Here is a 144179-nt window from a genome sequence, read left to right on the forward strand (position 1 = left end):
ATTTTCGATTCACTGCTCTCCAGTCCGGTCCCTTTTTCACTATCTGTCGTCATCCCCGTCATAACTGGAGTTCAGAATTTAGATTGCAGGCTAAAAACAGCGGGCCATTTTGTAGATTGTGACCCGTGACCGGCCGGGACCCATTAGTGTTGTACAACATACGGCGCCGGGACCCGGCGGGGTCGCCGGTACGTCACCCCGGGAGCCGACAGAGCCGACCGATCGGCACTCGACTCCCTGCTCCCAATTTCACGGGGGCTTGACCACTTTTACGCCAGCGACAGACCTCCCCCCCCCCCCCAAAAAAAAAAAAAAAGAAAAGGCAACGACGGAGCCGAAAACAGCACGTACAAAAATAAGGCTTCCTTCATCTCTGCTTTTTTTTTTTTTTTTTTCTTCACACGCATCGCATGTTTCCGAAGGATGCGGCCGGCACGAACACGCGTGTGGAGGCCCTTAACCCGAGCTCTGTAGCGGAAAGCACAAAGCTGTGCGCTGAAGATCTTAAGCATGCATGAGGTCGGTTTTTGCACCCAGGTTTGCGCGCGTGTGTGTGTGTGTGTGTGTGTGTGTGTGTGTGTGTGTGTGTGTGTGTGTGTGTGTGTGTGTGTGTGTGTGTGTGTGTGGAGGGGGGGTGATGATGAATGAGATTTGCAACCATGTAGTCCTGCTGGGAGCTGATCAAGCATGTATTTCCTAATAAATCACCCCGTTCGGACGGCGGGCCCGCCGTGGCATAGTTCTCCGCGGACGCTGCCAGCAGGACAACGAGCCAGACCCGGCGCAAGGCGGTAGATACCGGAGGCAATCGCTTGATTCTCAAATCAATCCGCGTCATTAGATTAATCCATCAAACGAAGACATGGAGAGACGGTCGATATTTGAAATTCGAGTTGCTTTAAAAGTGGAAGGGACCGTTTTTCGTGCGCTTCTTGGAATAGTTTTGGAGTTTTGAAGATTTGCGTTAACATCAGACCCGTTTGGCATTTTAAAGTGTTCTCCCTTCGAGGCGCGCTCAAAAACCCGCGATGACCAAGTGAAAGCGTGTTTTTCAAATTTGTGCGAACGCTTCAATATTTTATCCAGTGGAGCATTTCGACAAGGGGACGTGAATTTCAAGCAAAAATACTGTTCGATTGGGAACTAATTCGCTATTATTCGAAGACCCTCGCTGTTAAACTCAACAAATCAAACTTTGAAACCCCTGAACTTTGACAAAGCTGATGAGAAACATCTTCAGCTGCATCTGGTGGCGGTAATGCATTACGATGGTCCCGTAAACTATGCACATTTTTTTTTTTTTTTTGTAATGAGTCTTTGGAAAATTCAACAATAATGACCTGTGTTTGATTGATGTGGAACCCCAAACTGTGGCGGGGGGGGGGGGGGTCACCACTTTTTAAGATGTTTCTACAACTTGATTGGAGTCCCAACTTGTGGCAAACTCTATTAACTGGACACAGCTTAGAAATCACACACCTTTAGGGTCCCAAACCGAGCCATGAAGTCTAAGGAGCTCACTGTAAACCTACGTGATGAAACTGGAGAGGCACAGCTCCGGCTGAAGGGCCAAAGCCATTTTCTAAAGCTTTGCGTGTTCCCGGGAGCACGGCGGCCTCAACGGTTGTGAAATGGAAGAAGTTTTTAAATTACAACTTTTTTTTTTTTTTTTTTTTTTTAAATGTCTGCCATCTGGTCAAACTGAGTACCCGAGCATGAAGGGCTTTCGACAGAAAGGTGACCAAGAACCCCGACAGTCGCTCCGACCGAGCTTCAGAGGTCCTCTGCAGAGATGGGAGAACCTGCCAGAAGGACGACTACCTCCATCGGTCAGGCCGGGATGGCAGAGCGACTAAAAGGAAGCCAGTCTGAGCAAAAGGCACGACAGCCTGGAGTTTGCTAGATGGCTGTTAAAAGGACTTTTATAGCGCGAGGAAAATGATTCTCACAGGAACCAGATTGTGAGAATTTATAAAAAATGGAGGAACTGTCGCAGCTGATGCTGCCGTTCAGGGTTGCTATAATCAAAATGGGACCCTGTGCAGTTACTTGTCCCCCCCCGCAGACTGGATATAAAAGTAGACGGAGCTTCCAGGTCTGAAAAATGAGGCCGATGAGGAAGCGCCTTAAGCTGTAATGCCAGCGAGTGCCACTAGAGGTCGGCTCCACAGACTCCCATTCAGCTTCAATTAAAAGTGAATAAAATGTGTCCATCAGTTCTCTCGGTGTTGTCAGCTAAAGTCACTTCTTATTAGTTTTCTGGAGGTCCATCTGAAAATAATCCCTCATTCATTAGAAAATAAGCCTAAAAAAAAAAAAGCCATGGGGGTGTGTCTGTTTGATTGACAGGCCTGTGGTGCAGTCAGGTTACGGCGGGCGGGACGTAGTATCGTCGGGTCAGCTCGAATCGGATCCGAAGTTCTAGCAGAAGTGTGGCCCGCGTGTTTCTGAGTAATCTCCCCTGTAACTGTCACGAAGCCTTGACGACAGCAGTCCTCACGGTTTTTGGGGATTTTTTTTTTTTTTTTGCACTTTGACAGAATTTAATTCAGCGAGATGTCCCGGGTCAGAGATGACTTTTAATCAATTTAAGCTTGACTCAGACCCGGAGGCGTCCTCCGCCGTTACCGTTGACGACGTCTTAAAAATCCCCCCGAGAAGCACCCGACGGCTCTTCATCCACCCGTCAGCGTGGACCTCTCAAGCAAGAGTGTGTGGTTGTTTTTTTGTTTTGTTCGGCTTGTTTTTCTACTCAAACCTCTCCTGCATTTGACTGCGAAACCCGCGCTCGTGCGTGTGTGTGTGTGTGTGTGTGTGTGTGTGTGTGTGTGATTGCCTCGTGTGCTCTGGTGATGCACCAAGCAATTTCAATCAATCGCCCAACGACGGAGCGCCAGAGCGTCCACCGGCTCCCTCTCATGTCCGTTTACCACACCTGCCCGTTCACCAGCAGGGATTCGTGCAGAATATAAATCTCACGACTTGCATTATTTAGAACGGCAGCGACGGACAAGAAGGAGAGAGAGTCAGGAAGGGTCCGATCGATCTCGGTAAGCGGCGAGTTCGGATTCTGGCCGGCCGCCGTTCTCGCCGGTTTCGGAGCGGGTTTTTGGAAAACGGGAAGTGACCATATTTGGACGAGTTTTCTCATTAATGACGGGGGTTGTTCTCAGGACAGAAAACGAATAAGAAGGAACGACTTTAGCTAACAAACACCGAGACGACTCGTAGGAAAAAAACAACAACAACAAAAAAAAAACGTCTCGACTTGCGAGCCGGTGAGAGAAGTTGGACGGGAGTCTACGCAGCCCAAAGGCTTCTTTTTTGGAGCCTGTTCGGTTTCTCCATCCCCGGTGTCGCACAGAAATAACTCCCCCACCGCCCCCCGCCTCCGCCTCCCACCCCATTTGAATTCAGGTGATGCTGACAAGTACAAAATGATGACCTTTTCTTTGTTTCCTGCGTGTCGGGACGGTAACAAAAAAAACCCAGAATAACTAAAAACATCCATCTGAGAGACTCTGAAGTGTACGAGAGCTTTGAACGAGAGTCGGGGTGGAAGTTGTAAAGGAAGAGGTACGAAGACGCATTGACTTTGTGTGTGTGTGTGTGTGTGTGTGTGTGTGTGTGTGTGTGTGTGTGTGTGTGTGTGTGTGTGTGTGTGAGAGAGAGAGGACCCTTCCTGCATCAGTGGAACTCATATTTCACCTGTCAGGATCTGTCAACTCCACCGCTGTCATGTCCGTCCCCAGAGCGCCACGTCTCCTCCGTCTGGCCTCTTTGCACTTTTTTTTTTTTTTCTTCTTTTGTTTTTGCGGACGCACGCGTGTGTTCCTACGCGCGCGTCCGCGTGTGTTGAGTTAATATAGCGGGCTAATTTCAGCTTCTTTTTTCTTTTTTTTTTTTACAATTAAAAACCAAATAAAATCAACTCCCGTGTTTGTTTTTTTGTTTTTTTTATTAGATCATAATCTTTTGCATAATCCTAACGTTATTACCTATAAATAGGTTGAAAGGCATTCGATAATGGCATTTTTAAACGCTCCTGCTGCTGCGCAGATGGTTACATCAGGTCCCCCCCCCCCCTCCCCCTCCCCGTCCCGTCCCCCTCCCGACCCGGCTTGCGAGAGCGTGTCCAGATCCAGACTGTAACAAAAAAAAAATGGTGTTTAATTCTCAGCGGATAATTTGGGGCTGTTGACGCCGGTGGGGGTTTTGGCAACGATATCTGCAGTCAGAACGCGATGATGCAACCGCATGGTGTCATATTTTCCAGCTTACACGGATACGGCAGGTTTTTAACCTCCCGAAGCGCACGCACACGCACACGCACACGCACACAGAGAGTTTACGAAGGCGTGACCGTGTTTTAATCGTAGTTTATTTCCGGGCTTCGGCGACGGATCGCGTGTCGGGCGGTTGAATTAACAGCCGTTCCTTTTAACCGCGGGTCTCGTTTTTTTTTTTTTGAAGCGATTGTTCGCGCGACGAGCCCCTCGAGTCGTCCCGGAAGCGCCGACGTTCGTAGGAAACGCTGAGCTCGCGTCGAGCAGCCGATCGCGCCGCCTCGTGGTATTTCGGCGTAACCGCGTTACGTCCGGGCGAGAAACGGGACGTATCGGCACGCGCGGTTAAACTGTCATCCGCGGAGTCGAACTTTCCCGACCTCGACGCTACGTAGATACAGTCTACGGCTTTTGCCTTACTGAACTACGTTTTTCCAAAACTTCTTTTAAAACGAGGGTTTCATCCACCGTGGAACCACCGACGGTTCCCTCGGTGCCGTTTCACCTTCCACTCGTGCTCCGCTTGCAGCCGTTACATGTTTTTTTTTTTTTTTTTTTTTTTTTAAGGTGAACTACGAGGAGTATTGAATGGAAGGTCTTTTTTTTTGTTGGTTTTTTTGTTTTGTTGTTGTTGTGGCGGTCACGGTCAAGTCCCGTTGCCCACGGTGTCGGTCGGTTGCTACGGGTTACCGGTGCTGAGACTGACTGATGGTGGCTCTTTTGTGTGCGGCAGCTCGAACTAGAGAGGGAAAAAAAAAAAAAAAAAAAGAAATACAACAGGAGCCGAAACGGGCTGCCAGCCTCAGACAGGAATGTGTGTGTGTGCACCCCCCCACCCCCCAAGCCCCCCACCACCGTTACTAACTGGGCCAGGTTCGGTAGAGCTTAATTGCGGCCCGCCTGCTGCGTTCAGAATAATATAACCTCCGTCCAGGCACCACTTGTTTGAACTTTTTTGGGTGGGAGTCCGCCGTCTGCGGCGAAGCGATATCCCGGTTGCTCTCGTCGGGGGGGGAGCCTCGGCGAGACCGCGCTCCGTCACCGGCAGCAGGGATTTCACCCCATGAATCCGTAACCTTCAGGAACGGCCTCTATCTTATGACGTTTTTGGTTTTTTTTGCCGCTCACGCCTCGTAGTGGTGCTTCTTTTTTTGTCCCTGCTCTCGTTTTCAGCCTGACGAAAGCGTATTATAAACCCGCGCCGGAAGTACGTCGATCCAAAATACGCCTGTGAAAACAATGGAAGGTGGGAATCTGGGGGGAGGATTTTAGGGAGGTGGGGCGGGAGGGGGGGTGTGGGTAAAAAAAAGTGGGCTCGAATTAATATTCAGCGCTCAGCTACAACCACTCCTCCATAATGCATATCATGAATATATTCCACGACACGGTGCGGAGTAATGAGACGCAAAAGGAATTTACAAATGAACCGAAATAGATCATCTGGCCCCGACGTGTTATTTTATTCCCCCCCCCCCCCCTCTCCGTTTCGGGAAGCTCCGACGACGACGTGCGGCAAAAACAAGCGCTTCTTTCCTCCGGGAGGGGTGGAGGTGGTGGTGGAGGTGGGGGGTGGAGGTGGCTAACTGGAAGGGGTCAGAGGTTTTTGATTCCCGCAGCAGCTGGCACATCAATTATATCCAGCAGGTGTCTTTGCTCGTCCGCCGGCCGCATACCGCTGCTTGTACCGCCGGATGCTCGCGAGACTCTCCGGGACTAAACGGAGGAGATTTCGAAAAAAAAAACGCGGCGCGGCTCAACCCCTCCCACCCCCTCGACCTCCACCCACCCCCTCGACCCCCCCCCCCCCATCCCCCTCCCAGGAGACGTGACACGTTTCTTGTTGCAAACTTGTCGCGCCGGTCCGACCATCTGGACGGCGGGCATCGAGCTTCAAGGGCGCATGAAAGACTTCTGCCTGCTGTAGCCCCCCCCCCCCCCCACCCACCCACCCACCCCACCCACACTCCCCCACCCCCACCGAATGCAATCCTGCTCTGACCTGGTATTCTGACCTAGTTGGAAAGAATCAGCAAGCGAGAGATATTTTTTATCCAAATTGCATCGCCGACCTGTAAGTTTTGCACATCAACGTTCGCCCCGCAGCGACGCGCCGCCCTTTTAAGACCTCGGCCCACATCGGGGAAGCAAAGACCCGCGTGGAAGGAGGTGTCCGCCAGGGTGGGGGGGGGGGGGCGGGTTGTCAGGTACCGTTTAAAATACTGGCGAAGAAGAAGAAGAAGGGAAGCAACCGACGGATGATGGAGGTGACGGTTTCCTCGTCCTCAGCTTTTCACGCTGAGGCCAGACCGACCGAGACACCGACACCCTCTAGTGGACCGATCGATGCATTGCACGCTTCGGAGTGACACTGGGTGGCAAATCCATTTCAAAGTAAATATAACGTGTTATTGGTCGGTCATTTCTACTGTCTGTCTGCTGTTTTGGACCCATCCCGTCACATCCACGCTAGAAGTGCAAAATCGTCCGGCGCCGCCTATTGTCCCGTTTTAGTAATTCTGCATCGTCTTGCATTTTGCGTGGATCTGCGCATCCTCGTGCAACTCGTTGTCGCGCCGACCGCACCAGCTGTCCTCGGCGTAAATGACAATAAATCCTCTCTTGACTCGGCTCTTTTGAGTTCTTCCATCAGTTGTCGGTTAACTCGGCCGACACCGGAAGATCGTTGTTTACAAATTTGAATAAAATATATATATATAAAAAAACCACCATAGAAAGACTACAGACTATAAAATATATGAAAATAAACTTTTTTTTTTGTTTTTTTTTGGTTTAATCAGAATTTTCCAAGGGCATAAAAAGTAGGTGCCTGACGATGCATGAGCCTACAAATAATGATCACATTACCACTAATAATATTCCTCTTTCCACAGAGTCCTGGCTGCTGTCTGTATGAATGGTCAGACCAGGTGATTTGGGTTTTGGATTGTTTTTGTTTTTGTTTTGTTTTTTTCCTCCCCACTTCCTGCCTGAAAGCGAACATGACGCGGGAGAGGAGCGCCGCGCGGCCAATGGGAGCGCAGCGGGGCGGAGAGCAGCGGCGGACCCCGTACTACGCGGTGGAGTACCGCCGCCGAGCAAGCAGACGCGTCTCCCGCTCAGCCCGTCGCTCCTTGCAGCATCTCCCTGGTTAATGGATTATACAGTTTCCCTCCAAGTGCAACATCAGCTGGAGGTGTTCCCGACGCACTTCTGCCAGGGCTACAGCGTGGAGTTACAGGTAAACAAAACGGGTTTATTGTGTCAAGTCTCCGTCTTCTTCCTCTGTTTAACAAAAAAAAAAAAAAAAAAAAAAAAATGTGTATTGTATTGTATTGCTTCTTCTTCTTCTTCTTCTTCTTCTTCGTGATAACACGAGACGTGCGTGCCGAGAGGAGTGAGTGTGACTTTATGGAGATGCCTTTACTGCAGGGGGGGTTGGTGGTGGGGGGGGGGGGGGGGGCATGGTTGTCGTGTTGCATGCTGATTTTCTTTCCTCACCGACATTCTTGTTGCATGCCGTCCGCCGGGAGACGGAGCGGAGAAGGAGCAGCGGCGGAGCGGAGAAGGAGCAGGAGCGGAGCGCGTGCTGCAGCTGCTGCTGCTGCCCGCGCGCTGAGCTGCACACATGGGAGTTAAAAAAAATAATAATAAAAAATATAAAAAAAAATAAAAAGGGAAAGTAAGCGGGGCAGCCCCGGTTGGTGGAAGGTTTTTTTTTGACCTCACGTTTCGTGCGCGGGACTCTTGCACGCTCGAGGAGAGGACGGGTCAGGGGACACCCGGCGGGGGGCTGAGGGGGGGGTGGGGGTGGGGGGGGAGATCCTTCAGGAAGTCCCCCCCGATGATGTAAATAAGACATGCATTAGCTGAAACGGTCTCAGTGTGTTAGTGTGAGGGTTTAACTTTGAATGATAATAATACAACAGCGTCCAGTTCAGTTAAATCAACTAAAACAAAAAAAGAACCTCCAAAAATCTTTTGTCAGACTTTCAAAATAAAAGTAATCCTGCAGCCTGTGGCTTTTAAAAAAAAAAAATGTATTTAGCTGCCTTTATAGCCATACCTCTGACATTCAGGGATGAATATTAAGCAAACTATCAATGTCAGCATCAGCCCCCCCCCCCCCACATACACACATCACTCTGCAGGATGCTCAAGGGGACATTTAAAGGTGGATGAGAAGGCGGAGGTGCAGCGGAGGGTGATGAACACACCTTCGTAATCTCTGAGGAAGTTAACACAGAGCTTTTTTCCCCCTTGATTCTTGTTTTATTTCTCTGCATGTGGGGAATTAAAGCTTTGACGTAGAAACACATCAGAGGAGGAAGGACAGTGAAGTTTGCTGCCTGTACGGATTATTTGCACGATTCAAAAATCCTTTTTTTTTTTTTTTTTTTTTCTTATCCAGTTGGATGAATTTGCCTGTAAAATGTTACAAAAGCAAAAAAAAAAAAAAAAAAATACTCAATACTGCAAAGTTGCAAAACTTCACATTTGAGACACTTGCAACAAGCAAACTGAAGGAATTTGGAATTTAACGATCAAATCATGTAGATAAATTAATCAATTGATCATTAACAGAAAAAAAAAGACTTTTCTGGCATCATTTCTTTCAGGTTTTTCTAATATTTTGCCGTTTGGGACCTCCGTCATCTTTTCCCTCTCGCGCAGGAAAAACAAACAAAGCAGCAAATTTGGAGCCCAGTTGTTACAATCTTTGCTTTGATGTCTCTCAGGGGGCTTTTTTTGTGTTTTTATTATGTGCAGCATTAATATTCGTATTTTTTTTTTTTTTTTCACCTGCGCAGCTTCAATGTGTTTTTAGAAGAAGTATCTGCACTTAAAACTAATTTTGAAGTATGTTGGCTATCGATTCATCTGCCGATTGTTTTCTTAATTAATTAGTTAATCGTTTGGTACGTAAATAATAATAAAAAAAAAAAAACTCCGATAAAACCACCTCGACGCTCTTTCGTTCAAGAAGTTTGTCACGTTTCGCAGCTACGCTTAAAGTTAAGCGACCTCTAGTGGCCGTCTGAATAACGACATTTGTTGACGTCGATACGGAGCACTTTTTTTTTTTTTTCCTCACAAGGAGGAGATGGTTTAAGATAACGTCGGACTTTGGCGCAGGCGATCGCTCTCTGCTTCCTGTTTCCGTTAAAAATCGCGTTTGACGTCGCCATGACGACGAAGGTCGCAACTTTTAAGGAAGTCGTAACTTAAACGCACAACACGGTTCAGGGTCCGTCGTCTCCACGGGACGCTCGCCAAGGAACGATCCCGTGAGACGTATTGGAGAACAACAACAAACAAACATGCGCCTTTTCGGTTGTTCGCAACACGACAACCGATAATTATCTGCTCAGCGTAGCCGCTGCCCTCGATCGCGTGTTGTACCCGATCCGAAAGCGAAAATGATCCGTCGGTCGTCAACACCGACTCCACAAACAGATTTGGATTTGGCGGTGCAGCTAACAATTGGTTTAATTCGTGATTAATTTGAACATGAACAAGTTAATTGGTTTTGTCTAAAAACGACTGAAACAACGAAGCGATCGTCAAAATAGTTGCTGATTACTTGTAATAATGTTTGTTTATTCACCGCAGTTGATTTTTGTTGTTGTTTTTAATACAAAGACTCAACACCGGGCTTTCTCTCTTTTTTTTTTTTTTTTTTGGGGGGGGGGATTAGCGTGTATCGGAGTAACTTTTGCGTACTCTGGGATTAATCGATAGATTACGTAATCGCGGTTAAACGAGTTCGCCACGGCAGCACATTTTTTTTGCATCGAGGTCAGAAATCCCCGCCCGGAAATGGAATTTGTTGAAACGTCGAATGTATTCTGCTCTCCTGTAAAACCGAACTCCAGAATGTGAGACATCACAAACAGATTAATGGGGAAGAAAACCAAGAAAACCAAGAAAAACAACAACAAAAAAAGGCTGTTTGTTTTCCCTCGACAGTTTGTTTGATGAGTACGGCAGGTGTCGGAAGCTTTTCCTCTTCCCGCCGCAGCACCGGATCAACACATCCTCAGATGCCAGATATGGATGATGTCTTTTATTTATTTATTTATTTATTTTTATTCCGCAGCCTCCAGCGGCACGACGAGAAAAATAATAACGGTGCAATTTTCACCCGAGCCGGCGGCCTTTCCGAGCCGCTTCCGAAGCCTCATTTAAAAGTCGTTCGATGTCGTCGCCTTCTCCTCGCGAGGGAAAAAAAAAACTTGGAACGACCGGCTTCCAAAGTTTTACTTCTCGCCTCCGTCGCTTTCCGTTTCCTCTCTCTCAAGGCTTGCGACGCAGGAAACAAACCGCCTCGGATGATGAAGCTCCTTCATCGACCCTTTCCTTTAATATTCCAGTGATTATTTAGTTGTTGTTTTTCTTTCCCCCCCCCCGCCCCCCACCGCCGTCTGCTCGAACCCTCCGGTCGCCCTTTTCTCTATTTCTATTTCTGAAAACCTTCAATTCGGTTGAAATAAAACAACAACAACTCCCGTTCCCCCCCCCCCCGTCTGCTGTCTGTGATTTCCGATGCCTATAAATAAGAGACTTTGAAGCTCTCCGTGCTTCCTGTCATCAATAATTGTTTGCGTTTGTAAAGTTAGAATTGCGCCGCTTTTTCCTTTTGATGCTTCTTTATTCTCGTCGCGGTCGTTTCCGCTTCTGTCGGCGTTATTTATCTTTCTCATAGAAGGTCAACCGAATTGGGTCTCAGGTTTTTTTAAAAAATATATATATATATATATATATATACACATATATATAAATAGCACCCAAAGAAACACGCCACTCCGATAATCTGAGCCGAGCACATTTTATTTGATTTTTTTCCCCCACAGAAGTTGTTTCGAAGCAAACGGCTGAAGAAGGAAATGTGTGCTTTATCGAAGGTGACGAATCTCTTCTCTTTAGATCTTTAAAGCTGCAGGAAGGCAAATAAACTTAAAAGGGTCCAAACTGTCCTCAGATCTCACCGTGGTTTCTAAATGAGACGCAAGGAGTCCAAAAAAAAAAAACCCCAACATCATCCCCCGCTCTGACAAAAATGCATCTTGTCGAGGGCTTTATGGAAAGTGAAGCCTCGCGTTCGCGAGATAATCGCATCCGACCCAACGATGTGTAGTTTTGCCGTTTTAAGGCCCTTTTTAGCGGAGCGACGTCCCGACCTGCCGCCAGCTGACAAAAAAAAAAAGTGCGTTTTCCCAAAGCGGGGATGTTCGAAAGTTTACGATAACCCCGGCTGAATTCATGACGTCGTCTCTCCCCTGATTGGCCGATTTGGCGCCAGAAGAGCCCTTTTTAAACGTCAGGTCAATATATGGATCGGCACACTTCGACCCCCGCAGATAGTAAGCTGTGAAATCTACAGCGTCGTGCAACAGCTTTTTTTTTTTTTTTTTTTTTTTTTGTGCTGTAATATTATTTTTGGGCCGCTTTGTTTTTTTTTAAAGTTTTAAAGTTTTGATGTTTTGCCCACACTGGAAAGATTTAATCTCGTTAGGCCGGCCCAGTGTCGCCAAACATTTGCCCTGAATGTCCTCTCTGGCCGAACACCAAAGCTGATTATGTTACTGAAGCGACAGGGCAGCCCGCCCGGCGCGCGGACGCTAATGTTTTTCACTCGGCAGGCCGCCGGCGGCCGGCGCTCGGGTCAACGCTGCGCGGGGAATCGGCCACTTAGCAAAGCAAACACAAAAGTAACTCGCTCATTGTTTTGACCCCGAGGCGTCGGCATTACACGCTCGGCTCGCCGTCATCCCCGAAGCCAAAGCGGCAGAAAACGACAGAGACGTGGGGGGACGGGGGACGGGGGACAGGGGACGGGGACGGGGTCGGCGAGATACAGGAAGCTCCGACCGTAAGTTCCTCGCAGGGTTTTTTTTTTCTCGTCACAGACTTTTGATATATCGAACTGATTGTTGTTTGAGATTTTAAAATTTTGCCGTTTTTCTTTTTTTTTTTTTTTTTATATCAAAATGGAACGTATTTAAATCGATCCCTAAATGAACTCAAGGGTCGGGGTTCGGTATTTTAGGGTGATATAATATTGGTCTGACAGTTGGTTTGGTCCAGACCGAAGCAACACAACAATTCAATGGATGTCAATGACATTTTTTTTCCCACAGATTTTCCTGACGTTTTCTTCCAACACCACGTTATGGTCGCACGTTTGCACGCCGTCGACTGTTGTGGAGATTTTAGGAGCTTTTACGAGATTTGCTGGCGTCTCGCCGAGCGGGCCGACCGCCGACGGCACTTTGGGTCGAGGCTGAACGCGGCGACCCCCGTCGACGCTGAGAAATGAGGTCTGTTGCAATCAAGTGGCGGCTAATCAACATCCGGGGAGTGGCTGGAGCGGTGATTACCGCCGACGCCCCGCCGGGGAAGATTAGACGGTGATGACACCGATGTTGATTAAGAGGATGATGACGCTCGCTCGAATGGATTACATTTTATTATTTATTAAAAAAAAAAAAAAAAAAAAAAAAGTAAATACCGTATTTGGGTTTAGGATTAATGAGATGCCCTGCAGCGCGTGTGGTCGCGCCGCTCAAGTATCCCGGTGGTTTCTTAAGGGAAAATGCATCTGGTTTTGTTATTGTGGCTTTCAGTTCTGATAACAGTTGCAAAAATAATTGCCGAGAAAGCGGCGACATTTGCTGATAATTGGTGCAGCGGGACGAGAAACGGCAGCAGCCAGACGATCGGACGGGTTACCGGGTTTTAGCTACTGCTTTTCTTTTGGAGGTAAAACTGAAGGGAGTTCACCCGGAAGGCCGCTGACGCTGTTATTAATATTATTCACAGCTCAGGTGTTGCTTATACGCTTAACGAGGCTTCTGTCGACGGCTGCCGCGTCCCAGCAGGAGGGGACGCCGTACGAACGGCGCCCTCTGGTGGTATTCACGACGTCGGAACTCCAAGCTTTCTGTAAGCCTTCGAGTTCACAGTTCACGTTCACAGAAACGGTCAATTTTCCGTTTGGATGTCGAGCTAATATATCGTAATTTCAGTCACGTAGAGTTTTGTCTTCCCTCCTGTTCAACGATAACCAATCGCCGACCGAATACTGATAAATGTTATGAAAAGTGATTTAGTCCCAGTGGAAACATTTGTCTTCCTTGACAACCAACAAAAAACAAAAAACAACCTCTTACATTTAGAGTTGTTTTTTTTTTTTTTTATTTTGTATGGTGGAATAATTAAAGATGTTCCACCAGCTGCTTTAGTGTAAAAACAGCAGTGAGCCCACTCAACACTTGTGCGATTAAGATAAAATGTCGTGTCTAAATGTGCACACAGGTGATAGGGACCCTTGCTACGAGAAGTCCTTCTGTTGTTGGAGCGATACCGCTTCCGTCTGCGCGCCATTGGCTGTGCGAGGGATGAAAATTCGCTGTGGATTGATAATTAAGGAGAATTACTGCCAGTTCTCTGCATAATGTTGTGGCAACGGTCCAGGAGCTCTCCGCACAATCTCAGCCTCTCCGCTCGGCACGGGAGAGTGTTTATCTCTCGAGCGCTACAGCTTTGTGACTTTTAGATGACATCTTTTTTTCAGATGAGGGATTCTTGTCTACGATGTTGAGTTTTACTGTAAAAAAAAAGAAAAAGAAAAAAGAAATCTGGCCCCCACCCCCCTCCCACCCGGAAAGGGAAACCGGTGACCGACAAGCTCACTTGATTCCTTATCATCATTCACTGTCAGCAACAGGTCGGCAGAGATAACCACAGCACCGTTCGCTTTTTTATTTTTATACGATTTTTAAAGTACAATTCGGGCCGTTGTGCTCGATCAGCGATGGATCCTTTCTGCAGAGCGAGGCGTTTAAAACTCATCCGTCTCGCTCGTGAAGAGGAAGGCAAAAATGAGGAAAAAAAAATTCTAGGTGGTGGTGGGGGGGGGGTTAATAAGTAGTGGATGACTTAATCATCACTGGGTGCACAGATTTCAAATTGTGTTTGGATGCTTTTTAATTATGCATCAGCAGTCTGAAAAAAAAGAAAAAAAAAAGAAGGTGATGACTTTTTTAAAAAAAAATTTTTTTAAATATGCATCCGAGTCAAAAAAACGAAAAATAAGAAGCTTCTTTCGGCAACAGGTTTTCGGGAGGGGGGGGGGGGGGGGGATTTGCAAAGCGAAGTAGATCATCTTACAACAACTGTAAAAAGCTCTGCGGTGAAACCCAGAATAAATACTTCCTTTGACAACTTTATCAGCGTCTCTTCAGGGGGATTTACTTCAACGGAGTGAGCCAGCAGATACTGTACGACAACAACGGCTCGCACTGGGTACGTGATAATAAGGCCAGATTGTCAAAGGGCTGTGTTACTGCAATATGCGATTTGTCTAAATGTGACCAAAGGCTGTAATCACGTCTGGCCTGATTGGGGGAACATCTGTAAGAGAGTGTCCTATTGATTTGGTCTTTTCCGCTCTGCTGCATGATCGTCCTCGGCTAGAAAGCTGAGCTGATGACCCCCGATGTGTTGGGGAGAGGACTGCTCTTCGCTCGCTGCGATTTAAGCGCCGCCGCCCGGATCGTCTTCCGAAGGCAACGTCTGTGGAGGTTTTTAGTTTACTGGAGCGGAGACAGGCGGAGGTTGGATTTAGGACGCCACGTCGAGATCAAATTTAAGTTGACGATTATCAGTCGTACAAATAATTCCGATTAACAATTTAATTGTGTTTTTTTTTTTTTATCCTGTTATCACAGTAGTAGCCGAAGGGCAGTTGAGGAAAAAGAAATGTTCATTCCCTCACGGGGGGGGGGGAAGCCACGTCTTTCCCACACGTGATCAGGTGCTTACCGCTTGTTGCAACCACAGACTGTATAAAAGTGGACGGCGCTCCCGGATCTGAAATAACGAGGCCCACGCGGAAGTGTCCTAAGCTGCGATACCACCGAGTGCCACTGGAGGTCGGCTCCAAAAGTGCCTCCGTCTCCATAGACTCCCATTCAATTTCCCTCATAAAATTCAAAGTCAATAAAATGTCTCCACAGGTTATTACGGCGCCGTTAGCTAAAGTCTCTCCTTCTTATTAGTTTTCTGGCTGTTCATCTTAAAATGATCCCGTCATTAATTAAAAAAATAAGCTTCAAAAAGCTGGGGTTTTTTTTCGGTGGGCGTGTCTCTTTGATTGACAGGCCCGCGGCTATCCGTGGGCGGGACGTAGTACCGTGGGGTTTCCAATCGGATCATTTCGGTCGACTGTTTAATAATTGTTCCGGGTTGAGGTTGGATGTTAGCCGCGAGTCAGTCTTGTCTGTAGAGTGGGTTCGTGGTCCCGAGGCAGGAGTACGGTACGTACTGTGTGTACTACTGGCCATGTTTTATTTAAAATCCTAAAACTATAACCCGCGCTTCCCGGAGCTCGTCATTGTCAAAGTTTTTTTTGGCTGTTTTTTTTGTGTCGGTAGAAATGTGCAGACGGAGGACCTCCTTATGACTTTTAACTGCCGTCGAGCGCTTCAGCAGTTCTTAGTGACAGCAGCTCAAAGCCGCGGCTTCTCTCTCAAGCTGATACTCATAATGTGCCGAGCGGCCGTGATTAATTGCTTTTTTACTGCTCGTAATACCGCATATGGAGTAAATGACCAACTTCTAATTTATGAGTTACCGCCGTCATCCGTGTATAGTCATCATTCTCCATTAAACAAGGTTCTGCACTTTGCGAAGGTTACTTTCTTCGAGGGACCATCAACTGCAGTAATTTGGTTCAATATTTTTCAAACGGGTTATTATTTTTCTCTAAAGGCATTTTTTTTTAAATTTTAAGAATCATTTTAATTAGCACTGGTCTGTCTGAGTAAATCCAATCTGAATTGCCAGATTGAGTACTAAATGTCAGAGCAGTTAATATTGACTTAAAATTTGCTTCATAAATGAAGCTCCACATTTGATCCATGTGTGTGTTTGTTGATATTTTGAGTGCTAGAATTCACCAGGATGTTTTTTACTGCTGGTTTACAGTCATATTACACTGTAAAAAAAACAACAACCTACACCAACAGATAAGAAATACTAGTATAATAGTGATGGTTGAAAAAACAAACAACGGTACAAAGTTTTTTTTTCTTATTTTTCATCATTTTTGGATTTTATCATCAAAATATTCTCTTTTTCCCGAAAAAAATAACTTTGAAGATTCCAAATCGTTGAAATATAAACGATCAGTATTTAAAGAAAAACTGGAAGTTGTTCCAGTAAACCACGCTGGGAGTCACTTCTGATAACATCTGTCGGAGATTTTTCAAGCTCAGCAGTCCCATTTTTTCTTTCCTTTTTGTTGTTTTGTTTTTAAGTTTACTGTTATTTCACGCTGGATCCCCGGCAGTAGAGTTCGGTACCGGTTGTTGGATCGTCACTCTGCAACGAGAAAATGAGCCCAAACGCTCTACCGAAGCTTTTATCGGTGACTCGAAGGTCTCGGACCGGTCGTGTCCGTCACCAGATTTAAACCTCGCGGATTATTTTGGCTCCTGAAAAGCCGACTAAAGACGGAAAGCCCTGTTAAGAAAACACGAAGGCGAAACATTTAGTCCCGTCAGTGGATAGAAGACTCGATGCCGTCGTCGCATCAAAGGGCCGGACGACCAAATCTTTGACTGTCACTTTTATTTCCTTTGACAATCTTCCGTTAACTTACTTTCACATCTGAAAATAGGGGACTCAACATTCAAATGGCTTTGGTGTAAAATGACAAAAACGCATGTGAATATAAATAGATCAAGGCAGCCTCTACGAGCGTCTCTTTGTCATGTTTTGATCTCGAATTCAAATGTCTAAAGTAGCAAAAATATCACATTTCAATGGACAGTTTAGATGTTTTTGCGGGCTGCTGTGTGTTTTAGATCAGGAATGACATTTCTGTGTTGTTGATTGAATCACAGCAGTCAGACGCGGCCTTGGAAGGATCATTCTTGGTTGCTAGAAACATGACTGTAAATCAACCAGAGTTGACAACAACAAAAGTACATTTTCTTAAAGGTAAATATTTGATCAACATCTACCTTTACATCCGAATCTAGTACAAATTTCAATTGAACTTTGGGCAAATCTGAAAATGCAAATGAATGTCTGTTTCCATCCACTTTCCATTAATATCTGCAGTTGTCGCATTGAGACAAACAGCAGGTGGCGCTAACTCTCCCGTAGGATCCCATGAAGTTATTGCAGAAGAAGAAGGGCGCGCCCGTCGCACGCTAAATGGTTTTTATTGAGACGCTAACTTTTCTACGGCAGCCAAGCGTAAAATTGTTGTTGCCGTATTTTGAATTTTGTTTTTCAAACCGCATCACTCAATGTTTCTTTTGGCCGGACGGTTGAAATTGCTCGCGACAGTTTATTTTAAATCCCAACAAAGTTGCTGATCTCGATTATTTATTTATTCATTTTTAAGGTTAAGGCTCTCTGTCACGTGGTTTCCTGCCGTTAAAAGACTGTCTAGTGAACACTAATTCATCCACCTAGCCTGTAAGAAAAGTGTAGACGAGAAACATTTTCCCCCAAATGATTTTCTATTCCGCAAAGCAAATTATTGATGTTTCATTATAATGTCTCTTTATTTTTTAGAGATTTAAACAATGGAACATTTGAGCATTTTATCTTCGCGAGCTTGCTTATAACAATTATTGAATTAACATAACATTTTTTAACAGCGCGTGAATCTGGTCGCTTTTAAAAAAATTAAAAAAAATACCCAACAGACAGTCATTGGCTCTCAGGACTTGCAAAGCAAAGACTCTATCTAAGCTGCTGTATAATTTATAAACTTGTTTTAATACTGCTTAAATTAAAGCCTCTTTATCATGAATAATACAACGTCCTCTATCTCCGAAATTCAGTAATGACCAAAGCTGGCTGCAAGGAGTGCTTTAGGATGACTGGGATCAGTGGAGTACTACCTGGATTTTGAATGTGTGCTGTCCCATCGGGCTGTTTACTGTGGAGAGAACCCATTCGGATGGGATTAACATTGCAGGTGGAGAGCGGGGAACAAATATTCACTGTCTCTCTCTTGTAATTAAAAATCACGGTTCTGCACGACCGTCAAGTAATTAAATGATGTGGTCGTAGATGTCGATATTCAGCAGGACAGTGGCTGAAATTGCTTTTGGCTGAGATACTGTGACATATTTGAGCTAAAAATTTTACCCTGTCTCAAATTAGACAGCCATTAACATCCTTCAGTGTGACATGAACGTCAGAAATAAACGTCCATTAGTCCACTTAGAAATCACAGAGAAAGAATCATCATCTTCAGTATAAATGTTATCCAGTGATAGTTGTATTTTTATTTGGGGAAATTGCAAATGGAAACGGCTAACAGCTAATTTGCCAAACCTTTTATGGCACTAAATCTCCTGTAAGTCTTTGCTGTATTATTTTTCTGTTGTAATATTGGTTCCTAAATTGGCTAAATGTTGGTGTCAACATGTTTCTCTCTGAGCAAAAACCTTCTTTTAACTTGTAATTTCATGCAGAAGTGAAATTTGATCGGAACAAAAAGTAAAGAGAAGCAGCTCTTAAAAAAAAAAAATCCTCTCCCAAATAAAAGCACGTCTCTATGCGCCTTTTCGTTTTGTTAAAAAAAAATAAAAAAATACCACCATTGAGTGTCTAAATCTCAACAAACCATCTTTGAATATTTGCATAATATTCAGCAGTTAATGGAACTCAAAATTCAGTCCATGTGTGGAATATTTGAAGGCAAATCTAGCTAATGATTTGTTTTGATCTGACTTTTCATTAGAGCTCATAGCAGCTTGATGGTGCGTCCAGAGGTTGTCGATGGATTTCCTATGAAGACTTGCTACTGACGTTCCCTAATTTCCAATAGATTTGTTTCCAATCACCTGTTTTTATTTACATTTTCAATCTGTGTATAAATACAAGTACGTCCCTCTGGGATTTTGCCGAAAAACCGGAAGGTTATTGCGACTGTAATCGTTACTGTAGTTGGGAGTGAAACATCATCCCCCATATGTGCTCGGGGGCCGCATTAAAATCACTCACACTGTGAAATGGCCCATTTAGATTTTTATTTTGGTCTTTGCAGTGTTACAGGGACTGGCATTTGGGTGTGATGTAAAACTGATGCCAGTACGAGCTGTTAGAAATGTTGAAATTTTAGATTTCCTACACAAATGGCCAAAGAGGTATCACAAAACACTACAGAGCGTAATGTAGGACACTCAAAATACAGGATCCTCATTGTGAAGCTGTTTGGAACGCATCTCTCTTTTAATTTGTCGTATCCAACGGTACGAGACCTCCACTGACGGTAACGGCCGATATTAAAAAGCGACGCGAAAACGCGGCAGAAGTTGGTGTCCCGTGCCGCCACTCTGGAGTTTTTGCACCCAGCGAGTGTTTGACGAAATCGGTCTTCGTGTCGAACTCGGTTCCCCCTCTGATTTCGTGTGAAAACGAGGACGTGGGAGCGAAGCTCGTCCTCCCCCCGAGGTGTCGTGCTGAGGCAAGACACGGAGCTCGCACTCGAGTTTGTTAGCGATTTTTGTCCGTGGAACGTTCTCCCGGAGTGATTTTTAAAATGATGTCACGGCGGTTTCAAAACGAAATCCAGAAAAGTGCCCGATGCGGAGTACAGTGGAGCTGGAACCACCGGTGGACAAGCGGCCTATAAGCACCCAAAGCACGTCTTCAGTCAGCGGTCAGTCGGTGCTTCCTACCCCGATGTAAAATAACGTGATAATGATGCGAATGAAATGTGCACTCGAGAAACTTGGAGCTCTGTGTTGTTGGGTTTTTTTGTGACTCACCTGGTGTCCTTGTTTTGGTACCAATGTGGGCCAATCTTGCACTTGAGTGCAACTACAAGAACCATTGGAAACACGCTGTTGATAAAAGTGTCAGAGCCCAGTTTCAGTTGTAGCTTTTTTTTTTTTTTTTAAATGCCTCTTCTCTCTTTTGTTTGAAGCACTCTGCAGCTCTCTCAACAGTTTAAGGATGGAGGGGAACAGTCTGCCGCGACAGCCCTCTCGCAGGAGGAGTCTGAGGTCTGTGTGTGGGAAGTGCCGAATCACCCCGAGTGAATAAGAGGAGCATCCTAAATTGAATTAGCCGAGGATGAGACAACACGTTGGGTAATCGCGTCGCTCCGGTTATAGGAGATGATTGCGACATCTGGGATGAGGGTTCGGTGGGTTTTTTTCCGGCAGAACGAGGCCCGGCGGAAGGGGCGGTGTCGTTAACAGATCGGATCTTACTTTGGGACTGAAACAGCTCAACAAATATTAAGATTGATTGCCATTTTATATACATTCATGCCCGTTACGGGCGCATTTTCATCCACCAATTTTTTTTGTGCCTTTTCATTTTGGTAAATAGAAATACCACCGTTAAGTATCGAAATCTCAACAAACCATCTCAAAAATCAACTCAATATTGAGTCAAATTTGTTTCTACTTTGTTTTATTTCGATTTTCAATTTGTGTACAAATGCAATGATCAAAAATGTGCCATCCGTTGCTTATCTCAATGAATAGCGGATAGAAACGTGCATTCATTTTTGGTCTCTTTAAAATTAGGCTAAAATGTGCTGTGCATTTGAATGGAAACTTGGCTCATGAGTAGTTTAATCCTTTGACTTTTTAAACTAGTGCTACGAGCATGTCGGTGTAACTCAAGCTCTTATGGATGTATTCCATTAAAGAAAATTTGCTCCCCAGAGGAGGAATCCCAAAGACTTTGGAAATTTTATAGACTTTCTAGCACCACCGGCAGGTTTACATTGTTAGATTTCTGTGGAACAAATCGAGATCTACGGAAGAGGCCGTCATCAAATTTGGTGCAGATATTTGTAGTACCCGTATGATGTTTGCGATCTTCAGACTTTTCATCTGTTGCCACAAATGGTTCAAATTTTTCACTTTTCCAAGTACCTCAAAATCTGCTCAATAGATTGGCGCAAAATTTGGTACAGATATTCACGGTTCCCTTATGTTACATTCTAAGGATTTTTGTGATCCCATGACATGTTGACATGTTTGATTAATAGGGACAAATACTCAACAACTACTAGCTACGAAATTTAGCACAGAAATTTTTAACTTTCCCCGACTTCTCGTCTCACAGCAGCATCTGGTCAAAATCTACCTTTGTCAAACATGCACGACCAACTACATGCGAAAGTAATGGCATTCCCGTTGGCCTCACTCATGTGCTGACGCTAGCATATAATTCCAAACACATTGTGCATTGTGTCAATTGGAGATCTGTGAACCCTTCACACAGTCTGGTTACTCTAAATCTGTAAAGAACACAACTGAGATTTTGGTTTTGGACTTGATCTTGGTTTGTACAGAATCCAGTGATCTGTAGCGCTGCCGTTCGATTCGGAACGACCCCTTTCTTTTCGTCCGGGCACAGTCCAAGTGTCCAGTGACATGTCCCGAATGTCCTGCACAAAGGCTCACCGCGCACCATCGGTCATCAGCGGAGTGTCAGTTTGTACGCGACGCCTTCTTGACGTTAAATTTGAGTCATAATCTTTACTTCATAATCGATTGGCAAATAGAATCAAGTATTGGTGTCAGACTCTCAGAATTCTTGTGTCGCTACAGCAGTGTAGAGCTGGTGATCAGAATTCATTATCTGGGCTGTCCTCAGCCACCTACCGGACCAGCCAGTAGGGAGGTCTCTTCTGCTCGGGCATTCGTCCAGCCCTCCCAGCTTAACGCTCTCCCTAACGAATTACAACTGACCTTTTATCGCTGCAACATCTGCTGGGCCGCCCGCCGCTGTGACCTCCCTTTCATCCCTGCGCTCCCTTCCCTTCCCTTCCCTTCCCTTCTCTTCCCACTGTTTCATCAGCCTTTTTTTTTTTTTTCTTTTTTTTTCCTGTTTCCTTCCCTCGGCCTCGGGGCTTCCAGCAACCGTGCAGCTCGCCTCCGCTGATTTGCCTGGCGGCTCGTCGCAGTCAAAAGACAGATGGTAAACAGTGTCGACTAGGTGGGACAGACGAGCCGGCTTCCCCGCTAATTTGATTGACGATGCGAGGCACAATGCGTCGGTTCCTCTATGACTTCTCCGTCCCGCGTTTCTCCTTCAACGAAGTGCCAATATGACTTCTGTAATGAGCTCACGGTGCAGTGCTGAGAAACTCTTGGCTGTAACGATGTCGACAACAGCTGCCCTGATCAGTTATTGATGATTAAATTGTGTAGAACCCCCCCGCCCCCCCCACACCCCCCTGTTGGTTTTACGATCGCAGTGCCTCCCTTTATCCAATTACACCGGGTGGAAATTAATATTTTTCTCAGCTGCTCTTTTAAAAGAGAGTGAACTTCTCGCAATTACAGCCAATGCATTTGACATTAAAATCCATTAGCTTAATGAATTGATCACCGAGGAGAAGCACATGTTAATTTAGTGAGCGGAGGTTGCTCTTTGGAGAGCTGTACTTCACACTCAGCAGGACGTTTTTCTGCTTTCTTTCGAGTGCCGCTGAGTGATAGACGCACTCGGAGACAAGTGCTGGTGTCAAGTAATGAGTTAAAAGACCTTTTTTTTTGTTTTTTTGTGTGAAATTGCACTGTCAACGCAGTAACAAATGACTTGACTAATTATAAAACTTGACTGTTGATATGACCGTGTTTCACCAGCAGGGTGAGCTGCCATTGCACCGCTTCTCAGCACTAAAGGAATAAGGTAGCACCAATCAGCAGTTTCGGTTGATGTTGGTTTATTATCAATAATAGTGAAGATATAATCACCCACCCATCACCCACTGTGATGTCACCTCCAGTCTGGCATTTTGGCCTTTGCCGTCTTGTTTTTTTTAGAGCCAGACGTGACCATATTTGGACGAGCTGGGGGCGGAGCGAGGGGTGGATCTTACTGAAAACCTGAGGACACTATGCCCCGCCCACCATACTATTTAGTATGCCAGAAAAAGATTTAGTACATCCCAATACGTACCATGTTAAACATAGTATGACCAAAGTACCAGGACGTCAGGCTACATCCTGGCCAGCATGCTAAAAGAGCTGGTCTGACCCACAATCATTTGCACAGCGGACGATACGAAGAAGAGGCATTAAAAGGAAGCATTCTCGATCCAAATCGCGCCCTTTTTCTTTCTTTGCGGATCGCGGCGGATGTGACCTTTTTACTTTTTTTTTTACTAAAAGTAAAAAGAAATATTACGCGATGTGGAACGCAGGGTTGACATACCTCAAACATGCCTCTCTTTCAGGCCTAATATCTAATTAATGATGCAATTATCTTCTGAAAAACCACCACAACACTGATCAGAAGGAGTTAATTCAGCTAAAGAGACCGTAATGACTTGTAATTTTGTTATTTTTCATCAGAGAAGTGGACGCATTTCTTCCTATTACAGCCAGAGGTTTTCTTGGTGCCAGCCCTGAGTGGCCCTAAGTGGTATTGGCTTCACTTTTCAGAGCCGGAGGAACTACGTCTATTTTTCTGTACCAGTCCATGTATAAAACTGAATTTCCTCTTCTTTTCCAACCCGAAACTCTCCTGCAGCGACTAACAAGCTGCCGAACAGTGACAGGAAAACGAAACCGAAGTGCTACCAATGAAAGCAGAAGTCCAACCTCAAGCGGCCCATTAAAAACCTGTTTCAGGTTACCCGCTTGCCAAAACTCGTCGGACCTTACAAATAAATTTGTGTAGATGCCCGCTACTCGGGAACGTATTCAGAATGAAATAAATACATAACTACTTTAAAAACGCTGACATGCCCACCGGGCAGTATAAACAATGCGCACTAACGGATAAAACCAAAATCCCCTTCGGTCTGCAGCGTGATGACTCATTATTGAGACATTCGAGGGGAAATAAACAAACCCTTCGTTCGTTTTCATTATCTGTTTATTCCACATTGTAGGGTCACGACAACTCGCATCTCCGACTGAGAGGAGAACGCAAAAAACTTAACAATGAAAGAAGTAGCGTTGAACTCTTCCCTCGAGCTGCGGGAGGGAAAAAAAAATGTTGTCTGTAAGATAAGGGTTGTTTTTGTTCCCGGGCTGCTGATGCTGCTGATGCTGCTGCTTCATAACAGAATTTAGGGTGATTAATCATTCATTTCCAGCATCTGTGCGCCCCATCGCTAAAACAGGCAGCGGGTCCAACGCTTGGCACAAGCAGATAGAGCTCTCTCGGAGGCGCTTGATTTTTGTTGTTTTGTCCTGTAGAATCTGAAACGGGAAACAAGGCTGCTCTTGACTGATTACGAGACCAGAGGAAGCAGAGTGGTGTCGCTGATTTATTTATACTTCTCTACCTCGCCGTTTGTCTGCGGACACTTCAGCCCCTGACGTGTTTTGCACCCTTGACCCGTCAGCGTAGAACCGGCGGCGGCCTCGGGACCGCGGGATACCCAGAGAGCAGAAGGGGCAGCAGCTTTCCCCGATATAAGTCAAGGTCGTGTCGAGTTGTGGAAAGGTGACGCTCTAATGCTGAGGATGAAAACAAATCTGCAACTTGGAGGTCATCCTGCCGTGATGGATAATAAATAGACAGCGAATCGCACAAAACCGACACACGACAGAATAAAAGTATGCACACAATATCTTAAATATTAAAGCCTGAACCACAGACAAGGCTGAGCAAATTTGAGCTTATGACACGGCATATCGTACTTGAGTATTGGCAAATGACAAAATAGCAGTACCGGAGGGGTAATGACATGCTACAGTAAACGTTATTGAATAGTTTTTTACCATATGAGATATAAAGCTAACCGCTAACTTTTTCCGATTTCCATTCGGTGTTTGGGATTTTGTGTTTTGGCTAAAAAAAAAAAACCTGCAGAGGGAAGATGCTGAGTTGGCAATAATGTTACGTGGGTGTCTGTCTACCGTAGACTGTATATACAAATGGAGAAAGTCTCCGTTTTTGAAAAGTGGAGTTATTGTGGAAAAAAAAAAAAAAAAAAGCCTTAAACTGCAATACCACTGAGGGCCACTAGGGGCTGGCTCCGTTTTTATGACAAAATTAGTATGTCCCAACTGTAAGCAACAGTATCAAATGGCAACTGAGAGCGACGCCATACGTCGGTTTGTAAACGGCCGTCAGGAAGCCTCGAGTTCAGATTTTAGCCGGCGCCATCTTGCTAGTTCGGAGCGGTTTGGAGCAGGAAGTGACCATATTTGGAAGAGCTGGGGGGGGGGAGGAGCGAGCGGTGGATTTGACTCGATCTGATGAGGCCTGTCAATCAAACAGACATGCCCCCCCCCCCAAAAAAAAACCCATATCTTTTTCTTTAGGCTTATTTTTGTAATGAATGAGGGATTATTTTCAGACGGACCTCCAGAAAACTAATAGGAAGGAGCGACTTTAGCCAACAACACCGAGATAACTAGAAACGAAAAATTGTTTTGCTTACCAACTAAAAGTAAGGTCTGAACCATATAAATGCACGTCTCAAAATCACCGGCTACTTACAAGGAAATAAAATGTTTTGTAATTAATAAAAGTATCTCCCAAACCCCACAACAACAACAACAACTGAGTGCATCATAAGTGCATGAAATGTCATTTAAAAGCAATTCAAAACCAATTGAATATTTCCTTTCACGACCAAAAAATGAATAAATAATCCTTTCGTATCATATTTCCGCTAGAATACTCAGTAAAATGTCAAATCAAATCAAAAGAGAAATATATATATATATATATATATATGCGACTGTAAAACGAGGCAGTAGCATTTACAGCAGAAAGGGAGTTAAAATGCTTCCGTTTCACTCTTTCTCCTCCCGACTTGAAGGCCGTTCATACTTTTCATATTTATTATTTACCGTACCTGTAGCTCCGGGCCAAAACAACGTGTCGGAAGTGGCGCCGACTTGCATCATCATTTATTCACTCGTGGGGGAAACGTACAGGAGCTTATAACATTTAACATATTTAAACGGCACCGAGCGACAACACAAGATTTTACTTATGTACTTAAACGTACAAAACCTGTTGGTGTTTCCACGAAGTCGCCTTAAGAATTTAGATCCGCAGGGATCCGAAAATCCCTCCGACATGTTCTTGCGGAGCGGTCAGTGTTTTTTTTTTTTGTTGTTTTGTTTTCCTGACAGCTACGCGAACAACAAAATATTAGAAATTTAAGCTTTAAAAGCTTAAAAGAATTTGCTTTTTACGTTCGCAACCTCGGTGCTCATCTGTCCCCGCTGTCATAATGAAGAGGTGCCCGAGTAAATGAGGATGAGTTAAGCCTCCGCTGCTTCTAAATATGAAATGTGAGCCCCTAATGGAAGCCGGGCTGAATTAGTAATAGAAAGCAGAGATGGCTTAGCGGTGGAAATGAAATGAAAAAAAAAAAAAGCTTTTTGCAGCCACTTCTCTCTCTTTTTTTTTTTTTTTTTTTTCCTTCTCTCCAAACACACGGTCTCACAAGTTCACATGCATATTTTAATGAATTTTTAGGAAAAAAACAACAAACTCCGTCAGCGTAATCTGTCTCACTGTTATGCATTTACAAATATGATATTTACTTGGGGTTTTTATAGTGGGATGTCCGTGAATTAAATGTTTTTTTCTGACTCATTGCTTACAAAAGCTGCTCAGCTCCTGTCACTAACTCGAATGCTCGAGCTAATGAAATATTGATTAACAGCAACGCAAGTATGACATGAGATTATTGTTGTTTACTGGCTCTATTACGCCGCGGTCGGTTTGTCGGAGGTCCCAACAGACCGACAAAGTGAGGCTGCGTGACAGTGGCAAGAGAAATCAGATGGCCTTCATCACGTGTAAAGACCATTGACTGGTTGGTGAACGTAGCTTCTGGGGGTCTAAAAAATTAGGCCAATGCGGAAGTGCCTTAAGCTGCGATACCACAGAGGGCCACTAGAGGTCGGCTCCAAAAAGCCTCCGGCTCCATAGACCCACATTTAACTTCTCTCATGAAATTCTCAGTCACTAAAATGTCTCCACGGGTTATCTCGGTGTTGTAAGTTAAAGTCGCTCGTTCTTATTACGAGGGCCCGTGGGCGGGACCTAGTATTGTCGGGTTTCCAATCAGATCAGTCAAATCTCCCTCCCCACCGCTCGCTCCTCCCTCAGGTCGTCCAAATACGGTCACTTCCTGCTCCAAACCGCTCCGAACTGGCAAAGATGGCGTCATCCAAAATTCCAAACTCGAGGCTTCGTAAACAAACGGCTGACGTCGCCGCTCGGTGAAGACTGAATCTTTTTCAGCACAGTGAAATGAGGTCCAGTGTGGTTCAGGCTCAGGAGTTGAAATAAAAGAACAGACCTTGTCTTGACTTCCCGGGTGTCTTAAAAAGGTGTTTCCTTGCAATTTTAGGCTTTTTGTTTTTCCTTTTTCCCTTTTTGAACTCAAAGCGTTTGCGTGTCCGGGTTAGTAACCATGTCTGCGTTTTTTCTCCTTTTTTAAAAAAAAATTTAAATGTTTTTTTCCCCCTCTTTCCTCCAGATGAAGTCAACAGAAGTGGACCAGGGGCTTTTCACAGACAGCTACTGCAAAGTGTGCAGCGCTCAGCTCATCTCCGAGTCCCAGAGGGTCGCCCATTATGAGGTGAAGACGCCCCACACACCCTCACCCCCTGTCCCCCACCCCCACCCCCACCCTCCCTCCCTCCCCTGCACGTTACCCTCACACGACTCCCGCTACACTACTCTGGTTTGGTTGGAGCTAATGAAGGCTCGGGGGGCAGGGTGGGGAGAGGGGGTCACGCCGTTTTGGCTCGGCCTCCAGAGACACTCGGCTGATTTATACACCTGAGCCCTGCGGCACACACACACACACACACACACACACACACACACACACACACACACACACACACACACACACACACACACACACACACACACACACACACACACACAGTCAGTAAACACACAACACACCCGAGTTTTATATTTTGTCATTTAGCCTCGGCTCAGAGGAACTCTGGAAATGACAGAATAATTGCAGGAGAAACGGATCTTCATAAAACTGCCAAACGCAAGGGACTTTAATCAGTGGGCCTCAGATGGTTCCTCCTTCGGTGACAGATAGACTTGAACATTTATTCAAATGAAAGTCTTCGAGGTGATTACGTTAAGAGGTATCAGTTCTCTCAGCAGGATTCTGGATTATATGGAAGCTCCTTAAAAAAAAAACAAAAAAAAACAGAGCACTTTTTCCGAACAAATCCAAGTTCTGTAATTATTTGATATAAATTGACATTTCTTCTTGGCAGCCTACCTGCCCACCCGACCCCTTTTCCACATGCAACGGTAAATTTCACCGTAGCGACCCCCAGCGGCCGTCAGCTGAAGGACGGCGTGAGCGAAGCTGCCGGTCGGTTTCCTTTCGTCGCGCCTCGAGCCTCGTCAGGTGGTGGACCTCCCTCGACTCTCCCGTCCTTCCCTCCCTCGACTCTCCCGTCCTTCCCTCCCTCTGTCTCTCCCGTCCTTCCCTCCCTCGACTCTCCCGTCCTTCCCTCCCTCTGTCTCTCCCGTCCTTCCCTCCCTCTGTCTCTCACGTCCTTCCCTCCCTCGACTCTGACGTCCTTCCCTCCCTCTGTCTCTCCCGTCCTTCCCTCCCTCTGTCTCTCTGTCCTCCTCCCTCCCTCTGTCTCTCGACTCTCCCGTCCTTCCCTCCCTCGTCTCTCCCGTCCTTCCCTCCCTCTGTCTCTCACGTCCTTCCCTCCCTCGTCTCTCCCGTCCTTCCCTCCCTCTGTCTCTCCCGTCCTTCCCTCCCCCGACTCTCCCGTCCTTCCCTCCCTCGTGTCTCCCGTCCTTCCCTCCCTCTGTCTCTGCAGATGCTGGATCGTCCGCGGTGACAGAAAGCGAAGGGCCTCGTACGAACACGACGGTCCGCTCGGTGCAAGCAAAGGTCGCCTGCTTCTCGCTCCGAGAGACTTCGGTTTAGCGTCTTAAAAAAAGAAAAAAATAATTCTCTTTCTGTTCGGGCGGCTGCCGAGGTGAAATCTCCTCAAAGAGGAGTAAATATTTATTCATTCGCTTTGACAGTGTCACTTTGTCCTACGTTTTTTTCCTTCGCTTTGTCTTTTCGACTCAACTTTTTCTTCGGCAAACTCTTTAACGAGTCAAACCGTTGTTTCCTGCAGGGCGCCGTGAGAGCTATTTAAAGTAGACTTTAACTGTCCGCGGGTAACGGGAGAGAACTGCTTTGTTGTTCGGGGGCGTCGCAGGAGACAGGAAGTAGATGCAACCAAACCGAATCAAATATTTATTTTGTTATTGTGCGGTGAGCGCTGAACACGGCACTCGGCCTGTCGTTTGCCAGCTTGGAGACGGGGGCTTATTTGTGGAATCTCTTTTTTAGCACGGTCAGGGTCTAATGCATGGTGACATGTTTGGGGCACGGCGACGACAGGAAGAACAAAAAGAAAAAAAAAACAACATATGGGAATAAAGGACCTGGAAATTTAACTTGCAGATGGATACGGTGGTTTTGCATTTCAGAAGATGAGTCGCCTCTGTTTTGTTTTCATACATAATTATTCCTGTCGTGCCGTGTTTGAAGATTTACTCTTTTAAAGTGGTGATAACAAAATCAAACCTGCTTTGTTGAGCTTTGAAGCTTTCAAATGAATTGAGTCTTTGAACAAAATACCTTATTTTTTTTTTCTCTTTTTTCGGTGACTTGCGAAAAGCCATTACTGGTTCGAATCTGAAAAGTCATAATGGAAAGAGAAGAGATTGTTCCCGACTTGCACGCTCGTCCGTTAATAGCTTAACTTTGGGCTTTTATTGCGTTTTAAATTAGCGAGACTTTCAGTGACAGAAAAAAACCCGCATGAGCGAGGTCCGTATTTTCCTCCCAAGACGATGGTTCGGGGGAGGGGGGGGGGGGGGGGGGGGCACACTGCTCTGTGCTTTGTTGCCTTGTCTGAAAACTCTTTTTTTTTTTTTTTTTTTTTAAGGAACTGCATGCAACAACATTTTTTTTCAGCCAGCGTGTGCAGAGGTGTATATCCTGATTTCAGCCATCCAGGTTATACGCCGTCTCGATCCGGGGGGTTGGGGAGATAATATTTTCCTCCCTCTGGTGGATTCTGGAGTGGAAGCCGGGGTTCACGGCTTCTTGTGTGCAGCAACAGCAGCGTGTGTCTGTAAAGCTTCCGAGTAGAAGTGTATTGGTTGCGGTGGGAGGAGAGTGCAGACTACGGGTTGGCTGCCTGATCCAGCTTGAAGGCCGTGCTGCTTTTGTACAGCTCCAGTCTCCAAAAATGAATCAAAGAGGAGAAGCTGCTGCAGGCAAGAGCTACTCCATCCCATCCATACCCATTTGGAAACAGGTTTTATATTAGAGGCAGGCGATATGGCCCTGAAAATAATATAACAACATTTCCTATACAAAAATAGTGTTCATTATTTTTTGTAAATTTATTTCAAGAACGTAGATTTCCAACAAAAAAATCTTTTAGCATGAACAGTTTACCTTCCAAAGATTCAGTAAAAACGAACATGCTATGATGTTTTTTCGGGGGTAGGGATCCGTTTGTAATCAAACAACATCCTCACCACTGAAGTCTTTCTGCTTTCAGACCATAAACTTGTGTATAAAAGTGGACGTAGCTTCCGGGTCTGAAAAATGAGGCCAAATGCGAAAATGCCTTAAACTGCAATACCACCGAGGGACACTAGGGGTGGGGGTGGGGGGGCTTCCAAAAAACTCTGGCTCCATAGACTCCCATTCAACTTCTCTCATAAAATATAAAGCCAATACATATTTTCCACAAGTTCTTATGGTGTCTTTAGCTAAAGTCGCTCCTTCTTAACAGTTTCCTGGCGGTCCTTCTGAAAACAATCCTTCCATTGATTAGATATTAGGCCTCAAAAAGGCCTTTTTTGGGGGGGGGGAAGGGCGGGGGGCGTTTGTTTGACCGACCTGTGGTGAAGGCAGGTTTCCGCTATAATTGGGCCAGATGTAAAGTGTCCTGAGATTTCCAATTAATCGAGTCAGATCCCCCCCAGCTCGTCCAAATATGGTCACTTCCGGCTCCGAACTAGCAAGATGCCGCCGGCCAAATACCGAACTCGAGGCTTCATATTCGGTGACGTCGCTGCTGTTTGCCGCTTGGTAAAAACATGCAACAGAGAGGAGATCTCAAAACCGGAAATGAAAACTTCACACAACACAAACGTATGTGCAAATAAAGTCGAGTTTTAAGGCCCACGCAAACGATTTTAAGTTAAAAAAAAATAAGCTTTATTCCCATGAATATTAAAGCTGGATTATTGCTAATCCAAAATCCGAAATCTCGTAACGGACGGGTGAGGTCACCGTTGGTCGCTGCTCGTTGTTGTAGCGTACGACATACCGTGACGACATTATGTTAACGTCAGGAAATTTGCCATTATAATGACGTGAGTTTTAACCAATGCTGTACGCGGTAAAACGAAGCGCTGAAAAACAGTATTGAATCGTTCTTCACCGCCCTTCCCGTGAAGCACTTTGACGCCCCGGCCGTCCGGCCTCCCACTAAATGTGCCGATCTTTGATCTCGCCGGCGTCCCCTCCGAGTGTTCGGCGCGCCGATTTGAATCGAGCTTTAAACTCCCGGAGTTGAAGCGGTCTTTCGGGTGACAGTAAAAGACTGGAAACGTAATTGATCTTTAAACCTACTTCTCAAACACATCAAAGACGCCGGCAGCTTCTCTGCACGGCGGATCAGAGCGGGCCGCTGCTTTTTTCAGTTCAAAGGCCCGCGTGGCCTCCTGTTAATTTATGCGTCTGTCTCTTTGCATGCGTCCCGGTGCGGGTGCAGCCTCGCTCGCTCGCTCGCTCTCTCTCCCTGACGGGCTGCTGCGAGCGCTTGCAGGAGAGATTTTCCTTTTTAAACTACCGCCTGTTACTTCACAGGAGAAAACGAGACTGGGGGAGTGACCCGCGTGTACTCATTAACCGAGGTGTGGGAGTAGTACGTGCTGCGCTGCCGGCATACTAATATGCAGGAACTGTTTTTCAGACGGATGCGTCGCAGTTCCCGTGATTTGCTGAGTGCGCAAACGCACGTTTCCCTTTATTCTCTTGCTGTCATCTGCGGCTTGAAATGCGCCGCATTCAAAAGCTGTCTCCTTCTGTTAAATGTGCTGATGAATACGCAGCCTCTGATTTGAGATTTGTCTTTTTGTTTTGAGTCCGACGTCGAAGCGCCTTAAACTGCAGCACCGCAGAAGGCCGCGGGGCTCCGTAGACTCCCAGTCAAAGTTCATTCATTAAATACAAAGTCAGTCGTTTTTGTTACCTGAAGTCGCTCCTTCTTATTGTTTTTTTTTTGGCGGTCCATCTTAAAATAATCCGGTTATTAATTCGAAAATAGGGCTATAAAAAAAAAGCCGTGTTTTTGGGGTGGGTGTCTGTTTGATTGACAGGCCTGTGGTGCGGTCAGGCTACCGTTGGGCGGGACGTAGTTGTCTTGAGTTTCCAATCGGATCGAGTCGGATCTTTTTTGAATCCTGTGTATCGTAGCCAAATCGGCTGTTCATTTTTTTTTTTTTTTTAACTTTTTTTTGCGTGACTGAAGCAAAACTGGCAAAATCACAATTTAAAATCTCATTTAAAGACTTGCATTTAAAGACGGCTTTTAAAACTGTCTTACTGTCTAGGTGAAGATAAATCTGCTTGAAGATTAAGTAAACGTCATTTCTAAAAATGAAATCAATTTAAACCCAATTAATATCCATTTTCAGCAGCGTGCACCTTACTGTAAGACTCCTTCAGCACGGTGTCATCCATCTCCGGTTCAGTCTGAATCAGAACAAATATCTGTCAGCTGGTATTTCTCAGCACTGGAAGGTCTTTTTGTTTTTTCTTCTTCCTTCCTACTAATACAAAAGCTGCAGCATGTTTGAATATTTTTTTGTACCAAGCTCACATTTTCAACATTTTCGGTGCACTGAAATGCGGTTCTTCCTCGCAGTAACGGAGCGCCATCATTTCGCTGAGGGGACTCGACAATAACGGCGGCGCCCGGCGTCCGGCTGCTGACTCGTGCTCTTTGTCCACTTCTCGTCTCCACTAATTGGTATTTCGTTAGCGCCGCCGACCGTTCGGCGCTCGTCTCGGCTGGTCGGCGGGGTTCGGCGGATATATACGTACGGCGTGTGACCTCAGAGGACGTCTAACGTCATGACTCTCGCTGCGGCCTTCGCGCCTTTGTGTGCTAACTGGAGCTAAATATTGCTCTGTGATAAAATTGAAATATTGTGAAATTTTTGGATTGTTAACCAAACTAAATTTGATGCATTTTAAAAAAAAAATGTTTTTCAAGTTGATTTGTGCTTGGCACCAAAATTAGAATGAAATACTTTGATGAACACTTCGGCTCTTTTTTAGCACTGTCCCCTGGTGGTTCGTTTTCTTCTTCTATTGTTACATGGGCGACGATAATCTGCCTCGACTTCCTGCAATTGGTCCGAAAGTTCCGACCCCCCCCTCAAAAAAAAAATGTGAATCCTCTTCAGAAGCTTGAACTTAAATACAGAGATTGGCTAAATATCCGTTATAAAGGTCACACGGTGTCATGCATAATGTAGCGTGAAGCGTGCCGGCGGGGCGGGGCGGCGTTGTGGACCCACTGGTGGCACGAAGTGTCTCATGTTTAAAAGAAAAATGGTCATTGCAAAGGAAGCGTATAAAACACAAACGAGACCAAGGGGTGAAGTGAACGTGTGCCCTCGTTGTACGTCGAGCGAGCCACATTTCACGCTTTTCATCTTTTAAGAGAGGGTCGCGAACCCACCCTGGAGACTGGCAGACACGCATTTGATCCTTCGGCGCGCCGCACGGCGAAGTTTAACGCGCCGCAGAAGCTTTTGAAGAAAGACGTAATCTCATTGGTGGAGCTGAACGCGGGTGGGCGGCGCAACGGATGCAGCTCGTTGGAGTGTGAGGCGGTTAAAAGGGCAAATTTAAATGGCAAAGAAGAGCTATGGTAAAAGTAAAAATAGAAATGGCGATGGTGATTTATTTGTAACATATATTCAATTATGAGCGTGACATTCGTGATGTTGGAAGGTCAGAGAGGGTGTTTAACTGGCGTGGGACGTTTGGGTAACTCCAGCGTAGCTGTTAGCAAGAACGACTGACTCTGAAACTTTATTTCTCCTTATTTTGTTTCAGAACTTTTTAATTCTTATGTTTTCAAACTTTGTTGTACAGTGAACCCTCGTTTATCGCGGGGGTTACGTTCCAAATAGAGACCGCGATAGGTGAAATCCGTGAAGTAGGAACCTTTATTTTTTTTACAATTATTATACAATGAAATACTCCATAATACATTGAAACCAAAGAACAAAACCTTTTTACAAGCCCAAGCATTTGTTTAACAAATAAAAGTACTGTATAAATGTGTTTTTTTTAACAAATAACTACTGTACTGTAAAATAATAATTTTAATCATCAATACGAACTGAAGGCTTCAAATTGCTGAGATCGGCACCGCCCCACTGCGACCCGAGTCACTGGATTAGAACGGGAGGAAATGAAAAATGATTATGAAAACAAATACAAAGTACAAAGTACAGTCGGACAAATAGTGACTCGTGTATTTCACGGCTCTTCTGACTGAGCCGCTGCATCCTGACTCCGCTCTGCAGCGGTTCTTTCTTCTAAAGCCCGCGGTGCAGGTGTGGTTTTTCAAGAGAAGAACATAGTTATCGGTAGTTGTTGTCGCTCTTTTTTCTTCTGGGCAAAAAGATTCTTATAAACCGACATGCCACCATCGATTATTTTTAATTTGGCAAGCTGTTTTACGTACGTGTACATATTAAACCGCAACGTTATTGACAAACAGGTAGAGAAGAAGCGGAGAGACTGTTTAGCCAATCAGAATGCAGAACACAATGCACGATGCAAATCCGTGAAGTAGCGAGACCGCGAAAAGTGAACCGCGTTATAGCGAGGGGTCACTGTACTTCATTTCTGTCGGATGAAATTCGATAAGAGTTGTCGATGAGACGTTTTCTAAAAGAGGTTCGGTAACATTGGTGTCGCTGACTTGTTGTCATAGGGTTGTTTTATTTTGTAATTTACCGTTTTGATCAGGCAGAAGTAAAAGTGTAATATTTCGCTGAATTTTCTTTCCAGATGTCAGAGAGACTTTATGTATTTCAAAATTCTCTCCGCGTGTCATTTAGGCCTCACAGTTGTCGATTTCCAAAAGCACGTGTCTGAATATTCACATGCAGACTTACATATTGGTAAGAATGTTGATACCAGATATTTGGTAGTTGGTTACCAGTACCGCTGGAATCCCACCATTGTCTTCACCAAAATGATTTATTCAAATGAAATAACTCTTATATTTAAAAATAATACTGATGACATTTGTTTTTGACGGACCGACGGGCGGTGGCCTTAATGTTGTATCAGTCAGCTCATGAGCCTGAGCAACGTTAGCCTTTGTGGACGTTGTGTGTAGTAGAGCTTTTCTACAGATGTCAAATAATGACCATTTTCATTATTGACGAGCTGTTCCTTTTTTTTCTCAATTCATTGATTTGTTTGGTCTTTGAAATGTCGGACACCGTTTTAATTCTGGATTTTGGTACTTTGCGAAACTATTCTTCGCAAAACTGGCGACAGTATTACAGAAAACAAGCCCTATTTTTCGGGAATTTTGGCAGCAAGTACAGAACTTTTAGTTCTTGTAATATTCCTACTCATCTCATGAAATCGATCTTTATGCTGAGAAAAGGATGCCCGACATTTTAGCTACCATCAGATGCCGAAAAAGAACTCGGGTCTTTAAATGCATTTTCAAACATCGCAAAAGGTGTCAACGAATGGCTGCACCAAATTTCATGTTAATCCATCCCATAGTTAGACCAACCAACAGACAAAACAATTGAAACGACAAACCGCTAAAAAGCCTGGTGGAGAATCTAGATGTCTTGACAACAACCAACCAATAATTAAACTGGACCAAATGTGTTATGTGCTAATGAAGGCAGAACAGAAATATCCTCACGTTTTAAACGGACATCCAGCAAGTGGTTATCTGCCTCTTGGGTCCGTTTTTTAAATTTTTTTCCCCCCAAACACGTCCATCTTTTTATTTATTTATTCCAAGGTGACCTCAGAAGGCCTTCAAGTCCACATTCTTTAATAAACCCTGAGCGGTTCCACTTACACGGCCTCATCACCAAGCCGGCAGCACGCGGGTGTACGGGGGAGCGTGTCGGCTATTGACGAGCTAATCTGCATTTTCCATGCCCGCTCAGTTTGACCTTTACAAAATATTGATTTTCGAGGGAGAGGATTAGTGAAGTGCAGTGGCTCAGCGCGAGTACGAGGTAGTTGCTCTCCGGTTCAGATTTATTTTGCTTGCAAACGATCGGAAAGGAAAGGGAAGGATCTGTTTTAAAATGAAAGGCAAACCATTACGATTGCGACGGCGGCCTCGCGGACTGGCGCTTCCCGTTCCCGATCCCGGCCGCAGTCCGTCACGAGTTCGCCGTGTTTGTCAGACAAAGAAAGAAACTAATTTCCATGATCCCTTCTTAATTACCCCCCATGCATCATTAGCCGAGTCAGGTCTCCTTGTAGAGGCGGGAGGTCGGCGGGAGAGTTTATAGATGCTTCTTGTCTGCGTCTGGAAGAGCGATGTCCGCGCCCCCACCCAATCGGTCATCTGCTGTCATTTCCACCGGCTCGGGAGTTAATGGGATGGAAATATCAGCCGTTTTCTTGTGCTGACGGAAAGAAAAAAAAAAAAAGGAGATTAGCGAAATGAGACCGAATCATCGCGGCGCCTGATGATAATCGAAAAGGCAGAAAAGTGCTGTTTCCACATAATCAACGGTAAAGCTACTTTGTCTTCGTTATTCGTCTTTCTCATTAAATTGAAATGGGTGGGAGGGGGGAGGGAGGGGGTGGGGAGAGACGAGCTCGACCTCCCCCAGAATCCGTCCCGACGACAATACGCACAAGAAAAGGGAAGGCAATAAAAAAATGTTGGACCCGGAGCTTCCTGTGTAAGCAAAAAAAAAAAAAGCAAGAAAAAAAAACCCGAACCAACGCCGCCGAAATGCTCAGATCTTTTTATTTAGTTCGCTCTAAATGCAGCGGCGTTTACACACTTTAATTATGAGCCCGTCTCGGTGGGAAACAGCGGAGCAAAGGCGGGGTTATTAATAGAAATAGTCCTGAGAGATCGGTTGTTAGTACGCCTTTAAAAAAAAAAAAAAAAAAAAATGGGAGAGGGAGGAGGAAAGAGAGAGAGAGGTGAAACGGTCCTTTTTTTTTTTCTTTCTTTTTTTCTTTTTCGACTCTGGAAAGATGATTAAACGGGTTTGAAAACCAGCCGGGGATCTTTGGTGACAGGAGGGAGGCGATGAGCCCCGCCAAGCGCCTCAAATTAAGAGAGCGTCAGAATGCAGATTCCACTCAGATTGAATTATTTCACAGGTTTTTTTTGTTTTTTTTTCCCCGGCATGACTCCAGCTCATAATCCCAGGATTTTAATTTCAATACAACCCCCCCCCCCCCGACCTCTCCTCCTTCCCCTCTCCACATGTGCCTTCCAGCCCTACGAGGCACAAGTTCAAAACGGGACACGTTTCCAACACGCCTTTGGTGGCGTTGTGAAATCGTGTTTGGCCGTGATGGTTTCCGGGCGCCGCAAAAAATAAACAATAAACAATATGAAGTCCGCCATCTAGATTGGTTTTCACCTGACATACATGGCTGTAAGTCGGGTGTGGGTAAGGACGGCACGATAGGAATGTGCTAGCTGGTTCCAACTTCAGTGAAATTCCACCGTCCTCAATATCAACATTGATTTAAAAAAAAAAAATCATTAAAAAGATTAAAACATTATATTCTGACTACTAACTGGAGCCTGCAAAAAAAAAAAGCCAGTTTTCGTTATTGGTTGACAGTGAAAATTCTTTTTTTTTTTAATTGTTTTTTAACTACTTCCAGGAAATAAAGTACACATCTCTCAAACAGCACGGAACGAGAAAATTTGTAATCAATATTCAAACTTTTTTTTTTTTAATGGCTTTGATTGATTTTGGACATTTGCGATGGAGCTTTACGGTTGCCGTGTGTGTGAGAAGAAAGCAGTACCCGGTGTCATTGCAGCACTCGCACGCAGTTTTCATCAGTCCGACTTTCATGAGAAATCATCTTGAAATCCACTGATGGAACGAAGAACAAAAGCCCTCTGAGCTCTGGGGAATGGGAAAGAGATATAATATTAGGGGCTGTCAGAAAGAAAATCAGTGGAGTGAAAAGTCCTCGGGCTTAGCGGGGAAAGACACTGCGCTTGAGTCGCCCACAGAATCATAATAAATTTATGCTTTACATTTGTTTCTGACAGAACGATGTTTCCTTGAAACACCGGTTTTTTTTTTAAATTGTTCTTTTTTTTTTTTTGTTGAATAAACTGCAGCTTTCACGGCGTGTCAGACAGACCTGTGGATCACCCATACGTTGGCAGCGGGTTCGTCCCGTTTCTGTAGCTCTTCGAGTGACATCGTCACAGATGTGAAACTGCGAGTGAGGCGTCTAAAACGTTCGTATGGTGCGGGGTGGGGTTTTTTTTTTCTAGAAAGGCGGTGAAATGCTGCTGCGGAAATTCAACGAGCCGGCCCCCTCTGATCTCAGAGGGTTTTTGTTTTAGGTTTTTTTTTTTTTTTTTTAGTAGGAGTTGGAGAATTGACGCCGTGGCCTAGTTTGATGACAGCGTTCTGTCAGCAGTCTCGGGGTCGGCTGTACGCATTGTCTACTGATCTCTGCTCAGTAATCTGCCTGCTGCCTAGAGGGAATAAAAACAATCAGCTTCCAGTGTGTCGTCTCAGTCCGGAAAGGGTTAAAAATGTTTTTTTTAAAAAGGCAAAAAAAAAAAAAAAAAAAACAAGCATTGTAATCATCTGAGGTGTCAAATTAAAGTTAGAAAAGCAATGAGGTGTTATTTTGTTTTTTTGCTGCTGTTAATTCACATCAGACTGTCAACGGGGAAGAAATATCGTTCCTTCCTATCCTGAGAACAAATTGGACTCCTGCTGTGATTTACGCTCTTGATTTCAGTCGCTCGTGGCTGCAAGTGAGGTTTTGTTTGCAAGCAGTGGACAGATTTGGCAGGTATTAGCGTGACAAATGCCAGCGGACAGGCGGGAAATGATTTGAAATAAAGGGGGTTGTTGGGACAATATATTGGACCTGCAATCGGTGATACTGATGTAGGTTGTGCTGATGGATCGGTCTATTCCGAGTGGAGCCCAAGCAGGAGCATGGCTATTGCCTCCACCCGGCCGCTTCCATTAGTCCTCCACTGTTTTTCACTTCTGGTACACAGACCCCAAACAAGAGGGAGTTAGTCTTTGTCTTTTCGAAAAATCCTGCGTTTTTAAAAAACATTTTGAACTTCAATACGGCACAAATCCCGCAAGATTGTTTTCTTTATGTTTATTCCAGCACCAAAAAAGACAGAAGAGGAAAAATAAGATGAAAAAGCTTTTCAATTCTGAATTTTGAACTGTTACAGTTCATCAAACCCAGGGATGTTGCAGTTGCATCGTATTCGCGTTAGACCACCAATATAATGTCCAAGCAACAGTATGCGTCCTATACGAGTAGTGATTTACATCCCAGGATCAGTGCTCGGTGTTGCCATTGCTTTACTAATGCATGCTGACTTGTTCAGTGGTCATCCTTGAAAGAGATGGTGGAGATGTACGGTGTCAAATTAATTCTTCATGAAGCGCCTCACTGAGACCATCTGAGGGAGCTTCAGCGATTATCACACTCTGTTACGGTAAGAGCGGTGCTGCAGAGCCGGTAACTAAGCAACTCACTAATCCAGGTCTTATTTATCAGTTTTTACTTTAAATCTTTTCATGAATATGTACCAGATTTCACTGCAAACGATCTAATAAATGTTGAGATATTTCAAAAATGAAGTGTCACTCGAGTCTCTCGAAGTAATTCGAATATATCCTCTTGGGACCTTGAATATCTGTTGTGAATTTCATCTATTTAATTGTGGTTTTGTTTTTTAATGCTGAACCACAAATATCAATTTGCTGGTGGCACTAGAGGGAAAGTCCGTGGATCACCAAATTCATTGAAAATTCCTCCTCTGGGGACCATGAACCGGATTTCACTGCAGATTGCCCAATAAATGTTAAGCTATTTCAGTTAAGAACTACAGGTCATGTCAATCCCTGCAGTTGATTTTGAGAAATCTGACAGGAAAAGTGAAAACTCCTGCATGCTGGTGGAACATAAGTCAAACTCAGTGTCACTAAAGTCATTCAGATGTACCCTCTGAGGACCTTCAATATCTGCCTGGAATTTATTCTACATAATTATGTTGTTTTTCATTCTGAACCACAAATGTCAATGTGCTGGTGGTACTATCGAGGGGATGTCCGTGGATGACCAAATTCAGCGTGGTTCATCCTCTGGGGACTTTTAATGATTACAATTTTTATAGCAATCCATGTTGTATTTGTTGCGATATTTCAATCTGGATCAAAGTGATGGATCGACTGACCGTCACCTGGGTATTTTATGTTGCATGTCCGACGCGGTTTTGTTCTGTACTTTGCGAGGCTTGATACCTCGCAGGAACATTATGTCTTCCCGATGTTGGTGACTACCTGATTTGGTCAGTTTTCCCCCAATTTTGTTCTTCTCTTGTCCACATAATATAGATTACATCTAAAGTAACTTTGATTTCTTAGCATTTATTTAAAGGGGTTGACGAACCTGCAACAGAGGCCCTTCCTCATTTCAACCTTTAGTCTTGAAGTGCCCACTGGAGACCTTGCACTGTAAAGTTGGAAACAACCAACTAACAAGGGCTACTGATGCTTTTGTTAAGAAGTAAATGTGCCGCAGCAGTTGAAACCCCTCTTCGCATTCTGCTGCTTTGCTTTGACGAGCTTCAGCTGAAGCTTCTTTGCCGGAAGTGTCAAATCCTTGGAGGTCTTTTTGAGTAAACACACTGTAATCTCCCCATAAAACCCCCCTCACGAGCCGCCTGTTCTGATGGAGACGAGTGATGATTCATGAGAGGGTACCTATTTGAGTGGTCTGCAGTGTTTTCCCACGCGACGGAGAGTTTCGTTCCAGAGTAGAGGAACAACAGTCAGTAACAACGCAGAGCTCTGGGCTGACTGGTGAGCAAAGACCCACTCGGGCTAAATCACCCAGGGACGGTTAAATAAGACGCTCAGCTCGGGTCCGGAGTGTCTTTAAGCTTACCTGACCTCTGTCACAACTGCTTTTGTTTGACTCCCTATAATTAGATGGCTCACTGAGGCAGCCAGCACTCAGTAAACTGGTTTCTAGTGCAAGTCGCAAAAAAACACTCAAGGCAGTGTTTGGGTAAAAAAAAAAAAAGCATCAAAAATGAACAGGGAGGTAAAGAGGGACATCCGAGTTGCATAACACGCGTCAACACGAGGCGGTTAGAGTGCCGTGATGAGCGGAGACGGACTAATAATGGCGCCGCCTCGACCTCAAAGGCCAAAAGCACAGGCCGGTCTTCGGAGTTGGAAGGAAGTAGAAACGCCGTACTTGTTGGCAAAACAAGCAAAGTTATCGTGTCTTTTGGAGTTTTTAAAATCTTTTTTTTTTCCTCAGGACAAATACTGTGCCGAAAGTTTCGTGCACTTAGGATGTTAAGATTCTTATCAATTATTGAAGCGCCGTCGGGAAGGATCGGCGCCAAAATCCGTGCCGCAGGATGACGGCGAGCCCCCAAACTTTACAGCCGGAGTCGTAGAGAAGTATTTTCAGCCACTTGTTCAGGAGGAACAAGGAGTTCCTGCAGCAGATGGTCGGGTCCCCTCAGAGCCCCGATGAACATCATCACCGAGTCGGTCTGGAATTACACGGAGACAAGAAGACACAACAACTAAATTCGTAAGAAGAACTGGCGAGTTCTCCGAAACGCTTGGAACAACCAGCCCTGCCAAGTTTTTAAAAACATACAATATTCATAAACACTTACCATAATGTGGAAAAATGACAAAGTTCACTTTGATATTTCGTGACCATTTCCATCATGGTCCTCAGACATTTGGCAAATATGACTCTCGGCAACATCAAATTACCTCATTTTGCATACAGCCTATCAGCATATTTTAGTTTAGATTGACATGTCACTCAAAGAAAGTGATTGACACGCCGCTCTACTGTAGAAGACATTCAGCCTTGCCAGCGTTACTGAAGCGTCGGCATGACAACGTGCAGCCAAACTGCAGCGGTTCAGCTTCACAAAAGTTTTTTAAGTTGCAGAATAAAACAAATAGGATGTTTAAGCTCCGGCTCTAGAAAATGTTCTACTTGTTAATAAAAAAACAAGAAATCTAAATAGCAGAGCCATTTTGAAACAGTATGTGGTGTTTGTAAGTGCTCATAGTAAGTGTTTTGTTAGTGTTTGCAGTTTCGGTCCAGTTTTGTGTGGTTTTTCTTCTTCAGGGAAAGTCATTATTTTCATGACATATTATTTCCTGCTTCACATCCGTACAGTTGAGAATCGTCACGTCTTGAGAGCTGCCCGGTACATCCACAGCCTCCTTGCTGGCTACTCACATTTTTTTTTTCTGCCTTCTGCAGATTCAAAACTTGGCGTGTTTCTGCCTAAAGATGGATTTGAAAACTGACCACTGATGGAGAATGCTGCTAAATTGCGTTATAGCGGCTCCTCTATATGGGGACGTGCTTGTATGCGAGAGGCGGGAGGTTAAATGCACGCTTGACGTAATCAAGGCTGAAGAAAAATCCATACTGCATTACTGGTACATCAGGGGTGATCGTGGGCTCGGGCGTCCCCGTTTCCCCCGGGGCCAGTGAGGGGGCCAATGTAGGGTCGCAGGGAATGATAGTCCCAAACAATGTGGTTTTATTTCTAGTTGGACACAACAAAACTCACCCTTGTCATATTTAAAAACTGATCTTGAGGGGTATAAATAATATATTGAAGACGCAGTAATGAAGAAAAAAGTAGGTTTTCACACGCTTCCATTTAAACAGCCGCCACCAGGTGCTCAAAACCCCACACTGGTCATCAACTCTGGGTAATGACCTAAAGAATAAGATCGTGGAGCGGCTAGGGAGCCGTCCTCCCCGGGGGACAAACTGGAGGAAGTTGTGGGGAACGGGGACATCTGGGCTCCTCTGCTTTCCCTATTACAACCGAGATGAGTTTTTCATTTTGAAACGGCAGGAAGCCTCATTCGGCAGACAAATGGGAAACATTTGTTTATCGCTAAGTCGCTCACTCCGTGACCAACACGAAACATGAACAAACGTGAAATAGACACGCTTTTGGCTGTCTAGGCGTGAAAGTTACACGTTTGGAAGGCGCGTAAATTACTTCACAGACTGCCATGCGGGACCGTGAGGTTTGAATCCACGTTTTTGTTGAGTTTTTTTTTTTCTTTCTGTAACTCCAACCACGTGTTTTAGCTGTCAGTTTCATGTTCCTGTAAATCCCGCAGCTTTTCATTTTTTCAGGTTTCATTTTCGACCACTACGGGAAAATGTGGAACTTTCCCGCCCGAACGGGCCAAAAGCGTGGCTATATCACGTTTTGCTGTGGTACCGGGTTGCAGGTTGATTTTTTTTTTTTGCTGTTCAGACTTTCAAAAATCAATCTGGCAAAAAAACAAAACATATTTTGGCTGTCGGTCTGAAAAAGCCCTTAAACTTCATCCTCTGGGGATCAGGAATGTCTTTTACCAAATTTCAGGGCACTCCAGCCAACATGCGTTGAGACATTTCAACATGAAGCAAAGTGGTGAATCGACTAACGATACATTCCATGCTTCAGTGCTTAAATGCTGGTCTGAAGCTCTTTACTTCTTATCTCATGACACTCGCGTTTGCTTGTCCATTTAATTTCCATATTTAACTTTCGAGCGTCTCTTCTCCCTCTTTTTCCACTTCAAACGCTCAAGCTCGTGTTGACCTCATCCACCCTGCTTTTTTTGGCAAGTACTCGCACTATCTCAGTAGTTCCTTGCTTGTTTTGGCTGTTCTGAAAGATGCGTGCAGTCATAACGGTGCAGGTTCAGCATTTGGTGAAGTACAGTGGGAGGAGGCAACATGGGACTTGCTGGCAAAAAACAAGAGCCAAGATAAAAAAGAAAAAAAAGAAAAACTCCCACATGAATGACATCAGTTTTCCAAATGCACCACTTTCATCAAATTTTCAAAAGCGCCAGCAGAACAAACGACTCATGAGTTTAGTTTTTCAACAACTTATTTTGCCACCAGCGTATAAAGAAAACTTTTTTGGCCGGAACGCAAAAACAGATTAACAGATTAACTTGAATGTCCGTCACTGACTTAAGTGATAGTTCCACCAGCGGTCGGACAAATGCCGCGACTTGTCGTATCCATTTCAAATTAAATGACCTCCAGCGTTTGGTACACAGCCCTGCCGTAAGTTTTGATCTCGTCTTGTTTCTACACTGCTGTTTGCCTTTTTGTATGAATGTTGCGAAGAAGTTTGTGCATTCAGATGTGCATTGATCATTTCTCAATCGAGCTCTGTCACATTTGTTTCTTTGGGTTGTCGGAGGCATTTCTGAGGAATGAAAGAAGAAGATACCAAAATGTAGTATTTTTTTTAATGTTTTTTCAATTTTTCACTTTCAAGCATGATTCGTTTTCTCTGCTCTCCTCCAGAAGGCTGACGGTGGCCAGAGCCAGTCCAGTTTAAAGCGACACATGGACCGAAGACGTAGGAGTGAGAAATGATTGTATCAGAATTGGCATGTAAAAAAAAAAAAAAAAAAGAAAAAAGACGAAATCTTTCTTCCTTTCCTTAAGCTTATTTTTTTTCTTCTTAGTGGAGACGTCAAATAATGAAAAGAAGGTAATTCTCGAAAAACATACCAGACTCCAGATCTATTAACTGAAGGGGGCACTTTAGCTCCGCGCGGTCTTTAAAGTTAGGACTCTCAAAAGAGTCGTTTTAAAGAAGGAATGGCCACAGTCGAAGCAGCGGAGCTGCGAGATATGAAAGTCAGCAGAAATATGCTGACTTTTTGTCAGGTTTAGTGTGGATGTCAAGGCCCACAATTCTTCCAGGAAACTACCTTTAATACAGCATTTTTATGAGGAATCTGTCTCCAATTCAATGCCGAATAACGCCGATGTTCTCCTTGAACACTGCGCAGACTTGTCACAGTTAAAAATTTGCCGTAATTGCCAGTGAGGCACGCACGATATTTCAATTAAAAGGATTGAGCAAATAAGTTGATTTTCAAATGTGCAAATGCTAATGTACCGGTCGTGCACCGACAGCCTCGCTGCTGTAAACTTCCTTCTGTGAGCTGCCGCGGTGATGCAGAAAGGTTATAAAGCCGAAAATCTCTGAAGGTACCTCGTTACGTAAAAAAAAAGGCGGCAAACAAAAAAGACACCTGAGCGCCAGAAAAGCAATTGATTGCACCCAACAAATATATTTGAAAAAAAAAAAACGTAAGCGGCTCATTGATATGATTTTCTTTGGTGGTAAATGAAAGCGTAGTGCGCTACAAAGTGATGCCTCCATAGGAGCGATTGGCGGTGACCTCAGAGGAAATTGATGTTAATCTCCGGTTCATTGGCGTGCTCCTGTGCCCCTAATGTGTAGTGGCATTTCCCCCATAATCATTATCCCCCTCGCAGCCTGGTAAAGTAGATCAAGATCGTATTTTTTTTTTTTTTTTAATCGGCGCAGGAACGCAGTTTGAATAATACAATGCTGATTCCGACATTATGTAGAGAAAAGGGGGTTCTGTTATTTATTTTATTCGGACTATTCAGTGGTACGTCGGGGGAGAAAAGTCGAATTTCAAACGCTCGTAGTCCCCTTCTTTCTTTCTTTCTTTCTTTCTTTCTTTCTTTCTTTCTTTCTTTCTTGCCGATTTTGAAGCGTCCTTCGCCGCCGTGGCGACGCGTCGTATTCAAAGGGTGCGACCGTGTGAATAGAACCACTTCACATTCCTAAAATACATTAGTAGCATGACTGGTGTTTCATTAAAAAAAACCAAAAAAAACCCCGCAGAATAAGCTTTGTTCTTTTTCACTGGAGCTAAAAGTGTCGTCAATTTTTTTTTTTTTTTTTTTTTATGCAAATACAAAAAGAAAAAAGGGAGGTGATTAAACCGGAACGGATCTTTAATGATAAGTGCAGAGTGAACTTCCATGGTGTCTTTCATGCTTTTCAAGCTCTTGTCTTTTCTTTTTTCCTCTGTCTCTCTCGCTCTCTCTCTCTTAAAGAAGCGACACAGCTCAGGTTGCTGTATCTTTGCCAGGAAACCAGACAGGCAAGACAAATAGATTCCCGCAGCCTCCCTCTCACCCCGCCTGACCGGGCAGGGCGAGTTTGTTTGCCGTGCCCTTGTGAAGAAGTCGCCCGTGGTTATCCTCCCGTCTCACAGCTGTCCTTTAACCAGAAACTCATCTCTCGCGTCCCCTCTGATGCTTCAGTGACAACATGCCAGGACGTCTCTTGTCATACCTGCTCCTCCCTCGGTATCATCTTCCCTTTGACGTCCTGTGAAGCAGAAATCGTTTTTTCTTTTTCTAGATGAACGAATCCGTCCCTCCCCCAAACAAAATCCCGTCTTTCCCCCTTGCCGTGGCCGTGCTATCAGATCCTGAGGGATCGATGGGCTGCTGGTAAGAAGACTCCCGCTTCACCCTCCGTGAACCGAGCGCTAATTATCAATTCAGTCCAGTATCAGGGATCGGCACGGTGCACTTCATTTGACAACCTTCACCTATTTTTAATGGGACCTTTAACCCAAGCCATGTGGTTGAAACAGGAGTGAGTATCGGAAAGTACAGGAAAGGTAAAAGTCTCGAGTTCGGACAGTTTTTTTTTTTTTTTTTGTGAATGCTATAACGTCTGTTTTTTCTTCCGAATAACAGAACAGATTGATCTAACGGAGTCCATTAATTCAGTGCAAATCTCTTGGCCTTTTGCTCTCAAGGCATATTTTAACAAGGAATTACCAGACTGGTGAAAGCGAGGCACATAAGGCAGTATCTCGACTCGATATCACATGACGGCGGTTAGTCCCAGTGTTTTTGCTCTACAGCGATCCCGTGCTGACCTTTCAGAGAAGGTTGCTTGGCACGCTCAATACAGAGGAAGTGTCGTACTACTAGGATTAAAAATAGGTGTAGAAATGTTATGCTTCATTCTATTTTTATGTCTCTACACGGGTGACAACCGTGGCTGGAGGTATCGTGTTCTCGGGTTGTCCGTCCGTCCGTCCGTTTGTACCTGCATCTTTTTGTTTGCCTATTTGTCACTTTCGATATCTCAGGAACACCTCGAGGGAACACAAAAATTCACTGGGATTTGAGGATGAAGTGATTTGATTTTGGTGGTCAAGGTCACTGTGACCTCACAAATATAATTAAATAGTAATGAAATTACTCTAATGGCTTATTTTAACAGGGATTGTGAAAGTGAGGCACTTAACATGGCAGTTTTTCGACACAATATCATTGTTCGTGATTATTTTTTATACCCAATAACAATGGTATGGTGACCTTTTTGAAGGTTGCTTGGCGCACTCCATGGAGAGATGGTGTAGTACGACAATGACTGAAATCTTTCTATGTCTCTGGTGACAACCGTGGCTGGAGGTATTGTGTTTTCAGGTTGTCTTTTCGTCTGTCCATCTGTCCTGTTCGATATCTCAGGAACGCCTTCAGGGAACTTCTTCCAATTTGGCAAAAATGTTCACATGGACTCAATGATGAACTGATTAAATTTTGGTGGTCAAAGGCCACTGGAAATTCAAATGCGTCCCATTCTGGTGAACGCTATCGATCAGTAACGCTTGGAGGGAATTTCATTATACGTGTGTCTGGCAAAACTGTTCACTTGTACTCCAGGATGGAGTGATTTAAATGTTGGTAGTCAAAAGTACATTGTGACATGACAGAACATGTTTGTGGTCATAACTCCGGGATTCATACGCTAATTATTACAAAATTTCACACAAATGCACACTGGGATGAAGGTTGACATTTGGAACATCCGCATTTTAGAATTTTTAACTTCTCTGCAGCAACATCACTATTTGAAGCATTGTCTCCTGTCATGGCTGAAACTTTGTGTTCTGTCAGAATGAGCTTTATTGGGCAAATTCCTTCAAAATCTGGCTAAATATATTATGAGTCTGAACAGACATGGATGTAAACTGCAACTCGATTGCTCGGCAGAGACATACGACTGTAAGATGGCCGACAGCATCAGAATCTTCTGACTAATTGTTATAATGCCATAATTTTACTCTTTAATTTAGAATTCTGAGTAAGTACTTGTAGAAATGTCAGTTTTTGCTTGACTTTTGCCAAATCTCCCTCTGGGCCTGGTGTTGAGGACAGAAATACTTGATGTATTTTCAAAATTCTCCCGAGTGTCTCTTAGTTATGGAGCTCAAGGTTGTTCAGCCTTATACTTGGGCAGCTGCTTCACACTGAATTTGGGATGTTTTTCTTTCTGGCAGAATTTTTTTTTTTTTTTTTTTTTTTTTTTTTTTAAATGACTTAGTGCTTAAGGGGTAAGCAGCCAAACGTGTAACGTATGGTTTTATGTATCATCAAGGGCCAGAGAGAATTGAAGGAGGGCATGACCTGATTATGGAAACACAATGCTTGCATTATACTGTATTGTGCCTTTGAATGAATGAATGAATGAATCCAAGGCAAAGGACATTACCGAATTGAATGTCCAGGTTGATTGACAGCTGATAGCCAGCGGAGACCGTCCTAAAACATTAATAATTTTGCTTTTTTTTCTCTCTCTCTCTCTCTCTCTCTCCTCCAGAGCCGGAAACATGCCAACAAAGTGCGGCTGTATTACATGCTACATCCTGTGGATGGAGGCTGCCCTGCCAAGAAGCTCAGAACAGACAATGTGAGTCCTGTGTGAACGCTGCCTCGGCAATCACTGAGAAACACGCACACGACAGTCCCACGGCTGCCGACCTCGTACGGAAACATTTATCGGCAATGGATTTTCCTGCTGTTCCCAACGCCCGTGTGACCCTCTCCTCCCGTGTGTCAGAGTAACTGACAGATAAACAGCGGTGCCACGTTTCTAGACCAGTGAACAATGCGACGGCGATGGTGCTACGCGGCTCGGATGCCGGGGGGTGCCAACCTTTTTTTTTTTTTTTTTTTTTATCAAACACAATAGACACATTTGTGAGGTATCTGGCCGCTTGCAGCAGCTCCCCGTCATGTAAATCTGGAAGCACACGACGTGTTTGACAGATGCATTCCCCCCCCCCCCCCCCCCCCCGGTTCGATAACGGTTCGGGGTGGCCGATGTGCTTTATTTTTCCCTCTCGCAAGCTAGAAAGCCACTTCTGTTCCTCTCTGTCTCCGTCGGGGGGAGAAAGACACAAACATGTTTTTTTGTTTGGTTTTTTTACATCCACTTTGTACCTCTGGAAAAATAAAACATTCCGATAAGCAAAACCTCGATGTTGAGATTTGGTGGTGCGCGTCGATTCGGCGCTAGCGTGACGGTGGGGACATTTCCGATCCGGGTTTGGGGAAGGGGGTGGGTTGGACGGTATGGACGCCGTCCTGGAGAGACTCGAATGAAGCGACGTGAGCTCTTCGAGGGTGGTTTGCCGGAAATCTGGGTTTCTAAATCAGACAAGCCGGATACGTCGAGGGACCCTGTTGCTTTTATTTTTTGCTGCCTCAGCTCATCATCCAGTCTTGCTGTTCATGTTTCCGTACGCCGGTACAATTCCCCTCCCATGACTCCCCCGCTCTGCCTCCCTCCCTCGTTTTCTCCTCATCTCCTCATCTGCCCTCTGAATCCCCCGTGACACGCTCATCCGTTTCCTCCTTTTCTCTCTCCTCCGACGTTCCTATTCCTTTCTTTCCACCAGTTGTTTAATTTTTTTGATATCCTTTCTTTTCTTCTGCCTTCTCCTTTCCCTCCTTTCTTTTCTTCCTCTTTTCCTTTCTGTATTCCTTCCATTACTTCCCTCTTTTCTAACCTTATCTTGCCTCCGTTTTTGTTTTTCTCTCCACGTCCATTTTCTGCTTTCCTTTCCTTTCCTGTCCTTAGAGTACCTTTACTTTCGTTTTCAACTCCATCCCAACCTTTGCTTTCCACTTTTTTTTTTTGTCATTCCCTTTTCTCTCATTTACTTTTGCATAATTTACTTTCCTCTACTTTCCTCTATTTTCCTTTTCTTTCCTTTTTCTCTATTCTCATTTTCTCTACTCTCTGTTCCTTTCCATTAATCTCTACTTCCTTCCTCTCTATATTTTGTCTTCTTTATTTCCTGTTTTTTTTCACCTCTACTTTCCTTTCCCGTCGCGTCCCCTCCACCCTCAATCTTCTCCTCTTTTCATTGTTCTTTTCCTCCCTCTTTCCTTTCTTCCCTCCCTATTCTCTTATCTTATATTTTTGTTCTCTTTTTTTCTCATATTGGTCTCTCTTCCGTCCTTCCTTCATGTCAATTCCACAACTTTCTGTTTTTCATTTCTGATCTCATTCCTTGTTCCCTATTCCTCTTCTACCCATCTTCTTTTTTTTTTTTTTACCTCCTTTTATTTACATTTATTAATTTTTCTGCTCTTATCTAACAGTCGTCGTTTGATTGTCAGTTTCTTCACTTGACTTTTTTCCCCTCCTCCACGTTTGCCTCCTTTTTTCCTCTTCCTGCTCCTCCTCCTCAAAATATATGTTTTGTTTCTTTGATGTGATATTTTTTTCAAATCTCTGAGACAGAAGTCTTGTACTCTTCCTCCTGTCAGTGATCTGTTGCTGCTTTTATCGCTCACACTGAAGCCATCAAGTGACGACAGGCAACGAAGGTACAACATACGCGTCAACTCTTCAATCATGTGCAAATCTGCAACCGCTTGATACATCTGGACATATTTACGATTCTTACAGTTGTTCCGGTTCTTCCCGATGAAGCTGCTATCCTCGATTGCTTCGTGACGACCGCTCTCTGAATTAAGTTAGAAAAAGTCGTGTGTAGACATATACACAGCTAAAAAAACAACAACAACATATATACACCTAAACAATGGCGCAATTGCAGCTCGTGCAAATGGTAATGGTGCAATTGAGTGTAGTGCAGTTGTTGTTCTATTGCACGGGGTTTGACTTTGCATGTCTAATGTTAACTGCTAAACACCGCCCGTGGGTAACAAAAAGCAAAAGCAGCTACTAATTGGGCAGGTAAGCCCCTTCTTCTTATATTCCTATATTATTAATATTAAGCCAATCAAAAGTCAAGTAGATATAGCTGACTTAAAAGATGCATAATTTCCTTTGAAAATATAGTGAAAGAGCAAGAAAAATAAAATTGGTACTCGTGCAAATGAGCAGTTTTTAAATTGTGCTCCAGCACAGTGCTTCTGTAAACACTCATCTACTTTTCACCACTGAATTATTTAAACCATTAAAAACTCCACACCGCCTGTGGATTGGGGGAATGGGGGGGGGGATATTCTCATCAGAGTGATTCAGAACTCGGCGTTAACGCCCCGGAGTAAGAAGCAGGTTGATGTTGTGTTTTCACCTGCTGTTGCCTTAAATAATACTCTCGCTGCTCTCGATATCAAAGCGGTTAGCGTTTTGTGTACGGCTGTCAGGTACGATGTGGGTCTGCTTTTGTAATCGCTGTGTCAACAGGGAACGGCAGGGGAGTTGGTTTTCTAACGTGGATCCTGTTGTTTTTCCCAGAAATATCTCTCTCCGGTACGGAAGCGTCACCGGCTGTGCGTGTTGGGGGGGGGGGGGGGGGGGGGGGCAACGGGGGAGTCCTCCGGTGCCGGTTCACGTGAGGTGACCGTGATGGCGCGTGTCATTTAAAGTCATCTCGATGTTGTGCGGACGACAGACTCGAACCCGCTAATCACACGGGTTGGCAGTTTTTTACCTTTTATCTACTGCCCAGAAGGGAGGAGGAGGTCGGGGTGGATTAAGGGTGTACAAAGTCCCGATTTCAATCAGTTGTTTGGTTCTAGCCTACGAAGGCACTTCGGTTAAGCTAACGGAATTTTTGGGGGATTTTTAATAAAGCGGGAGTTTGGCTTTTTCTGCATTAAACAACAGGAAGACCATAATCTTTCCTGCCTGTGGACTTCAAGCAATTTAATGTGGAAATGTTTGGCAAATTGCTTCCTGACAAAAATAAATGAATGTCCAAAGGAAAACCTCGGCTAATAGGATTTAAGTCAATGACCGTGGAGTCTGTGTAATCCCATTCAGTAAATCAACGTGTATTGCATTTGCTGCAGGATGTATTTTATTGTCGAGGTTAGGTTAAAAATACACATGATTGATCCATTTAAAGGTTGCCGTAGCTTGAGCCGACCGAGGCAGGGCTATTTAACCGATAGACTGGTTTATGTATCCAAGGAGCCATAAAAACTGTAATAAGATTAAAGCTCATGTAAACTTTAAGGCTTTGTGCCCTAATTTGTATTCAATGCAAATTCTTCTGGCTTTTCCCTCCAGGCTGTTTTTGTTTTTTTGGTTGTTTCTTTTACATGTTTTTGCTCTTTTACAGTCAGAAAAAAAAAGAACCGCAGTGGTATACAGCAGAGATTTCTAAATTTGGCATCCGTCACACCTAAATTGACAATACAGTACGTTCCAGATGGGAATCCACTTTTGACAGTGACTGTATTGTTTGTAACAAGATGCCATCGAGCGGGAAAGCAGCCGTCAAATCTGCCCGTGGAGACGCGTATCGTATCCCCATCTGGATTTCACAAATCGACTAATAGGCACATGGACTTCTGCATGAAGAGGGACGGAAGGATCTCTGCGTAGTGTGGTTCAATACAAAATCCTGAAAATATTGTTTGAAAGAACTTTAGAAAGGGAATTTTTACGTGTGGGAAAAGTAGAAGATCTTCCTAACTTTTAATTTGAGATCTTTCATCTAAGGCCACCGTCAGAATTGAGCTCAACTGAGTCTTTGATTCATGAGAAGCCTCACACATTGCTCCGTCTCCGTGTTTTCAAGTGTCACAATAGATCTACGTTGTGTCTATAGTCTGACCTTAGGCCCTTGATAAAAGGGCACATTGCCTTGATGGGAGAGGGCTCCGGTTTAAACTACACAGATGTGATGCGACCGGGCTGTGCTTTATAAGGTGGCGCCGTCTAAAAATACACTCGGCAGCGCTGCCCCCAGAGACTGTGGGAGTGCGTACGGCCCGGCGTGGCCCGATGTCTGGACCTGGTTGAGCTGATGGCATCTGACAACTGTACACGCTGCTGGTCATGCCAGTCACAGTGATAACCTGCTGTAATGTGGAAGGGGGAAGGGGGCAGCGGGGGTGGTCGACTTAGCGTGTTTTTGTATCGAGGGCTGAGATGGTAAAGTGGCACGCATCGGACCGTTGGACCTTAATCTGTTTTTTGTGTCACTTTGAAATTTGTGCCAATTTTGAGCAGATTTTTTTTCTCGTTGTTTTTGCCAAAGAACGTAATACATGAAATTTGTCAAATGATCAAAACTGACAGAAAAACAATGAATAATCACAAAGCTCGTACGGATGCCAGTTCGGCGCCTGTAGTTTGACTGCGAGTCATTTGTTATAGTCGCTGACTCAGATATTCAGACAAGCAAATAGTGAAAGAATGAGATTTGAACGGCTGCATGAGATTTTTCACATTTAAGCTGCATTTTCCTCAACAGTGCAAAAACATTTGTCTTTTGGACAATAACTGGAACCGGAAATGCATTTGGGATGTGATTTTTTTTGGGGGGGGGAATTTATGGACCATACGGGCGCTGCAAGGACGAATGCATTAATCGATGCATTTGGCGAACAAAATAAATATGATCGAATTTGACACGGCACATAGTAAGTAAGTCATTTTTGGACTACAGCTCCTCGGATTACCAATTCTGTTTTTGCATATTGTTTACAACCAGAGAAATCATTTTATCATCATAAGAAAAAAAAATGGTTGTATGAGGATTTATACATACTGTTTGAGGGTGCTGCTTGAGTTTTGAGACATTGGCAGTGAGGACAACTTGACTGGGCTTCATTTTGTGACGCAACTTCAAAGGACGGTTCGGGCACGGTTGAGGGTTCAGATCAGAATTGGGACACATTGGTCGCCTATGGAGGTACGTGTCGTAACTCCGGTTCTACGAGTACTTTCGTATTTTCTTTCGTTCGGGGAGGTGGGAGGTCCCGTTGTTGAAAGGGGATGTGTCCTCTTTTTTACGTTCATCCGAACTATGCTTCCAATATCGTTTTTTTTTTCCCTCGCTGGTTCTCGAAATGACCTCGTGTTGTCAGATACGGTTTTAATTCCGAGCTCTGCAGCATCTCTGAGAAATAACAAACAAAAACCAAAGCACCAAGACAAATTTGAATTTTGACCTGATGGCAGCACTACTTGGACATTTTATAGATCACCAAATTGTCACAGTTTATCTTCAGAATATTTGGACCAAATTCATCAGTTTCACTCACGAAAGTCGACCTGCTGGTGACACTTTGGGCAAAAAGTGCGGGGACTCGTCCTCTGTGGACCGTGAACGTGTTTGAAAAAAAAGAAAAGAATCAATGCCGATCCATCTAATGGTGGCAGAAATATTATAGATTGTTATCAAAATGGCGAGCTTGACTTTTAACCACCAGGGGATCCATAAAACCTGCACCGGTCTCTGACCAAACACACATAATTCCTGTTTTACTTTAGGTTAGGTTAGGTTAGGTTAGGTTAGGTTAGGTTAGGTAGTTACTTACTTTATTAATCCCCGAGGGGACATTTTTTCACTACAGCAGCATACAGAAGCAATAAGATAATAATAGAACAATAGAAAAGCAATAATTTATACGTTGCGCCTCCTAAATCAGCGCACAATTTAGCACTTAGCGAAGCAGTAGTAATCCTTTAAAGATGCTCATGTGTGCAGACCTGCGTGGCTGGCTGGGCTGGCTGGCTGGCTGGCTGGTTCTGGTTGTTTGCCCCGTCAGTTTATTCAGCTGCCAGTTTCCATTAGATCAGGCCGCTAGCGTTGCCAGCGGATGGTGGCGGTTGCGCTGGAGATGGCACAGGTGTTCCCGCGCTGCCTTGACTGAACAAGAAGTGACTGCAGTCTTATGCTTGGTTGCCTCGACCTCTCCTCGAGCAATATCAAGCAGATTGCACTCCCCGGTGCGCACGCACCTGCGAATATGGACACACGTTTCATATCTATTCGATTTAATGCGCATGCGGCGTGTACGAAATCTAATGCATGGACGGGGAGCAGGAAAAAAAAAGATAATAATAAAAAAAATAAGGGGCCTCTAGAGGTTTGAAGTTCACATTGTGGGATCACACGCAGAAGGCCAGAGATCCGTTAGTCTGTCGAGGGCGGCAGCTAAAAAAAAAAAAAAAGGATAACGTAAATGTAGCTTGAGGAAATATATGTTGGGTGTGAAAGCAGAAACTGACCTAAATATTTTTCACCCGCTAAATACACCCTTAAAACAAAAATATGAAGGAAAAAAAAAGTTGGGCTCTGAGACGTTAGAGTCGAATTGCTAAAAAAAAAAAAAAACAACAAAAAAAAACAACAAAAATATCCACGCAGAAGGAGTAAACGGACCTGTAAACTAATTTAGAGTGTAAACCGTTAGAGAAACACGACAGTGATGTGATCACCGTCGTGCACAGATGGCTCTAACGTGCAAGAACACGTCTCGCCACGCATTGTTAGGTCCGTTGCTCGCACGTTGCCCCGCATCGTTAAGCGCCGAGCGTTGCCGTTCGCATATCTGCGTTGCCACCTGTTCACCTGAGTGAAACGGCAGATGGGGACGCCACGCGTCCAAAAAGCATCGCCGCGTATCTTCGCCTGCGCGCTTTTGAGTTTCACACCCGGTCGCCCTGGACAGCGGACGACACCAACGCGGCCACGCCGACGGCTGTCGGGGAGAAGGAACAGTAGCGTTTTGTATAGAGGGAGGGTGTATATATAGTGGGATGATGCATTTGAATCGGGGGGGAGGAGGAGGGTGGGGTTGTTGGAGGAGCAGTGAGAACAGCTGGTTTTGGTCTGGTTTATCTGGTGTTGTCATTTGACTACGATTATTTAAAAAGTTATGACTAATGGCGCCGCTGACGCTGGAACAATTGCCGCTGGCGTGGACCCCCCCCCAAAAAAAGAAAAAGAAAGTGGCCGCTGATAGCTTCGTGCTGTGATTGAGAGAACGAGAAGGTCGACCTATTCCTTTAAAGCTCACTCTCTCCTCCGGCTTCCTCCGTGGAGCATTAGCTCATGAAGATTTAGTCATTGTCCCTCCGCCGTGTGATTTTTTTTTTTTTTTAGCCCTACGGCACATTTTCTTTTTTCCCCCTTTTTTTTTTCTTTCGATGATATCTGTTGCCGTTTCGGGTACAAGGAAGTGCAAGAATTTGTGTCCTCGCGGGCTTTCGGCGGTTGTTGATCAACGCGGAGTCGCTGGGTGTTTTCGTCTCTTGTATTTAATCGGTCGGCTGCCGAGACCACGACGTCTGCGCCCGTTGACGGGAACAAGATGCTTTGTTTCGGCCTCGTTTCACCTGTTTTCAGGGTCAAAAGCGCAATTTCATACGTGCTTGAAGATAAAACAAACAAAAGGCCCCAAAAAAAAAAAAGATAAAGGTCTGTACTCTTAACCTGACAGGCTGACAGTCATAATCCCTCTCTATTATTTTAGTTGTTTCTTTTTTGCTGACAGAGCTTGTTACCCTGATGCAGCATTTATTTTATTTATTTTTAGCCACTTTCGCCTGGAACCGATACTGTAGATCTCATCCCAAATGTGGTTCCAAGAAAAAAAAAAAAAAAAAGCCATTAAATGTCACTTTACTGCTTAGCGCGGATCACAGTACACAACGGCTGAATACACAATAAAGGGCACCTCCGGAGGTGTTAGCGATATCGTATGAAACGTCCACCGAGAACTTTAATGTCAATCTTCTGCTCTTTGAAAAATGAACCGAGGAGAGGATGACGACGATGATGCCTTTCTCGCCTTTCCGTAACTGTATTTCGCCGCTCCCGTCGGTGCGCAACCGACCATCCCCCCCCCCCAACAAAAGCGCCTCCCCCATTTATTAAAATGTCCTCTGTGCTTCTTCGCAAAAGGGGATGAATGAGAGTTGCTGCTCTGCGAGGGAGGTGGCCCATTATTCCCGGTGACGGGGCGATGATTTAGCAAAACAATAAATAAATAAACCCTCGCCTTGGAAACGGACCATTTGAAGAGAGCCCCCCCCCCCCCCCGCCCCCGCCCCCGTGTCGCTCGTATGCGATTTCCAAAGATATCGGCTGCTCGCCTCGCAGCCGCAACGTGAGACTTTGGTTTGTTAACGATAAAAACACAAACAGCTGCTGGACGTTTCTCTGGACCTCTTCGTCGACATGACTGGCTCCCATAAGTGGACAGCTGATTTTCGGGTTAACATACCAGCTTCTTGCGTTTTTTTTATTTTTTTATTAAAAGCGCTGAGCATGCAGTCGACACAGATGTAGAGTGGTCCCCCCCCCCCCCTCCCCCCGAGTCGGGGAAACCGATCAGAATATCCTCCCGAGTCCGTCGGCTGGGTCATCCACAGTGACAACCTGCTGTTCACAGTTCATTCAAGGACGAGGGGGTGGGGGTGGGTGGGTGGAGAGGGGGGTGGTTAACCTTGTGAAGAAGACACAGTGAAGGCTGCAGATGTCGGATGAAGACAACGGTGTCAATCAATGAGCCTTACGTGAGAATGTCTTTGTGTTTATTTATTTTTTTTTATCAAAAATCTCGTTTATTTGTATTTTTTGCTGTGAACGTGCTACAGGTGCTACAGGTGTTACAGGTGCTACAGGTGTTACGGGTGCTACAGGTGCTACAGGTGCTACAGGTGTTACAGGTGCTACGGGTGTTACAGGTGCTACGGGTGTTACGGGTGCTACAGGTGTTACAGGTGCTACAGGTGCTACAGGTGCTACAGGTGTTACAGGTGCTACAGGTGCTACAGGTGTTACAGGTGCTACAGGTGCTACAGGTGTTACAGGTGCTACAGGTGTTACAGGTGTTACGGGTGTAACAGGTGTTACAGGTGTTACAGGTGCTACAGGTGTTACAGGTGCTACAGGTGTTACGGGTGTTACGGGTGTTACGGGTGTTACAGGTGTTACAGGTGTTACGGGTGTTACGGGTGTTACGGGTGTTACAGGTGCTACAGGTGTTACAGGTGTTACGGGTGTTACAGGTGTTACAGGTGTTACAGGTGTTACAGGTGCTACAGGTGTTACAGGTGTTACAGGTGTTACAGGTGCTGCAGGTGTTACGGCAAAACCCTTTGAACCGAAACGGATTTGTCGTAATTCGCCGCCCGCTGCTCGATGTGCTCATTCGTCCGTCACCCAAATACCTCCGACCGACTGGAGGCGTTGATCCTGACGGTGTCCCGTTCACTCCTCGGTATATCGACCACCTTCCCGCCTCGCGAACCCGTATTTTTGGAGTCATAGCCCCTTTTTATGCGTCGTTATCATAAAAGTGTAGATATATATTATTGTGACCCATCACCGAGACTTATCTAACTTGGTTGCTTTATTCTTCATAAATTACAAAGAACCAGGGCATGCTGGGAAATGCCAATTTGTTTGTCCAATATGCCTTGCATGGTAGGAGGGGGGGTTAGCGTGCTTTTAAGCAAAATGGTTTTACACACTAATTAACGTGCAATGTGGAAGAAAGCTTTTTGCCCCCGAATTATATCGTGAATTAAAGCAATCTGCTCCGTCAGCGGGTGAGTTTCAGTCCCCAAAAAAAATGTCACTTCAGGGTAAAAATGACTTCACAGCGTCGGAGCTTCAGCAGACGTAAACACAACCTCGCTCGCAGTATCAGGAGTGGCGATGACGCAACTTCCAACACTGTGTCATCGAAGGGAAACTACAGTCCACTTCTTTCTTTTTTTATTTCTTCTTTTAGTCTGTTGTTGTAACGCCGAGTTCACCGAAGACCTGCCGGCGTCGTAGAACGCGGAAACATTCAGCAAAACCGTCCTTTCCCATTTTCAATCGAACAAAACTGACAGCTTCCTCACAACCCGCTGCCGTTTGACGCCCCCCCCCCCCCCCCCCGTCGTACCGCGTTATTCCGTCGATGGTGAAACCATTTTTAAGGGTCGTAGCGACTGCTTAAATCGACATCGTCGTGGGTTTTCCTCCGACAGAATTAAAGAAGTGTTTTGACGTGAAATTAATAAACGAAACGCGGCAAACGTCGAAAAGGCAAACTTTTAAAAGGTGTGTAAAAAAAAATAAAAAAAATAAAAATTGGGGAATTGAACTATTTTCTCCGGGAACTAGTCTTGCGCGCGTTTGTGGTTCTTTTCACGAAGCGTTTTTATCCACCGCCCTCCACCCTCCGCCCCCACCCGGTGGCACCGCCTGCCGTTTAACGTGAAGGTCATTTTATCGTGTGTGTGTGTGTGTGTGTGTGTGTGTGTGTGTGTGTGTGTGTGTGTGTGTGTGTGTGTGTGTGTGTGTGTGTGTGAGAGGCTGAAGCAGCCACATCAGAGACCGGTGTGTCAGCCCTGCTTAGCTCTTCCTCTGTATGCTCCGCTTGGCAGCAATAGACCACATTGTCCACAAGCTACGACGACGGGAGCAAGTCCTTTTTATCCTCTTTTTTTTTTTTTTTTTTTTTTTTTTTGCAGGGATACCCTCACACTTGGCTGTCCTATTTCTTCTTCGCGCGCGCCTAAGGCAGGTGGCGGTGACGATGTAGCGAGTGTTCCCTGACCTCCAGATTTAGCCCAACCATTATTAATACTACACAGGCCCGGGTCCAGACCAACCTCCGGGAGTCGAGGTTTGCGCAGCTCGTCGTCTACTCCCAACGCTAGAAATAAATAAAAAAAAAAAAAAAAGAGATAACAAAAGTCCCTGGACACGGAGTCTGTTTTGAAGCACGGGTCGCGGCTGCGGCGTTTTACGACGCGGAGAATAAACCGCGGCAGCCCGGCGCGAAGCCCGTCCCGCGTCGACGCCGCTTCGCTTTCAAAAAAGAAAAAAACCCGAGATGGAAATGTGCGGCAGCACACGGCGCTTTGACAGCAAAGAGATTTTACTGCTTGCAAATCAAAAAGATTATTTTATTATGCCTCACTTGAATGGGAATGAGGCGACCCGCCCTCGCCCCCCTCCCCTCTCATACTCTCCTCCTGCCTCCCATCAGTTACACAGAAGTGCAGCACAGCATTTATATTCTGCCAATGCAGAACTCCCAATTATTTCTCACTCTTGGGTTGAGATTACACACACAAAAAAAAAAAAAAAAGATTCCCACCGCACGTGATGCGCTGAAAATACGCCGCGCGTGTCGGGTTTTTTCGGATGACTGGTGGTTTTTTTTGTGTTTTTTTCTGGACCCCCCCCCCCACACCCCTCAAAAAAAAGAAAGAAGAAAGATATTAAAACTATACTGCTGAGCTCATCAGAAATTAATCCAAATAAAAAAATGTAAAAAAAAGTTAGATAACCATTAACATTCGCTGCAGCGGGCGAATACCAGCGCGCAGACGCCGATCGCAGCTCCTCTCGTCAAATCCGCCGTCGCCCACCTACACGCCGCTTCATTAATTACATTTTCTCCGCAATTAGCTCTTCGTTTATCCGGTTTTAATTAAGCGTGAAATGATCCGATCCCTGCCTCTGTTCGGAGGTGACGTCTCATCTGCCGCTGCGTTCGTTTTGGTTTCTTTTCCGACTACATGTCTGCTCATTATGACTATGAAATCCTGCATGTAAGATGGAAGGAGGCTGCCGCTGCCGCCGCCGTTGCCCTGGAAGCTGAAGGGAAGGATGCGTGTGCGTGTGCGTGCACATGCGTGTGCTAAGATTTGGTGAAGGACAAGACCAAGGGCGGAAGGAGGGGTTGTGTGTGTCAGAATGAGTCAGTGCAGCAGCGTTTCTCTGTTATCACACACTGTGGGAGGAAGAGCTGTGGGTTTTTTTGTCTTCTCCTCACACACACACACACACACACACACACACACACACACACACACACACACACACACACACACACACACACACACACACACACACACACACAGTAGTGATCTGCAGCAGATTACAGCTCTACAAATAGCGCTTCGGTAAAGGCTCCAATTTTGAAACGGCGCTCGGACCCCCTGTTCCTGAAAAACATCCATACTTGTCCCGTTTTTTTTTTTTTTTTAATGTTTTTTTTTGTTCAGGAGTATCATTTTCCTTTTATTTAATTTTATTGTTTCATGAAAAGTGTCCAAAAAAAGAAAAAAAAAACATCCCTACCTGGACGAAAATACTCAGACACACACTATTTTCAGGTCCAAGATATTGTGTTTATTTGGGGGGCGTGGGGGGGGGGGCGGTGGGGAGTCTGCGTGGGATTCAAACAACCGTCACGCCATGAAAAGGTCCCAAAACCGCGATATTTCACGTGAACAATCACACGTGTTCACATATATGACGCACGCATGTTGCGACATACGATAAACGCGGGGCTTCACGTGTTCAAATGGTCTAAAACCACGTTTCCCACGTGCACACGTGTGTCACGTGTTTTCTTCTGTAAGGGAATCGCAGATAAACACATGTCGAAATGAAGGTTTAAAATTCAGCAAAAAAGAAAAACAACAACAATATTTCACTTTTTGTATGCACGAGTTTGCAGAACGAGCTCGAACCCTTTTGACTTCCTGAGATTCTGGAAATAGATTTTGTAAATATTCATAAATATTTTCTTGTTTAGGTCAGGGAGGTCATTGTAATGGTAAAATCGCCTTCTTTTATTTTTATTTTTTATACTTTGCATATGAGGATCAAATTCTCATAATTCCTGTTGAGGATGAACGTCCTTGTCGGAGGAGTTTTTAATTTTTTTTTCAGCTCGGCGCTGTTGGTCTGATCTGCTGGAGTCACAGTTCAAAAACCGATTGATTGGCCAAAAAAAAAACAACCATCTACTAAATGAAGCGATTTGTAGCATCTCCTCCTGAACTGCTTTAACACCCGTCTGCCCGCAGCGTCTTTAGAGAGCTGGATGTTTTGCTTACTGCAATAAAAAAAATAAAAAAATAAAAACTCCCACACAATGACATTAGTTTCCTCTTGGGAGAAGCTCTTTTTTTTTTTTTTTTTTTTTTTTTTAACGCTTGAAAGCTGATTCACCTGCCACCGTTTCCGTCTGTAAACCGTTCATTAGCTCGATTACTGGCTTTATTAGTGTTATGTGAAATATATTGTGGGCGCACTTTGTTTACAAATGTGACTTGTAGCTGCAGATTTAACAGATTTGTGTACAAATGTGTCTGAAAGTGAACAAATATGATTATGATTCGTGTCACACACACGGGGGGGAAGGGGAGGGGAAGGGGGCTCATAGCTCAGTGGATCAATGCTGCTTTGATCTGTTTTTTTTTTTTTTTTTTTTATCAAAGCGTAAACAACGCCGGCGGCGGTGGGTTTTTTTTGTGTTGTTTTTAGTTCTAGCAGAATATTTCAGTCATTTCATGCATTTCTCTCCATGATCGCGTCGATGGAAGTCGGCTGGTCAGCGGTTTCGGCTGTTGTAAAAAGGTAATGTAACAAAAGCAGATGTGAAATAAAGGTTTTTGTTTACAACAGATATATAATATCTAATTAGAAAACTAAGAAGAAGGAGGGATTTTAGCTGACGACGCCATAGTGACTGGTCGAGAAAATATATATCGACTTTGTATTTCATGAGAGAAGTTGAATGGGAGTCTATGGAGCCAGAGCCTATTTGGAGCCAGCCGCTAGTGGCCGTCGGTGGTACTGCAGCTTAAGACACTTTTACATCGGCCTCATTGTTCAGACCCGGAAGCTACAAACACTTTTATATATACAGTCTCAGTTCAGTCATTTTAATTCTAGTTCCACTTCCCCACAACCAAATGTTCCACCAAACAAATTCTACCCTTCAATTTTCGTTTGCAAAGCCCTCCCTCCACTTAAAGGATTCCTACTGGTTTGAAGAAATAAATGTTTAAACAAGCCAAACGAGCAGTTCTTAGATTATATAACTTAAATTGATTTCCTTAATATATAAAACACAAACGTGAAGGCTCCTTTGTCGCTTCTCTGCCTCCACAAACATGACTGATAACTGACCATTTCCTTTCAGCCGTTTGTGCCTTCCCTCTAGACAGAAAGTCCTCTCGGCCCGATGCAGGGAATACAGGAGTCCTTCCGCCGGCTAATTGGAAGTGATTGATTGGTGCTGAGAGTAATTGAGCTCAGATGAAATCACCTGTCGGGTCACTATGAGAGTGAAAGAAGGGAAATAGTGTTTCAAGGCTCTAAAACAAACTCGGTATCAACCGGCAGCTGTCGTACGCTGGTTCCCATCCGGCGCTCGAAACGAGCGCGAGCGTTGTAAAAGAATGACGTCAGAGCTCAAGTTTGAATTTGGAATTAAGTTCGCCCAAAAGGTCCAATTAAGGGTTCGACAGCAGAGACGGGTCGAGCGCGAATTGAGACGATCTCGCTTTAAATGAGCCAAATCGGCATTTGATTGCGTTTAATTTCAATGTAACTGGCATCAGTTCATGCCAAGTGCATCAGCTGGCGTCCATGAAGGAGGTAACTGCCTTTTTATCTTTATTTTAAGAGGCTCTTCAACTCAGTGCAGTAAGAGTTGTTAAAACACTAAAGACGAAATCCAGATCAATTTGTGATCGGTACGGTGTCTCCAGAGACATTTAAATTCTTCCTCTGGGTGTCGGATATCTGTTGCAAGTTTACGTTAAATATTTGTTGAAACTTTGTTTTACTTAAAAAACAAAACTGTCGTCTTAATGTCGGCGCTAGATTAAAAAAAAAGTCAGTAAGTAGGGTTCATCATCTGGGGGCCGTGAATGTCGATATCATTTCATCATTTCAATGCAATCCAGTAAGTAGTTGATGTTGATGAGGCCGACGCCGAAGCGCCTTGAGCTGCAATACCACCGAGTGCCACCAGAGGTCGTCTCCAAAAAGCCTCCATAGACTCCCATCCAAGCAGTCTCAAAAAAGTCTTGTGTTGTCAGCTGAAGTCGCTCCTTCTTATTCGTTTTCTGGCGGTCCATCTGGAGCGAGCTCGTTAAACCCGTTGAGCCCCAAATGATAAAAACAAAACAACATCCTCACTTTTAGTCGGTCACGACTTCACACTTGTAAGATCCCAAACGTGAGACTCTACGGACAACACACATCGGTACCTCATCCTACCGAGCTGTTGGCGTTAGAAGTATATCCATCATGAAGGTGAACGGGCTCATTATCTGCACTTCATCTCAAGCTGAGCCAGTTCGACTGGAAAGACACACACACACACACACACACACACACACACACACACACACACACACACACACACACACACACACACACACACACTCTTTCGGCCTGCTGTTCATCCGCTACATCTGGCGGAGAGCGCGCCCAGGCAGAGTAGAGGAGTAGACATCTTGAAGGAGGTCACCGAGTTCACCCTCCTCTTCCTCTTCCTCTCGCTCTGAATATCAGCCTTGACCTGACCTGCCTGGCGGGACAACGCTCCCCCTCCCCTCCCCTCCCCCCCCTCCTCTCCTCTCCTTCTCACGTCGCAGGAAACAAATAAATAAAAAAAAAAACACGAGCATCTCCCTCCCCCTCAAGAGGATAACTTTAAAACGCTTCTTTTTTTTTTTTAGTTTCCTGGGCCAGCTTGAACAGATGGAGGCTCGGGGAGCGGCCCCGCCATCAGCCATGCTTGGCCCCGGTGTCACCCCCCCCCCCGTTAAAACACAAGAGTCGACTCCATTTGCATCCCGCCAGGAGCTAAATGCTAGTAGACTTGGAGTGCTGTCCCCCCTCCAATCCCCCCCCACACACACAGTCGGTTGAGACCTAGTGATGTGTTCGATCTGCAGCTGCATCCTGCTGTGTGTGTGTGTGTGTGTGTGTGTGTGTGTGTGTGTGTGTGTGTGTGTGTGTGTGTGTGTGTACTTTTTGTAACACATTTCGTTAAAAAAAAAAAAAAAATCGCTCCCAAAGAATTAAAAATGAGCGCAGCTGATGGATTGATGCATCATTGAGAAGTTTTCCGCGTTGTTGACGTGTCTTGTTTTTTTTGTTTTGTTTTGTTGTTTGTTTGTTTTTTAGGGCGGCGACGAGGGCGACGTGGACAAGAACAAGTGCTGCACGCTGTGTAACATGTCCTTCACCTCGGCCGTGGTGGCGCAGTCACACTACCAGGGTAAAATCCACGCCAAGAGGCTAAAGCTGCTACTGGGAGAGCAGCCCGCCATCACGACCCAAGGTACACCCTCCCTCCCCTCCCATCCCCTCCACCCCCTCCCCTCTCGGTAAAAAAAAAAATGCATCATGGGATTTATATAAATGACGAGTGTTGTGTTCAGAGGGGATTTTGTTCTTTAAAAAAAAGGGAAAATATTTAAGGAATGAGAAGCGTCGTGTGTTTGCTGCAATGTTTGTAGGTGTGTGTGTGTGTGTGTGTGTGTGTGTGTGTGTGTGTGTGTGTGTGTGTGTGTGTGTGAGGTGGGTCAAGAACCACGCTGCTGTTTATTTTTAAATCACTGCGCAGCACTCGGTTCGGACCGAGCGTGTTTGTGCTCTCGCCACATTGATTTATTTTATTTTTTTGTTTGACCCCGGCTGTTTGTGAGCTGGACTCCCGCCTGATGTGTTGTTGCGTGCGCACGGTCTGAGTGTTCGGGGGTCTGGATTCAGGGCTCTGAAGCAGGAGAGGTGCCGGACGGGGGCGCGGGAGGAACTGCAGGAGGCCCGACATCTTCCCAGCAGAGTGTCGGAGGAACAAATTGCATCTGGTCGAGCGGTCGCTGCTGCGACGACGTATTTTCTGTCGACTTGTGCGCTCTGTTTTTGTGTCAGCTGTTCAAAAAGTTCAGAAAGTGTTTCCGCACAGTAATGCGCCTCGGACCGGGCGGGGGGAGGAGGGGGGGGGCTATAACTTTCATGGGTAAGCATTTTTAGTTATTTCGCTGTATCAACATCAGAACCTGATTCGCACACTATTTTTTTTGCTGTAAGTGTGCGTTACCTCAGTTGCGTGTTTGTATCCGCAACGGCCGCATGTCAGCTGAGTTTCCCTTCGATAATGACCATCGGGGGTTTGGAGCGTTTTTGAGGTCCGACAAGCGAAGAGTTGGAACCAAAAAGCCGGCACATCATTTTGTTTTGTTTACCCGCGTACCGAGCGAGTCACGGCGCCGCGTTTTTTCCCCCCCTTAAGTCGCCTCAGAAGGTTCCCGGTAGAACTCGTTGTTGACAGTCTGACCCCCCGCGGGGACGGATTCAACGGTCCCCCCCCCCGGCTGTTGTTATGTCGCCTCTCCGGTCGCGTTGTAGTTCTTCGGTTTATTCCAGTCACGTCCCTCCGTGTTTTGTTTTTTAACGTGTGAATTTGTGCACCTCCCTTCCGTCCCGCGGGGATCCATCTTGTCCTTCTCTAATACGGACTCGTCCACTAAAAGACACTCTCGCTTTGGTCCGGTCCGACAGGAACGTTCACGGCATCGGGAACCCTGGGTAATTTACGGGAGTCGTAAAAAGCGATGCGTGAACGGCGTTTACACAAATGCGCTTAAATCATCGTAGCGCCGAGCTTTTTGTCCCGCTGTTCCGATCCCCCCCCCACCACCCCCCTAACCCCCCCTCCCCAATCCCGACGTTGAAATCTCAAAGCAAACTGTTTTAAAAGGAGGAAAAAAAAAAAAAAAAATCGATGACTTTCTAAGAAAAAAAAAAAAAAAAAACGCCCGATCTCTCCGCCGTCTGACATTCCCACTTCCCGTCTATTAAGATTATCACTCAGATGCTCGGTCGGCAATTTACTGTATCGAACCTCTAATCCATTTTCACTGTCTGCCCTCGTATCTGTCCGTCCCGCCTTCTTCATCACCGATGAGATGAGCTCACCTTGAGGCGTGAGTCTTGCGCCCTCTTCTTACCGCCGCCCCTCTCTCCAGCGAAACTTCAAAACACTAAGCAGGAAGGAGGGCGATGCAACGTCTGAATAAATGGTGGATTTATAAGTTTGAATTGGAGTCCACGATAATTCAGCGAGTTTGGGTTTTTGTAACTTGTTGCGATACGAATGAGTTTTGAGTTCATTTGATTCGTTTGACAGATTAAAAAAATAGTCATTCCCAAACCAGGTCTTTCCCCGAAGTAAATTACAGGAAGGCGTTTAGCAAAATTTGGCGAATTTTCATATCTCGGCTTATTTTATAATAATTAACGAGGAGAATTGTCCACTTTTAAGTCGCTAGAAACCTTCAAACGAGCAGCTCGACGAGGGGTCGACCGTTTATTCTACGCCGAGCGCTAAACGTTTTTTTTTTTCCCCCGGTCACCAAGGGTTGAAGAAACGCGAAGGCTCCGCTCGTCACCATCACGAGCCGTCCAATCCCAGTGAAGGAGGGGGAGGAGGGGGGCAGGATAAAACGCAGGTTAACCACCGACACTGCTTGCTGATTGGTCCGCTGTGCAAACGCCATTGCTATGTGCCCTCTGTTTAACCACGCTCAACAAACACTGATTCAGGAACAGCTGCAGCTTCTTCAGACGCTTTCATTTGAAGAAAAAAAAAAAAAATCCCTCACGTCGGTGGCCCCGCCCCCTCCTACCTCTACGTAGCCGGAGATGGCGGCTGTTCAGGGTGGAAAGTGTCCAGCAGTTTTTTTAGGTTTTTTTTTTTACCGTTTTTGCGTGCATCATCCCGGTACTGCAATGTTTCTGCACTCATGCACTCAAAATGGTGCGAGTACAACATCTGGAACACAACAATAGTTTATCCAGCTGAGATTATACGTCGGGAGCTTTCTCGAACAGCCGGCCTTTGTTTGTCCGGATCTTTCCGACGGTGCGTGCGTTACTCCGATGTAATCACCAACTGTTCTTTTAGTCTTGAAGTCTGCTGCTGTTGTTGGATCCGCTGACAGCTGCACACCTTGAATCTACTTCCAAATTGGCGCCGGTGAGAATATAATGAGCGAAGGTCACGGGGGGGGGGGGGGGTACAAACACAGCACACATTTACATTTTCCGATCGCTGAGCAGCGTTGAAGGAGCTCTTGTTTGTTTACGGCGGCTCACGCTCGACCGACTCAATTACCGCTTCGTGTTTTACGTTTTGTGCTTCCAGAAATCACCTCATTTTAATGCTGCTTTTTAATTTCGGTTGGGATGGGTTTTTTTCTGTCGACCGATAAGACCCTTGGCGTTTTGAAACGGACGTATTATCCTGACGTCGTCGGGCCGTCCCGGATTTCTCCCGCGGTCTCACCGCTGCAGCCTCCTCTGGAAGCAGTGGGATTGAATCGGTAGATTTGGCGCACCGGCCTCTTGTCTTTTCAGTTAATGTTTGAACTGAACCCTCAGGCTGAAAAGAAAAAAGAAAAATGAATGGAATAACTGCTTCCACTGCAGCAGCAGCAGCCGGAAAAGCATTTATTTTCTGAAAGTGGGAGAGAAGGAGTCGAGCACCGAGGCTCCACAACGGTGTGCTTGAACTCTTAAAGTCAAAAGAAAATTGCCCTTTCTTTCTGCCGTACAACCTGAAACGAAAGAAAATGACTAATAAGGTCTTAAATTCTGACTCGAATCAAAAACAAATATTTGGCCGCTCTCTCCGGTCAACCTCCGTGTTGCTGCGGCGTCGTGCTGCATTCAAAGAATCCACCTGTGGGCTCGTTGTTTTTTTGTTTTTTTGTTTATTTCGGGTGGTCTGCAACAGTCTCTCTGTCTGCTGCTGCTTCGGAGGTTTAAAATATTGATGTGCTCAGGGAGTGATGGAAACAGAGCTTCATGCCAAATTGAAGTATATGTGTGTGTATATATATATATATTATATATATATATATACACACACATATGCGTGTGTATGTTCAAAATGTTCAGTTTCGTCATTAGCATTATCGTTAGCAGGCGTCTCATTTTGTGCGTGCGCTTATATAAAGTTATATTTTAAAATCTCATTATCCGTTTTTTGTATTTCTCTGTGATGTAGTCCAGCGTTAACAGATTTCCTGGGAATGGAAGAAGTGGGAACCCAAATATCTCGCTTCATTTCTCAAAAGTTGTCTTGTTATCGCCTCTCTTTTTTTTTTCTTTTTTTTAAACGGATGCGTTTCAGACATTTTCAGCTGCTCAAACGTTTCCATAAAACTGGATTGCACCTCAAATGAATTCACACTGTGACTCATTTTAACGGTAACAAGTCACACTTCACTCGACCCCAAATGTCTTTTCTCGAAATTGAAAGCAGCGACGAGTGATTCCACTCAACTCTCCAGAACTTTGAGTTTTTCCCTCGTGTGGATGCAGCAGAGACATCAGAGGCCAACAAATTACATTTCGATGTATCTAAAATTGAAACGGCGCATGCTTTGAGGGGAACTGCAGTTGAGAACTTGAAAATTGTTTGGATGCATTTGTACTTTTTCTTCAGAGTAACTCTGGTTGCCATCTGGTGATTTAGTGCTCAGACGTCGCCCTTTGCCATTTCGCTCTCTTTTGCCACATGTCGGTGACAGACACAGCCATTAAGGATGCCATCTGTGGCCAATGGTTCAGAACAGAGGCAGCGCCGTCTGAGCCAGAAGAGGGAGCTGGCTCGACCCATCAATCGCGCTGACACCCAGCAAACTGCTGGGGTGCCGTGGAACCGCCTCTCCGACTGACAAGACACATTAGAAAACAGTTTCGTTTTTTAGATTGAGATGCTCAATATCAGAATCAGAAACTTTTAAATGGGACCAGATTCATCATGAAAAAGTTCCCTTATTCACTCTTTTAGGATGGAAAAGCCTGAAATGGCAAGTGGAGAACCATTTATTAACTTCAACACATAGACTGTATGTAACACATAGACTGTATGTAACAGTGGACGTAGCTTCTGGCTATGAAAAATGAGGCCGATGCACAAGTGCCTTAAGCTGCGATACCACCGGGTGCCACTAGAGGTCAGCTCTAAAAAGCCTCCGGCTCCATAAGCGCACATTCAATTTGTCTCATAAAATTCAAAGTCAATCAAACGGACAAAAACCCGACTTTTTGATGCTTTTTCAAGTTCGCGACGGGATTATTTTCAGGTGGACCGTCAGAAAACTAATAAGAAGACGTGACTTTGGCTAACGACTCCGAGATAACTCCTGGATACATTTTATGGACTGCATTTCTACTACATTTTATGAGACTATAGTTAATAGGAGTCTATGGAGCTGGAGGCTTTTTGGAGCCAACCTCTGGTGGCGCTCGGTGGTATTGCAGCTTAAGGCACTTTTAAGCCACATTTTTCAGACCTGGAAGGTACGTCCAGTTTTAAATACAGTCTATGGACGGGACGTTGTGTCGTCAGGTTTCCAAACAGATCGAGTCAGATCTACCGCTCGCTCCTCCCCGAGCTCGTCCAAATATGGTCACTTCCTGCTCCAAACTCCAAGATGGCGCCGGCCCTAAAATCCAAACTCTAGGCTTCGGTTAACAGCTGTTTACAAACCGACGGGTGACATCACTGCTGGTTTGCTGCTTGGCATGAACCCATTGACTTTGCTCTGCCTCACTAGCAATGCATGCAAACTGTTGTTCTCATGCCATCAGAAGGGAAAAGATGGAGTGTGTTGTTCTCGTCCAGTCGACTCAGATTCCAGTTGAAACGGAATAAAAAAAAGGAAAAAAGAACCACTCGCTTTGGATTGAGCTTGTTTCTTTTAGTTTCTTTTCCTGTGAAACTGTAATTTAAAGCAACTCCATTGTGCAGGCACCCAGATCTGTCACAAATAGAAAATGTCAGGAAGACAAATCCAGGGGGGGCACCAGGGAAGGCCCGGGTTATCGATTTCTGCACAAGTTAACGCCGGCGGACTGGCCGAGTTCCTCCGCTGCCTCTCGAGAGGCCTCCTGTTTGTTTGCAGCCTTTCTGTCGGACGCCGTACAGCTGCGAACAATTCTCCCAGAATCAACGAGAAGATCCAAACAGATGATAACAGTTTTTTGGTTTGTTTTTTCATAAACGAAAGATGAGACTCGTAGCATCAAGGGAGAGCCTCGTAAACCTGCTGTGTTGGTTTAATTTTTTTCCCTCCCTTCGAACAGATGGTATGCATCCTCCTTTTGCTCCCGTGACCTCCATTCAAAACCCACGACGAACATTTCCGAAATGCGCCGTCATCAATCTGCAATCCTACTGTTAAAAAAGAAAAGAAGAAAAAAAAAAGACCTGCGTAAGCCGTTGTTCTGCAGTTTCAAACTTTTACAAAGGTGCAAAGATATCATCTGACGGTCGAAAATGAATGTTTAATGCTTTTTTGCCACCGGCTCCAGTATTACACATAGCTTCCATACGCTAACTAAAAAACCTGCCCTTTTCACTCCAGCGCGAATGCGAATATCTCCACTGACCCACATAGCACATGCTCATCTGCATGAATTTTTATCAACTGCTGGTGCTGCAATGTGTTTGCAATTCCTCCCCCCCTCCCCTCCTTTTTTTTTTTTTTTTCCATTTCAGAGCTCAGGCAAGCTGAATGAATGTTGGCGTTGTTATTAGTGCTTTTTTTTATATAATCATGTATTTTCCGTACTTCCGCATCCTGGTCCGTTTCCAAATGGTCTGGGCCGCGAGGACAATAGCTGCCGTGAATGTCGCTACCTTTAAACATCTGCAGCTTAATGTGGGGATATATATTTTCCCCCACACTGATTTTTTTTCGGCGACGTGATTTTGGAGAAATGCCGGAGCTGAAATGTTGGCGTCGTAACGCGGCCGTGGCCTCCTCCATTACGTTTAACTGGGGCTATTATCACAAGGCTCTAAGTGCCTCTCGCCCCGTTCACAAATAACCAACAGTTAAAGTGTCTGAAACCCAGCAGTCACATTTACAGGGCTCCTGTAGTTTTTAAATTGCGTTCTGCTTCCCTGCTGTTTTCTCACACGATCTGCCTCTGATTTCGTACTGTTTTACATATTCGTACGTTTTGTGTCTTGAGAGCCTCATAAAGTTGGACCGATCAGAAATGAACGTAAGGACAGGAACTTGGTGCTCTTACGATGAGATCGTTGTCATGAACTGCAGCACGAGAATAAAAGCTTCGACTAATGTGGTAAAATACGTGTATGTTACATAAAGTGATTTAAACCCTCACTAGCTGAACTAGTGTTGACAGCTAAAGTTGCGCCTTCTTATTAGTTTTCTGGCCGTCCATCTGAAAATAATCCAATCAAAAAGACCTGTTTTTGGGGGCGTGTCTGTTTGATTGACAGGCCTGTCGTGCAGTCAGGTTACAGCTATCGGTGGGCGGGACGTAGTAACGTCGGGTCGCCAATCAGGTTGAGTCAGAGCCGCCACCAGCTCACCCAAAAATATGTTTTGATTTTGGCCGCTGCAGTCTCGCTAGTCTTGAGCAGTCTGGAGCCAGAAGTGACCATATTTGGACGAGCGAGCGGTGGATCTGACTGGAAACCCGCCGATACCACGTCCCGCCCACCGATAGCCGTAACCTGACTGCACCACAAGCCTGTCGATCAAATAGACACGCCCCCAAAAACAGGTCTTCTTGAATCTTCTTTTCTAATGAATGAGGGATTATTTTCAGACGGACCGCCAGAAAACAAATAAGAAGGAGTGACTTTAGCTACCAACACCGAGATAAGTGCTGGAGACATTTCATTGACTGACAGAAGTTGAATAGGAGTCTATGGAGCCGGAGGCTTTTTGGAGCCGACCTCAAGTGGCACTCGGTGGTATTGCAGTTTAAGACACTTCTGCATCTGCCTCATTTTTGAGACCCGGAAGCTACGAACACTTTTACATCCAGACTACGATTCGTGTCAGGGATGACTTAAACGTGTCAAAATAAGGCTAATTTCATATTGTCTGAGACCAGTTTAAAATGGCCTTCTTTTGTAGTTTTGTAGTTCCAGAAGTGTCTTCAGATCAACCAGCGTTCCAAAAGTTCAACAGCAAAAAAAAAAAGTTTATTTTTCACCGTACTTTCCAGACGCATTTGACTCAAAACTTTAACTGCACTTAAATGCGATTCAGACGAACTGCAGCTGTGCTCATTTTTACATCCGCGGTTTTATCATTGTAAATATCCCGCTTAGTCGACGCATTATTTTTCACCTGTGATCGCACTTCGTGACAGACTCGGTGCTTACGCTCCCCCATCTTGTATTTTTTTTCCCCCCCTCCTATTACAACTTTACAACTTTTTGTCTAAAGGACAAATTGTCTGCAGTGCAGGTTGAGATGGTAATAAATCTCAGGATGGAGATGTTTTTGTTTGTTTGCTTTTTCCGCGGCGTGCACACGCTCGGAGAGATTCTTTTCTCGGAGGCAGAGCGTTTTGTTTCCCCGAGTCGGTACGGGGCAGGGGTTTGTAGTGTGGGTGGGGAGCCCTGGGGGGGGCTGGAGGGGTTGGAGGGAAGAGATAAGTGCATGGATTCAGAGCACTTTGATCCCCCCCTTCTTCTCGCAGATGCTCAATCTCCTCAGATTTATAACTCTGTTACCGCTAAATAGGTCTACTTTGTCCTGCTTCTCCGTCTGCATACATATTTGTTTTTTTTTGGCGCTCGATAACTAGTGCGAGCAAAAAAAAAAAAAAACGTGTCCTACTTTAGCTGAGAAATAAAATGTTGCATTAGTGTGCCATGTGCGTGTTTCCTTCAGCCTTTTGAGTGGCTGAAAGGATTGCTCTCCCACCAGCCTACATTTGATTTTTTTTTTAATGGATTTTTAGTGTTTTTGTTGCAAACTTAAGCGGGTCAGAGATGAGCGAAATTCTTCACACAAACAGCCGCATAAGAGCTGAATAAATACATGTGAATGAGTTGTAAATTGACGGCTGACAGCGAGGAGCAAAGTGTTCGCCGCAGTGCGGCTTCTGCATCCAAAGCTCGCCACTCCCGTATGTTTTTAATAAAGAAACAAACGCCGGCGTCATAATTTATGAAATGTATTTGCATTAATGTGGTAACAAGGCTGTTTATGTAAAGCTGTCATTTGAAATGTAAGCTCGGCTTCTAACAGGAGTGGCGTGCGTCTCCCCGGGGACAAACGCTTAGCGACGTGAATGTGACTAATTACTGGGAGGAAAGAAAATGTCTCTACTGAAAGACAGGAAACTCACAGGCTGAATCGGAATGATTTTAAACTACTACGAAGGTGTGATGCTTTCTGTGCAGAGACATCCAGGCACATACTGTACGTGGTTTTCACATTCAACCATCTCAACAGCTTGCAGGGATTGCCAGTCTTCATTCCCGAACTTTCGTGAACGTCAATGATGGTGCAGAAACCTTGACGTCCATACAGATTTCTGTTCTATTCTTTTCTCCATTCCAGTTATATCAAATCTATTTGGACCAAAGGAAAAACTTGATATGACATTGTCACAACATAAATCTGTAGTTTTCATGCAGTTCAGAAGGGGACGGTGTAACCCGGCTTGTTTTTCTGTAGCTACAATTACCAGATCTCCAGTTCCCTAAACGCCTCATCGTGCAAGTTTTCACTGCAATTTACTGAACTACTGTGCTATCAGTAGTCATTAGTTAGACGGAAGAAGCTTCCCGTTACTGCAGCTACACGCGGCTCAGACACGTGTGTGGCCAAAAATGAGTTTGAAAAGAAATAAGGTGTTGTAATTGTAAAATTTAAGTTGAAACCGAGCAAGCTTATGTTTGGAAAACGCTTGGGCTCAAAAACGCTGTTTACTCTTCCGTAAACAGAGCTGAGGTGTTAGCGTAGATGTAGCCTCGGTATCGAAACGTGGCAGCGAATGACGAGGCATTTATTTTGACGCTAGAATGGCACCGAAGCAATTTGGCTTGTGACATATAAAAGTATTTAAGTTTGGTTGTAAACCAGGTGGGTTTTCTTCAACCGTGAATTCGTCCCCCCAGATTCAGACTGTCAACACGGAGTTCCACCGGGAACCTTCTGAGACGTCTCAGGGTTGTGAGCAATGTAAGTTGTTTTTTAACTTCAGTTTAGCTCGTTTTAATCAACCCCGAATAACTCGCAATGAGATCAGCAAGTAAAATACAGTACATACATGTTGCAGGCATTTATTCAATTGCAGGTGGTTGAGTAGTAGAACTCGTTGAAGTTATATATCCGCTGAGGATTACCAGTAAATCACATACATCGTGGCACACAAAATCTTTAGTGATTTCATCCCAAGTCTCTGTATATGATACTTGAAATGGGCTTTATATCCGTACACAACTAATTCCGTAGTTCCACCAACAACTACTCCAACTTTTATGTCCATTTGCCATCAAAACACCTTTTGTGAAATTGTACTAAATAAACTAAAGAAGTGTAGAATTTGATGCTTTGTGTGCTGAATTGCTTCAAACCTCAGCACTTTTTTTTTCTACAATTTGAACCAACAGAGAGAAGCCTCCCCTCCAACCCCCCCTCACATTTGGTCAGACAGCAGAAAGCCTATCAGGCCAATAAACCACGTGTGTGTGTGTGTGTGTGTGTGTGTGTGTGTGTGTGTGTGTGTGTGTGTGTGTGTGTGTGTGTGTGTGTGTGTGTGTGTGTGTGTGTGTCCTCTGACTAACCAGCTACAAGGCTGCCATTGTGAAATGTGCCATGTGTGTACGGTCTCCTTGACTTGATGATGATAAATCAAGACCATCAGGCTCAGATGATTCATCCCCTGCTTCACTGACGATTCTCCTAAAAAAAAAAAAAAAAAAAAAAAAAAATGTTTTCCTTCTCCCGACATCAATGTCAGAACAATTGTAAGGCTTTCGTGAAAGAGCTGCACTCCTCTCAGAGCGTGCTCGCCGCACCGAGTACAGCGTATCCACAAATTCTCACAAATTCACTTCTTGTGCAGCAAAAGAAGCCGCAATTTATTTATTTATTTTTTTAAACCTGTTATATGGAGAGAGACCGAGGGGGCCGGTTTTTCTTTTTTCAGCGGGTGTTTGAAGTGTCCTTTTACGCAGCAGGTGCCACATGGTGCCGACACCATCTGCCTCTTGGTGGTTGTGGTGGTGGTGGTGTATGAGCCCCCGCCTCCGTGGACTGAGCTGAACCCTCAATCAAAGCACAGAAGGGAGGTGGGGAAGGAGGGAGGCGGGGTGTTAAGCAGTATGGCTCTAATGATGCGCTAAATGGGAGGAGAGGGAGTTAGATTTTCCTTTTATGTGCCCGCTGGGTTATCTATGACGCCGGAGAGCCTCGTTCCTTGCAATAACGCGGCCCGTTATAAACGAGGAGTCCGCGGGACTCGACGTAAAGACTTTGGGTTAAACCGGCGGGCCGCGGGAGACAAATGGCCGGTAACGCGCAGTCATAAAGTGGCGGTAAGGAATATTAAATCAGAGGTGATTACATTCCCGCTTGGAGGAGGGTGCTGTATGTAGAGGTCGCGCCCGATGTTGATAAATGATCTTTGCCTTGTAATCGTCGCCCGGTTAATTCCTGAGTGTGTACGTGGAAAATGATTCGCCAGAATCTCTCTTCTTTCTTCTTCTTCTCTGCATTTTGCAACAGATAAATCCTCTGATAATGCAATAACCTGCATGAACAGATGCTCAACATAACCCTAAGAGGAGCCTACTGTAGTAGCCTGGGAGTCAGTGTGGATGATAAACATACAAAGCTGCGGGACTTTGACATCACAGGCGGTATTTCTTCTTTCCGCGCGCCACCCGTACAGGCCACGCCTCCCTGGTTTAAGGCTGCACTGATCAATATCACCATACAAATCACTGATTAAATCACTGTGTAGGGAGAAACACACACATTATTATTTATCTGCTGTGTTCCCTCCTCAAGCTGTAGAGAGCATTTTAGCAGCTTTCAGCGCTGGGTTTTGGTTTTCGTCATTTATCTCTTTAATTTCATTTGATGTTTAAATCGAGTTAAATTGCCCGTAATGTGGTTTTGTGAAGCCACAGCTGGGTAAGCAGTGCCTTTTTTTGGATCGGTGCTGTAAGTGGCACAGATACCGTTACTGGTGTCCCAAAATTGAGCATTTGAATAATCGCCACGTTAAAGTCAGCACAGCAAACTAACAGAGGACGAGTGGGAGTGTTGAGTCCAGTTCAGATCGAAGATTTGCGACAAGACGAAAGTAATAGAGAACAATGCCGGGAAAAGTTGCAGCATTTGCTGGTGTATCGAGTGGTCAGTTTTAGACTAACGCACGATATGGCATGTTTATTCTGCTTTTTCAGAGGAGACACCAACTCCTCCAAATGAGCAACCCGGCATCATGGCAAAGCGTGAAATTGACACGCCCGCGTCCACTGCAGCAAAATGTGAGATGGCCACGCTTTGGGCTGCCAAGGCGTGAAAGTTACACGTTTTCCTGTAGTGGTTGAAATTGAAACCTACTGGATGCTTTGAGGAGTTTGATATATCGGAAAATGAAACTTGTCTCAAAAACACATGGTTAGAAGTTAGGAAACAAACCACAACTCAAAATCAACGTTGTCACCTCCACAAAGATAATAACACGATGCAAAATATACAGTCGGGACATTTGTAATCCTCTCGCAAACAATGATGTAAATGCTGCATTGTTCTACGGGGCTTGAATGTATTAAAACTTTCTTTGCAACCAGCTGCTGCACTCATCAACCGTCATTCCTACATTTCCACTAATGTGTTAATTAGCGAGCGTTAGTATGAAGCCTGGCCAGATGCCCCCCCCCAGATGCGCTTGCACTTACGGTATTATGCTAAACTAAGGTGATTTGTGAAATCAACAACCACTAATAATAATAATCATTATATGACTTTGTATGCAGCGTGGAGCTTATAACTGTATCAAGAGCAACAATTACCTCCTCTAACTTCTGTTATTTCCACAAAATGGAAATATTTCACCTCCTTTGAGCTTCCCTCTCATTTCTTTCATTCTGTCTTCGCCGTATCTGCTCTGCCAGGTAATTGCCTGACTGTTGTTGTTGCGCTCCTCTTTCAGGTTATGTCTCATATACGCCAGGAGGCGTCTAAACAGCTTTGATGGACGCTCTTCTTTATATTTTGGATGCTTTTTCACCAACTGAGAACCGACTCGGTCCTTTAATCCGAAGCTTCTCGGGCAGACTGGCTCTAGAGTTGTCCTTGGAATACAGTTGCATGCTGGGAGCAACGCCCTTCCCTTTTTTAATTTCCTTTGAGCAAGGCATTCAAACTGCTAACACCTCCCTGGGGGTGGGGAAGGCTGCTGTTAATGCTGCCGACCTCTGACCTGCTCGCAAAAGGCAACCACGGGGATTAAATTCATTCTGACAGTTTACATTGGCCTATTAGACGGAGAGGTCATCCTATAACCGCAGAAGCCCCAGATTTGAAATCCTACATAATAGCATCAGCCCAGTGCTGAATGTAAAATATAATGCAAATGTAAACGGTGCTCTGCCTGCAGCTCGGCTCTGACTCACTGAGGAACCCTAAACAAGGGAGCAAAGTGCTGACAATTAAGGTTCCAGACATCCTCTCCGATATTTTTTTCCCTGGCGATTACATTTTGAAACGTTGACTGGTGTAAACGGGACGACACCGAGTGTTGACTCGGAGCGCCGGAGTGTTAAAACTGATTAAGTTGATAGTGCCGTTTTGTGTTGGGGGAAGCGCTCAGTGCAACGCGGGGGCTCGTCCGGGGTTAATGCCGTCGTCCATGCGTGAAGGCACAAGTGGGCAGCCCCGAGACGAGCAGGCTCTTCAATCCGTTTGCCAAGAAGAATTTAGGTTTTCCTCTTCAGGCGTTTAATGGAGATAACAGCTTGTTATTCAGAGGCTGCGCTCCGGCGAGGCCGCGGTCGCCGTTACATCGCCGATGATCTCTGCTCATTAAGGCCCAGAACGTTGCTCTCTGCTCCACCAGCTACAAATCTACACTCTAAAAAGCCAACTTGTGTTTTCAGGCGATGTTGACGTGCAGTTATCAGTCCGCATTGTTGTATGTATGAAAAATTGTCTGTATCTTGTATGAAAATGTGGTTAACATCAGTCACTTTAAATCAGCAGACCTTACAGCTATTTTACTTTAAAGCTAATTTATTACAGACTGTATTATATAAAAGTGGACTTAGCTGCCAAGTCTGAAAAAATGAGGCCAAAAGAAATGTCCACAATTAATCAAGGTTTTTCCAGCTAAAGTTACTTCTCCTTAGTTTTCTGGTGGTCCATTTAAAAATAATTCTGTCTCACTGTGTGCTGTGTGTTGTTCTTCCTTCAGAGGCGTCCCCCAGTCCTGTAAAGAGCTCCCCAGAAACGTCCCCCATGACCTCGCCGCGACAGCGCCGCGACTCCGACCGCTACTGCCAGCTATGCAACGCCTGGTTCAACAACCCCGGCATGGCTCAGCAACACTACGATGGCAAAAAGCACAAGAAGAACGCCGCCAGAGCAGACCTGCTGGAGCAGCTGGGAAAGACCCTGGACATGGGAGAGATGAAAGGTACGCAAGAGAAAACGTAGAGGGAGGCACCGAAGGCAATGATAGCAATGAGTCCGGGGCTTCAATTCCACAGTTTAATCTACGACAATGGACAGCAAGGTGACCTATATAACAGGAATGATCGTCAAGGCTCAAAACCTAAAGCAATTGAAGAGTCCTAGAGCACCAGTGTGGTTACCCCCCCCCCCCCCGCCCCTCCAGCTCGTCCAAATACTGTCACTTCCTGCCCCAAACCGCTCCGAGCTAACAAGATGGCTCCGGCCAAACTCGAGGCTTCGGAACGGCTGACGTCAATACTGTTTGCCGCTTCGCAAAAACATGCAACTGAGAGGAAATTCCAAAACAGGAAATGAAAAAAATTTACACAATGCAAACTTGCGTGCAAATAAAGCCGAATTTTTAAGGCGCATACAAACAATTTAAAATGAAAAATAAGCTTTATTTTCATGAATATTAAAGCTGCATTATTGCTAAATCTAAACATGCATACCAACCCGGTTGGGGAAAGGATTTTTAAGTTGGTAATTCTGGTCGTACCTTTTTTTGTGTTTCTGTCAAACACTGTTGCTAATAATGCGAGGTGTGAAATATTGATTGGCGACAGGGAGCTGCGTTACATTTTGGAAATCCTCTCCTGTTGAACTGAGCGCAGCGCTCTCGACTGCAGCTGTCGGCTCGGCTCCTCGTGGAGTCCGCCAGCGTGTCACAAGCTGTTAATTCCGTGGAGACGCAGCCGAGGACGTGCCTGCTGATCGTCTCCCGGTCGCAATATGTCAATAGCAATTACACAATATTATTCCAGCTGGTGGAGGGCCGGCTGCCAGCGGAGCAGAGGGAGCCCAGAGGTGCCGTAAAGGGCGGCGGTGCGTTACCGCCATCGAGTGGGAGGAGCGAGTCCCCGACCGCCGATTGGTCCGTCGTGCCTTGCAGGTGCGCTGTGGTTGGTTGAGGGCAAATTGAGTGGTCACAGTCAGTTCCGCTTCGAGCACAGGACGTCTATTTCAAGAACGGCACATTTGACTCATGGCTGTACATACTCAGTGCTCGATGTGACAGTTTGCAGTAGCGTTTATTTCTTCTTTTTTTGCAATTATAATTAACAAAAGAAATTATAATCTTTGAACAGAACTCACTGGACATTTTAAATCCCTTTCTAACTTCTCAATTCAAAATTAAATCAAACTTTATTTATAAAGCACTTCTTGCACATTTTGGTGCAGTTCAACAAACTTAGGCCACGCCCCATCAAACTTAGGCCCCGCCCAGATATATAATGCTGTATTTTAGACATTTTAGATAAGTGCACATATACCTGCATACCTGGATTGTATGTAAAAATGGTATTGAAGTGTAAAAGTGCCTTAAAGTGCAATACCACTGAAGGCCAAAAAAAACCTCTGACTCTCAGACTTCCATTCAAAAAAGCATCAACTTCTGTCACGAAATACAAAGTCCGAAAATGTTTTCTACAAGTTATTATATTGTCATCGGCTAAATTCTCCTGAAGATCAGTTTTCTGCTGGTTCATCTGAAAATATATCCATAATTAGTTTGATATTAGGCCTCACAAATGAGCTATATTTGCAGGTGTTTCTGGTTTGACGTGCCCCGGGTGGAGTCGGGCTTCTGGAATAGGTGGGCGGGGCTTAGTGTTTTCAGTCATTGTCCGGTTGTAGGACCCAGTTTCTTCTCAGTTTCACATTTTGACTGACTGCAGGGTGCTTCTACTTGAAAATATTATTTTAGATTTTTGACCTATGGGCAGGCCAGTGCTCGTTTTCTGCCCTTCTAACCAACATATGCGTGTCATAAAACAGCGACCTGCCCAGCGGCAGGTCAGCGCGCTGTTTACCGCCCCGTCTGGACCGTCACGCAGCTGCCCGACACAAAACGGGGATAAAAGATACGCTCTGATAATAATACGTTTACTGTGTGTCGTGATTTAGACACAACTAAATTCCCCTGCCGACACCGGAGACGTCTTCCTAACAGGGAAGAAGAGTGAAAAGTCGTGTCAACAGAAACAGGAAGCTTTAATGCAATATTAAGATTGATTCCATATTACAAAATGAATATTTGATGAAATATGTGGTAATTATACTGGAATATGGTGGTGGGACAGCAGTTTGCATGTTTTTTTCTCGTGCTGTCGATGCTCGGATTTCCTCCCGACACCTCTGTAAAAAAACACAATAATTCTTAATTTCTCGTGGTTAAACATTAATGAAAACGTAATTATGAATATTATTTTCCATTTCTGCTAATAGATTCCTCCTAAATGCTGCACACTGAAGTTTTTTGAGTGAAGGGAATTTCTGTTTACATCAACATCTGAAACACTGAGCAGCGTTAACTTGGATAAAGTGCTGCAATGAATTAAGTTCAAATGAAAGTTTTACAAACATAAAGAAGTTGAAGACTTTTAAGTTCGTAATTACGAGCGTTGATCTCAATAATAGCGTCGTTAGAGATGTGGATGAAGATCGTTCTGAGTTTGTCTTCATCTCTTTCACACAAAAGCCTGTTTTTTTTTTTTCTTCTTTTTTTTTTTTTTTTTGCATTGCGTTAAGAGGAGACAAATTTGCCAACATCAACACAGTCATTACGGTGTACGGCTGAAAATGTCAGCACGCCATAGCTGCACTGTTCAGCACTTGGACTAATGAGCGTTTCTCTCTGGCGATTATCAATTAGTAATGAAGTGGCAAATCATCTTATCAGGCAAAAAAAAAAAAAAAAGCAGCAGCGCGTGAGCCTGTGGAGAGGAGAGTGGCACCGCGGGCGAGCGGGGAGGAAGGGGTTGGTGGCGGGACGGAGACGGGGGACAGAAGGGAGGAGGAGGATGATGATGCTGCTGCTGCTGCTGCTTGCCTTCACACCTTCTACCAACAGCGCTTCTCTGCGTTTCTTTCTTTTCATCTCTTCACGCCGTCACCTCTCCCTGACCTGCCCCCCCCCCCAAAAAAAAAATAAAATAAAAACTTGTGCACTCTGAAGATTGGATGAAATATTCAGCAGCTTCCCGTAGAAGGGAGGAGGAGGTGGTGTTGCTGTTGTTTGTTAGATCCGTGCAGCTCTATGAAAACACGCTTTTATCACGCGTGTTTCGGGACCCTTTGAGGGGGGGGGGGGGCAGACTGGGCTGCCCACCAAGAGGAGGTCTGTAAATGTTTTAAAGCCGTATCGACGGACAGGTCTGCAGGGATTTACCGAACACGATGCAAAACATTGATGCGGCCTGCGCTCAAACGTTCCCGTTTTTTTTTTTCCAGAGCTCCGATTATCCTTTCGATCTTTTTTTTTTTTCTCTCTCTCTCTCTCTCTCTCTCTCTCTCTCTCTCTCTCTCGTATCATATTCTCATTCTCCTCCTCAGAGCTACTAGCGTTGGTTTGGCTTCCTGTAAACAACCGGGACTGTAATGTTTGCACAAATGTAAATGAGTTGGAAAATGAATTTGCGGTGGATACTCCATTAAGTCCACTAATGCGCAGTGAACGCTTCTCCGCGGTTAATCGCCGCAGCGGATTTATAAAGACATGATGATGATGATGATGAGCCTTTTTTTTCTCCCCTCAAATTTAACGTTTCATAACATTGAAATAAGAAATAGCTTGAATTTTTCCACTAAATCTGTTAAAATCAGTAGTTTCCCTACTTTTTAAAAAAAATTATTATTATCATCTCTTATTGAAATACTTCAGCTCTGGAGATCTGCATTTACTCTTTTCCCAACATGCTTGGAACTCATTAGCATTTTAATGTGAGTTAACATGAGGCCACATGAGGACTGCAGCAGAATGGACCAATCAGGTCCAGATACCAGTTCTGAGGAACTAGATACTGTACATAAGAAGGGATGGTTATCGGTATTGATCCGGATATTAATGACGGTCGGGCAACAACCGACAAACACTGTGGATATATGACATAAAGTACTGCTAATCTACACATCAGCAGTGTTTTAATTTCATAAATTAACAAATGGACGAATGAATGATGTCCAAAGGACCAATAGCAGCACACATGGGAGCTCCTCTTTGTTACGGTGCCGACCAATCAGGAGAGACTTGTATGTGATCAGATGAGGAATTTACTGCCAAGTGCACATCAGTGAGAATGTTAATAATGTGAAAGTGCCCGACTTGGAAGAAGAAGAACAGATTTCAAGTTTGACAGGTGTGACATGATTGGCTGATTGGGACCAGGGGCTGGATTTGATTGTTTTTTTTATCGGACACGCCCACATGATGTAAGAAAGTCTTCTGAGTGAACTTTATTAACATTTGCATGAAAAAAAATGCCTGAGTTTTAAAGGGACTCTGCACATCCCCCTAAAAAAAAATATCAAACAAATCAAAATACAAGTCTGAAATTTGAGTTATTTGTTATTATAGTTATTTGTGTTCTCTGATCATTTCACAGCTTTCTTCATACCTTGGATATATATATATATATATTTTTTTAAAAGCAGCTGCGTCCGAGCCGGTTTTGATTCCACCTTTTGAGTATCAAACATTTATGCTCTGCAGGCTTGAAAGGCTTTCGTGCAGTTAAAGGCTGGATAGCAAAGGACGCGCGCTGCCGTCGGTTACTGCAATTATCTAAAAAGGGGAGCAATACGAAGAGATGATTGCTGCTGGATTCTCTTTATAGCGCAGGAATATGATGGACCGAGCTATAAGCGGCTGAAATATCCGACATGCTGTAGACCGTTTTTTGTTGTTTTTTGTTTTTTTTTCTTTTTCTTCCTCCGTTCGGCTTCCATGCAGCTGCTAAATGAAACATGAGCCTGTCCTGCTTCAGAGCTGGCAGAGTTTGAGTGGAGTGATTGACAGCCGGACGATGTAAAGAGAAGACGGGTTCAGTTGACCGTCAGCCAGCGGTCCATTGAACCGCCAGAGTGGCTGCCAGCTGCTTGTTTATGTTGTGTTGTCCTGCCGATTTCTTCGACATCGGTCACGTGATTTCTGCGCTTGGGCTCAGCAACACTTTGCATTAGATTGACACCATAAACACCAACAAACGTCATGAATTTGACCTCCTTTAGATGTCGTTTAGTCTCCGGCTGTGAACGCTGCGCTTCGTATGCTTACACGCCGAGGTTTTATTTATCATTCCTGCTTGTGTGCTTTACCTGATGGGATTTCCGACACCGGCGGACATAAGATAGGAGCCACTAATCATCTTATTTCATGCCAGAGTAGGGCTGATATTATATATTTAATAATGCAAAGTAGACAAGAGGAAAACAAATTGAAGTGGTTACTCTATATTCCCTTTGGGATTAGTCATTTTAAATACTGTTTTCCGGGCTGCGTTATTGAGTTTGTTCACTGTAACTTAAAGGGAAAAAAAAAAAAAATCCTCAGCGTGACTTTTTAGCTTCTTTACAAATTTTGACGGGTGCAGCGAAATGCGAGTGAGACGGAGACGATGGGGGGAAAGGCGGCTGATTGGAGGAGAGGGACGTATAGGGTCTGACGGAAGAGCTCGGCCTTTTAAAGATGAAGCATTGAACGCTGCCGTCTGTGTTACAGCCACGAGCCAGTTTAATTGGCAGAGCTTCAAAAAGTCGTTACGTTCAAATCGACCGCGGCAAGAAAGAAGCTAACAGCAGCGAAGTGTTTTTGCTGTGACGGAGCAATCGGACTCACTTTTTATTTTTTAATGCTTTATTCGTCTGTGACCTCCTGGGACTTTGTTTTACCGTGTTTGTTTTCAGCTTTTGTTTCAGATAAATGTTGACAGCTGGGTTATACTGGACCATACAACTACTACTAAATATAAAACTGCTTTTCTGTATTTGTGGTCGGCATGCAGTGGTATTAGGAACTCCAGACTTTTTAACTGGAAATACCGACTGTGAAAAGTCCCTCGGACCAAAGAATTAAAATGTGGTCCAGCCAAGAGATGTGGTCTTGGTGTGAAAATACTTTTCTGGATGGTTCTGACTTTCGGGACTGATTTCAGGAAGTTGAGGCAGCGTTTCATCCCTCATTAATGAGTAGAAGAAGAACCTGAAAAGAAGTAAAAGGTCGCCGCCTTGAAAACAGCACTCACATTTCGACCAATCTGTAACCAATGGATAACCATAACAATAGATGTCTTTTTCTTTTTTTTTTGTAGGCCATGGAAAATCTTCAGGTTTTACATGTTCCCAACATCTATTTTGGTTGTTTACAATTCATAAAACTATTCCATTTTTGGTTTGTGAACCAGAGCGGTTTCTGCTTTGGTTAAAAATGCCCCTTACGAGAACAAAATTTCATAATAATCCAGCTAACGGATGTTCAGATATCCAAGAAGCAAAAATATCAACCTAATGGTTACAATAGAAGACAACAGAATACGACAGCGGGAATATTCAAAATTCAATACAAATTCTTCAAGTAGGTGTTGAGATATATTGCGCCATATGTAAGACAACTTTGACCAGATGGTGGCGATAGAGCTGCAGGACCACTAAAGTCATGACTATTTAGCCTCTCGGCCTTGAATATCTACAGAAATTCCACAAACTTGCTGATATATTTCTGTCTTGACATTGGTGGTGACCGTCATTACATCCACGCCGCTAGCATGGCTAAAAAGAAAACATTTTTTTAAGGGCCTAATAAAAGTCGCAGCTCTTGATAAAAGAAAATTGCTCCCATTTCTCAAAGCTCAGCTCTTCCCTTCGGATGAATTACATCATTAGTACTTTTTTTTTCTTTCCAGCCCGTGTAGTCACCAACGTGTAAAAAATGAATCACGGCACGGGAAAAAGAAAAACATAAACTCACTTGAACTGCGTGCTGCGCTGCAGCTGGCGTTTTCACTCCCATCCATTACCTCGGCTGTCGAGAGAGCAGCACATTATGCCTCCGCGTCTCTCGTCGGACCCGACGGATCATTTCAGAGCCGGGGAGCGCATATTCTCAGAGTGCTCCTCGTGGCGAAGGCGGCTCCTCTCTCTTTCTCTCGAGTGCGGGCAGAAATCTCTTCACCGGGAGCGAGGCGGGATAGATTCATGTCGAGAGCAATTTAACCGAAAAAAACAACAACAAAAACCACGTGCAAAAACCTCAATCAGGTTCTTTACAACTAAATAAGAAACGCAAAGCAAAAATATGTTATCATTGCACCTGCATGCACAACAGACAAAATCTAATATTTCTGGCCTAACTAATGATGTCATCTCCTGCCAGTCTCATTGGCTGTGAAATGAAGCCGTTGTGAAGTCTGATTGGAAAACTTTGAAAACCCCGTTCCCATATCCGTCCCCCACCTCGCTACCTTGCTTTTTCTTTTTTTTTTTTTTTTTACAAATAATACAAGTGATTGGCAGTGAGTTAAAGCGGCCTCTTCAATCTGAAAGGACCCGAACACTTAAACTGGAAACCAATACGACCGTCCTCACAAAGCACACGCAAGAAAGACGAGCGCATTGAATAGTTGATTAATTACGCTGACGTTTCACACGTCAGTTCGTACGAGTCTTCGTCCGAAAGTTAATATTATGACGCCCCGATGAGGAGATACGAGTTTGTGTTGCTGTGATTGTGACTCATCTGAAACAGTCCCACTGCGTGTTCTGGTTCTGGTCCGTGACGTATTGTTCTTTCGAAGCACACATGTTGTGGGAGATGTGGGAAAGTTAACAGCTATGGTGTCAAATTTCACAGTGAATGTAGGCGATAATACATGTTTTTAAATTCCTTCAGTAACGAGGGATGGTTCAGTTCAGTAACACACTCAAAATGATCTGCAGGTCAAAGCTAAACAAATTAAAAAGCTTTATTCTCTCAAACACCGGCAGTCAGGCCGGGAGGACTGAGATTTTCTGCACTAAGGAAAATAACCATTTAAGGCGATAATACTACCCAGTATCACAGCAAAGCGTGAAATAGACACGCCGGTCCACTCCAGCAAGGCGTGAAATAGACACGCCGGTTCACTACAGAAAAGCGTTAAATAGACATGCCAGTCCACTACAGCAAAATGTGAAATATACACGCGTGGAACAAAGCGTGAAATAGACACGGCAGTCCACTACAGCAAAGCATGAAATAGAAACACCGGTCCACTAGAGTAAAGCGTGAAATAGACACGCCGGTCCACTACAGAAAAGCGTTAAATTGACATGCCAGTCCACTACCGCAAAGCGTGAAATATACACGCCCAGACAGGCCAAAACGTGGCTATTTCAGAAGTTAGAAGTGAACCAGCATCGTAACACAGATTTTTAATTCGTTGTGAGTTTAACCTGAAGTTACAGGTAACTTCGCTAACCGCAAATCCCACTTCGTAGTACCAGTATTTCTGGTCTTGGTATAGACATATATTTCCCCAATTTCTTCTTCTTTTTTTTAAAAAAAAATAGTAAGATTTTCAGGCTTGGGCATCAAAAAGGCAGTGGAGTTCAACACAGTGCGGTTAAAGAGGAAGAAGTGTTTAACATTCCTGTGACGGCCTCTTGAAGAACAAGTCGCAGCACTCCGTCTGAACGCTGTCATTGTTCTCGTAGATCAAGCATCCACCCGCTCCTTCTTTCTGTCTTGTATTCCGGTCAAGTCAGTGTTTCATGATTCCTCGTGTTAACCGCTAAAAACACAACACGGCGCCCCTTTTACTTTTTGCCAGCGCTCGTTCCGAACCATTAAATTTAGACTTGCAGTCGAGCCTGTCGAACACCCCGACAGATAAATTGCGTTTTTTTTTTTTTTTCCAGGCTCCACCGCGGACCCTTAATCGGAGATGCATTCCTTGGCAGATGCGATTTAGCACGTCGTCTCCATCTTTCTCACTTTTTTTTATTTTTGTTTATTATTATTATTATTTTTTTAGCTCTTCCCTCGCAGTTCTCGATCTGTCGCTCTCGGCTGTGTCTTTATATCCACCTCCCCCTCCCCCCTCCCCCTACCGACCCCCTAAAAGAGATCTATCGCTGACTTAATGGTCGACTCAGAGTCGGGACAAAAATTACAACGAGCTGATCAAGGTCGTCTTCACGAGGAGACGGAGAGCAGAGCCCGTCCTCTGACGGGTCCAATTTAAAACACCAGATTGGTACCGGCGCAGATATCACATTCCTGACTATGCTGCACATTTTTTTAACTTGTGTCCAATTTCGGAGACCAATCTCGTCCGTGATGCGGCGAACGCACCTTTGTTTTATTGCTTCAAGGGGAGGGGGGGGAATGAAAACACCTCTCGAGTGATGATTTCGTTCTGGAAGTCCATTTCACGAAAGCGTCCCGCGATAAATACACCCCACCGTCGTCGGGGAAATTTTCTGATTTTAGCGTACACTCTTTTGGCCCCGGCTGCTGTTCTGGAGGAGGCGATGAGCTGAACTCGCAGCGGGGCAGATGGCTGCTGGTTAATTCAGCATGAACCCCCGGACCAGCGCCACCTTTTTTTTTTTTTTTTTTTGTTCCTCCCCGCCGTGCTCATAAACAGTCCACACGGAGGGGAGCGCACGGCTGATCGGTCATACCGCCACCGTGCTTGCCTCCCGACCCGACTCAGGCAGTAGGTCTCAATTAGCCGCGAGACAACAGGAGATTTACTGCGCAGCAAATTAAATAACTCAACTCAGCACCCATTAAGAAACCTCCTAATCTATGGCTCATTGGTGAGTGGACGTACAGGTGAAGCGAGCGGTTACCGTGTTTTATTGACTTCCTCCCCCCTCCACCCCCCTCTGTGAGATTGGATTGGGGGGGGGGGTTGTTAACTTTCCAACACTGCTTGTAAGCAGCAAACGTTCTGCATTTAAAAGTAAAACGGCCTTTTATGTACCATAAATGTTTCTCTCTCTGTACAAAAATATACTCTGTAAAAACCTGAGTCTGTACAAAAAAAAAAAAAAAATGTAAAAGCAAATTAAAGTGTACCTCAGCCTTGGTTTGAAATACTTAAATGCCCAAAGAAACTGGCAGGCAAACAAATATAAAAGCAGACTGTGGCTGTTGTTTTAGCCGCTCCCCAAGGAGGAGGATTTTCTTTCTCTCGCCAAAATGCTGCAGAGTTTTCTTCCCTTCGGTTGTCGGATCTGTGTCATCGTTCTAAATTTGATGCTTTCTGTGCGGCTCATGGCTTCGGCGACGAGGAGGAGGAGTTGGAGGCCACTCAGAAATAGGCCTTAACCTCCGCAACGTACTATCGGTTGCCTTTTTAAATTCCTGCTCAGGTTTTTTTGTCGACGTCAGGTCCGATCTGTGGATGTAGGATTCCTCCTAAATGGAGCGAAAAGCGTAGACTTATTCAGAAAGGCTGCTTTTAGCAAAGACCTGAGAAAACTCCTGCTGAGAGAAGAGACGGGGTTGTGTTCTATTATGGATGACATCTTGTTTTCCAACGCGGTATCAGCGTGAAATAGACACGCCCATGCCCTGCAAACCGTGAAATAGCTACGCTTGTCGTTGTCTAGGCGCAAGAGCTAAAAGTTTTGCGTGGCCTTTGGCGTGCAGCGATTTATCGGAAAGGCTGCGGTAGGTTTACCTTTCCGATAAATCGCTTTGTCCCCGCCTGGATTTGTTTCGTCCCGACTGCCAGTCAATGAGTTGTGCCACCAAAGTCACCCCCTCCAACCTCCTAATACTGTGGGAAAATGTCCTTCGTCTCGAGACGATAGTCACATGTTCCCTTTGTCACGTGACATTTACGTAAGTTTGACGACTAAAAGAAAACGTGAAATAGACATGCACGGCCACTACAGCAAAACGTGTAACTGTCACGCCTACACAGCCCCATGCGTAGCTGCCTTGTGTTTTTTTTTTTTTTTTTTTTTGCTGTAGTGGACAGGCGTGTCTATTTCACGCCTTGCCGTGATACCGCAGCGAATGTTTGACAAATACGCTTTAAAAGAATCAGTATGTTTTTGAATTATTGGCTGACGGATTGTGAGCAGATCTGACTTCTCTCAGACGGCTAACTTCTTTTACAACTGAATTGCTCCATCAATTACTTTGAGAGCAAAACTTCTGAAGTCCTAACGTAATGATTGACACATCTCTGACTTTAGAAGTTTCTCCTCAGTTTGCCCTCCGAGCCGCTTTTGGCTTGGAGATGTTTTTGTGAGTACGGCCTGAGGTTTGAACTCGGTTGAGCAGCTGTCACATGCAGATTTCTCACGATACCTCCTGGAATTCCTCTGGCATCTTTCTTTTTGGACTTTTCAGTAGTTCACCCACCGGCTACCTTCTTTCGAAGGGTTTACCTCTGCGTTTCCATGAGATCAAATGAAGACAGGAGACATCAGACAGCATCCCCTCTCCTCATGCATCGTCTCCACAACCGGTCACTGGTTGTTTTTTGTTTTTTTTTTTTTTTCTCACTGTAACAAAGTTCCAACTTAACTCAAATAAATGAGACTTCACTGCACATTTTTCTTCCTTCTGCATCCTCCGCCGAGCTGCTTCTCTTTTTCTCAGCTGAGGGACGAGTTAACCGAAACGAGCGAGTCTCAGAAGCGAAAGGGTGATGGTGGGCGGAGGAGGGAGGGAGGGGGTTGCCACGGAGACCCCCCGAAGGCTCCCGGTGCTCCATCGCTCATGCGGCGCAGCGGCGCGAGGAAAGAGCCACAGGTGGCTGGCAGTGATGGATACGGGAGCCGCCGTATAATCTTTCACCCGTTTGAGAAGCAGGCTGTCAAAAGAAAGGGGGCCGCTGCCGAGCCGGGCCCCTCGCCGCCCGCCCGCAGAACTTTAATGTCAGCTTATGGCTGCGTCTGGGGACGGCCGGGCGGAATTGAAATCTCGGGTCTCGGTGGCGGCCCTGACTGACAGAGTGGTTATTGTACAGCTTATCGGCGGGTGCGGGTAGGGGGGAAGGAGGGGTGGAGGGAGGTGGGAGGGGTGGGGGGTGGGGGGTGAAAGTGAGAGATTTTGCCGCTCTGTCTGAGGGGAATATTGCCCTCCATCAAAATGGTTTGAAGGGGAAACAGCTGACATCAACATCTGAGGAGGAAGTCGTTAGCAAACTGCCGATTTTCACCGTCGCCTGCCACGAACCCCCCCCCCTCCCCCCACCCACCCACCCCCGAAGGAAAAGAAAAAGGAAGGTGCACGCTTTCCAAGTTTTTTCGGCGACTCCACCTTCACCGGTTTTAGCAAGCGATCATTCACGGGCGTAAATTTGATTGAGGAGGATATGGAAATGTGATTCAATGAGCGCCGGGTGACATTTATTTTCTTCTTGGCCTTTTGGCTCCGAGGCATATTTATGGAGGGAGTTAACTCGATTGTGAGGGCGAGGCAATCAAGACGGCCATTTTTCATAACGCAATGAGATTAGTACGACATGACTGCGATTACACGGGGCGCTGCCAATTTGCAGCAACAGGGCGCCGACTTAATACAAGCCGCCCGCCGCACCGAGGTCGCTGCCATGTGTGACTTTTAAAACATTTCGCCGACTTTATTCAATTTGGTTGGCGGCAAATATATCAGACACCCCAAAGGTCTCGGGTATTCTGTACGGATCCTGTTTACAGAGCTGGTTTTTATTTTCGTTTTTCACGCGTCGTTATCAGGTATGCTTTAGATATACGCGGACACCGTATTTGCGACGAACGTAAATACTTTTGCCGCCTTTTGATTGATTCTCCCGGAGGCAGGCGGCCGACCAGCGCGGCGGTTTCATTCATCTTTCTTTGCGTCGTTATCGGATGTTCGTCGCCCCGAATGAACGGAGATCACCTCCGACAGTGTGCGACGGCATTTTCTTCGCGAGCCGACACAACCCCCCCCCCCCCCCCCCCCCCCCGGGACATGAAATCTATGACATTTCACTGGATGCGCAGCTCTAATTGATTTTTTTTTTTCCACTTCATCACCAGCAGCCTCCGTCGTTTTAAAAGCGATCCTGAAAACGAGAACGCTCACCTGCTGTTCGACTGAAACGTATCTGCATGAAGGAAACGGTTTCCTGCAGATTGGGGTGCTTTTCCAACTTTGACAGATTTGATTTCTCGCTGGAGAGTGAAAACCACTTTTACCCCGTGTGATGATTTGAAAATGTCCCTCACCTGTACGGGAGGAAGAAGAGCGGGCGGCGTATGAATTCCAGATGTATTTTATTTTTATTGTTTGTTTTTTTTTACTCGTTTTAACGTGTGTGCTCTCTGTTTGGATTCGCAGGCCTGAAACGAAGCTACACCTGCGACGTCTGCAGCGTCACGCTCAACTCGGTGGCGCAGTACCATGCGCATCTGCAGGGCTCAAAGCACCAAAACAAGTGAGTGGAGATCCACACGCCCGCCCCCCCATAACTCCCACACCCCCTTCCCCCCAACCTGAAGTCCCCCTGCCTCTTTAGAAAAGGCCTTTCCACTTCAGATACAAGTGCATTGCTCAGCGCATGCATAAATGATGAGGCGCATTGTAGTGAGCTGCACTGCAGTAACACCAGTTTCGGATGGGCTCTTTTTATTTTTTGCTGTCGGCGCCCAGTGAGTTTTTTTTTTCACTCTCATTTCATTTCATTTTACAATTTTTAGGGGGAGAATTCTCTAATTGAGTCTCTTTTTTTTTCCGCGTTTATACAGAAGAAACAGTAGAAACTGGTGGTCGCGGTCGCCTGCAAGAGACAAGCTGAGAAATCAACAAGCCTTTATTCATACAGTCGCATCAAACAGGCAGCCGGCCTGCAAACTCACTTTCTAGTAAACGCTGTCTAGAAGTGAGCTCAAATGTAAAGCTAGTTTTTGCTTTTCGCTTTAAACAAATCTACATTAAGCAAATCTACAATTTTGCGTAAACAATCCGGATAACTTTTTTAGAATCAGAAAACAACAGCGAAACTTGTTGTTTTGGTTTTATTTCAAAAGCAGCTCATGCCAAGTCAAAAATACCTCATTGTTTAGACCGACTCTCCACCAGAGCTACTTGCACTTGTCATTCTGTATTTCTCATAGACTGTTTATAAAACTGGACGTAGTCTCCGGGTCTGAAAATTGAAAGCATCAGTGCCTTAAAGTGCAATACCGCAGAGGGCCACTGGGGGCTGACTCCAAGAGAAACTCTGTCTCCAATGGACTCCCATTCAAAAAGCTTATTTTCTAATTAATGACCGGATTATTTTCAAATAAGAAGGAACAACTTTTGCTAGCAACACAAAAACAATTCGTGGACACTTTTTTTTTTTTTTTTGAGCCGACCCCTAGTGGCACTTGGTGGTATTGCAGGTTGCAACACATTTCCGCATCGGCGTCGTTTTCCGGACCCGGAAGCTACGTCCACTTTTAATATACAGTCGACCGCGTGCGGTTGTATATATACATACGACCTCTGTAAGCAGCAGCACCAGCGGTGATTTCAAGGAGAAAGACGTCCTTCAAACTTGAAACGTGTAAAGCGTTTTTATACACTGACTTTGCTTTCCCTTTACACCTCTCACTAAAGTCCCCCTATGTGCTTATTTATTCATTCATTTTCTTGGAGCGTCTTTTGCGCCAATTACCCGACCGAAAGAAGTTTCAACCGTACCGGAATACAAACTCTGTGGGTTTTTTTTTTTGTTTTTTTTTTTTCGTCGGCCTTGGGCAGTAGGTGTGAATTGATGGGGGGGAGGTGAGGGGCGTTTACACGGTGCATGTCCTGGAATTAATTCCAGTTTCTGGCTGCTCACGTCCACCAGGATGCTGGCAGCGAGAGACGTGACATGCCGTTTAACAGCTCTCCGTGATTTAGTCGTGGATGCCTGCGCCGCATTGTTGGAGCCACTGGGTTTCCATCCAGATCCACTCGTAGTGTCGCACACAGAGACACACACACACACACACACACACACACACACACACACACACACACACACACACACACACACACCCTGAGCGGGGCTGAAATCCGACTGCACGAGACCCCCTCCCCCCTTCCCCCCCCGAAGCTCCCACCTTCACCCCAGCCAGCCTGATTTCATCCACAAAGCCCACAACGCTGCCTCGGGTCTGTTTAGGTCATTTGCTTAACGCCAGTTCACATGGACGAGAATAAAGGGCTTATCTGCTTTAAAAAAGAAAAGAAAAGGAACGACAGAGCGGGGCCGAGGCTAACATTCGATCTGTCCGATGTCCTTTAAACACTACAGGGATGAAAAGGAATCACACTGAAGCGTTTAGTCTCTGTAAAGCCTGAAAGGAAATGGGTTGGGAATGTCAATCTTTCACCTTCTGGCTGAACGTTTATGTGATTTAAAAAAAAAATGAAATCCTGGTTTAAAAAAAATAAAAAAATAAATGCAATTGGGATGATTTTTATTGGGAAATAACTCGCATGATTAACAACACCTCAACAAGCGAATGAAAATATGGCGAGCAGTAAATTTGGCAGCGTTAGCCGTGGGTTAACGTTTGTTCAATGTTCTGGTCAAGCTACATAATTAAACTCTTGGCTCTCTTTGGGTATTCATGGATTAACGATCTGCACCGTTTTTGGCGTTGCAGAGTGTTGACTTTTTAAAAAGAGATTTCTCTAACTAAAAACACCGGATGTGCTCGTTTTCTTCCAAGTAAAAGCTGCTTTAATCAAACAAATCAAATCTCGAGATGAACCTACGGATAGTTATCCTGCAGCCTCTGCAGTTCCTGCGTGGCATTTTATTACCCTTCAGCATGTTGTTTTGGTTCGACGGCACACGGCTGGACGGATTTTGATGAGTCAGCAACTCGCAAGGGAACTGAGAGCAGCGGTTAGCAGCTATTAGAGCCATTTATTTCCCTCAGGAGCTGGTGGAGACCAAAACGGAGCTAAAAAGGATGAACATTGGACTGATACTTGTTGGTCAGAAACGCAACTCCAAATGAATGCTAATTCTTCTTGTCTATTAGATAATTAGGCAATCATTATGTTAACACATTTGCCATAACAACTTTACATAATATAATAGGTTAGCATTGCGTTTAGTTTGTTTCCTGCCATTTAAAAAAAAAATTTTTTACCGTCACGTAAGAACAAGATAGATTTGTGGTTTTCTGCTCGATACAAAACCAAACTTTGAGACGACATAAAGCACCAACGCAAGCTTGATTTTAATTTCTAGGAAATCAACAGATTTGCATCAGTATTCGTCCGAACAAGTCAACGTCAAATATTTTGACTGATGTCGGTCTGTAGCCGCAAGTTATTGATGCCTTTTTCCATTAGTGGATTCCGTTTGGCGTGGTTCACCGGGTCGGCTAAGGTTAGGACGACGTGTGTGTGTGTGTGTGTGTGTGTGTGTGTGTGTGTGTGTGTGTGTGTGTGTGTGTGTGTGTGTGTGTGTGTGTGTGTGTGATGAAGTCATATCGATACGAGCAGGGTCACACTGATGGACTACAAAACAGGAAACAGAGCCTTCCCGCTGCACGGCTCGATGCCCCTTCTCTGCCAAAATGAACTGAGGTCAGTCAAAAAAAAAAAAAAAATCAAAAAAACAACGACAACGAGGAAATTCAATTTCTGACTCAGTAAGGGAACAGATTACCCGTCCATGACAGGTGTACTAAGTGCGATCGATACGTTTCTAATGAGCCAGCTGCACGAGTACAACAACCCTGATGCTTTTCACTCTCTTTATTTGCTGCTTTGTATCCAAAGCAGGAAAATTTTACTATTTCGATTTAGCTTGCTGGCATACCTTCTCTCTCTCCCCCCCCCCCCCACCCCACCCCGACACGACACGACACCTCCCGTCTTTCGGTTTGTGCTTTGCTTTCGCCTCCTCAGTTTCCAAACCTGAAGTAGAGAAGAAACTCAAAGCAGCTCTTCTCCCTGTTTTTTTAAACAGGGGATTAATCTTCAGTCATCGTACGAACAGGTTCGGTTTGGGAGTAGGAACCTATATCTCATTCAAGACTTAGCAAACAAGACACGTAATGCAATATGTACGTAAAGACAGGTGTAAAAAAAAATAATAATAATTCCACTGTCAGCATGATGAACTGCCTGAAGCCCCGGGGAGTTGTCAGTGGAGAAAAGGCATTGATTCATTAGATTGGAGATGGAGTTTTTCGACTCCACGGATGCTGAGGCCGACGTGAGGCCAGTTCAGACCAAAGATTTGTGTGGAGATGATTTGAAACTCAATGATTTGAGACCTTTTTTTTTTTTTTACTTTTTATAATATGAAACACTCCACCTGTGCTGTTGTCAAGGTTTTGTGCCTCAGGTCCCTGCCTCAGGTGGTTCCCAATTAGAGGAAAGCTCATGTTTTTTGAAGGGCGGTGGAAACGTGTCGAAATTTAAGTCTGCGAACCACACTGGGGTAAAAAAAACAAAAAACCTGTCATAATCCAAATCAAAGCAATAGGAAGAGATCTGAAGCTGTAGAGAGTTTTGATGGGATCTCTTCAAGAACTGGTTGTTTAATTGGTTGGTGATGAAACACCTGGAAAAGCAGCGAAGACAGCTTCTGATTTCTTCTCCAGAATAAAGGCCTGTTTATGTACATGTAGAAAGGTTCCCAAAGAAAGACGCTGATCCGTCAGGCTGTAAACGTTCCGGGCGGTTCCGTCTTTGACTTTATGCGTCTTCAATTGGTAGATATGTATTAAACAACATGTTCTACCTTAAGTCGGTAATAAAAAAACACGTTCTCCCAGATCACATGATGCACGCTGTAAATAAACATAGTGATATGGGATACAAGTCTGAGCTCTAAAGTCCTCTTTCTTATTGTCCACCAGAACCGGCTGTGTTCGCGTAAGTAACATCGATTACGTCTCCGTTGCCGAAGTCGCCAGAACGCAGACGGGACTTAAAGCATTTCTCTCCCCGCTTCACGTCAAATAATTTCTCTTTCACTTTCAATGCATGTCAATTATCTCTTCTTGGGTATCGCTCTACGAGAGGAACTGCTTGTTAATCACAACATTTCTGCGGCACGGATGGACTTTCGCCGCTATCAATAGCACGGCTCCGGCTCGACAGCGTAATTATTGTGCCATCATCTCTTCCCAGGACACCCATTCATCAATGGCCGCTACGTGCTTGTGTGTGTGTGTGTGTGTGTGTGTGTGTGTGTGTGTGTGTGTGTGTGTGTGTGTGTGTGTGTGTGTGTGTGTGTGTGTGTGTGTTTGTGTGTGTGATGTGTGCGGATACAAATTGGCTTTGGACTCAACCGTGCTGTTGGGCTGCAGGAAATTATTATTAGCCACGCAGGTCCCAACGACTGGAGCATCTGCTGTGGCTCGTTTGATTCTGCAGCCGAGGGGTTTATCTCTTAACCCCAGTGCAGCTAGTTATAGTCAATACCTGAAGCTGAGCATTTAGTACCAGTGGCATCCGTTCATCTAAAAACAAAATGTGCGTTTGTGCTACTTTTCCGAGCACTTCGAAAACTGTAAAAAAAAAAAAAGAAAATATGTATATATAGACTGTCAGAAACGCATCAATCAAGATAATTCTCATATTTCCAAAATAAAATGTTTGGTTTTTTGGGTTTTTTTTTTTACTCTCTTCACTGCCAACAGAAAAGCATGACATCGCTGATGTAGAATTGGAGGGTTTTTTTTTTTTTTTTTTTTTGACGCTCTGGCATATTTTGACAGTCAACTACTCATTTGGAAAATTGTTCGGGAAAATGGTAAGTCATAGATAATTAATCTGTGGATAACAGCGCGCACACACACACAAACCAAAAACCTGCTGTATTCCATTAATTTATGCAGATTAAGGACATTTCGAAAGCAAAGTGAAAACTTTGACCTGCTGGTGGCGCTAGATGAAGAGAGTTTTTGGGGAATTCAGACTGTCAGTATTGCAGATATATATATATACACACACTGAATTTCATACCAATCTTTCCAGTTGTCGTGACATTTTCCCCCCCAAAAAACATCCTCAGGGTGTCTCTATACAGCAAAGGTCAGGGGCTTCATATATGGCTGACTATATGAAGCCCCTGAGGCTTGGGACTCACTAGATATTTAAGTTTGGACCAAAGTGCCGGGCTGACTATCTGACATTTCCGTCCATAAATCCATGGCAGCATCGCAGCTAAAAATACACAAAGGCGTATGTCTCGGTTTCTCATTTCGAACTGCGTATGGTGGTACGCCTAGGTGGCAGGTGTGCAGGGTGGTGTACTCTGACTCATACGTTGTACTCTCGCTGTGCCAGGAGAACAGACCGGGATACGTGTCGCGTTCAGGCAGGTTAAATTAGCGTCTGGCAGGAAGCGGCTTCGTCTGTTTTGTTTGTCCTGGTGGTTTCCTCCACGCTCGGCTCGGGGAAACGGAACGTTTTGCGTTTTTGCTTATGGACTCGAGCAGAAAAGCGCACATCGGACTTTGTGTGAAACTCGGAAAATCGGGCACCAGAGGCTTTAAATGCTTCGCAAGGCGCGAAGCAATGCACGTCACGGTGCTGTACACTGTTCACGTGCAACAGGAGCAGTCTCTAACCTTTTTTTTTTAATTTTTTTTTATTGTACCTTGTCCACCTGTTTGGATTTTCCAGTTCAGTACAGCTGCTTACCAAATGTACTCAAAATTGTTCTTTACTGTCAATTTATATGTGGCGTTTCTCACGGCTTCTTTCCTATTCTTATTGCTGGACACGTTGGATCAACAATAGTTGGCGATGACTGCTTTTTTTAATTTATTTTTTTACTATGAAAATAACCTTAAACACAAGTATTCTTAGAATTTTATCCAGTTCAGATGCAAAGCAACCCACCTGTTTTGTTTTTTCAACTCGCGTACAAATGCATCGTTCATCACTTTATCATCACTGATCTTCGAAGAAGACGGAAAAAGTCAAGTCATTACCGTCTCAAAATAAACTCTGGAACAGGTTTTCCAAACAAAGTCCTTCATTTTATTTTTACTTCTGAAGCTCTTCTCCGTCTGTCAGGACGATTTGTCGTCTGGCTGACGTTGAGCACATTTAAACATCAAGCTCTGAAATCACAGTCCAATATTTATTTTTGTCTGCTTTTAAAGCGTTCGAGTCTAGCACCTCAGCTGCTATAGTTTCACGCAGTTAACTTCGCAATTAAAAAAGCATTAAAAGTGCACGTTATATATATATATATATTTTTTGTGATTTGCCTCCCATAGAAAATAATTGTCAGCGACGCCGACGGTGAAGAACTCCTTCGGGGGTCGTAGACGGTTCTACCCACGGGCCTCTCCTTTAGTGTGCTCTCAGGGATGGTAGTCGACACAAGAAGCCTACAGCCTGGGGAGCAATCAGCCCGTTGGAGGCTCCATCCCGCCTGCCACAAATCTCCGTCACCACCAACGTGATTCTTCCCCTTCCATTGAAGCAATTTCAGACAACGAAAACATGCGCATACAAATGATCAAATCTTCAAAGCATGCGAGAACGCTCTCTAATAAGCCTTGACGCTTTCCCCTCATTGCAATTCAGACAACATATTTACTCCGTGTGTTCAAAAGGAAGAGAGATTGCGCCAGTAGTGTTTCTGTACACGCCGTGCGCAGGCCGGTACAGCTTCACTTATTTAAACATGGGAACAAAATGGACTCCCGGGAATCTTTGGGGAAACATCAGCCAGCCGATATAAAGTACCCAATTTGAAAGTCTACGTCCCATCAATATTTGTATTTTTGAACAAGTCAAAATGAAACTGTTCTTTTTCACTGACTTAAAATCCACTTGTTTTGTAGTGCTTTTAGGTTAATAGTCACCTGTACAGCAAAGTTCAATAAACTGGTGAAAAACCAGTCGCAAGTGTCTCAAATGTTCCTCGTCGTCATAAACATTCTGCAAAACCAGGGATTCACACTCAGCTTTCTCTTTTTTATTTTTTTATTTTCTTAGTTAATGTCCACGTATATTGCCCAACGCGTCCTGCAATTTCACGATGATTAAAATGTCATCTGGAACGGTGCGTTTCATTTACCGCAGGGCAGGGTGAATATTTCGTTCCGCACCTCCCACTGTAACGTTAACCCTGTCAGAGTTTTAGCGAGGTGTATCTAATTAACTGGAAGCCGAGTGTATCTTCCTTTAGAAAAAGAAATGAAACACATTCTTCAACATGATGGAAACTGAAAGTTTTCAAGCAGAAGTTTTCTATTTTGTTTGTCACCAGTTAAACAATGAGAAGCTCCTTTACGAGAGCCAAACTTTGACTGTATATAAAAGTGAACGTAGTTTCCGGGTCTGAAAAACGAAGCCAATGCGGAAGTGCCTTAAGCTGCAATACCACCGAGTGCCACTAGAGGGTGGCTCCAAAAAGCCTCTGTAGACTCCCATTCATCTGGTCTGAATACTAAGTCAATAAAAATTTCTCCGTGAGTTATTTTGGTATTAGTTTTCTGTCGGTCTGTCCGAAAATAATCCCGTCATGAATTAGAAAATAAGCTTCAAAAAGCCGTGGTTTTGGGGGAGTGTCTGTTTGATTGACAGGCCTGTGGTGCAGTCAGGTTGCGGCTATCGGTGGGCGGGACGTAGGTTTCCCATCAGGTTTCCCCCCAGCTCGCCCAAATAAGGCCACTACCGGCTCCAAACTGCTCGGGACTAACAAAATGGCGCCGGCCAAAATCCGAACTCCAAGCTTCATGGCGGCAATTCACAAACCGACGGTTGACGTCACTGTTAGTTGTCGCTTGGCGCCACATCCCTTAAACTATTGCTGTCGGTGTTAAGCACCAACAACCTGCTACCACAGTCTGATATTTCCAATGTACTACTTCCATCTATGAGCCGATGAGGACGCGTGTTACTAGCTGTGGTCTCTGTGAAGCTGGTGTGCTGTGATCTGTTGGATTCATTCTCAACAGTGTTCTTGCGAGAAAAAAATGCAGAAAAACTGCCGGTACTTGACGAGAAAAAAATGCTTCTGCGAGTTACTCAACGAGGCTCTTCGACTTCATCTCGCACAGAAAAAGAGAAAGAGAAGAGGAGAAGCTCGAGGACACTGTTTGAAATGAACTCATCAACGGGAAGCTGTTGAAAACGTCTCGGAGCACCTGCGGTCCTGAAGGCGATGGAAGGCTAAATATTGAGCGCGTGCAGTGCTTTGTGTGCTGAAGCATTAAAACAAGCCCGGGCCGAGGCGCGCGGGGGGGGGGGGGGCGGGTGGGCGCCCGTATTTTCCCCGGCGCTCATCCGCCGTGTAATGGCTCTGTGATTTACAACAGCACACAGCGGGAGCGTCCGCCAAGGACCGGAGCCATTTTTACACCCTGCACCCATTAGCTGCTCGGTGGAGAGTTTTCTTTTTTCTTTTTTTTTCTTTCCCCGAGCCACTTTATGAGCACGAGGTAGGCGGTTATCGATGACAAGCGCCGGCTCCCCGGGCGCGACGATCATCACGACTTGGGAAGGACAAAGGGAAGCTACACCGTGGGGAGAGATCGTCACGGTTTTTTTATTATCCAGCCTCATTTCCTCGGCGATCATCAAGCCCCGTAATTAATTCCCCCGCGCAAAGGGAGATAACTCAGGAACCCGGTCGGCTGCAGTCGAAGCAATTGTCAACCTCCGAGTGGGGCGAGCGCCTGTCAAGCTCACCTGCTTTCTTCTCCTCTTTCTCTCTCTTTCCTCTTTGCCGACGGTCTCCCCGCGGCGCGTTTCTCGATGAGATGCCAGCCCTCGTTCATTTAACTCCCTGTCGCTCACCGGAGGGTAATCAAATATTCACTTTGTTCCCTCCCCACCCCCCCGTGTTTATGTTACTGGATCGTCTATCACCGTCGGAGAGGGACCGTCCCTGCGTACGTCAACGCCATTTAAACCCGGCGTCTGCCGTGATGTAAAAGAACCACTTGTTTTGGTCCGGAACAACAACGAAAAAAATGTTGCAGCTAAACGCTGAATTTCCACCAGATTTGGTTCTGAGGATGAACGCGTTTCAGTTTGGTGATCCATTGATTTTTTTCCTCTAGCGCCCCCGACAGGTCAAATGTATCACTTATCCATTTAAATATCGACCGGATGGATTGCTACAAAGATGCTGCATCTCTTAACTTTTCCTCTAACATCACTCTGAGGGTCGTATTTGTGTTTAAATGTGAAATATCTCCACAAATGTAGAAGGGATTGTCATGAAAATTGGTACGCCCATTCACCCCCCCCCTCCCACACCCAGGATGAATTGTTATAACTTTGGGGATGTTACGAATTAGCTAATTTTTTTGTCTCGGGGGAAAATCCTACTTGTATTCATACAAAACAAATTCCACAAGTATTGGTTGTAGTTATAGGCCAAATATTTGTCGATAAAGTGGCATCACACCGAGTTCTACCGGCGACGTTTGGAGGAAAACATTCAGTGCAGATGACCCAAACTGTGGCGCAAAGACGCTTTGGTTCTCCCAATATCACAATACGCCCGCTCACGGTGCGTTGAAAGCAGTTTCTCACCTGCAGCAACACAATCGTACCTCCGCGCTCACGAAGTATGAAGTCCATGTTGAGATCGCAAATGAGCACATTCACAAAAGACACGTGTCACGCGGTTGCCGTGGGCGACGGGAACGGTCTCGATGTCGTTCAGAAATTTCCCCCAAAAATCGTATTTGTTTGGTGTGATCGAAAAGCAAAACGACTTAGATGTGCCAGTATGCTGCTGAGGATGAAGTGTAAAATCTAAAGTAGTCGTCGTCGTGTTGTGTAGCAGCCGCTGCTTCAGCAGTATTATTTATAGTACCCATCCTTGGATGGAGCGGTGATCCACTAGAAAAGCACCCCTGGGTTCATTCCTCCCGAAGAATCAGGACTGCGTAGACGGCTTTTCGAGCGTACATCTTTCTTTTCTTTGTTTGTTCTGCAGAGAATAGAGACGAGATGAGATGTTTCCCAGGTCCTTTATTATCAGGCATAAAGCATCATGGCAGCTGTCCTGGAATTTGACTCAGAAAAGCTTCTTTTTTTTTTTCTTTTTCTTTTTTTCAAACGGTGGATTATTAGATGTAAATCTTTGCAGCACTCCAGTATTGTACAGTAAAATTGTTTCGGACAGGTGACTTCTTCCAACACAGACGACACCGACAATCATAAGCTGCTACACAAGCTGGAGCGAGCGAGGCTGTTTATCATGAAGGGGGAATTAACTTCAAAGGGATTTGGAAATGTCCATGTGGAATGTGGGCTCGAGGATGAATTATGCATGAAAAAAAATGGTTCGCTTGAGTAATGTGCTGACACAATTTGTCACACGCTACAGGAATGCATAAGTTGCAGAGTGGCCACGTTGGTAGGACGGCGACGCAGTCGGGTCGTGTCGTCGATCTGGGGCCGCTGGAGGTCGTGCAGCTGAGTAAACTACACCGACTGCACTGTGAATTACTTATGAGACCCTTCTTTGCCTTTAGAGGAAAAGCTGGACTCCTTCGTATACACTGGCTTTTTTTTTTTTTTTTTTTTTTTTTTATAGGTTTTTTTGTGTTGCGTGTGCGCTTAAATCTGTGTGAGCGTGCAGAGCAGGAAGGTGCTTGATGGCCGTGTCATCCTCGAGCTCCCGTAAGAGATCGTCCTGCTGTCAGCTCGGGGAGGATGCACATTTGGAGCGCTGACGATACGATGAGAGAGGCGGAAAAACAGCAGTGCGGATTTTTTTTTTTTTTTTTTTTTTCGAAACTCAGATGAAAATCAGTTTTCCCTCCGTTTCGTGACTAATTCCGGTCAAGTCCTGAAGATTGTTTCGAAAGTCACTTGAATGATTAATGCTCGTCGGTGACGTGCGGGACATGAATTTATTAAATAACAGATAGAAGAAAGCGTCACAGCACTCGCATGCAACAGGATTAAATGCGTCACAGCCGAGGTTCCTGTCGAGGTCATTCAAACGAGTGATCGTCACGAGACCTGGTGTGGGACCCGAGATGGACCCGGTCCAAAGTCTGCTCGGCCTCATGAGGTCCGGTTGGGTCTCATTTTACTGCCCTGACCTCTAGGGTCCGTGTGAATGAATCCGAATGGTCCTGCGGTACACTTTTAAACTTTGAATAGATATTATTTTTGGACCACATCAACAAATTAAGTATGGTTTCTTTGACTGGTCTTCTTCTTCACATTAATGTTGTATTTCTTCCTCTTTCCTTGCTGCTGCCATGGATTTACAACCCTGTTTCCAAATAAGTTGGGATGTGGGCTGTGTAAAATGGAAAAAAAAAAAATGTGATGATGATGATTCGTAAACCCATACCCAATTGAAAATAGACCAACAAAAACATATCAAATGTTGAAACTGAGAAATGTTATTGTTTCATGAAAAATAACACTTTACAAAAAAAGTTGGGGCAACATTTTACTTTCAAAACTCCAGCAGCTGTGTTAAAAAAGTTGGGACGGGCATGTTTACCACTGCTTTTTCTTTTCACAAATTCTTTCTTTAAGTTGTTTTAACACAGCTGCTGGAGTTTTGAAAGTGAAATGTTGTCCCAGCTTTTTGTTGAGACTCATTGCTGACATCAAATTCAAAATGGGCATATACTTTTCAGAAAACAACAACACTTCTACGTTTCAACATTTGATGTTGTCTATTTACAATTAAATATGCATTTACAGGATTTGCAAATCATTGCATTCTGTTTTTATTTACATTTGACGTCCCACCTTTTGTTTTTTAGAAACAGTCCTATAAGGCATCCTACCGCTGCTGGCGTTTTGTGTGTTCTCTCTGTTCGGGGGTCTTCAGGCTCGACCGGTCTGGTCTTTTTCTGGCCGGGCCTCGCATCCAGATTGGTGTACTGTACGCCTTCACCACATTTGACCAGAATGCGTCTAAAACTTCCTCTAGAAGTGCTCGAAGCAGTCGGGCTTTAGTCCTTCTTAAATGCCTCTCGGATGCGTTTACACTTAGCATTTGTCTGATCACATCTGATCCTCCTCTGATCCACAGATCCAGATACCACAAATGAGATTAAGGAGTTAAAAAAAAAAAAAAAACACCTGACTATGTGTGATCTTCGGGTTGGGATCTTCTTTGAGGTGAATAGTTCATGCGAAACAGTCGATTTGTTGTGACAGAGCGTTCCCGTTGCCGTGCATAAACCAATTACGAGGCTATTCCTTCTCCCTCTTGCGCTGAGCAACAGTAGCTTAAGAAGTGATCATCACCGCATTAAACCCGCCTTGTCACTGAGCTTTTTTTCGCTGACATCAAAAGTTCGCATGAGGTTGCTTCAGCCCGAGTTTGACAAATGGTGAAAGCAGCCGTGAAAAGTGATAAGACTTGTGTTCTGGATTAAAAAAAAAAGAAGAAAAACAGGCATTTTATCTGCCTTTCTAATATGAGCTGCTGACGTAGGTTAGGGGTTCACGAACCCAGCGGAGCGCCGTCGTTCCGACCCGCTTTTTAATAGAGAGGCTTTTCACATGAATGAACGAACACGCCGTTCGCTTGATTGGAAGTTCAAGTGGAAATTCAACCCCGTTGGTTATTGTCATCAAACAAATCCTCATGCGCTTGGCACCGTGTCTGCTTAGCGTCTAACCTCTCGCCTGTAATGGAGGCATTGTTTCAGAAAGTGGTGTTTAACCTCGTGGAGCAGTCGCATAATTACTTTCACTTCAGCGCGAGGACGGCTGCTTCACACATAAAAGAACGGTCTGCATTTGTTTCCGTTTTTTTTCCCCCGGTTAGCCTCGCCGACAAGTTATACGGTGCAATACCACGGCTTTCTGATCCACAACCCGGGTTAAAATTTGGGATGGTATTGCTGATACCGATACTTTCTTTGCGTTGTTTGTTCAGAAATGGGAACTGATAAGCAACGTACGCGGCCTTCTCAAAATACACTAAATACAAAACTCGATCTGTAAATAAGAAAATCGATGCTGGAAGGGAAACGTCTGGAATCGGAAGGTATCGGTATTTCAGTATCGATCCGTACGCTGCTATCGCTGACTATTTTTTTGTTTTGTTTGTCGAGCGGGTTTCATTCGAAAAAGTCTTATTTTGTGCCGTAATACCTTCAGCTTCTGTTGACCCTTTTTTTTTTTTTTTTGCGCAGAAAAATTGCTGATATTTTGCAAAATCGCAAGCTCTCGCAAATATTGCGTCACTCGCTAAAATATGCGTTAATTACCACGATTCCAAGATGCAGGACATCGGCATCGCCGGTAGAGTGTAAAAACAAAAGTCTTGCAATCCAGCTGTAGGCTGCGACTTGGCTCGCTGGTATGAGGTGCTAATTTCAACAAACAGAAGAGCTTCAAGTCGGAGTAAATTCTCAGAAGGAACGTTTGCCTCCCATTTAAGGCTTTTTTTGTTGTTGTTGTTGTGTTTTTACGTGGCCTCTGTTATTATGTTATTATTATTTTTTTTTTTTTTTTTTTTATTCCCTCTGTTGTTATATTCCTCCTTTCCTGTTCATTTTAATATCGCACCGGCCCACTCTCCGTCTCCATGGCGATGACAGCGGTGAGAGAAAAATTGTGGGACTTATATTGCGCTAACTGTTCAGCGTTGTCATGAGATCGCCTGCAATGCAAATTCTTTCATTATCCTGTGCTTAGAAATTTTGATTTAAAATTTAAAATCTGGATTTGTTTGTTTGTTTGTTTTTAACCTCGTTCCATTCAAAAATCCATAAATTGTTTCACGTCGAGTTTTGGAAGCTGCGAAGAAGCAAATCACGCACAAACAAATCTCATTTCTCACGTTTGCAATTGTGTAAATAAAGTCTACGGGAGTGTTTGTAAAGAAGTGTCACGGATAACTTCTGAGGAGCTGCGAGTCAAAGAGGCGAAATTCATTCGGGCAGCTGGGTAGTGGCGTTAACGCGCAATGGGGGGCGTCTTTGAAGAAAGCTCGAATAGTTTCCAGTGAATATCGAATATTAAAATCCCTGCCGGTCAGAAAATCTTGCAGTTGCCCACTTTTAACACAGAATAATTTACACAGATTTAAAAATGAATTCAAGTACTGTATAAACTGACAGCTTGGTCATTTCATCGTTGAACTCTCTCTTGGTTTCCTTCTGTGAGATTTTTCAGCTGTAAAAATGTCCACATCTTTTTTCAGAAAAAAAAAACCTCTCGCGTGCCACCGGTGCGAAAACCCATTAAATCATAAAGATAAAAAGAGAAACTGAAAAAGCTTCCATCCGGTTTCTTTATTGACTTCAGTGTGTTTTATTGGCTACATCTACATTTGCAGGGAGTTGCACAGAACAAAGTCGATAAAATAAGACCCGAAAGGCATGTTTGTTACCCTTTTTTAAAAAAAAATGTTATGCCTGCTCGTGCTCGACGGTGCCGCAGCCGAGTGAACTGATTTGTGCATTTCCTGTTTGGTGCGTTGTGGCGAAGGGGGTTAGAACAAGACAGAGCCGGGCGGAGCGGCTCGGGATTACTTGAAACGGCTTGAAACGTCGAAAAGGCTTTCCGCTCACCTTTTCGATCGACGCTGCGGCGGGAGATTAGACGGCGACCTTTGACCCCCGAGGGGGGGGGGGGGCGTCAGGAGGAAAAGACAGACAACAGATCGGTACATGAAACCTGCTGCTGCGTCTCTGGGTTTATACTATCCAATCAAAAATATTAGTGATGTGGCTCGCAATTGTTATTATTCTGATTTCTCAATCAATTACAGCTTAAGGTATTTTCTGCTGAGAATTTATGGATCGCGACTTTGAAAAACGGTGCCGGAACAAATCGCCTCTAAGAGTCACTTTGGTTTTTCGCTCGATAATAATTGAGCCTTGAAACTATTGGAAAGAACTTTTTTTTTTTTTTTTGGTTTGTTTTTTTATCCCATGGGGTTATTTAACTTTATAATCCATGAGAATACAGTTTTGCTGATTTATGCAGCCGCTCGAGTGCAGCCGTTCGTTCACACGGCAGAAAAGCTCGATATTCTCCGAAGGTCATTGTAAAATGTCCCGCCGTAGTGTCACCTCGGGGACGCACCAGCGGTGGACTAACATTACAGGCCGGTCTAATTATCCATATGAAAATATTTTTGTGGTTTTAAGATTCAAGAAAAAAAAACATCACAGTATATATTTTACACCTCCTCTCTCTCCGGAGCTCAACCAAGAAAAGTCTGTTTTGTGTCTCCGTCTTTGAGGCGTATTGATATCTTCGACCCTCTCTTCTGATTGGCTGATTCTTTTTTTTTTTTTTTTTTTTTCTGAGTGACATATACACGAGCCAATCACAGCTTTTCTTCTTGTAGCATGCTAGCTCCGCAGCAAAATGAACGCCCTGTGATTTCTTCACAGTGAAAGGTCGGACGGTGGTCCGTGCCCACATGATGCCATGTGGGTGTGTTTGTGACATCACAAACTTACTAAAATACTCAAATCTGCATTTTTCTCTGGATTTAAGCCTTCTGACACTTTCATAATATAATACAGCGCTTAGACCTGCTTCATAATCAAATAAGTGGAAATCTGAATTATGTCGAAATTGGGGACCTTTAAACTTCTGTTTGTGTATCTTAAATATCTGCATGTCACCCTACTCTGATGTATTTGTAAAAAAATGTTTTTAAAAAGTGGTAGTTTGCGTTGTGTGTGTCCCTGAAAGAATCCGAACAGAAGGTTTCATAAGAAGGTTTCATTTGAAGGTAAAAAAATTCAGGTTCAGCATGAATAAAGTCTGCATGGGAAGAAATATGTGTCCGTAGGAAAAAAACATTTCCATCGTTTATATTTGGATTTGAATTGCTCTGCACTCGATTTTTTTTTTCTCAAAAAAAATGTGTAAGACACGAACGAAAGTTGATTTTCATTCATTTAGTCTAAATCGTGAGAACTGAATTTAGACAGTTGAATGTTAAACGCGGTTTAACAGCAAATTAATTCAGATTCATAATGAAGCATTCAGTTTCAAGTTTATTGAAATTCAGTTTCAAACAAAAAAAAATATTTCAAATGATGCTGTTCGGAGTCAAACTTTTCAAGCAATTATTCAAGTTTAGCAATTCAGATATAAATGATTCAAATTCAGTTTCTGCTGACATATTTCTGGCCTTAGGTCTGAGTTTAACCCTCATTTTTGTTGTATAAGTATTTCCAAGGATTTAAGATCACATTTTTACAGAAACACAAACAGTCAACTGTTTAGCCAGATTATCTAATCTCTCTATTTGGAGATTTTATAGAACAATGTTGATATGAATATGATGAAAATGTAAATATACAAACAAAAGACCAATCCAACTTTAAGGAAAGCTGAATTTATGTTTTATTGTGTCATTTCTATAAAACAAGGGTGACCCCGACTAACACACTTCTTTTATCCTTTTTTTTGTTTTGTTTTTTGCCATGTACTTTTAGTGTATCTCTGATGAACCTTTCTCTGTCTTCTTTCTCTCCAACAGTCTGAAGAATCAGATATGTGTCCAGTGAGCGTGGGACGACGCTTTAGAAAAAACAAAACCAACAACTACTGGATTGATGTCAGACAAGCTGTGGTCAGCTTGCCCTGCTTTTTCTGCCTCCGTCCTGCTTTCGCTCTCCTCGATATCATTTCAATTTCAGTCTTTCTCTCTCTCTCTCTCTCTCTCTCTCGACTTTTCACTCTGTCTGTTTTCGGGCCACGAGGAGGAAAAATAAAGAGATGTTGTTGTTTTTTTTCTTTCTTTCTTTGCATCAACTCTCTCACCTGTGAGTATGAAGTACATCGCAAACCGTTCCTCCGCATCGCTGGCTGCTCTTAAATCATCGATCTCTTTACATTCCACTGCAGCTGTGCTCGGTGTTTTTTTTGTTGTTGTTTGTTTGTTTTAAATTTCATCCACTGACAATCTGAGAGCATTAAAGTGGATCAAATACACGGCATCCTTTCTAAAAAAAAAAAAAAAAAAAAAAATGCATGGACTAAATTTTATTTTTCACATGTCAAGTACTGTAAGTAGAACTTTGAATTGAGAATATGAGGGTTTTGTTTGCTTTTACTTGAATGAAAGAGAGCTTATTTATTTGAAATTGAAAGTACATACCTTATTGAGCATTGTGGGCTTTAACTTTGAGTAAATTACTCTCGTAGCCCTCAAATCGTGTACGGCGCACAGTGTAACTTAGCTTGTATCGCACATATTTACATTCTTGCGGTGGACCTAAATCCCCTTTTCAGCTTTAAAAAGGGGTTGATGGCAATAATGACATTGGTTGGACTCTTACTCTATGTTGTAAAGGTATCTTCTATTGGCTATACTGAACACTAAATGACTTTTCTATCGGGCTCTGGTAGTGCTGTAAGAAGACCAGATAAGATATGTTTGCATCTGCGAAGGAATTCTAGTTGCTTTTTACAATTTTTGGGGAAAAATAATTCTGGTTTATTAACGTGTTTATGTTCCTGGTTCTGGCTGTCATTCACATTGGGAATAACTTTGCACTCACCAAAGTAATTGCTGAGATCTGGTAACACGGTAACGTCACTAAAAAGAAGTCCGGCATGGGGCGAGAAACACAAACCGTGTAACGGTTTCCCAGGCTGTAAACAAACCTCAGACTTAAAGAGAGGGGGGAAAAAAACGAGTCCAACAATTCATTGTTATCCGAACTCAGTCCGTTGCACCATTGCATTTTCCAGGTGGCAGCACAGATAGCTTTCTCCGCAGCCCCCAGGTACTAACGTGGGGGGGTGGGGGGGATCCTGATGGGATATGTTTTCTCTTCAGTGTATTCTTCACCCAAATAGACTCCACTCCGGCCGGCTTCCAAATGTCTGTGCTTCTGTAAGACCCTTTGAATGTCAGGAATTGGAATTTGCGTTGCAGATATACAGAGAAGGAAGTTACAGGGAAGGTGAAGCCTCGCAGAGATGCCAGACCATTCGTCACCGTTGGTCGACGCGACTCTTGTTCGGAGGCAGGTTTGCAAACAAAGAAGGAAAAGTTGTATTAAAGAAGACGGCGCTGAAGAAGTTCAGCGAGGCCGGCCTTACCCGCCTGCCGCTCACAGCTTCAGTCGTCGCGCGGATTAAAAACCCTGTTCGCATGAAGGTTTTGCTCAGCCACTACGAAGGGCTGACCCTTGCAGTGACATCGAAGTCGAGCTTTTCAAAATATAGTTTGAACGATGGCGGCAGCGGTAAAGCGAGACGAATGCGATATGAACAGTTGTGGCAAAACTGGCAAATATCGAGGAATTAAAACCGGAGCGAGAGCAAAGCTCAAGTTTTTGTTTTTAAAGTCTGAAATGGTCATTCGCCAACATGGTCTTTGGTGGAGGGTCTCGGCACACACAGGCTGACTGGTTAAAGGCTACTCTCGTGGTTTCAAAATTAAACCTACCCCGATTGGGATTTGACGACTGGAACCAATCTCCAGTGGAGCAGGGCCAGACTCGTATATTTTACCGAGTGAATTCGGGTCTGGTAATAGCAGGTTGGCGTTTAGCCCCCCCTACAAAAGAAGCTCCTGGTACAACTCCTGTCAGACTTATTCTTTCAGCCAGCACCCAAAGCTCACGACATCAGGCGAGCGTTCGGGTAGCAAACACAAGTCGGTCTTAAAAAAAAAAAAAAAAAAAAAAGATTTTACATTCTATTTCACCCTCCTCACGCATGAAGTAGTCGACCTCCTTTACTGGTGGCAGAGATTTAGTCCTTTACCGCTGAGGTGCTCACAGTCATCATCCTGGAGGCTTTCCACTTGGCCGCAGAGCTCGTGGCCCGCTGAAGCCAACAGAACCACATGGTCTGCAGAATGTAGAAATGCAATCCTAAAGAGCTGCTCGTCAGACGGTTGAAATCTGAAAATCTCTTTGCCCCCCCCTCCCCCCAACACCTTTCTAACTCCGTCAGTGGGTTGGTGAAACGGTTCAAGTCAATCGCGTCGCGCCGAAATCACAACGCAGGTTGTTTCATGGCAAATGGCACAGTAAAGTCCTTACAACAGAACTTTACGACATCATACAGAAGAACCCAACAATTCCCACGCAAGCTTGGAGGGAAAAACTCCCCTTTAAGGGAGAAAAACCTTCAATAAACAAAAGAAAAACTCAGTTACGACAGGAAGAAACCTCCGAAAGAAGCAGGTGAAAAACTACAACTTTGTACGTTTCTTGGCCCCGACGCAGCGACGCGTTCCCAGATCCGAGAGTCGAGCAGGTTTACTTTGGTGAGGACATTTTTATTCGAAATTATGCCCCAATGCTACAAAACCCGACCGAACTAATAAACAAAAACAGTTGGATTTCTCTGGGTCTAAACAAATATGGCACACAATCTCTCCCACACGTTTAGAAATAGTTTTCTTTTTATATTTTTTGCTGTGTAATGCAGCACTATACAGTCTACTGTATGTGTCATAGAAATATTATCTTTCATTTCAGTACGGTCTTCATCTCAGGGAGGTGCAACTGGTCGCTTTTGTGAAATTTTACCACTGCGTGTCGAGAGTCGAACATTCACGTGTACTGAATCCATTCCACTATAGAGCCTCGTAGAATGTGTTGGTACGGTAGATAAGGACTGAACCATGACTGTAATGGTTTTCACACAAGAACATTGACATTGTGGAGTGTTTTAAAGGGTAATTCAGCTTTATACATATATATATATATACGTATATATATATATATATATATATATATATATATATATATATATATTATTCAAAGCTTATGTAGCATTCTTCTTTTTGACATGTCATGTTGAGAAATTAAAGCCAGTATCGTATAAATGAGAACTACGAGGACAACTAATAAGTGAATACTATATTACTGTTGTATCAGATTAAGTTGTTGGATCAGATTAAGTTGTAATCGTTTACAATATAAGTGATTTCATCTACTGTCATTTTTCAGTGCTGTGGCAACTGCAGACCTGTGTTTTGATCAAAATGTAGCTTTGACTCGTTGAAGCTTTTTTTTTTTTTTTTTAAAAGCAGAGACCTCTAATTTTACCGACAGCTGAAATCACTTTGTACTGCAGAGAAAAAGATGGAAATAAAAATCATCATTAAAAAAACAACAAAAAAAAACCAAACATCATGGACTGAGGAAAAACCCAAAAGGAGAATCGTTGCTGGCTGATGTCAGAGCCGCCAGCCGATTGGGAGAGACTACACACACCGACGACATTAACGATAATTTATAGAAATGTGTCTTCTTTTTTTTTTTTTAAATATTGCAAATAAGACGTGCACGTATGATTTTGTTATTGCAAGAAAAAAAAAGAAAAAAAAACTGAAATTGCTTTGCTCAGCCTGAGTGACGACATCAGTGTCCGAACGTTGCTTTTTTTTGGACAAGTCATTTTCTCCTCCGTCACAGGACGTCCACCTCTCTTAAACACCCTCTAGAAACCCCCTCCCTCCCTCCCCCCACCCTCGTGCTCTGGGTTATGTGCTCTATTGTGTCTGAGAAAAGAATAAAAAAAAAAAAGACACTTGCAACTACATCTTGAGTTGTTTCTTTTGTGTTGCTGTTATTACGTCGCCCTCGTCATCTTGTTTACGTGGATTATAACGCTCGACCGCACGGCGAGTTGTCGCAGTCGCTGGAATTGGTGTTATTGAAGTGATTACCCGCTGACTCTAAGGTGGCCGGCAGAAAAAAGAAAGCAGTTTTAAAAAACCACCACCAGCACTGAGAAAAATACAGTTCTCAAAACCTTTTGTTTTTAAATCACGGGTTTTTGAGGGAGCTAAATCTGTAGTTGTTTGCGTTATCATTTTTGATTCGTCGACGGTGTTCAGGGTTCTTGAAAGAGCTGTGTCATTATATAGTTTTGTTGTCTGCCATTTTGTTTGGTATTTTACTTTATTAAATCGGTTCAAAAAGCCATTCCGTAACAGTTATTTACAAAAACTATGAGATAAAAAAAAGTCCAACTCCCATTCGAATACAAAATACAAAGTCAGTAACTTTTCTTTCGTTATGGTAGGATTTGATAGAGTTAACTTCTGGTGGTCCTTCTGAAAATAATTCCATCATTAATGAGATATTAGGCTTTAACGGGACGTATGTTTTGGGTGGGGTGGGGGCGCTTCTGTTTGATTGACAGGCCTGTGGGTGCAGTCATGTTTCCAGTATAAGGTGGGCGGGGCGTCGTTTCTTTGTGTTTCCATTTTGTCATATCCACCCATCACTCCTCCCCAGCTCCAAATATGGTCGTCCCCCCCCCCCAAAAAAAAAAAAAACAACAAAAAACAAAGCTGGGGACGATATAGCGGGTTGCCACTTGATTATACCAGAAAAATGAAAGTTCCTCGTTACAAAAACTAGAAAAACTTACAACTCTTGATTTTCATTGATTTTTCTGTATTTTCAGCATATCAAAAGAAAAGGTAAACACCATAGAAACGACTTGAAAAGATTCCAATTATATAACAGCCAACGTTAGTGAGATCTAAGTACGGTTGTTGTTTCAGCGATGGCAATTTATGTCTACAAAATCTTAGAGAAAGCAATACGGCTCATTAAATCTTATAATAATAACGACTTTAATAACTTCCATCCTTCTACGTTTCCTCCCTAAACTCATCTCGACGGGTTGCTTTGTTTCCACCGACCTCCGTCTCGATAACCTCGCGCCGTCGGACCACTTTTATTTCATTACGGCTCCCAGGTGAAGCAACTCACGCGGACCCCCTATCACAGCGAGACATGTTCCGCGTGGAACTAATAACAACGGCGGCGCTTCGGCACAGCAATTACTGCCGCGCTGCAATTGCTGACGGTATCGTAGCTCCATTTGTCTGCGGTCGGAGAGGCGGGTTCTTCGGTTTCACTCGACGCTTTTCTCACAGACGTTTAAAGAAAACACAGGAAGTGACAAAACATACGGATGCGCCTCCCCTCTCGTTTCATTTTCTCTCCTTGTGAAGTGCTCCCGCGGCGCCGGGCTTTTCCGTGTCCTGACCCATGAAGACAGATTATTCTAATTAAGCTGTGCAGACAACATCGGGAAGCAAGATTCATTAATTCACTCCTTAAGTTGTGCCCGAGGTCTCTGCGTTGACCTCCGAAGGCATAAAATATGCAATATAATGTTGTTTTTACTTGTTACAGGTCTACTAATTGTGACCCATTTGGCAAAATCGGGTCTCTTTTGGTCCTTTTTTTTGTCGCGGCGGCGAGCTTGACCGGTTTGGTTTTAACACGACGCGATGCTAAAATCTTAAAAATACATGAATCTTTTTTTCAGCAGATATCTTACTTACAGCAAGATTGAGCTAGCTGAGCAGTTTCTTTTTTCTATGTGCTGTTTTTAGTCAGTTTGAAAAACCAATCTCTAGAAAGCAATACAAACGGACTAGATCTCTCTGTTGCTAGGGTCGTTGCTAAGGCTCGGTCTACTTCCTGCAGTGGGTAAACATCGCGTTGCGTTTACGTTCGTTTCTACTGACGCGGCCGATTGTTTTCCAGTTGTTAGTCACACCCCACGGACTGACGGAAAGTTTTATATTTTGAGAGCGAATTGCCCCCACAATATGAAAACATTTTGACTACTTGTTTTATTTAGTTGGCAACTTGTTGTATAATTGCAAATATTACACTCAAGCGCCTCGGTCCTGAGCATTTTAATTGACACTTTCAAAAAATAAAATTAAAATCAAGCCACCAATCGAAATGCGAGCAGATAATACAACTGCAGCAGTCAGTCGGGGGACAGTTTATGATTTCTGACTTTGCTTCAAAGCTTTTTTGGGGGGAGGAGGGATGAAAAATGAAGTCGAGCTACTGGAGGATGGATCTTTGTTGTTTGGATACACTTTAATCCCATTTCACATTGTAACCCCTCCCGACAGCCCAAATTATACCTGGTGTGTGGTTTTCCCTTTGATCTGCTGAAGTGTGGTTCCCAGAGATGGAATCAGATCATCGCTTAATGATCTACCTGAGCGCGATAAGAGCCACGGAGGAGAGTTGGGAGCCCCCGAGGGCTGGAAGAAAAAGAAAGTAACACGTGAGCCGAGGAAATGCGTGGTTTTTTTTGGGGGGGGGGTTGGTCTCCGTTCTGTCGCTGCCTTCAAAGCAGGAGAAGGGAGGGTTATTTTTAAGGACCGAAGCTAAGGTGAGTATTACATCTTTCTTTTTCTTTTTTTCTCCCCCAAGCTCTCATGTGTTTCCAGAAAAATGAGTAAGGAAAAGACAGCCTATGGATCTGGGACAAAACCAAATCCAGCGCGAGTCCCTTCTGTGTTCCTCGTATGCACACAAAAATATACGCGACGTCTCTTGCTTTGCCAGGACGGAGGGAATTAGATGGTGATTTAAGGAGCTTTGCAAGCGGCACTGTGTGCCAGTGGCACTGGGAGTTTACAATCCGAAAAGGAAAATGTGCCGACTCTTTATATTCCAAGCGCATCGTCTGTATCTGCGAAGATACATGGAGCGAAGCTTATACAATATTTAGGTCAATTTAGGTTTGAAATAAATCAGACAAGGGAAATTACCTTTTATGTTTGCATTCACTTAAATAAAAAAAATTAATAAAAAAATGTTTGTCTTTAATGACTGAATGAATTTGTAATGACATTGTAATGACATTCCAATCTACGAACTCGGGGAAGAGGTGTTTAGATGAGTTGTTGTGGCCTAAAAAAAAAAAAAAAAAAAAGGCATGAATAGTAAAAATAAAGGGAGGGAAATAGTCACCGTCCCAAAAGGCAAAAACTCGGAATTAGTTTTTAGTTACAGTCGTCTGGTCAGAGCCCAGTGGAGGAGAGGTTTACACTAATACTGCAGGGAGAGATGCCTGTTCAATGAATGAAGTCTATTTATCAGTTTTTATGCTTTGTGTTTTTAGGTTGCGATGGTAGAGCGCGTTTCCAACTAATCTCAAGATTGCCGTGTCGGCAAGAAGTGTCGTTGGACAAGACGCTGATCCCCGAGTTGCTCCCGATGACGGGTGAGCATGTGTTGAATGTGAGTGTGAACGGGAGGCAAACTAAGGTGTTAAAATGCGACATGCGTGCAAAAACCATTTTGTCAAGTTTTATTTATTGTTTTGTACCGCCAATTGCTTCGGATGGAAAACGCTTCACGTTCCTAAGCATCTCGTTTTTTTTTTTTTTAAACTCAAAACATCTAGCGCTCCCTACGTTCAGCGTCTGGTGTCATGCTAATGCCTTTAAAGGAGATATATGACAAACGTGTTTCACTTTCTTTCTTTTTGCTTCGTTTGAATTCAGCCGTTATGAAAACCCTCCACAGATCGTGACACCTGCAGCTGCTTTCCCTGCATTGCAAAGTAAAAGCAGATCCTTGTTTCTATGCCTCACTGAACTCAGACAGTATTACCCTGATTATTATCGAGTCTATTACAGATCTATATCCTGACTGGCAGATTCTTAACACCGGCCCCATAATTCAGCCATCTACGGATAACGAATATTTAGCACTTATTGCATCAAACCGCTAATGCCTCTTCTCTGGAGGAAATGAAATTCTCTCTCTCTCTCTCTCCCTCTGCGTACAAAGTGGATGAAAGTTATCAGAGAAAGTAATGAACATGAATCCATTTTTAATGGTACATTAATAAAATATATATCTATTTTTTTTTTTTTTTGGCCTCATAATTTCCTGAGGCTTAAACACAGCACTCCTTGAAGCTCTCTGCATTATCTCTAGCTCTCATTACCGGAGTTGAAGTTTTATGTACATACATACGTATGCAGAGATGGGGGGGTGGAGGGGGTGCTGTAGCCACATCACACACACACACACACACACACACACACACACACACACACACACACACACACACACACACACACACACACACACACACACACACACACGTATGAAGAGACAACACATATTTACATGAATTCAGACACAACAACAAAAGCCTCAGTCAGGAAAAGTAAAATCACCTCCTCGGCCGATCAAAGATAACACGAGAAGGGGGGGAAAAAGTGTGTAGCATGAAATGAATATAATTTTAGTTTCTTATGGTAAATCACTCTTGCAGCACCATTACCTTCACCTCTTCAGGGGTTAAGTAATTTGCCTTCAAGGGAGGGGGGGAGGCGGGCTGATAGGAGGCTCCTTTTAAAGCTCATTCTGTTTCCTGTGAGTCTGGAAGGAGCTGAAAAGAGATCAATGCTCCGTACAGTCTGTGGAGATCATTTTTTTTTAATACGTATTTATATATATATGTAGCTTTTTATGAGATGGATGTTGCACCAAACAAAAAACACATTCCCTTTTATCGCTTGTTAATGAAAGATCATTCATCACATGTATAGATATGCTGCGAATACAGTAGCAGTGAGGAGCTTTTTCTACACTGCAGAACATCTAAACTATGAAATATCATTTGAAATTATGTAGAAAGCAGCAAAAAAAAAAAAAAAAAAGTGAATGGATAAAAGAAAAAAAACTGAAAAGCGCTTTAAAGACTGGAAAAAAAAAAAAAAAAAGGTTCTGTTATGGGCCTATTCAATCTATCTTTTACAAAATGTCCCCACTGTGGGATTAATAAAGTCTAAAGTCTGATCGAGAGCCGCACTGGTCACCGCTAATACATCTACTGGCCCAACACATGGAAATGTGTGCTCTTTCAGGTGCTACAATGATGAATGATGAATGATCAATGTTTTTTTATAGTCTTTTTTTCTGCCACTTATTTTATATTACTATATATTTGTATTCTATTTATATTGTGAAGCACCTCATATTGCAGTTTTTGCATGAAAAGTGTTCTGGAAATAAAGTTTGGCTTGACTTGACTTGAGAAGCCGTTAAACCTTCGGTGAGCACAAGTTCTCCTGAGTTTCGTCCACTTCGGCGTCAGCGATTCTTTACGCACCTGAAAATGTAAGAAAGCAACTCGAGCCGTCTCAGAACTTTTTGATCCGCCCTCGTGTTAACATCGTGCTGTCAGTCCACGAGTTCCTTGTAGCTGAAATGTTGTTCCTTCAATCTGCGCTCCAACTTGACTCAAAACCATCGCAGTTGGGTTTCCATCAGGAACCTCTGGCTTCATAGACTCCCATTCAACTTGTCTCATGGAAGACAGGATCAATACAAGTCATCATGGTGTCATTTGCTAAAGTCACTCCTTCTTATTAGTTTTCTGTTCTAATCTAAAAATGATTACATTATTAATTCGATTTTAGGCCTCAAAAAGCGTTATTTTTGGGGGGGGCGTGTCTGTTTGATTGACAGACCTGTGGTGAAGTCAGGTTTCCGCCAGCAGTGGGCGGGGCATAGGGTCCTCGGGTTCACCCGTCGCTCCTCCCCAGCTCGTCCAAACACGGTCCCTTCTGGCTTCAAAATAGCAAGATGGCAAAGCCGGGTTCATCCACCATGGCTTCATTCCCAGGGCAGTCAAACGATGCCGTTTTGTCAAAGTCGTACGGCGTCAGAGAGATACGCGCAAGGTTGCCCTTTAAGCATCGTCACCATGACAACCTGCGTTAGGAAGAAGGTCACGTGATGGACACGAAAAAAGTAGGGAGGCGTTCGGGATTTAAGCCGGGTGGAAACGACGTAGCAGGGCAGTCGGTCCGGCCGGACCTTCGGCCTGAATCTGGCGACGGGAGCTGCAGGTAGAGCAGAGCTCATCTTTCAGTTAAAACAATTTGATTTAAATGTCATAACTCCTCATTTAAACCCACTAACTGTATTCTGAGGAGCTCGGTCGGACGGACGCTGGAGAGGTTTCTGCAGAACTGCTTTCTCACAGGAGAGAGGAGGTGACTGTGTGACTAGTGATCCTTCATGTTTTATATACTTTGTTCTATATTTTCCACGAGATGCCTGAAGTCTGATGTCAAACTTTTTTTTAACTTTTTTTTTTTTTTTCCCACTTAAAAGATATTTTCTGGTGTTTTTGTGGCTTTTTTTTTTTTTTTTTTTTTTTTTTGTCATCACCAAATTAAAGATTTGAAAACCTGGACACAATGAAAATATAAAAGCCTTAAAACAAACTGTCATGATGAAAAGAAGCAAAATTATTTCATTGTAAAACCTAGAAATTCATTCGATATTTCCTCTGCGTTCGTCCCTGTCACATTTTATTTCATAGTGTTCCTATTTCTCGACCCTTCATGGCTCCATCTGTCAGCAACAAACCAACCTCGTACCCTGTTCACTACGTATCTTCATCTTCTGTATCAGTGTGTGTTAAAACAAGAATTTCCGCAGCACATGCTGCTGATGAAACATCCAGAAAGGGGGATGGATGGGAGGGGGCGAGTGGGGGAGGAGGGTGGGGAGTTTAGGGGCGGGGGGGGGGGGGGCTGTCTGATCCACTTTGCTCCTGCACGGTTGGCGTCCCACATTAAAGTCCGGAGGGGAATTTTGTGGTGTTTTGTCAGCGTACATCTGTCCGTACATCAGCCGGACTTTTCCACGTCATTAAACAGCAGCTTCCTTGAATAAGGTGTCAATCTGCCTTTTTTTGTTGTTGTTTTGTGTTTTTTTGTTTGTATTCTTTGAGCTTTCGTTTGAGGGCGAGTGAAGTATAAAGTTTGAGAAGATGAAAGTGTTTGGTTTTTTTTCTCTTATTCGCAGCAGACCAGCGGGACACCGAAGCTCCTGAATTAAACAACGCAGTGTGATAACGGCGTCGAAACAGACGTTTTAATGAAGCCAATCAAAATGTTGCGAAAGGCTGAATATGTAATGCGCCTCCTTCAGACGACGTGTACAATTGTACCTGTCAGTCAAACTTAAAAAAAAAAAAAAACACACTGATTGGCCGACTTCGCTCGTTTCAATCAAAGGCGAATCAGCCCCATGTATACGACGCATTTCCTATATTTTACAATTTCAATTAACTATATAAATAAAAAAAATGCAAAAGAAATGGCATAACAACAGCACTTTTTTGTTATTGTTTTCCCCCCGATGTTGTCGTCCTGGGGAGTGTGACTCTGTCAGGGCAGCTCAGTGTTACAGGTGTTGTTGTTTTTTGTGTGTGTTTCTGTTTTTGGGCGTTTGTGTGTCGATCAAACAGTAATGTCTCCGAACTCGAGCGAGGTCCAGAGCCCCCCCGGTGCACAGCGCCCTGACCTCCTCAGCCCCTCGGGGAAACACATGCACACACTTGTTTTCTGCAAAAGCATCAAACCCTTTCAAATCTGGTGGAAAGGCATCGTGTGTGTTTGTAGAAGCCTCATCGGTCGCTGCAGATCTTTCTTTTTTCTTCTTTTTTTCCGGGAGCTGTGATGTTTATTTTTCGGTTTACTTTCAGCTAGACTGAAAGACAAGTGTTTGAAATGATTCATGTAAAAATATGTTTCTAAAAGGGCTAAAAACAATGCGAAGTGTCTTAAGCTGCAATACCACCGAGTGCCACTAGAGGTCGGCTCCAAAAAGCCTCCGGCTCCATAGACTTCCATTCAACTTCTCTCGTCAAATACGAAGTCAATAAAATGTCTCCACCAGTTATCTCTGTGTTGTTTGCCAAAGTCACTCCTTCTTATTAGTCTTCAGTTGGTGCATCTAAAAATAATTCCATTATTAATTAGATTTTAGGCCTCAAAAAGCATAATTTTTTTGGGGGGGGCGTGTCTGTTTGATTGACAGACCTGTGGTGAAGTCAGGTTTACGCCAGCAGTGGGCGGAGGTAGTGTCCAATCAGATCAAGTCAGATCTACGAGATCCAGATATTTTGGCCTCAAAGAGAGCTATGTTCGGGGGCGAGTCTGGTTCGATTGAAAAGCTTCGGACGCAGTCAGGTTTCCAGTGTAAGTGGGCGGGGCTTAGGGTCGCTCCTCCCCAGCTCGTCCATATATGGTCACTTCTGGCTCCAAACTCGCAAGATGGCGACGGCCGAAATGCAGAATTTGAGGCTTCAGAACAGCAGTTCACAAACTGACAGGTTGGTTGCCGCTTGATGCTAAGCTAACAGAGCCACATAGTGGAAAATATGCTAGGTTGATGTTTACTGTCATTTTCTTTTCAGAGTTAGCCGCTTTGGGAAGTCTTGTGTTTTATGCTAAATCCCACTGACTAACTGAGCGTGCTAAAAGGCTGTTTTAGCAGGAATAGCAAGTGAAAGCCATGACGTCACGTCCGGGCTAGCCTCTGTTCCACTGGCTTCAATTAGCATTTTCTTTCATCCGTCTTTGTGAAGAAGTCGTCCGCCATGTCTTACAATCCTGACAAAAACCGGACATTTCGTAGAAAAATCACCAAAACCTTTCTGATCGTGCTCCGTCACAAGAGACCCAACGCTGTAAATCTCTAACGTTGTGATATCCTGTCCCGCAGACACCAGTCACCACCAGGCTCTCATTAATTCACCCACAAATGTCATCCATTCATAATTGATTGGCTTAAGGGGCAGCAGGACGGCCTCCCTCCCGGTCCCATCCAATCCCCCGAACCTTCCCCGGAGAGCGTGAAGACACTACTACCGCAAAGTATCATTAAATCCCTCCACATTATTATTATTATTATTATTATTATTATTATTATTATTATTACAAGAGCGACGGCTACGGGAGGGATCCGACCTCTGGCTGCCGATGATTCGTTTTTCCTCTCATCAACGTTCATCTTCGCAGATTCATCTTCGCGGGTTTACTGTCACATTTCCACATTACAGCGAACGCTGACGTGTGGATCACAAGCGATTTGTCTGAGTCAGCGCTGCCGAAAAAACATGTAATCGTTTGCCCCCCCCCCCCCTCGTTGAGTCGACACTGCTTCTGGTTAAATAGAAGCTTTTTTTTTTCCCAATGGGGGCATGTTCAACAAGTGTAATTACATCACGCCAGGTCTATACGTTGCATGTACAGCAGCACGCGATCGTCAGCAGCACCTTCGGGGTGTAGCGTAAAAGATGCACATTTTCGAAGCCCTCCCAAAAAGCGAAGTATTTTCAAATTAGCATTTCATTCTTCTTTTTCTTGTTTTCTTTTTTACTCATTGCTGGAAGGCTGTGTGCGTGTAATTATGTGTATGTGTGTTAGGTAAGACCGTGTTGTGATTTCATGCTGCTCATCTGCGTGCCGAGTGCACATCGGGGAGCCTCCGGGGGGCTCGCCGGCGGGGGAGGAAGGCTCCTGACTTACTGACTCTTATCAAAGATTCATCGGCTACACTCATTAGGCACGAGTCCGTCCTGTCTTGGCACATGTCGCTAATTCTTATACTCACTCGTTCCCCCCGCGGGCAACACGGAGAGGAGGCCAGCGCGTCTTGAAATCTTGAAATTAAATGCAATGTAATGTCTTAAACCAGCACCGGAGAGGCGCGAATCCAGTCGTGTTGCATGACGATGGGATGAAAAGCTGGAAGCGTATTTTTGACATATTTCAGTGAGATAAATTGTAGATAATTGTTGTTTAACCCGTTCCTCAGCCCCCCCCAAAGTGATCTTTCTTCAGAGTATATACACGATATGGATAAATATACTTGTAAAAGAACAAACAATGGTTTTCGAAAGTGTTCCTGAGCCCAGACAGTGATTTCCACCACAGAATGGTGTCCGTATTTAAAGCAGTGCTTGAGAAGATCACGGCCATCCAATATTCGTTTTTCCGCCTTGGCCCTCGTGTACAGAGATTTCTCTGCATTCTCTAAGTCTTTTAATGATATTCATGTATAATTATTATAACTTTTCCAGTCTTTTGCTGGCATCAAACTCAAAATTAGCATGTATTTTTCGTACAGTATCATTTCTCAGTTTCAACATTTAATGTTTTTTTTGGTCTATTTTACAATTTAAAATGGGTTTATGTGATCATTGCATTGTGTTTTTATTTACATTTTACACAAAGTCCCAACTTTTTTTAAGTAATGGGGTTGTACATTCATTTATTTTATTGATATCCAATAATAGTCTGGTCTGGACAAAAAAAAAAAAAAATTGTATTCTGTGTACATTTTAATGTTTCTTTTTAATGTTTTAGAGAGCCGACACAAGATGTTTTGGCCACTTGTTTGTCCTTTGTGTGGCAGACAATTCAAAAATATTACCCTACCTATGTCCTCAGTCCCTTTTGCCATGGAGAAGAAGCCAGTCAGAAGTGCAAATCCAAATAGTTGGCAACTTGAAATTGTTTTGTTGTTGCGGTCGACCCGGAATCCACAAGTGGAACGATTTAAGCTGCAGGCTGTAAAATCTGTTTTTCTCACCCAATTCTCGAGCTTCTACTCGCTGTCGGCAACGCAAATTTGAGCTCAGTTGTTTGGATGTTTATTGCTGAAATGCACCCTGGGAGTTGTAGTGTATTTCTCTCCATATGTTGTTGTGACCACGGGCTTGCATTGAAGATACAGATAATTTTTTTTCTTCTGCAGACGTTCATCTTTTGTATCCTGATGATTCAAGTTTTTGTGCCGTAAAAGTTGTTGCTGGGGAAAAAAAACGAATGGGGAAATGATTTTGACTCCATGGTAACGATTGGCTACTATCAGTCCTTCTACATCCATACTGGCTGTCAAACAGGTGAGCAGAGACCAAATTTATTGACATTCAGCCCTAAATGTTCCCTCTTTGTGCTGCTGAAACATTAATCTGAGTCCAGGGGCACAATGCATTCTGCATGAAGGCCTCGCATTGACACCGAACCTCATTTAGCAGCTATACAGCAGGGCACAGGCTGTCATTCACACTGATGACCTTGCAAAATCAGGATGAGCCGTGGTTTCCCTAACTGGACGTTTTTTGTTTTTTTTATTATTTAAATCACCAAACCGGCTGCAAAAAAACGAATAAAACTCGGTGCAGCCGGGCTTCATCTGGTTAACTGTAAAGCTCGGCTTGTAATCGCTGTTCCTCTATCAACATCGACTGCATCCTGTGCATGATGACACTATTATGTCCTCCGGGGCCATGAGGCTGCCATCAGCTTATTGATCTGCAGTGCTGGGTGGTCAGTGCAGCTGGATTCCCTCTAATGACAGTTATATGGGGGACTGGTGCAGTGTGTGTGTGTGTGTGTGTGTGTGTGTGTGTGTGTGTGTGTGTGTGTGTGTGTGTGCGTGCGTGCAGATTCCTGAGTGTTTTAAGTTTTTCACAGCGGGCCAAAAACAAATTTTTTTGCCGCATATCATCGCTGTCTCGTTTGGCTCTCTTGTCCGAGGGATGATGTGTGTGTGTGTGTGTGTGTGTGTGTGTGTGTGTGTGTGTGTGTGTGTGTGTGTGTGTGTGCGCGCGCGCGCTGCTGGAAATTTTGTCGATTTGCATGTAAAAGCCAGCGAGCCTGATGAAACAACTTCCATTAAGGGAATAATCTGGAGAACTGTTCCCACGCAGGATAGCCACTAAAAAAAAAAAACTAAAAAAAAACATGTGACACCTACTCTATTGCATAAAGTACCCCCCCTTTCTCTCCCCCCCCACCCCCCACCCATCCCCTCTGGCATGAAAGATAAGCTTTTTATTGTGGGGAAAATATTTTTAAATAAAAGCCCATTTTAAATGAAAAACATGACTGAAAATGTTCTATTTACATATTTAAATATTGAGTTTCAAGAAGCTAAAAAAAAAACTAAACAAAAAACAGCCACAAATAATTCACGGTGAACTCCTTGACGTGCTTTTTTGCTGCATCAGCGTTACGTAGTGCTGAATAAATGTTGTTTTGCACTCTTGTCTGGCAGTTTGCTTTTGGTATTAAATATGAGGTGTTTCCGCTAATTAAATTAGGAAATCGCTTAAGATGAAGATTATCTCTTAATTCCCGTGGAGACACGTCACTGCAGTCGCCGCATCAAAACAGATGGAAGTGGTTGAAGACGGTCCAACTCCTGACTTTTCTCTGGAAATGGAACTGTCACTTCCAAATCCAGAGGATAAAATGACGGGATGTGTGTGTGTGTGTGTGTGTGTGTGTGTGTGTGTGTGTGTGTGTGTGTGTGTGTGTGTGTGTGTGTGTGTGTGTGTGTGTGTGTGTGTGTGGCTAATGGCGAGACCTGAGCAACCGAAGTAGGCGGTAGAAAAGATCTGAAGCTTGTCTGATTCAGAGTCCCCATCTTTCCACTCCGAAGAAATAACAGAAATAAAATGAAATTTAAAAAAACCTGTCTCCAGCAGGAATATTGGCTGTCTCGAACGTGATTGGCCGTAACCCGGCGACAGGAGATAAATTTAGCCATTTAGGTCGTCTCGTCTCGGAGATGGTTTCGAGACTTCTCATCGACAATTCATGGCACTGTTGTCAGCAAAAAACAACTGCAAAACGAAAATGTGAGTGAAAAAAGAAAGCCTATAGCTGTATGTCTGTTATCAGAGCATTTCCAAATTCCCAAATACATAAACATTCCTTAAAAATGGATTTCTTAAAATGAACACAATCAGTCAACAGCCTGAATTCAAAAATTCCTTTGCGGTACATAGCCGGTCTAGTTTCATGACCTTGCTCGCTTTTTCAGGTATGAAACTCTCGGAGACGTGTTCAAAGTGCACTCCATATTTATTAAACCCAAACAGCCAACATACTGAAACATGCAGAAGCTGTGTGTGTGTGTGTGTGTGTGTGTGTGTGTGTGTGTGTGTGTGTGTGTGTGTGTGTGTGTGTGTGTGTGTGTTCCTCAGAATGTTTTAGCTCTACTTGAATCTTTTTTTTTTTTTTTTTTTTCCTCACTTTGTGCGACCTCAGGAGGATTTCCGTCCGCTCGTATCTTTACCTTTACTTTGTATGCAACTGGCTGCACCTGACTTTCATTCCGCATTCGGAAAAAGACTTTCAAACAGCCATTATTAAATCCTCCGTACTGCATTGCTGTTTATCCAGATGTGTTTTTGTTGTTGTTTTTTTTTTTTACTCAGCCATGTCCTCCAGCTGCTCCTGCGGGGGACTGCTGAGGTGTTTCAAGGCCCTCCGGCGTTGTCTGTCTGCCTCCGGGTGTCCCTCCGGTTAGACATGTCCAGATTTCCTAACCGGTGAGGCGTCTTGACTACCTGGACCGACCACCTTGGCTGTTTGAGCAATGAAAATACACTTTAATTCACAAATCAGCTGTTTTTGCCTCAGTCAATAATCAGTGAGTATGAGGACACTTAATGTAGAAATGGACAGCTTTTTAATTGCTTGTCCCGTGTCCCATATATTGAGACAATGTCACACATTTTGCTTGGCTCTACTTTTCAAAAGTCAACACTGCAGGACCAACGCGGATCACAGCAAAGCGTGAAATAGACACGCCCATCCACCAACACCAAAACGTGAGATGGCCACGCTCGGCGACGTCAAGGCGTGACAGTTACACGTTTTCCTGTAGTTGAGGAAAATGGAACCGACTGCACGCTTTCAACAATGTGATTTAAAGGGATCAGCTGGGTTGGGTTTTAGGGAACAAAAATCAACCTCAAGAACAACGTTGTCACCTCAAACCTCGTCATCCCGCAATGGCAGTCTGTGATTAATGCCACCAATCCACCCTTCTTTGGTCTCAATATCTGCGTTGCGCTATCTTTTGGTCACACGATCCTTCGTCACGTGACATTTACGTGCGTGTAAGTTTCAAGCTTACAAAACGTGTAACTGTCACGCCTCGACAGCCCTAAGCGTGGCCATCTCACGTTCTGCTGTAGTGGACGAGCGTGTCTATTTCACACTTTGCCGTGATACTGGGTCAGCAAAATAGATGCTTTTCTAAAATCTGGAAACCTAAAGATGATTTCCAATTCGACCTTCTTTTATGCTCATTTTATTTACTTAGTGTGGGGGTTCAGATTTTTCATTCAAATAAAATATGTTTGTTTAGTCCTTCACGTGCCTGAGGCCAAACCTGTAACCTGTATCGTAACGTGTCTTTTTTTATTTTCATGCCGGTCCACTGCAGCAAAACGATAAATAGCCATGATTTGGGCTGTCAAAGCGTGAAAGTTACACATTTTCAAAGCGTGAAACTTACACGCACGTAAATATTGTGTGACGCGGGATCATGTGACCAAGGTCCCGCAACAAATTAATTTTTTTTGGCGGTTTTAGGAGATATTAGGGGTGCCTGTTCGTTTTCCTAACCTCAACTAGACGTTTTAGCTTTTAGCTTCATTTGCCTGTACATCACATGGCTCAACCCATGCAGTAGTTATTATTTTTTGTCCTCTATAGTAAAACGTGTAACTTTCACGCTCACACAGCGCAACGCGTGGCTATGTCACGTTTTTGCTTTCCTGGACCGCCGGGTCTAATTCACGTTTTCTCCACGACACCGGGGTTGGTTCAGCGTAAAGCGGGTATAGATGACAAGTTATAATTAAAATCATTTTTATTCTTTGCTGACATTTGTCACGTCACCAAAAATTCATTAGGCCACCGTCATATTTATAACCAGTTAATTATCCAAAATATTTTCAGTTCAAGCCCTGTTTTCACGGTGACTCACTAAATGACCCCTTAATGACTGCATCTAATTTACCAACCGCAGCGACACAGTCTTTAATTTTGATGAGGCAAATTCAAATGATCCGTCTGTGCATCTACAGTTTGTCTTTGACGCGGGTCCATTAGGAAGGAGGCGTTCATCCTTCTTTGGCCCCCGTCTTTGACGTTTCTTCACACATGAAAAGGTTTCATTACTTATGCAAAGTGTGCATCACCACCTGTTCCTCTAATTGAAAGAGGCAGCCGTTCAAATAATGCTTGTTTTTGTTTTTTAACATCTCCTCATGTGTGTGCTTATGCAACCGTAAATGACGAGGAGAAGGATGAATGTGTGCGCTGAGGTGACATTTAAGAAATATTCAGATACGTCCGACATATTTGATGAAAATTCATGGTTACCAGACTTCTTGGCCTGCTTTGCATTTTGACCTGTTTGTCGTATGCAAATCCTCGGCTCCCTGCTCCGTTTCATGTGTTTAGAGAAAAGATGGAGCAGTGGGAGAAAAATGGATGACAGATGATCAATCTATCGCTCGTTTCCCCAGGAGTTCGAATTTCTCTCGGCAAATGAAATGTCAGCTGCATATATGCGGGTTTTGATTGGTTTGCCTGTTATAATAAGGCCGCAGCGCCAGCTTGAAAAATACGAGACGATGAGAGCCTGTTCATTCATATATATATATATATATATATTATATTTAAATTGTTTTGCTCATTTTATTGCCGTATAACAGTGTCAAACATGCCTTTCGAAAAATCACGGGAGCTTGGATTATAATGAACCTGGCTAATTTGATTGACGACCTTGCGTTTGGGACTGTCGAGGTCAAAGAAATAATTACCAGCCTGCTGCACTGCTTTAACTCTAAATTGGTCGTGACTGCCGGAATTAAAAATGGACAGTCGAATGTCACTCTTTCATCTTCCACATACAAGGATTCACTTACGGAGAATTCATGAGAGTTTACGTCACATTTATGACCGAATCTGCATCCCACAACTTTGCCATTTTAAACCGGAGCTTGGTACCAAACGAGACACAAAGTAAACAGATAACTGTTTTTTTTTTTTACCAGCTGCATGGTAATTGGGACAGATTTGAGACAAATTGAGTCCCAGAGAGACCACCCGAGGTTTTTTTTTTTGTTTTTTTTCTCTTAAGCTCTTAATCGTTCAATTAGCGTAATGGTTGGTGAAAAAGCCGCTCCACACAAACACTCGCCCCGGGTGTAAAGAGCTCGGCACCTTGGGAGGGCTGCAATCCGAAACCGACCGACTCCTGATGGAAGTGCGAGAAAAGCCTTTTCAGAGACGCAAAAATGTGAATTTAACACGTTCGTCGCAGTCTGGAAAACAACAAATGGCCGCGATGCCTTTCACCTGTCACACCCTAAATCATTTCCTGAAGTAATTACTTCAGGTAGTATTTTATGTAACTTCGTATTTCTACCTGTCTGCATTTAACTGACGTATTTCTTGAAGAAAATTCCCTCCGGACGCTCTTGAGATATTGCGTTCAATGGAATTGGATGGACATGAGGTGGCAATGACCTTTGACCTTTAAACACTAAAACCAAATTCAGATCATCCTTTAGTCGAAGTGCATATTCGTGCCACATTTGAATAATTTCCCTTTAAATGTGGGCAGTTTCTCCAAAATATATAAAGAACTGTTTAAAACCTAAAGGGGTAAAATTATCCAATATTTGGATACTGTTGAAATAAATACAAATTCATGTAGCAAACTTCAACCAATTTCACGAGCTCCACACACACGGATGAACAGTCTGATGCCCTGACATGAAATAAATCTTTCATAGAGGACATTTTTTTACTTTGATACTTTGGAACTTGTATGTAGGCGGTAAAAATTTGAATGCAGGATTTTTATTTCTTGGTACTAAGAAGGAGAATATTTCATACACACCATACATTTGTTATGATGATGATTTTGGTGTGGCGTATACTCTTTTTGTAATTAAAAACTGTTTGTTGCGGTACAATATCCCAACTACTGCAATCGAAACGCTGACCCGCAACACGCAGTAGATTAGACCATGTAACGATAAATTACACAATACATGTTTCCACAAACAACCGAGGTAAGAAAAACTGTCCAAAATGAACTAAATAAAATAAAATAATTTCCTGTAATAACGTGTTTTTTTTCATTCTTTTTTTTTGCTTTTCAGACAAGAGTCATTTCAACCCTCATCATGCAGACATCAGTTAAGTCACAGCAAGAATTTATAACTCTTTAAATCACCTAATGTGAAACAGTGACTATCTTATCAGACAAAAAAAATAGGATTTGTTTGCTGTAATCATTCATCCTGTTATTACTAGCTTTTAAAAAAAATTAAAAAAAAATCTCTCCCCAACGTGTTTTCAGCGTAAGAGCTGGGGACACAAAACCAACAGTCTCATTCTGTTCTGAAGTCGATATGAGGCTTCAGCAGAGTGAGTTGAATCGCCTGGGTGTCTTTTCGCTGCAAACTCGCCTCTTTAAAGTCGCCGCCCCTCAACAGGAGCTCGACAGTGAAACACTGTCTGCGGAAACAAAGAGAATTTTACATTTAAAACAGATTTACTTTCAGACTCTTATTTGCTTCAGATAAAGTTGGGAATATATTTTGTTGCACATTATTGTGTATTTTACCACCATCAGCTTGAAAGCACGTTGGGGAAGTGACGTCTTAGCAGCGAGTACAAACCTCTACTGGTCTTCACACACCCGCACCGACACTTCCCCTTCTACCGCATCAGTTTGTCATATGGATGAGTTAACCGCCATATTACAGCTCGATGTCTGTAAAAAGTAAACACTGCCAATAAAAGGGGAGATTCAGCATGCAGATGCACTATTGTTTTATGGCAGACTTCAAAAAAATGTGAACCCATCTTTCTCCATCTGTAAATGAGAAATTATGGAAGAAATGCCATTTTCAAAATCCGAATAAGCTCCAGTAGAAGAATGTCTGTACGAATCTTAAAATCAGCATTTTCACATTTGAAAATTTTGCATTGATTAAGTGATACAGTCCTGCGTTGTCAGAAATCAATAGAGAAGAAAGGCGACAAGTTAACAACCTTTACTTCATTTTTCTTTTTGTTGGAGAGAGTTATTTTTTTATGAGGGACAGCTGAGCAATGCAGCTGTTTAATGCGGCAGCATTTTCACCAAACGCAGAACCAATTTGGTTCTGGTTCCAAACATACTTTCTAACCTTTCCATTAAAAAATAAATACATTCAAAAACTGTTTTTTGTCGTAAACCAGAATAAACTAGGACGATGAAATCGGAAATGTGATGACATCATCAGCTGGATATCTAATTTAAAAGATTAAACCAATGGACAATGGCTGAATTTTCCATAATTTTCATACCATTAATTTTGTAAGTATACCTAACTATGTCTGCACAATGTTGCATAGAATCAGATAACGATGCTAAAATATCGTGCAGGTAAACGATATGATCTGTCATCATGGTGACGCAAAGGTTCCTTTTACAATGGTACAGTGGTTCCAGTTTAAGAATGGAACTGGATCTTGAACCAGAACTTATCTGCTGGTTCTTTTCTTCTTTTTTTTCTTCTTTTTTTGCTAATCCAAATTTGTACGTCGTTGAAATGTGAGGCGTCCACTTTACGATAATTTTACACGGTTGTTTCTTCTTTTTTTTTTTTGTTGAAAACTCACGACTCAGCATTTGGTGACACAAAAATACCAGTGAAGCCTCGTCAGTTCCGAGCACCAGAAATCCACGCTCAGATATACACATCGCGTGTGTGTGTGTGTGTGTGTGTGTGTGTGTGTGTGTGTGTGTGTGTGTGTGTGTGTGTGTGTGTGTGTGTGTGTGTGTGTGTGCGCTATGCATGCAGTGCCGTGTGTGCTCCTCCAAGATAAGATATGAAAGCCCCTTGTCAACAGGATCTCGGCTCGCTTGCTGTCGGGCTGAGCGGCCGGCTAGCTGATATCAGGCAGCAACCCCCTCAAAGCGTTTTTCTGAACCCTATCAGGTTGTGTTCATCAGCTGAAGTGAGACGGGACAAGCCAGGAGAGAGCGTCTGTCTCGCTGTCAATCCACTCCGAGGACGCGGCGGCAGCGGCGCCGGCCCCGGCCCCCGTGCTAAAACGCCTGTCCCGCTATGGATCCAGTGTCACATCAATAGACGGGCAGGGCGCCCCGCCAGCAGCCAACTGTGACTGCTCCGGTTACGGCTGCGCTCGCAGAATCATATCGACTTCATTTGATCTTCTTTATTAAACTGTCCGCCGCCATCTCCTCCCGGGCAGCGCCGCTCCCCACTGAGACGCACATGGAGTGAAATGTTTCAGCATTTCGATGACAGATAGGAAATATTCATAATGAGAACTGTGCAAAGTTTTTGGGATGTAACTTTTAAAAATGAATCGAGTCAAACACGTAAACAGTTTTAAAAAAGGTCTTTCGTAAACATTTTATAGACCTGATTTTTATCTCTGAGGTTTGGCTGTTCATGTGTGGTGAAACCGCCACCTGGTATCACGGCAAAACGTGAAATAGACACGCCGGTTCATTACAGCAAAACGTGAAATAGCCACGCTTTGTGCTGTCCAGGCGTGAAAGTTACACGTTTTCCTGTAGTGGGCGGAAAAGGTGTTTTGACCTTGACTTATTGACCGGATTTAAAATGGTGTGAGGCTCTTATTGTTTGTTGGATTATAGTGTATAGTGTGTAAAAAAAAAATTTTTTTTTGATTTGCCACCTACAGTGTCACAGTTCATATCAAAGACCAAGACAAATATGATTAAAATATACTTTTTTGTCCATATGTTGCAAAAAATTCAATTGTAATACAATAATAGGGATTGTTTTTTTTTGTCTCTGGTTCTTCAGTTAGCACCTGTATGGAAAAATAAAAACACTCACCAATCAGCCGTTTATTACGACGTCAAAAAGCCGATGGCAATCTGCTGAAACATCTATTTTTCCACAAGGGTTGTATCAACGGAGGAATGTGTCTTAGTTTATGAAACAATGTCTCTGCTGGGAAATCAATAGCTCTGAGTGTAAACAAGATCTCGATGTACTTTTATGGCGCAGCCATGAAGGAATATGATGTATCCTGGTTGATTTGGAAGCATTAATTCAGCTCGCGTGAATGATATTGATTGCCTTTGCAAATGTGTTTTTGTTATAATTTAAAAGTTTCGTCAAAAAGTGTTAAGCCTGAGGAGGCAGATTAGTTTTCGGGTAAATTAAATTCCATCTGTAACAACAATTGCAATTTAGGGGTGCTTTCTTTTTTTTTTTTATAGATTTTGTGCGCACGCACGCACACACACACACACACACACACACACACACATGAGCAAACGCACACACACACACACACACACACACACACACACACACACACATGAGCAAACGCATGCACACACAGCAGGCAGTATAGTTAAAGCGCATACAGGTTTTGTTTGATGCAGTGTCATCTGAAATGTCACCTGCTGCAGCTGACAAATTGTTCTTCAACGTAAAGAAAAAAAAGTTGTGTGTGTGTGGAGGGGGGAGGGGGGTATTAATACCTGCCCATCAATCTCCCCCTTTTGGGGAACATGCTGCAGAGACAGCAGGATTTAGGAAACATCCTCTTCTATAATGCAGCAGAAATTCTGCTTTAGCCCTCCTCCTGGAACATTGGAAATTTGTCACACTCGCACAAAACAACTGAGCCATCACATCGTTCTGGCTGCAGGGATCACAGCAACACTCTCGGACCGATTTCTGAATAATTTACTGTCGTTAAAAAGACAGATAACGACAGTAAAAAATAAAAAAATAAAAAAAGGGAAAAATCCGATTGAGTAAACATTTTTTGTTTGACTGAGCATCATCATCATCATGATCATCATCATCTTTACCTTGCAGAGTGAAGTAAACGAATGCGGTCTTAGTCATATTGGTGTGGATGGTTATTGATTGCCAACAGAGTGCTGACACGTGGTTAAAGGACAGCGGGGGCAACACAGTGGAAAGGAGCTGGCAGATCTTGGGCAGCGTGAACTATAGCGAACTGTCCGCGGGACTGCAGGCTTATATATCACCTGGGAAGCTACATGTGGAAATGACTTCACTTCAAGGGGGGGGGGACGTCTCAGTAGAAACTTGAAATATATCCTTACTACGTTCATTTTGAGGCTGTGTAATCTATAACTGAAAAAGAAGACTCGTCTAGTGACGTTGTATCACGGCAATGTGTGAAATAGACACGCCTTTTCCAACTACAGCAAAAACGTGAGATAGCTACGCTTGGCGCTGTCTTGGGCGTGAAAGTTACACGTTTTTAGATATTTTTACTTCAGCTAAAAGTCCTGCACTGAAAATGTTAATTAAGAACAGTAAAAGTGTGTAAGGTTATGTGTAATCAGGAAAATGTACTTAAAGTAAAAAGAACTCATGCCTTATTCTGAAATTGTATTTCCTCCATGTCCCGACCCTAATTTTTTAATTTAGAAGATTGAGCGCTGCGAACAGATCGGGTCCAGCCTACATCCAGGACATGGTCCAATCTTACATCCCAGTCCGCTCCCTCCGCTCTGCATCTACCAATCGGCTTGTTGCTCCCTCGCTGAGCTAAACACTCAACAAAATCACGACCTTTTGCTGTCCCGGCTCCTAAATGGTGGAATGAGCTCCCCCCGACATCAGGACAGCGGAAACTCTGAACATCTTCCGCCGCAAACTAAAACACACCTCTTCAGACTTCACCTTGAACAGTAGAACTTTAGGAGCACTTAAAATTACACTTACTGACAGAACTTTGTAGTTTGGCTTTCTTGAAGAAATTGTATTTACTTGATTCCTGTTGTTCTGGGTTTTGTACCCTCATGGTTGAAATGCACTTATTGTAAGTCGCTTTGGATAAAAGAGTCAGCTAAATGAAATGTAATGTAATGTAATGTAAAAGAAGAGCAAGGTGTGCACTAAATTCTTGCCTGCCGGTCCCTAACATACCAATTCTCTCTTTCCCCACTGACTGAATCTAGGCAGTCGTAGTCCTTTTTTTAATGATTCCCTATTTAGCCGCAGGCAACCGTAACCCAAAGGGGTAAGAATAGCTGGTGGCAAATGCAACCTCAGTTGGCTTTGGATCATATACTGTAGCTCTGCTCTCCCAAGCAGAAAAGTTAGAACTCAACTTATTCTTGTGAGAGGTAAGACAGGCTTTGGCCAAAAGTTTGGGAAAACACTTTCAGGAATGGCTAGTCTGATAAACTAAAGTTAATGTTTCCGCTGTCCAAAATTTAAGCAGCACGCACTGTGAAAAACCTAAACCATTAGGCTCTGTATGAGTGTTAGATTTGTCATATTTAGAAGTTAATACATGTTGATTTCATAAAAATATCTTATATTATAAATACATATACTTGAACTACCGCGCCTTTAAAATGCATATTGCTGATTTTATATTTGATCTCTATTTGTGTTTAATTTTATGCAATCTACCTGTTTCTCAGGCATTTTATGTTTATTATGCATCTCATTTCTTTTCTATATTTTTTAATGTTCCTTTACATCTGTTTTTATGTGAAACACTGCATTTAATTCTTATTATAATATATATTTGTATGTGTTTGTATCTGTATTCAAGTGTGTGTGAGGCAGAAACGATTTCCAAAATCTTAATTTATCTGTATTTTATTTGATGTCTAATTTATTCACAAATACAAATTGAATAGGCTTCAGTTATTTTTCAGATTCTGGGTTCTATTGGTTAAATCGGGCAATCCTGAATCCCCCATTGGAGAGAAAGTAGTCGACAATATGGCACTAGAGTAAACAAAAGCCGGACGACGGAGTAGCGCGAAACGTCGTCACTCAAAACTGGAAAGCTGACACACGTGTTTGATGACGTTAAACGTGCTTTGAGACGACGGTAGTAGAATATTTACTCTTTCTGGCCAGGCTCGGTAATTATATGTAAATTGTCAATCACAATTTATGGTTTCAAAATATGAATGTGACAGTTTATGGTTGTTTGGTGAATTTGGACGTAACATTGACAGAGAAAAATGTTATTTCCTGACTGCATATCAAGGGGTGGTAATGATTAATTGCTGTTTACGTAATTGACTAGAAAACATATTATCTTATAATGAAGAATACAAGTCAAGTTCCATTTGCTTATGTAAATGTTGTGTGGATTTGTAAACAAACACACCTTCCTTAATGTCCAAGAAGAAAAGAAGTTCATTTCTTTGCTTGGCTCTGCTCTCCGTGACGGTCGTGTTGAACACTGCTGCGTGAAGCTGTTAAAATCTCCTCATAAATCAAGCGCGTTGGCAGTAAAATGCAGTAACCAAGGTTGTTGTTGTTGTTGTTTTTTAGGTTTTTTTAGATTCACTCACCAACATCACGAGTTATTTACTGTTGAAGACCGCAGCTGTTACGATAATAAAAAAGAAATGTGTCGCACATTTTGTTTGTCGTTGAGATATATTTTCCGACACATCCGAGTCTCATCTCAATTTATTTCCCTCCGCCGAAGCCTTGGAAGTTGCGCAGTTAGTTTTTAATACTTTCAATATTTGGTCGGGAGCGGAGGGAGTGGAGGGAGGGGGGCGGAGGATGCGGTTGCCCAGCAACGGACGGGAGCGCGGGCTCCCGCACGTCTTAAGCGAAATCATTACTTTGCTGCTGTTTAACATGCAATTGCCGTCTGTTCCCTCGAACTCCCCGATGAGGCCGACTCTGATATTAATGAACGCGACTGTCAGTCATTTTATTTGCCTGTTAGGAAACTGTTTAACATTTGCATCCCTGCTGTAAACACTTATGAGTTCCGCTGTTGCGCAGGCCCGCGAGACTCCCTGAAAACACCTCGGACCTTTTGAATGGGCCTCCTCTGCTTAAGGGAGGAGGTTGGGATGCCGTCTGTGCAACTTCTTTTGGAGTTAGTGCTTTGGAGTTAATGAAGGTCATGACAAAGTCAAATGCGTGTTGCTGTGGGTTTATTTTTTATAATACATTCGGTTGAATTACTGTCGCCTGTGCGAACAGCGTATTTGACTTTTTTGAGTGCACTAAATGAGATGTTCAGCTGCTTGCTGACGGCGAAACGCTCGGCTCAGAACATTTATTTGTTTGACGTGGTCAGCGTGTTTTGTCAAATTTGAGCTCACTCTTTGAGCTCTTATTTATTTCACTCTTTTACGATCAACTCACCCTGGTCTGCGTTCCAACCAGCTGCCGCGAAGACATCCGTGAGGCCAATCGGGAATGTTCGTAGTTGTGCAGGTGTTTGATCATAAACAACAATACGAGAGAAATTATTAACCCAGAGGCTGAAACCCAAAGAAAAGAATTTGCCTTCTGATTCTACCGGAGTGTGGTTGTTTTGTGAGAAAGCGTCCTTTTGGATTCAGTATTACCGTTCATATTCGCCTTTGTTATTCATTTTCAGACGCGTATCTTGTAGTTAATCGGAAATCCCAAAGAAAAATAGGATTTAAAAAAAAAAAAAAAAAAAAAATGTTTAATCGCATCCAACCGACACCTAATTGTTTGTCGGGCGCTCGGCGCGGTTTTATTTCGCTCTCAAGAAATCTTGGGCAGAGTTTGTTGCCTGTTTGTTGTTGTTCAGGCAGCAGCAGGAAGAAGAGACGTATATTTACTCTGAATATTACACCTCAAAATCTTTTATGTCTTTTGTGAGAGGGTTATATCCTTGAAGCCGGCTTTGAAGATTCATGTTTTTCTGCCTGAGAGCCTGCATGTGTGTTTTGTGTGGCGTATCCTCCTCCCACCACCCCCCTCCCACCCCTCACCTGCCCCCTTCACCTCCTCCTCTCCTCCTCCCCCTCACCTCCCCTCAGTCTGCGGTTGCGCCAACTGACTTTAACTGAGATTTAGCACACGTTCTCATAAATATTACAACCGTCTCTGTGGCTAAACTTAGCCGGTCCAATCATGCATCTTGTACAACAGATGACTTTTTTCCAGCTCGGTCAAATGGATCCTCGTTTTTTTTTTTGGTCCTGCAGCTCCACAGTCAGTGTGTGCGTGTGTGTGTGTGTGTGTGTGTGTGCGTGTGTGCGTGTGTGTGTGTGTGTGTGTGCGTGTGTGGTTGAATTATTTTTTTTAACACCTGTTGGCACTCATTGTACCGTTTTCACGTCAGTTACACGAGCGAGCATCTGCTGTCAAAGCCCTTTTTTCTTTTTTTTTCCAAACAAGGCCATCGAGTCACAGCAGGAGGGGGGGGCGCTGAAACTCGAATGTCCACAAAGGTCCACTTTTGGTCCTGGAATCAGATAATTTCTCAGGCTCAGTCGCAATAAACACATTCAGCTCTCTGACAAACACACCCCACAGCGTAAGCACTAACGAACACACCGAGCTGCTTTATTTTCACGAGACGATTTCATTATTCATTTATTTTGGGATTTCTGGGATCGGTCGGTGCTCCGGGTTCAGTCCCGTATCAAACGGCAAGCGAATCATTCGGCATTAGAGCGGGGATAAATATAATCACACGGGGAAACAAATTACACGCCACCGCTTATCTGCAAAAAAACATCAGCTGCTTTTTAAATTAGCAATTCATATCAGGTGAAGTTGTCTCCCCGTCTGATAATGAGATTAACGGCGCATTTTACAGTTGTTGTTCGGTTCAATCCTGCAATTCATCCCTATTTCCATCAGGAAATGTTCGAGTAGGAAAGTGTGTTTGTTTTGCCTCATTTTTTTTTTATCTTTCAAAAAAACAAATTTAATTTCACTTTTTAACCTTTTATTATTGACAGAGTGGCTCCGAGATCCGATGGGTCAGCTGTACATTTTGAACGTGCTCGAATCAGCATGACGTCGTCTCAATGGGAATATATAATTGGAATGGAATTTCACATAATATGCGATATAATGTTGTTTTTACTTGTTATTGGCGTATTAATTGTGACCCATTTGGCGGAATCAGGTCTCTTTTGGTCTTTTTTTTTTTTTTCGTCGCTCCATGCACCACTGATAGTAACTTCAAATCCTAGCGGTGGCCAGCTTGACCGGTTTGGTTTTAACACGTGACACGATGCTAAAATCTTAAAAACACATGCATCTTTTTTTTCAGCAGATATCTTACTTACAACAACATTGAGCTAGCTGAGCAGTTTTATGTTTCCACGTGCTGTATTTATTCAGTTTGAGAAACGGTCTCCAGAAAGCATTAAAACGGACTAGAAATCCTCTCCGTCGCCAAGGGTTGTCGCTAAGGGTCGGACTACTTCCTGGAGTGGGTAAACGCTGCACGCGTTACATCAGAGCCTGCTGACGCGGCGGATCGTTTTCCAGTTGTTAAGTCATACCCCACGTGTTGCCACGGAAACGGGGATGGCACGAACAAAATAAGTTTTATATTTTGAGTGCGAATTTCCCCCACAGTATGAAAACACGCTGCCAATAATGACGTTAACCCCCCACCCTTGTGTAAGATTGTTTTAAAAAGAGGAGCAGAAGAAACATTTATTTAAGTTCTGTAAATATGTTTTTCAGCTTCGGACGCAGTTAGTTTTAGTAGTTTTAGTACGCGGTAATGAAATGATATGGAGGCGTGTGAACGGAGCGCGGCAGGAAATTATGCACAATGACTCTTAAGATTGTGGGAATGAAGTGGTTATGCTGACTGGAGTTGTTTTTTTTTTTACATCACGTCTCACCTGCAGATTAGAGACTCAAAGGTCAAAACTGTCGGGGAAAAAAAATACATCAAATAGTGAAGAAAAAAACAAGCATGACTAGAGAACGAATCCCAGAAAGGAAACATTTCAGTGAAGGAACTGGGAAAATTCAAAAAAGTGATATTTCAGCATTATCTTTATTATAATACTATATGATTGATGAATGATTCATCAGGTGCAGAGATGGCCGAGGCATCAAATTCACTAAAGGACTTTTCCCTTCTTTTGCAAAAGTTTTGTCTTGGTCTTTTTGGGTGTTGTTTGTTTATTATCTGCTCTGGCTTTTCCAAATTTTGGATAATTTTGGATTTTATAATTTGACTAGACACATAAGTGGGCGTGTCAAGAACAGCCACACGATGCTGTGCTATGCATTTTTCTGACATGTCACCATCACGAGAAACTTTGATTTTGTTTTTAAATGTATGAAAAGGGAAGAAATAAACACCCACTGAAATCACCACTATAACAACAACAACAACAAAACATGCTGAATATGAAGGTGTAAATAATGATAAATAGAGCCCCAAACATGAACCAAAAATATTGCGGTCTTGAGAAGTTTAGGAACTCCCGCTCTGCACCAGAAATAATATCTAATAATATTCTGATAATGCATTCATGCATTTTGATCTTTAAGGTTAACCAGTGAGCACTTTTAATATTTCTTAGCGAGAGATCTCGCTGTCAGTCACCGCTGCGAGTGAGCCAGTGTTTTATTTTTTTCTCTCTTGGCTTCGTCCTTGGTGCCGCAACCCCCCCCCCCCACTCTTAACCCCACCCGTCCCTCATACATCACGCATTCAGCATGATCTCATTTTTGACATTTAAAAAAAACAAAACTTTGAATCCATTCGTCAGCTCCTTTCTCTGCCCTCTTTGTCGGCGGGGCTAATTACATCCAAGCATTCACGGAGAGCCAAAAGGTGAAGGGAATATTTTTGGGTGATGATTTCTCATCGCCGGGGCGATTGAGGTGACGCTGCTTGGCCCCCCACGCTTTTTTTTTTTTTTTTTTTTCTTCTCTTCTGTTCATAAAGTTAACCGAGTTATTCTGAGAATCGGGATGAGTCTCTCTCGTAGTCGAGTTGACAACAGCACCCAGCTGGCGAGGCGCAAGGACGTTTGGCGGGCGACCTGGAAAATCTATCTTTTGAGTGATATTGGACAGCTTGGAGGCATTCGCCAAGGTGAAGTGAAGGACTTTAGATAATCAGCACCTGACTTTAACTTTTTAAACTAGGTGGGGGGAAATTCTACTCTTAAATGCTTCACATAGAAGGAGGGAGGGGGGGATTTATAGAGTATTTGTGAGCCTACAGGTCCTCTCGCCTTTTAGATTGCATTTCGTTGTTCGGGTCCAACTAAAGTTCTCTAAACGACATGCAATGGTTGATTTGTCGTCTCGTTCTGCTTTCTTTGCGGTCGTCTTTTTGAGCCACATCGGTGTCCTCAGACAGACAGATAGACAGACAGGCAGACAGACAGACAGACATCGGCTTGGCGAAAGGCGAAGCATCGTACATTTTCCAATTTGACCGGTTAAGTCGGTTAAGTTCGAAGCCACCGATATGTTTGAAACGTTTTCCACGGCTGAAACTTTTGAGTGTACATCGAGCCAGAAATACTGCAACAGCAAAAGCCTTGTCGGGAGCTGAAACTTATTAACACGACATCGCCGCAGACGCGTGCGTGAATTTCCCTCGTTTACAAACGCTAGATTTGCGTGAATCGAGGAGATTCAGCCGCCGTAGCCGCCGTCCCGCAGCGAAATTCAGGCCCCGAGCCGAGCGAGTCTCGCTGTCTGCGATCCGGCCGTTTAAAGACTCCTTCTCGTTTGTTTTCTACACCTTTAAATTATAGTGTCGCCCGTTGGAAAGCTCTTATGAAGCCGGATGAACGGCGCGGTGAAAGGATGCGAGCGTCCCCGCGGCTGACACTTACGCTGCCGTTGTAGCCGGAGCGATGAGCAGTCGTCGGAGGTGTTGAAAGTGACGAGGACGTCTGTAATCATCCTCAACCGCTGGCAGCTTTTTACTTCTGTAATCCGTCACAGCCGAGCGTTGTTAATGAAGCGATATCGGGCCGATGTTGTTTGTGAGAATTACACTAAGTCTTGGTGACATTGCCCACAGGCGTATGCAGACTGTGTGCCATTTATTCAGAGGGTTTCACGAGTGTTTTTCAAACCTTGTTTTGTCACTCAGGAAGTCCCGTAGAGCCGAGTACAGTCCTTTGGAATAAAGTGAGAAAGACCAGCCTGTCTGACTTATTTAATCAGAAATATAATTTATTCGTCCAGCTGCTAACTGCCTATACAGGCAGTATAGCTAATTCAATTCAATTTTATTTTATTTATGTAGCGGCAAATCACAACACGGGTTATTTCATGGCATTCAACACATTAAAATACTTTAACTTTACAACATTACACAGAGAAACCCAACAATTCAACAATTCCCACATAAGTAGGGAGGAAAAAATAACTCTTCTTTAACCCTCCCGTTGTCCTACCCGCAGCTGTGTTCAACCAAGTTCTATTTCATTTTTATATTTTTTTGGGATCATTGGTGGTTTATAAAAATAAAAATAAAAAATATAAAATAAAATAAAATAAAATAGAACTTGGTTGAACACAGCTGCGGGTCATTTTGACCCAAGGACAATGGAGGGAGAAAAACCTCCAACAGAGGGGAGGAAAAACTCTCTTTTAACAGGAAGATAAACCAGGCTCAGAGGTGGGCGGAGCATCTGTTAACAGAACCAGGCTCAGAGGTGGGCGGAGCCATCTGTTAACTAAACCAGGCTCAGAGGTGGGCGGAGCATCTGTTAACAGAACCAGGCTCAGAGGTGGGCGGAGCCATCTGTTAACTAAACCAGGCTCAGAGGTGGGCGGAGCATCTGTTAACAGAAGCAGGCTCAGTAGTGGGCGGAGCATCTGTTAATAGAACCAGGCTCAGAGGTGGGCGGAGCATCTGTTAACAAAATCAGGCTTAGTAGTGGGCGGAGCCATCTGCCTTGACCTTCGAAATTATAATTTTTGTACAGGTGTTAATTCTTTTAGTTTAACACCTCTGAACTGAGCCTTTGTAGCATTTATTTCAGAAAAACAATTACAAAAAACCCACCAAGAGTATCAGCAGAAAAAAAAAACACGTGCACGAAAATGAGCGAAACCACCAACTACGCATGAAATTTCGCGTTAACATTCTGTTTACGATGCTGATGATAGCCGGGTATAAGCCAAATTAAGTCGTAGTTTTGCTCCGTTTGCACGAATGATATAACTTAATAAATTACCAGCTTTTCAGCCAAAACTCTTCATAAATGTAACATGTTTACCAGTTTATTTCAAATGAGAAAGCCCAGTCTGTCATATTTTTTAAAATGTGTTCAGCTGTGTGTGAAAGCAAACAAATAGAAACACATCATTTATTTATTTCTTTTTCTTTTTTGCAAAATAAAAACCCAACAACACGGTACAACACGGATCTCGCAACTGATGTAACAAATTATTCGGCCGGGCTGCAGCAGAAAAACAACCCCACTAATAATGTTGATACAGTAGTTTCTTATCGGGCGGGGGGAACATGAAATAGGGAGA

At 44.0% G+C, this 144179-nt stretch overlaps 1 protein-coding gene and 1 long non-coding RNA gene across 2 annotated transcripts; one reads left to right on the plus strand and one right to left on the minus strand.

The window, feature by feature from the left end:
* Window positions 1-7357: 7357 nt before the first annotated feature.
* zmat4a (zinc finger, matrin-type 4a) lies at window positions 7358-111504 on the plus strand. The gene is made up of 7 exons (XM_069701537.1): window positions 7358-7524; window positions 27751-27852; window positions 49100-49189; window positions 65451-65607; window positions 79551-79772; window positions 92898-92994; window positions 109984-111504. Exons 1-7 carry the CDS (start codon window positions 7438-7440, stop codon window positions 110009-110011), a joined length of 783 nt encoding a protein of 260 aa, XP_069557638.1. The 5' UTR covers window positions 7358-7437; the 3' UTR covers window positions 110012-111504.
* Window positions 81787-86841, minus strand: LOC138622637 (uncharacterized). Its single transcript, XR_011311023.1, has 2 exons — window positions 86556-86841; window positions 81787-81949 (listed from the first exon to the last, which is right to left on the minus strand). It is a non-coding gene; the product is annotated as an uncharacterized lncRNA (long non-coding RNA).
* Window positions 111505-144179: the final 32675 nt, after the last annotated feature.

Source organism: Brachyistius frenatus, unplaced genomic scaffold (assembly GCF_029030835.1).
Source record: "Brachyistius frenatus isolate BFR_SWC_R1_liver_20210118 unplaced genomic scaffold, ASM2903083v1 Contig_37, whole genome shotgun sequence".
Taxonomy (NCBI): Eukaryota; Metazoa; Chordata; class Actinopteri; family Embiotocidae; genus Brachyistius; species Brachyistius frenatus.

What these genes read in the sequence shown, in the direction of transcription:
- zmat4a (XM_069701537.1), top strand. Translation starts at nt 7,438, where the DNA reads ATGGATTATACAGTTTCCCTCCAAGTGCAACATCAGCTGGAGGTGTTC. An exon ending in GGACATGGGAGAGATGAAAG is followed by an intron (nt 79,773 to 92,897) that starts GTACGCAAGAGA and finishes TTGGATTCGCAG; the next exon opens with GCCTGAAACGAAGCTACACC. An exon ending in GGCTCAAAGCACCAAAACAA is followed by an intron (nt 92,995 to 109,983) that starts GTGAGTGGAGAT and finishes TCTCTCCAACAG; the next exon opens with TCTGAAGAATCAGATATGTG.